At 40.3% G+C, this 144,179-nt stretch overlaps 3 protein-coding genes and 1 non-coding gene across 6 annotated transcripts in view; 1 reads left to right on the plus strand and 3 right to left on the minus strand.

Moving 5' to 3' along the window:
- The window catches only part of Smc4 (structural maintenance of chromosomes 4), a 33,238-nt gene extending 6,645 nt beyond the window's left edge, over positions 1 to 26,593 (plus strand). The window contains exons 6-24 of the mRNA XM_075950831.1: positions 4,938 to 5,102; positions 5,347 to 5,474; positions 6,732 to 6,872; positions 7,600 to 7,750; positions 9,381 to 9,545; positions 10,219 to 10,452; positions 11,844 to 12,029; positions 14,262 to 14,423; positions 15,912 to 16,137; positions 16,238 to 16,317; positions 18,257 to 18,409; positions 19,462 to 19,588; positions 20,658 to 20,847; positions 21,646 to 21,790; positions 22,473 to 22,646; positions 23,393 to 23,575; positions 23,685 to 23,917; positions 25,029 to 25,212; positions 25,402 to 26,593. Of these exons, the coding sequence (XP_075806946.1) occupies positions 4,938 to 5,102; positions 5,347 to 5,474; positions 6,732 to 6,872; positions 7,600 to 7,750; positions 9,381 to 9,545; positions 10,219 to 10,452; positions 11,844 to 12,029; positions 14,262 to 14,423; positions 15,912 to 16,137; positions 16,238 to 16,317; positions 18,257 to 18,409; positions 19,462 to 19,588; positions 20,658 to 20,847; positions 21,646 to 21,790; positions 22,473 to 22,646; positions 23,393 to 23,575; positions 23,685 to 23,917; positions 25,029 to 25,212; positions 25,402 to 25,554 (3,180 nt within the window). The 3' untranslated portion in view covers positions 25,555 to 26,593. The remainder of the gene's footprint in view (positions 1 to 4,937; positions 5,103 to 5,346; positions 5,475 to 6,731; positions 6,873 to 7,599; positions 7,751 to 9,380; positions 9,546 to 10,218; positions 10,453 to 11,843; positions 12,030 to 14,261; positions 14,424 to 15,911; positions 16,138 to 16,237; positions 16,318 to 18,256; positions 18,410 to 19,461; positions 19,589 to 20,657; positions 20,848 to 21,645; positions 21,791 to 22,472; positions 22,647 to 23,392; positions 23,576 to 23,684; positions 23,918 to 25,028; positions 25,213 to 25,401) is intronic.
- A 273-nt stretch (positions 26,594 to 26,866) lies between these two features.
- On the minus strand, positions 26,867 to 38,390 carry Trim59 (tripartite motif containing 59). The gene is made up of 3 exons (XM_075950835.1): positions 38,305 to 38,390; positions 37,296 to 37,370; positions 26,867 to 29,666 (listed from the first exon to the last, which is right to left on the minus strand). Exon 3 carries the CDS (start codon positions 29,661 to 29,663, stop codon positions 28,452 to 28,454), a length of 1,212 nt encoding a protein of 403 aa, XP_075806950.1. The 5' UTR covers positions 29,664 to 29,666; positions 37,296 to 37,370; positions 38,305 to 38,390; the 3' UTR covers positions 26,867 to 28,451.
- A 21,704-nt stretch (positions 38,391 to 60,094) lies between these two features.
- Positions 60,095 to 119,648, minus strand: Kpna4 (karyopherin subunit alpha 4). 3 transcript variants are annotated; one of them, XM_075950843.1, is made up of 18 exons: positions 118,457 to 118,753; positions 111,672 to 111,716; positions 92,476 to 92,520; positions 91,596 to 91,685; positions 91,458 to 91,487; positions 91,310 to 91,362; positions 87,147 to 87,242; positions 86,388 to 86,473; positions 85,508 to 85,594; positions 83,077 to 83,246; positions 82,946 to 82,990; positions 82,470 to 82,601; positions 79,270 to 79,398; positions 77,597 to 77,701; positions 71,685 to 71,756; positions 69,696 to 69,858; positions 68,644 to 68,738; positions 62,822 to 65,670 (listed from the first exon to the last, which is right to left on the minus strand). In XM_075950843.1, exons 1-18 carry the CDS (start codon positions 118,736 to 118,738, stop codon positions 65,572 to 65,574), a joined length of 1,824 nt encoding a protein of 607 aa, XP_075806958.1. In that variant the 5' UTR covers positions 118,739 to 118,753; the 3' UTR covers positions 62,822 to 65,571. The 3 variants fall into 3 exon arrangements, with proteins under 3 accessions (XP_075806960.1, XP_075806958.1, XP_075806959.1); XM_075950845.1 differs by lacking the exons at positions 111,672 to 111,716; positions 118,457 to 118,753 and adding an exon at positions 119,277 to 119,648 and having other exon boundaries at positions 60,095 to 65,670; XM_075950844.1 differs by lacking the exons at positions 111,672 to 111,716; positions 118,457 to 118,753 and adding an exon at positions 119,235 to 119,387.
- On the minus strand, positions 78,718 to 79,040 carry LOC142836690 (small Cajal body-specific RNA 7). The gene has a single exon (XR_012908156.1).
- Positions 119,649 to 144,179: the final 24,531 nt, after the last annotated feature.

The raw sequence follows: 144,179 nt of genomic DNA on the forward strand, positions 1-144,179 counted from the left end.
ATGATTGCATCACTTGTAATATAAATTTAGATAAAGCAAAATTTTTAATATTAAAATGCACTAAATTTTAGAAATTGTTTTTAAAAGCTTTTCTGGTGTTATGGATTTGTTTTTTTAAGTAAGCATTTCTAGTATAAAAATCCATTTAAATTTTCAGTAACCGTTCTGATGTGTTTCTAAGGAGTGTGTGAAGGTTAATGTGAAGGTGGTTAAAGCCCTTTCTTTTCCCTGGATACTGGCAGACTGCTGGGCGTGTCCACTGCAGAAGTAGTCGATTACAGTCGCCTGGCCATTGGTTTGCTTAGTTTTATATCTTACTGGAAAAGTTTGTGACATTTTAAGACTATTAGTCCAAACAGGAAAGGTTTTATTAGTCTGTATTATTTCATAGGTGACTATTACTTAATTAGATTTGATTGGTTTGCTCCATTAGTTAATGCTTTTGCTCCATTCCTGTTAGAGAAATGGTAATCCTAGACTCGTTACCTTTCAAGGTTATATTAATAAATGGGTGTGTTGGGAGTAGTTTTGTAAATTCCTTAAAAAGCAGAAATTGGAGTTTGTCAAAAATTTCTGTGTTTTATCTTCATATTACAAAATAAAGCATTTTTGTTAATGTTTTCTACTCTGGAGAATTGATTAACCTAGATCTAAGTTATTACTCATGTTTTTTAATATACTTTTACAGTTGGCATGGCATATAAACTATTTGTTGTGATCTCTTAATCTGTAGAAATAAGAAATCTAAAATGGCAAATCTATGACTTAAGTTCCAAAAATATTTTTACTAACTAGTAATAACTTCAGTTTTCCAAAGGTGCCTGGCCCAGTGTCTCAACTATGGAAAACAAGCTAGGAAGCTGCCACTAAGCACCCAGAATAGATAAGAAAACTAACCACAAAGCATTCTTTTTTTTACTTCTGTACTTTGGACAGATATTAACCTTGGGGATTTGGTTACTTGTCCTCTTGTAAAAATAAATTAGGATAAACTACTTGAGGAAGATAGAAGTTAACTTATAGTGTAGCAAATAACAGGGAAAATTAAAATGATTTAGGGGAAAAAAAAATTTAAAGAGCCCAAGGGATTAGAATATTCTTTGGTGATAGTCATTGTCTAGCACACATGAGGCTCTGGCTTGATATCTAATGTGTATGAATGTTTTGCCTATGTGTATGCATGTGTACTGTATATATAGTTGGGGCCAAGATGCTCAGGAGAGGCCATCAGAATCCCTAGAACTATAGTTATGGATGGTTGTGAGCCACAGTGTCAGGGCTGGGGATTGAGCCGGGGTCCTTTTAGAAGAGCAGTCAGTACTTAAATGCTAAGCCATCTCTCCAGCCCCCTCCCCATTGTAATGAAAGTAAAAGAACTAATTTCACTTCCAAGTCCTGGCATTTCAGGTGTGTGCTGCCATAGCCGACTTTCTCTTAGATTCTTAAGTTCTAAGTGCCTGTAAGTAAGATTTTCAAAGAATGGTTTAACTGAATCACAAGATCTTTGATACCCAGCAAAGCCTTCATTAAGTTAGGGCTTAAGCACCTTTCTAATTTATTTTTCCCCCTTCTGTTGCTGGGGATCAAATGCAAGGCCTTCTGCAAGCACTCTACCACTAAGCTGTATCCCATTCTCACTACTCTCATACAACAGTGGGGGGGGGGGTAAAATTTTGTTCAGGGGATGCTAGTGGCTGTGGCACGTGCCTTTAATTCCAGAATGCAGACGGGCAGAGGCAGACAGATCCCTGAGTTCAAGACCAGCCTTGTCTACACAGAAAAACCCTGTCTCAAAAAAGAAAACTTTGTTCAGGCACATGGGTTTATTCTCAGAAGTCAGAGGCAGAGACTGATCTCTGAGTTCTTGACCTATAGAGAGTAACCCTGTCTCCAAAAACAACAACAACAAAACCAAACTGTCCAGTATGCTTTTAAGCTATAGAAAGTAGCAATGACTAAGGGTGTGTGAAATTTTAACAACTTCAGTTATAACAATTTGAAATGTCTTTTAGATATCACTATTGCACTATTATGAGATTTGTAACCTTGGTTTGAAAGAGTGGCCCTTTTAAGTTCAAGTGCTATAAACTTTTTCTGGATAATGGGAAGAAAGATCTTAGGTGGTTATTCTTGTTGCAGAGAACCTGAGATTGATGCCCAGCATCCAGTTTACAACTGCCTGTTACTGGCTCCAGGGGATTCAGCATCCTCTTCTGAACTGTGTAGACAGACACCTGCACTAATGTGGGCACATAGGCATACATGCCCAACTTAAAACCTTTTTTAAAAAAACTATTTCAGAGTGGGGCTGTGGTGGCACATGCCTGTAATCCCAATACTAGGGAGGAAGAGGCAGGTGGATCTCTGTGAGTTCAAGTTCAGCCTGGTCTACAGAGCGTATTTCAGCACAGCCAGGACTGTTACATACTGAAAACCTGTCTTGAAAATCAAAAAACAAGAGAGAAAGAAAAGAGGCACTGGAGAGATGGCTTAACAGTCAAGACAGAGGGGGGTACTACCTATATGTGGTACATAGACATATATGCCAGCACTACAACCTACACATAAAATAATAAAATGATATTTTAAGCCACAACAGTCCTAAAAGAGATGAGTAAAAGCTTACTGGTTGTCCTTTATTCACTCAATAACTGGTCTTTAGGCTGAATGCAGTAGTAGGGTGTGGTCATGCTCTCCTTAAATCCTAAAACTCAGGAGGCAGAGGCAAGCAAATTCCTGTAAATTCAAGGCTAGCCAGTGCTGCATAGAGAGGAGAGGCTCTTTCTCAAAGAAAAACAAAAGCAGTAATACAATATAATACAATCTAAAGCATACTGTTGCTGAGACTTGACTTGGAACTGTTTGGATTCATAAATGAACTTGTCTTTAACTTTATTAGCATGAGAAGAAATCAGCTCCACATCCTTTTTATTTCAGAAGGAACAATAATAAAAATGACTACCATGCTTTCTCTGAAGCTAGGTTACTTCCTGATAACTATAGACACCTTCTAAAAGTAGTTTGGTCAGGAAACATGATACTACTTAAATGTGGGATGCTGGGAACCAATCTCAGGTTTCACTGGACCCCATGTTTTGAATTTTTGAAAAATACAGACTTAATATCTTGTCATTTGACTGAAATGTGGGTTCTTTTGGCATTTTTTTTCTTATTTTTCTTCATTTTTAAATAGACATTTAGATAATTCAACTTGAGTCAGGTACTATATTTTGTAAGTCATGGGTACTACTGAGCATTTTATAATGCGCAGCACTATAACCACAGCAAAATCATTGTGCCCAGATACCAGCAGTGCAACTGTTGATAAACTTTGCCTAAATAACTCTGAGTAAGACTGAAATTTGTACTATAATCCAAAGCTTTGGGCATACTTCAGTATGGGTCCTGTCTAAACTTATAATTTTGTAACACGAATAATAAAAATCTAGAGACAGATATTGGGGTTCAACACCGAAGACCAGAAAAGCAAAGCAGCCAACCACTGGCTCTTACCTCTACCTCAGCTCAGACCAAAAACTGGGCAATATTGTCTATTTTCAATTCTCAGATTGAGACTGGAAGTGAGACCTGTCTCCTCCCATCTTATATTCTTTTCTAGTGCTGGAATTAAAGACGTGTACCACCACTGCGCAGCCTGTACAGCTAACTAGTATAGCTGCTGGGATTAATGGTATGTGCAAACCACTGCCTGGCCTGTATGGCTGACTAGTGTGACTTCTTTGCACTGAACCTCTATTAAAACAAGTAATATACCACTATATAATTATTGATTAGGGTTAGATGGGAAAGTACTCTGCATAAGTATCTACGTAATATAATAGTAGTATAAATACAGGCATTTTGGTTTACAGTTTCACTCTCTACTTGGTGATCATGTGGTGCTGGATCACCAAAGTTCTAACATTGTGGTGATGTATAAAAAACTATGTATATAAAACTGTTAGCCTTTAATCCCATAGCTCTTGGGAGGCAGTGACAGGTGGAGCTCTTCAAGTTCAAGGCCAGCCTGCACTACCTATTAAAACCCTGTCTTAAAAATCAGCAAACTGCAGTAGTGACTAGATCGTAAAATGTTAAAGTACATTATTTTCCTTCAATACATTTTAGTCTATTTCTTAAGGTTTAGTCATACGATTATAAAAATGGGAATTACTAAAATATCTCAACATGTAATTCTTTTCTTGACCATTTAGCTAAAAATAGGATTTTTTCCCCCACTTGCCTGTTTATTTGCTATTGAGATGTTTAAAGAACAAATAGAATTTTCTACAGAATTTTCTTCACTTTCAGATTAATTGGTTACCTGGGAACCAACCTTAGGTGTTGATTATAGATTCTTCTTTTTAGGTAGTCAGAGATTTTAATTATAGTTCAAGGTTCATATATTGATTACAAACAGTTTTCCTCTGTAGCCTATAATAGTCCTGTTTGCTCTCTGTAGTAAGGGTGCTTAGAGGAAAAGATAATTTCCTTTTCCAGTTAAGACTCTCAGTTCAGAAAAACCAGAACATTAAGTTTTAGTCATCTTTTATGGAGTGGGTCACTTGTTAGACTTACTACTAGGGTTATAGAGAAGTTAGATAGTGAAACTATAAGCTCTCTGGCAGGTTTCCTTATATAGTATAACTATGAAGGGAACTTTTGAAAATTATTTTTCAATGAGCAATACTGATAATTGGTACCTTTTCAAATTTTGCTTAACAGAAAAATTTGTTTACTTAAAACTCCAGCACAGGGTGCCTTTGTGTTGGTTTGTGCTGTCAGTCATTTTATAAGCTTATATATGAAAGGGGTTTTAGACCCTTGCATAAAACATCCTTAACCTGCCTGAAGAATATCATTTTAGTTGAGATTACCCTCTTTCAGGAGAAATTTAGCTGTTGTATACAATGAGTGTGAATGTGACTCTCTTAAAGGGTGAAGTTGAACAGATTGCTATGATGAAACCAAAAGGCCAGACTGAACATGATGAGGGGATGCTTGAGTATTTGGAAGATATAATTGGCTGTGGACGGCTAAATGAACCTATTAAAGTCTTATGTCGGAGAGTTGAAATATTAAATGAAAACAGAGGAGAAAAGGTAAATGAATTTCCAGTAGACATTTATTGCCAATGAGAATGTCTTGTTTATGGATCAACTGTATTTATTGAATTGAATACATACTTTTTATAATTCATGAAGAAATGTTTGGGGTTTTTTTGTTTGTTTGTTTTACTGAACCCTCTATTTTTATACTAGCCTTTGGGTGAAATATTTTACTTGGTGTTTATGTTCCAAACTGATTTTATATATGAAATATGTTTTGACTCTTCAAATTTTGTAGTTAAACAGAGTTAAAATGGTGGAAAAGGAAAAGGATGCCCTAGAAGGAGAGAAAAACATAGCCATTGAGTTCCTTACCCTAGAAAATGAAATGTTTATAAAAAAGAATCATGTCTGTCAATATTACATGTAAGTATTCTGGTCAACTTTGTATAAATTTCTAAGCATCAAAGCCTTCTTTTCTATAATACTGTGACGATGTAAATTTTTCTGAAAGTCACTAAGTACTAACTTTTTAATGTCATCTTTTAGTTGTGCCAGTTCTGAATAGTGATTGTGTGTTTGTGTGTGCACATGTGCATTGCATACAGTAGCCCTGTCATTCAAGGATAGTATTCAGAACCTAACAGAAACCACAGGTAGTACTAAACCCTTATATATACTATTGGTGTCCTTCAGCAGTGCAACAACATCAGAGTAATCTGGGATGTGGTGCTGCTGTTTTAATTACTACTATTACTATGCAAGGGTAGGTGAGCACCAACTCCCCAGGTAGGAAGACTACTTTAGGGATCATTTTCTCCTTCTACTAGGTGGCTCCAGAGGTCGAATTCAGGTAGCAGTTATGTCCTGCAAGCATCTTTACCTTCTGAGCCATCTCCCCAATCAATTGTGGGGTTTTTTTTTTTTACAGTTTGGTGGGGGAGGAGTGCATACACGCACAAGTGTGCACATATAGAAACCATAGCAAAATATGGAGTGTCTTCCTATATCTCTCTCCACTTCATTCCCTTGCAGGCTTTTTCCCTAAAGCAGAAACTCACTGTTCCAGCTAGGCAGGCTAGCTACCATGCTCTCCACCCCTCCCACAATGGTCATGTTAAACAGCCCACTTAGTCATGGTGCTGTACAGTTTACTTGGGTGCAGGAAGTTCATACTCAGGTCTTCATTCTTAAAAATCAAATGTTCTCACTTAATTGAACCATCTCCTCAGCCCCTCCTTTCATGTTTTATGCTCTTTGCATTATTAAGAAGTATAAGGAGAGTTAGTGAACATAAGCATAATGATACCTTACAGTTGATAACCATTATGGCTACTAAGTAACTATAAGGTTGATATGCACCTGTTGGTATGCTGAATAAAACAAAGATTAATAATGATAGGCACTGTGCAATTTAATATTGTTTATTTCCGTAATTTATCATTTAATATATTCAAATGATAGTCTACCACAAGTAACTGAAGCTTTGAAAAGCAAAAACATAAAATACTACTATACACTGTTGAATGATAGATCTAATTTATTGACTGAACCAATTTTGTTCCTAAATTCTCTCTAGCCTTAACCCATTTCCATAGCCCTAGCTTGCTATAAATTGATGAATATTTTAGAAGCAGCTGATTTTACTAATGTTACTTTACATTCTCTAATTTTCCCCTTTAGTTATGATCTGCAAAAAAGAATTGCTGAAATGAAAACCCAAAAGGAAAAAATTTATGAAGATACTAAAGAAATCACTGAGAAGAGCAATATGCTTTCAAATGAAATGAAAGCTAAGAATTCAGCTGTAAAGGATATAGAAAAGTAATAATCTTTGGGAAAATACCAAAAGTATTTAAATTCATTTTTTTCACTTGTGTCTGAATGTAATTCATTTCTCAGTAAATAGCTCTTTTAGGCACCACCACCCCCTGTACCTAACTTAATGTTACAGAGTGCCCAACAGTCATACAATAAGAAATGCCTTTCCCCTTAAAAAACTAAGACATGCGCATTTTACCTGACCCATTAGCCCTAATAGTTTGCAAATTTGATTTTGAAATAGAATTTTGGTTTGTTTAGGTAGACTTTAAAAATTATCATGGCTCTATTTTGTGCCAGCTTTCAAATGACAATAGTATCCTTAAGTAAGTTTCATTTATTTATTTTTTATTTATTTATTTTCATTTATTTTTTGCTCTCAAGATAAGGTTTTTCTGTAGCTTTGGAGCCTGTCATGGAACTAACTCCTGTAGACCAGGCTGGCCTCAAACTCACAGGAGGCCTCTGCCTCCCAAGTGCTGGGATTAAAGGTATGCACCATCACCACCAGGCACTCATTTCTGAATTTTTATGAGCAAATTCTTATATAGCTGGACATAAGGAACACAAGATGGCTCTCCTGGTCTTAAAAAAAAAATGTAATGTCTTCAGCTATCAGGGAAAATCAGCTTGGAAGTTTTAAGATTTTAATAAGAGTCTTGACATGTCTATAGATGAAATATACTAGAAAGACTTATATCTATGACTAATAATTTACTTTCTTTGATAGGAAACTTCATAAAGCTACAAAATTTATTGAAGAGAATAAAGAAAAATTTACACAGCTAGATTTAGAAGATGTTCAAGTTAGGGAAAAATTAAAACATGCTACAAGTAAAGCCAAAAAGCTGGAGAAACAACTTCAAAAAGATAAAGAAAAGGTAGGTATTGGAAGAAATCAATTATTCAAGTCTAAATACCAGATTTAATTTTTTTCCCCAAGTTCACTTGACTTTGGTTCCCTAAGAAAATAAATTGGGATGTTTATATTTTGTCTGAACACAATTTTGTCCCAAGGGTTATGTTATACATTACAAGTTTTAGAGCTTACATTAATAATAGTCATCTACATAATCAACAGTTCTGTTTTGATGGTGGTAATAATTTTCGTTTCCCTTAAATAGTAGTTTAAAGGAGTTTTTAGGTGTTTTATCTTTTTTGTTTTTCTTTTTTTGGAGATAAGTTCTTGTTATTTGACACTAGTTGGCCTGGAACTCACTGTATGGACCAGGCTGACCTCAATCTAACTTGGATTCTCCTGCCTCTCTGCCTACTTAGTACTAGATGGTTAAAGAAGATACTTTTATTTAGATATTAGAGTTTTTAAAAACACCTGCCCCCCCCCAAACAATCATTTTTCTTCTGTGTCTGCACAAGTGTGCTATTGCATATATCTGAGGTCAGAGGACAACTTAAGGGAGTTGGTTCATTCATTTAACCTTGTGGGTCTCAAGAAACAAACTCAGGTCATCAGGTTTGGTGGTAAATGCCTTTACTCGTAGAACAGTTTTAGTGTCATAGAAACTTCCAGTGGAGTCAGCAAAGAGAAAAGGCTTACAAGTGACAGACTATCTATTCTGGAGTTAAAGTTTTAAAAGTGAATTTTGTGGCCTGAACAAATGGCTTAGTGAGCACTGACTACTCTTACAGATGACCTGGGTTCAATTCCCACATCCTCATGTCATCGCAAGCTGTCTATTACTCTGCTCCCAGATGCCTGTTTTGACATCTGCAGGCATTGCACACATGTGCTGGATAGACAGCTATTCAATAAATACTCTTACATCTAAAATTAAAAGAAAATCTCAACCCCCCACCAAAAAAAAAAAATGTTTAGACCAGAATGTAGAAGTGCCTATTTGGGCTAATCTAGTGTCTCTCAAGCTCTAGTCATTGCTTTATCAGAGATTAATAGACAACACCCAAGACTCAGTTTCTACTTGACCCTTAAGGATTTTCCAAATACATTTGTATTGACTATAGCTTAACAAAGGTTTTTATGTAATAGTGAAAAAAAAATAATGTGGAGTAATGCTCAAATTCTATAAAGACGTTAGCTTTTTATTTTTTTAAGATTTTTTTTTTTTTAATTTTGTGTGAGTGTGACAGTGCCAGAAAAGGATATTGAAGCCCCTAGAGCTGGAGTTAACAGGCAGTTGTGAGCAGCTGGGTAAGGCAGCTGGACTTAGATCCAGAAAAGAAGAAAGTACTCTTTCTTAACTGCCAAGCCAGCTCTCCAGCCCTGAGGCATTAGCTTTTAGGAGTAAAATGTCGATGTATGATCACTACCTGAAGGTGTTTTAGATAAAATAGTAACTCTACATAGTACCTCTGGAAAGTTAAAGTTCGTAAAAATGTCTTACTATTGGGTTAAGGGAGCAAACAGATAATTTGTTGTGTTGTCTTCAGATAACTATAATAGAGATCCTAAGAAATACTTCTTCAGGTAAATTTTCTTCAGGTACCCTCAGGAATATATTTCCATAACCTTAATTTGTTTTATAATCCCAGGTTGAAGAGCTGAAAAGTATACCTGCCAAGAGTAAGACTATCATAAATGAAACAACAACTAAAAGTAGTTCTCTTGAGAAGGAGAAAGAGAAAGAAGAGAAGAAATTAAAAGAGGTTATGGATAGCCTCAAACAGGAGACACAAGGGCTTCAGAAAGAAAAGGAAGTAAGTCTTTGTCAGTGATGGTTTTGGTGTTTTTGCAATAACATCCAAAGGTGAGCTTCTGGAAATAAGTTTAGGCCTAGTGCAGTGGTCCTTGCCTATATTATAATGTCAGCTATCTGGAGGGGAGTTAGAGGCAAAGTTATGTTAGGTAACAAGACTGTATCTCAAACTGTTGAACCTTTTAGGTTAACATTTTAAATTTCAGTCTACACTGTTTTGCCTTTTCTGTTTTCTCTTTTTGAAAGATAAATGTTAAATGAAGAATTTATGATAGAAAATATGAAGCCAATACTTTGACTTATAGCCATTCTGTGCAGCCATATTTTCTTATTTAATTTATTTTGAGTTTTTTTTCTGTGTATCTTTTACTTCATATTTTCTACATAAATTTCCTAAGTTCAAGGCTTTCCTTAGTTACTACCTTTTAATTTCTGAAATTAGCATGCTAATACCCACTTCACAAAGCTCATATGACATCAATTAGGAAAGAATTGAATAGTGTACAATGACAACTAGACATGGACTGTGTTAATCTATTCCGCCTACAAGAATTATTGATGCCTACTATATTTATGGACTTTACTTTCATAAATTGATCTCAAGAAGTATAATTTTCATTTTGGTCTAAGCTTGAAAATAAAAATTTTTGTATTTAATGAACTCATTTTTATAGGATCGAGAAAAGGAACTTATGGGTTTTAACAAATCAGTAAATGAAGCACGTTCAAAGATGGAAGTCGCTCAGTCAGAACTTGATATCTATCTCAGTCGACATAATACAGCAGTGTCTCAACTAAGTAAAGCAAAGGAAACTTTAATTACAGCTTCTGAGACTCTCAAAGAAAGGAAAGCTGCCATTGGAGAAATAAACACAAAACTCCCTCAGACTCAGCAAGAATTAAAGGAGGTAAATTTTTGCTTCTATATTTCATCTAAACATTTTCAACCCAGTTATATGTGTAATTTTTGTTTTCGTTTGTTTGTAATATTGGGGTTTAAAGTGATTGGCATATAGAAATTTTTTTCAACATAATCTCCCATGAGAAAGTATTTCAGTGTTTGAATGGACTGATAATTAACTCTGGTAGAGAGCTTCTGGAGCATGCATATGACCCCAGATTCCATCCCTAATACACCCCCCAAAAAAGGAATGCAGGGAGACAAACTATACTGTCTCCAAAAGCAAGCAATAAATAACAGCTGTCACAATCCCATGGGAAAAATTTAAACAGATTTCTCAGACTGGGTATGTAGTTTAGTTGGTAGAGTACTTGCCTTGGGAGCATGAAACCCTGGTTATGACCACCAGCACCACTTAAAACTAGAAATGTCACTACACCTGTAACCTTAAAGTTTCTTAACAAAGTTTATCCTCATACTGCCAAGATGATTATTTGAGGAACTGGATAAATGGCTTAATGGATACCAGATTTGATGCTCTTAAAAAAAGACTAGTCCCCATCACTCACATAGGGTGGTACATGACTGCCTGTGACTCTAGGTTTAGGGGTTCCAGTACTTTTCTGGACTCCAGGGGCACGTACACACACACACGCACACACAGGTATACATAATTAAAAACAAGTTGGGCTTGTTTGTTTTAAGATTTATCCATTTTATGTATATGAGTATTTCATGTGCATGTACATCTGCACATCAAAAAATCAAAAGTTTCCTGATGTGTAAATTTTAAGTGTGATTTAAATTATATCTAGTGAGTATTTTTTGGATTGTTTTATCTAAAATTTGAGCTTTTACTTTATGCCTATCTAATAAGGAATGGGGAAAATAGATAAGATGGTTTCTAAATTGGAAATTGAGATACTAAAGTATCTGAATGTGTGGCTCCTCTGTTAGTAGCTATCCCAATCATCTTTCCCACCTCTGTTTAGGAACTGTGCCTTTTTGTTTTGTTGTTTCTTAGCCAAACATCCGTAACATAACAATGGTACTGCCCAGCTACACATACCTGGATCTGGTTTTGTTTAGGGCAGAACTTGAGAACTGGTAGAAACTTCCACCTGTGGGGTGCCAGACTGGGGTTTTTATACCTGTAGCTACTTTAAGAGAAGCTGGATTCCCTCTTGCTGACCCAAATAATTTTCATTTCTTTTAAAATAGGAAAGGTTCATCTGTATTTTCAAAGCCAGGCCAAAATAGCAACATGAAAGCTGAGTGCCAGTTCTTACGCAATTTTTGGGCCTCTCTTATTGTTGAAGCATTATAAATAGTTTTCTGCTGTTATTGGGTATATCTAAGATTGAATGCTTATAGGTTTTATTTTGTTCTCACTTTTAGAAAGAAAAAGAACTTCAGAAGCTAACACAAGAAGAAATAAACTTGAAAAGTTTGGTTCATGATCTTTTCCAAAAAGTTGAAGAAGCAAAGAGTTCCTTAGCAATGAATCGAAGTCGAGGGAAAGTACTTGACGCGATAATTCAAGAAAAAAAATCTGGCAGGATCCCAGGAATATATGGAAGACTGGTAAAGTAGATTATATTTTACCCAGAAAAGACATTATAAATTATATTCTTAATTTGACTTCAGTATATATTGTTACTTTGCCTAAAATAACATTCAGTTTTTACTTGAAGGCATGACTGCACAGACAAAATATTTTGCCCTTACAGGTCTGTTGTCGTTATTTATGTAGTTTTGAGCTGTTTATATTCATGTTATACATTACTCTTCTGCCCTTCCAAAACTAATCTGAGAATATTTTTGAGTCAGGACTTCATGTAGCTTAGATGGATTTTAAAGTAACACTGTGGCTAAGGTTGACCTTGGACTTCGGATCTTCTGATATTCTTGCCTCAACTTCCTAAGAGCTGGGCATTTGCCATCATACAAGAAAAGTTTTTTTCAAAAATAATAATTTAGAAGTTGGTCTTGATGGTGGTGCATGTTTTAATATCAACACTTGAGAGGTAGAGGCAGTCAGATCTTTGAGATCAAGGCCAGCCTGATCTACATATTGAGTTCTAGACTGGCCAGAGTTGTATAGTGAGGCAGTATTGCTGAGATCTGTTGTCCCGTTCATCACCAGGGTTGGTTTGGCTGATCTTGCTGAACAGGCTTGTGCCTGTTCTCTATTTCTCCCTCAGCATGCCAAGTATGTTCTTCCTAAAGCTGCACAAAATGATCTAATAGAATGACCATCCAAATAGAAGAGGACTGGGTTTTTTGGTTGAGGATGTGCCGTGGTTGTACTTCCCTGCTAGAACCTCCAGACAAAAATAAGGATTTAATGTAAATACTAAATGTTTATTTAATATTTATTAAATACTTTATTTGATTTTAGATTTTAATATAAAACCTAAAATTATAGGTTTTATCACATTTTATTTAACAATTTGTTTATGGTTTGGAAAGGTGAGCTAGCTAATTTAGAACTCTTCAACCATAACTGAGACTTCTTTACTTAAACTTCTTGAGCTCATATACCCAGTTGTTGAGTTCCCTACTCAGCCTTCTGGAAAGGGGGACAAATGGAATTTAACCAATATGGTTACTTCTATATCTAATATTAGATGACTTCTTTCTTAAACAGATTGATCCTGTTTATTTGCTGTGAAGAACTAAAGTTATTCAGTGAAAGCTGCTAGAGATCTTTTTCCTTCTTCCTCCTCCTTCCCCTTCTTTTTTATTTTTTTGGTTTTTTTTTTTTCAAGACAAAGTTTCTCTGTGGTAGTTAGTTCTTCACAGCAAATAAAAGATAGCTAAGAGATAAATTCATAACTACATACTTAATTCTAGGTAGCTTTCAATATGAAACTTTGACTCTCCACATTATATGCTTTCATGGCATAAAACAATTCTTATATCCTGTATCTATTAAAAATTCACATCACATAACCATGAACACTCGAGGGTAGATTAGAAACTTTAGGACTTGGGATGTAGCTCGGTGGTAGAATGCTTGCTTATAAGGCACACAGTAACTTCTGTATTGGTCCTGTAGAAAGGAAGGAAAAGTTGGGGTGAGAAGGAAACTTTATGGCCCCTTTTATGCTTCTGTAAACCAAGTATACCTATTTAATCTTCCATTAAGAATAGTTTAAAAGCCAGGCAATGGCAAATGCCTTTAGTACAGCAGTCTGAGACAGGCTGACCTCTCTGTAAGTTCAAGGCCAACCTAGTTTACCCAACAAGTTCCAGGACAGCCTAGACTACCACAGAGAAACTTTGTCTTGAAGAAAAAGAAGGGGAAGGAGGAGGAGGAAGAAGAGGAGGAGGAGGAGGAGGAGGAGGAGGAGGAGGAGGAGGAGGAGGAGGAGGAGGAGGAGGAGAAGAAAGAAAAGAAAGAAAGAGAGAAAGTTTGTTTAAGAATAGCATTCAAGGGCGCTTGGGGGCTTAGCTCAGTTCAGTGGGACAAGATCCTGTGTTTAGTCTTCAGCTACAGAAACCAGAAAAGAAGAATGTTCAGGGAGCTGGAGAAATGGCTCAGTGGTTAAGAGCACTGACTGCTCTTCCAGAGAACCCCGGTTCGAGTCCCAGCACCCACATGGCAGCTCACAACTGTCTGTAACTCCAAAATCTAACACCCTCACACAGACATACATACAGGCCAAACACCAATGCACATAAGATAAAAGTAAATTCTTTAAAAAAAAAAAAAAGAATGTTCAAAATCCAAATAGTAATGAAATTATTTGTACTTTTTTGTTTTTTACCTAATTCCTTATAAATTAATTTTCTATTTTTTTTAATTATTAGGGAGACTTGGGAGCTATTGATGAAAAATATGACATTGCTATTTCATCCTGTTGCCATGCATTAGACTACATTGTTGTTGATTCTATTGATACAGCCCAAGAATGTGTAAACTTCCTTAAAAAACATAATATTGGTGTTGCAACTTTTATAGGTTTGGATAAGGTAAGCATTTATAATAAGTTTCCTATAATTTAACTTTGAAGTGCCATATTTTTCCCTTAGAATATTAGATTTTTCTTAGCCATTATTTAATTACTCCCTGATAAGTTTTGAAATTTATATTCTGTGTGTACATGATTATAGAGGTTAAAATTCCAGTGTTAAAGTGATGTCCAGTGAATGAATAAGTATGATGTTTCTTGTGGGGTGTGGAGGAGTTTGAGACAGGGTTTCTCTGCACGGCCCTGGCGATCCTGTAACTCGCTCCGTAGAACAGACTAGTCTCTAACTCACAGAGGTCAGTCTGCCTCCCAGTACAGGGATTATTGGATGCACCACCACCTGTTAGTATGTTTCTAAACTGCATCAGTGACCACTGTTTTCTTAATAGAACCTTTATTGAGGTATGTTATGTAATTCTATTGTGAAGTGTTAAGTTATTTTCACTATATCCACAACTTGCTAGACTATGGCCATTAATATAATTCCAGACTATTTTCATTGCTCCATAAGCATTAACAATCAGTTCGCCCACCCTCAACAAAACCATTGATTTGATTTTGGTTTCTATGGATGTATTCTGAGCATTGGTTGAATGGGATCATAATATGGAGCCTTTTACACATGCATGCATTTACATAATTTTTCAGACTCATCTATTTTGTAGCTTGTACCTATCTTTTTTTTTTTTTTTTGGCCTTCTGTTGCTTGTTTATACTTTTTTGGCTGACTTAACAATAATGCCGTGGTGAAGATTCGTGTACAAAATTTTGTGTGAAATGTGGGTTGGGATGCCTGAGAATAGCAGTGTTTTGCTGCTGTGCCTTGTTTATTACAGCACATCTTGATAGATGTGAAGTGGTATCTAACTGCTTTTATTTGTGTTTCCCTAATGTTGAACATATTTTGTGTGCTTATTAATCATTTGTTTATCTTTCTTGGGAAAAAAAAAGACTGTCTGAAGTCTTTGCCTGTTTTCACTGGTTTGTCTTATTGAATTGTTAAAAACTCTTAAAATAGTGTATACAAGTCTCTTGTTGGATACCTACTTTTAAATTTTTTTAAATTTAAATCTGCTATTTGGTGGATTATATTTTCACTTTCTTGAATGTGTACTTTGAAGCCAGTTAACAATATTTTTCTTAAGCTTCGTGGGTGTGTTTAGACAAGATCTTGCTTTGTATCCCAGAATGACTTTGTGTCTAGACCAGACTGACTTTGAACTTGAAGCAGTCCTCCTCTCTGCCTTCCAAGTGGTTTGATTATATGAGAGCTCTGTTTGTGAGCATTTTATAGATTTTAGCTCTTAAATTTAGGTGTCTAATTCATTTTGATGTTTTAGCTTAATGGTAAGTTTATATTATCAAGTTGCTCAGTGCTGCTGTATAGAAATAAAATTAATACTTGGGAATTTTATGTAGAAGCATGATAAAATTTTATTTAGGGTTATAATACTTAGAAGACTACATAATTTTTTTTTCCAACTTTTAGATGACAGTGTGGGCCAAAAAAATGGCCAAAATTCAAACTCCTGAAAATACTCCTCGGTTATTTGACTTAGTTAAAGTAAAAAATGAGGAAATTCGCCAGGCTTTTTACTTTGCTTTACGTGATACCTTAGTGGCTGACAATTTGGATCAAGCTACAAGAGTAGCATATCAAAAAGATAGACGATGGAGAGTTGTAACTCTGCAGGGGCAAATCATAGAACAGTCGGGTAAGTTGGAATTTTTTTTTTATTTCTACCGATCTTTTTTCTTTTTTTTTTTTTAAATCTTTGGTAAGACATTTAAAACTGAATTCTTCATGTTCCCCAGGTACAATGACTGGCGGTGGAAGCAAAGTAATGAGAGGAAGAATGGGTTCATCAGTTATCGTGGAAATCTCTGAAGAAGAGGTCAGTCAGCACAGTGTAAAACAGACAGAATTTACCTTCTGTAAACTGTACCCAGTATTGATTTAACAGGTTTTCTATTATGTAAATGTCAGCTATTTTGTTGAGTGCTTTCTGGGGTGCAAAACACATTAATTCAAAAGTATGTGCTTAAAAAAGGGTGTGTCAGAGTAGTAGAGCATTGGCTTAGCATGCCCAAGGCCCTAGGTTTGATCCCTAGCATCCCATTAGAAATAAAAATAAGTGCATATCTTTTTAGTTAATCTTTTAATATCATAGAGATTTTTCATAACTTAGTCAATTACTTAATATCACTTACTTTGCAGAATTACTGATTTTTTGTTTTTCAATTTCAAAATGCTTCAAGTATTTCAAAGACTTCTTATCCATGTTTCTAAATTTTGTTTTAAACACTTTGGGGATGTGGAGGTACAGATTAGTGGTAAGGTAATTTGTGTTGTGTAGCCTTTGTGAGGTATGAACTCAGCCACCAAAATGTGCTCTTAGCCTGGATTTCTTTTTCCAAAATGTGCATTAATTTCTCCCCATATTTTGAAATCGTTTGAATGCTATGTTTTCATTAAAATATAGGTGACTATATCTCAAGCTTTTGTATTGGGAGTTGTTTGGTTACATGTCTCATTTTGTTAGGCTAGGCTGGCCTCAAGCTCATAATCTTCTCAACCTTCTGAGTATTTGGGAATCCAGTTTTGTACCACTACTTCTGACTTTTATTCTAGTCTTTAAGATTAGAAGTTTGGGGGAGGTAGACAAATGACACAGCAGTTAAGAGCACTGCCTGCTGTTCTAAAGGTCCTGAGTTTAATTCCCAGCAATCACATGGTGGCTCACAATCATCTGTAATGAGATCTGGTGCCTTCTGGCCATAAAATATAAATATATTTGTTTATATATTATGTATACAATATTCTGAACATGTATACTGTGGGGGGCCAGCCATGATAATCTAAGTTTGGGCAGGTCACCCAAAGGAAGTTCTTTACTTCGAACCATTATCACCTGGGACTCTGGCCATGAATTTGAATAAGAGGTCTGAGTCTCAGTAGTTTACCCTGAAGCAATACCTGGTATCAGGAAAACACCACAAACTGAGATTACCCAACCCCCACCCAAGAGCAGACCATTCAAAGGAAATGCCTGACATTCCAACTACTGTAGATAGGATCACCTGCCAGCACACCTCACCAATGACACCCCTAGATAAATGTCAGCCAATCAGGGATCCTGAGCATCAGAGACCCCTCACCCCCACCTTTACTACTATAAAAACCCAATTCTAATTGAGCTCAGGGCTCTCCGGGTATTCCAATATGTTGGGCATGCAGAGAGACCGAGTTTGCAAACTTGATTAAAATAAAGGCTCTTTGTTTTTACATATGGGAATATGTCCCTTTATTGGCTTTTGTGGGGACCCCACGAATTTGGGCATAACATATACAAAATAATTTTTTATAAAAAAGATTGGAATTTTGGGTATTTTCCTGTTGTTTGTTTGTTTGTTTGTGAATATGGTTGTTGCTGTCTGTTTACCATGTTTGTGCCTGGTGTCCCAGGAGGCCACAAGAGGGTATAGGGTCCTCTGGAACTGGAGTTAAAGAAGATTGTGAGCCATTATATAGTGACTGAGAATTAAACTCTAGCTCACAGGAAGTGCTCTTAACTGCTGTGCCATCTCTCTCCAGCCCTGTGTTTTGTTTGTTTCATTTTGTGAGTAAACTAACTTTAAACTGCCTCTTAAGAGGGCAGGCAAAACGGTTGAGAGGGTAAATTCTCTTTCTGCAGAGCCTGACTTCATGAATTCAAGCCCTAGAAGAACCAACTCCCACAGGTTGACTTCTGATATTAGATATGCATGCCAATGCATACATATGTCTGTATAAATATCACTCTATTAAAAATGACCCTTGAATTTTTTTTGAAGGTAAAAAAGATGGAATCTCAGTTGGAAAGGCATTCTAAACAAGCAAAGCAAATTCAAGAACAGAAAGTACAACATGAAGAAGCAGTAGTTACGTTAAGGCATAGTGAACGAGAAATGAGAAATACACTAGAAAAGTTTGCTGCAAGCATCCAGGTACTGTGTTTATGTTCATGTTCAAGTATTAGCTGAGACTGTTAGAATTTATCAGCAAGTGGGAAGATGCATTTTGGGTTTGCTTCCAATTTTGAAATATAAAGGATGATTATTATTTTCCACTCTAGAATTACAGTGTAATTTTAGCAACTTCATTACCAGTTATAGCTTCACTCCTTGAAAAGTGGCTTGTTTTCTTAATTATAAAAAGTAGTATATACCAGTTGTTTTTTTTCTCTTTGGTTTTTATCAAGATAGAGTCTCTCACTATGTATTTGTGGCTGTCCCGCAACTCACTATGCAGTCCAGGCTGACCTTGAACCCACAGAGATCCATCTGCCTCTGCTGCCCAAGTGCTAGTATTGAAGGTGTGCACCCTCATGTCCAAGAGCCAGTTGTTTCTATTTTTAAAGCAGCATTCAGAAAATACCTAAATTACAGCTTTTAACGACGATGCATAACCTTCAATTTTTATAATTTAATTGCATGCAATGCATTTATATATTTGTATAAAGAGTAATATACATCTTTTTGGTGCCAAAAAGAAAGCTTTTCTTTGCTTAATATCTAAATTTACTTGATTTCTCTGCCATGATTCATGTTTTTACTTTTGTCTTTTTTGAGAGGTGGATGGAGGGGAGCTCAAGACAGGGTTTCTTTGTGTAGCCCTAGCTGTTCTAGAACTAGCTCTGTAGACCAGGCTGGCCTCACTCACAGAGCTCTCTCTCTCTCTCTCTCTAGTGCTGGGATTATAGTTAGGTCTTTACACACACATTTGATTATTTCCTTAAAGTGGCTCCTGAAATTGTCATTAGCTGTGTTTCATTGTTTTGAAGCACTTCTTGCCTCATACCAAATTGTCTAAATATTAATTCTAACTCATTATTTTTGTGATGAGTTTGTAGACATTTTATTTACTGATCATTTTAGGTTTTTTATTGTTTTCTATCATTTTCTTGATAGCTTAAATGTCTTTTTAAAAATTAGTGTTCAAAGAAATATTTACTCTTACAAATTTAAAATAGCATATAAATGCTAAATTATTTTTATAGGGTTTATCAGAGCAAGAAGAGTATTTGACTGTACAAATTAAAGAACTGGAAGCTAATGTGCTTACTACAGCCCCTGATAAAAAGAAACAGAAACTGCTAGAAGAAAATGTTAGTGCTTTCAAAAAAGGTATGTTTTAAAATATTTTTTTTTAATTTGCGGTAATCAAACAATTTGTAGAATAATAAATTATAGTTAAATCTCTTGCATGGCAGTATGCTGGCTTAAGTTAGCTTTTGGTATTGTTTAATTCATTCAAGTCTAAATTCATGTGACAAATAAGGAAACTAATGTATTAAGTGGTTTGTGTAATTTGCCTATGGTCAGCTACATGACATGTGGCGATAAGGGAGTAGGTAGCAAGCTCTGGAGCCAGTCATGTCCTTATGTTTCTGCTCAGTTTCTTCAGGATCGACACGATTAGATTAATAGGTGTGGGTTAGAGAGGTGGTCTAGTGATTCGAGCACTGATTGTTCTTCCAGGGGACCTGCGCTCAATTCTCGTAACTCTAGTTTCAGAGGGCCTAGTATCCTCTTCTGACCTCTGAAGGCATACACGGTACATTTAGGTACATGCAGGGAAAAGACGCATCCACAAAATAAAGGAAAAAATACATTTAGAAATCTGAGAATTTGAAGAAAATAAATTACTCAAGAAGAACACACAGCAAGTAAACAGTAAAGCTACTTGAAGACTTAGCTAATACTTTCCTCGACTTTTTCTTAGAACTCGTAGCTGTCAGAATAGAAGCTGAAGAAAGCAACGTGCAGTTGTCTATGTACCTCACTTAGAGTCCTTTGAGCATGTATTTCAGTGTATTCTATGTTACTGCTCTTACTACACTTGAAATTCCATCTGTCGAATTGAGAAAGTGTCACTGCAATTGTCAACAGCATGTATTCCACCTAATAGAGTCCACACCGTCAGGCTCAGTCACTGCCAGCAAAAGCCAATCAGTTCATCATTTATGCCTTCTACATTGCACAGCTAACTAGCTTATTTGACCTAAATAAACCTGGGCTGTGTTCACCAATTCATCTTGTTTCTTAACTTTGTAATAATGTGGAGGACTATTTATTTAACCCAAAGAAAATACCCAGTTTCTCCAAACCTGAGAAAGATCTTAGGGCAAATATACATCCAACAAGTGATAATTACTAACAAAATGAATTCAGCTGTGTCATTTTTTAATTTTAGAATATGATGCTGTGGCTGAGAAAGCTGGTAAAGTAGAAGCCGAGGTTAAACGACTACATGATACCATCATAGAAATCAACAACCGAAAACTCAAGGCCCAACAAAACAAACTTGATATGATAAATAAACAGCTGGATGAATGTGCTTCTGCTATTACTAAAGCCCAAGTAGCAATCAAGACTGCTGACAGGTAGAATGTGTACCTCCCCAGCCTGCCCCCACCCCTGTCTGGACACTTTGAGAAAGGGAAAAAACTGAAAATGAAGATTTATTGTTTGTCTAATTCAAAAAGAACAAGTTGGTTAACAGTTGTATTGCCTTAGAAAAGTTGGAGTTATGATTCATGATCCAGTTGTTCAAGGATAGACATTAAGTAACTCTGGCATAGAGAAGTAGAGCTAGGTCTTAATAAACAAGAAGTGATGAGGAAAAGCTCTAAAGAAAATCTTTTTTTTTTTTTTATTTCTATATTGATCTATTTGACTAAAAGTAAGAAGCTAGAAAAAATGATTTGTTAGGAGCAGAAAGTCTGTTTAAAAGATATATCTTTTGGTTTAGTTTTTGTTTGTTTGTTTTGGCTTTTTGTTGCTGTTGTTTCCTTTTAAACCAACTAAACATGGTGACATACCTTGTAATCCCAGAGAAGACAGGGTCAGGCAAATTGCTGTATTTCTGTGTGTTCATAGACACTTTTACATGAAGCCAGGTAGTGGTGGCACACGCCTTTAATCCAGCACTCAGGAGGCAGAGGCAGGTGCAGACAGACCTCTGTGAGTTTGAGGCCAGCCTGGTCTACAGAGCAAGTTCCAGGACAGCCAAGCTACACAGAGAAACCCTGTCTCAAAACAAAACAAAAACGCAGCTTACATGAACAGACCTTATGGAAATATTTAATAAAACATACAACACCGTCTGTAAGTAGTTATATAAACAGAGAAACCTCACATGGTTCAGTAATTGTCATAAATTGTGTTGTTTGCTTTTTTAGAAATCTTATAAAGGTGCAAGATTCTGTCGTCCGCACAGAGAAAGAAATAAAAGACACCGAGAAAGAAACAAATGACTTAAAAGCAGAACTAAAAGCTATTGAAGACAAAGCAGAAGAAGTCATAAAAAAAACAAATGCTGCCGAGGTAAGATCTATTTCTGCCTTACAGGATAGTGTTGTAATAGGAGCGGCGGGGCTGCGTCCCCAGCACCCCGGCTGTCTGGCTAGCTTATGCCCCGAAATAACAACACACAAATTGTTTCATTTAAACACTGCTTGGCCCTTTAGCTCTAGCCCTTACTGGCTAATTCTGATATCCCGATCAACCCATCTCTAATAATCTGTGAGCACCAGTCTTACCGGGAAGATTCTAGCCTACGTCCATCCTGGGTCGGAGCTTCATCGCGTGTATCTTCCCGGAGCGGGGAGCATGGTGTCTCTCTGAGGCATCTGCCCTTGAGAGGAGAGCTGTCGAGTCTGAGCTCACTTCCTCTTCCTCCCAGCATTCTGTTCTGTTTACTCCACCCACCTATGTTCTGAGCTATGAGCCCAAGCAGTTTATTACTTAGCCAATGAAATCAACAGATTGATATATGACACTCCCACATCAGGATAGAAGTCATTTGAAGCAATTAAAGTGTCGTGTATGTTAAATTTTTTTGTGACTATTAAAAGTGTATAACAAAATATGAGAACTTTCTGTGAATCAAATTTTATTAAAGTGAGACATGAAGAAAAATTGCTAACAATGTCTATGTAATGTAAAAAAAACAAAACCTATTTCACTTGTAAAGATGGTATTTGTCACAGTTGTTCTTGGTTTTTAGGAGTCATTGCCAGAAATCCAGAAAGAGCATCGTAATCTACTTCAGGAACTTAAAGTTATTCAAGAAAATGAACATGCTCTTCAGAAAGATGCTCTTAGTATTAAGTTGAAACTTGAGCAGATAGATGGCCACATTGCTGAACATAATTCTAAAATAAAATACTGGCAAAAAGAGGTGAGATTATTCCCATTTAATTGATTTTAAACCTTTTCTGTTGGCTCGAAAGATAGCTTAGTGATTAAGAGCACTCGCTCTTGTAGAAGACCCCGGTTCAATTCCTAGCACTACATGGCAGATCACAACCATATAATTCTAGTTCCTGGGAATCTAACATCCTTTCCTGTCCTCCAGGGACACCAGGCACATAAGTGGTCTGTATATAAATACACACGCGTGTGCACCTGCAGATGAAACACTGGTACCATTTTTTCTTTAATTGCTTTTTGTTTTGTGGGGGCAGGTGTTTCTCTGGTTTTAAGTGTATGCTGTGATTCTTAATTCTATAATCACTTTTTTATAAGGTATCTAATAGACAATTTAGAATTATTTAATACATAGAAATTAGTAATCATTAGAAGAGAGCAAGTACCTTATCAGCCCAGAGCTTATGTGCAAAGTAGTCATGGTTCATTCCGATATTGTTTTTATAGCTGTCATTGTTCATGTTTTGACTTAATAAACTTGTAGCTGGAGAGAGCCCACTGGTTACTAGTCCTTGCAGCTTTTGCAGAGGACTCACAGCTTGCTTCCTCAAACCAATATCAAATGGCTTACAACCAACTCCACAGGATCTGATACCCTCTTCTGGGATCTATGGCATCTACAAACGTGGCATACACACATCCATACACACGCGCACACACCCATACACAAGTAAAAGTAAATTCATCCTGTTTTTATGTCTTCTTAATTCTCTTTAGATTTCAAAAATAAAATTGCATCCTATAGAAGATAATCCTGTTGAAACAGTATCAGTTCTAAGCCCAGAAGATCTTGAAGCAATCAAGAATCCAGATTCTATAACAAATCAAATTGCAATTTTAGAAGCTCAGTGTCATGAAATGAAGCCAAATCTTGGTGCCATAGCAGAATATAAAAAAAAGGTATGAGTGAATTGAATTTTGCTTAGTTTAAATTTAGACCTTTGGTTTTTGCATAATGAGCAATGCTAATTCTCAGATTTGTGTAAACTTTTTTTTATAATCTTCACAGGAAGAATTATATTTGCAAAGAGTAGCAGAATTGGACAAAATTACTTCTGAAAGAGATAATTTTAGGCAGGCATATGAAGATCTTCGGAAACAAAGACTCAATGAATTTATGGCAGGATTCTATGTAATAACAAATAAGTTAAAGGAAAACTACCAGATGCTTACTTTGGGAGGGGACGCTGAACTCGAGCTTGTGGATAGTTTGGATCCTTTTTCTGAAGGCATCATGTTCAGGTTTGTAAGATTTGAATCCTCCATGTTTCCTGAATTAGTATTTCTTGTGAGGGAAGTGTGAAGGTTGAAACTATAACTTCTTTTATTTGGTGATAAATACTACCTTGTTTATGTACCTTACGAGTTTACATCATAAAATATGTACAAATTATGTTATACAATGTCTAGTTCATTAATTCATCTTTTAAAAATATTTTCTTCAATGCTAGATTCAATAATGCCAACATTTATAATCCTGGCTTATCACTACAGGGAGATGGGAGCAAAACAGAAACTCACAGGCCAGGTAGCCAGGTTTATACAGCAGCGAAATGACAAAGTAGAAAGGCTTTCTTTACCCCCCCCCCCCCATAGTTTTATTACGAAATTGGTTAAGAGAAAATAACAAATAGTAGCTAGTTTACTGTTTTAATCTTAAAATTCTGGTAGATAAGTGATGGCACAGGGCTTTAAAACTAGGCAGAGGCAGGCAGATCTTTGTGAGTTTAGGACCAATGTGATCTACAGACTGAGTTCCAGGACAGCAAGGGTTATATAGAGAAACCCTGTGTCCAAAAACTTTAAAAATTCTGGTAGGTGTCGCCAAAAAAAAAAAAAAAAAAAAAAATTCTGGTAGGTGTTTCTAACATGTTTGTCTTCCAATAACATTTCTGTAAACTAGGAATTAAAGACCAGCAGCCAGGCCATGGGGTGGGTGTATACATGTAATCCCAGCACTCATTTGGTTTAGGCAGGAGGATCAGAAGTTTTAAGAAAAATAAAAGGCCATTACATACTGAGGTCACCCTGTTCAAAAAGCCGAAATCTAGCCGGGCGGTGGTGGCGCACGCCTTTAATCCCAGCACTCGGAGGCAGAGGCAGGCGGATCTCTGTGAGTTCGAGACCAGCCTGGTCTACAGAGCTAGTTCCAGGACAGGCTCCAAAACCACAGAGAAACCCTGTCTCGAAAAACCAAAAAAAAAAAAAAAAAGCCGAAATCTAGATAATAGTATTTGTGAAATGCAGCATACAGATTTAGCAAGGAAAAGTAATTGTTAGTTATAGGAAACACTTCAGGAGTTTTAGCCTGAGTTTTACAAGGCAGTTCAGTAACATTTCTTCATTATTTTAGTGTTCGACCACCTAAGAAAAGTTGGAAGAAGATCTTTAACCTTTCAGGAGGAGAGAAAACCCTTAGTTCATTGGCCTTAGTGTTTGCTCTTCACCACTACAAACCCACTCCCCTCTACTTCATGGATGAGATTGATGCAGCCCTGGATTTTAAAAATGTGTCAATTGTTGCATTTTACATATATGTGAGTAAATCTCTGGAAATTCTGTTTTATTTCTTGCTATCAGGATTTTCATTTTACCCAAATTATTAAAATCAGCTTTAATGAATTAGCCATTTTCCCATGTTAATCATATCATAATTACTGCCCACAAACTTTATGGAATAATATTTGCCTATTTATTATATAATTTGTCTTTCTTTTTCTTTTTAGGAGCAAACCAAAAATGCCCAGTTCATAATAATTTCTCTCCGGAATAATATGTTTGAGATTTCAGATAGACTTATTGGAATTTACAAAACATACAATATTACAAAAAGTGTTGCTGTGAACCCAAAAGAAATTGCATCTAAAGGACTTTGTTGAACTTGTTTATATTGAAGATTGTTCAGTTAGATTGCCTAGATTATTATTTCTAGGTTTTTGTCTGTAACTAATTTTAAGTTGTGCATTTTTCTACATTGTGTGACAATTGGTTTCTGTTTTACTACTGATAATGTCTAAAACAAATTGTATCCATTTCTATATTATAAAAGTGAGTCTGGCTGGGTTTTGTTTTAACAATTCTTTGATTCCTTGGCAAATTGACAGCATGCCCCCAAAAATTAAAACAAAAGTAACCATCTTGCCTCTCCATCTTTCCAACACTTATTCAAAATTCATTTTTGTAGCATCAGGAAGGTGTGTCAGGAATCGGCTCCACCCACAAAACGTTGATTGCTAGGAGTCACTAGCTCAAGGTCTCTGGCACACCATCATCACTAGACCCTGGCTGGGATGCCTTTTAGACATCCTGCTATAGTCAGGGAAGGGGGGCCGATCCTGTGGTTCTTCTGCCATACCAGTCCCTTCTAGCACTCCAGAAGGTCACAGAAGTAGTTAGGATGTGTCAACCCAAGGCCTGGGATGTGAGTCTGGGCAGTAACTGGGACTACCTCCTCAGGCTAGAAGCAGAGCAAGCTCTGGTAGGCACAAGATATCAAGGCCAAGTACCATGCCTTTGGCGAGGGGTGGGGTCATTCTGGGGGGGGGGGATCAACTCTCCTGCTGCAGGTTCTTTTTGTTTTGATTGGTAAGAGTTCCACGGTGGTGGCACTTGCCTTTAATCCCAGCACGGGCAGGCGAATTTCTGAGTTCAAGGCTAGGCTGTCTAAAAGAGGTAGTTCCAGGACAGGCTCCAAAGATACAGAGAAACCCTGTCTTGAAAACACAAAAGTATATTACCCTGTAATCCCAGGGTAATGGTGGCAGGCCAGATTATGACTGAGGGTTGTGGGCTGCCTACATAGGCTAACCCAAACATAAAAGCAAATGTTTCCGTGTCTAACGCTCATAAAACCACCATGTACTCACTGTATTGCCTAAAGAATGTTATGCTACTAGAAATAAATTGGAATTTAAAGTCAGCTATTATCAGGTGTGGTGGTATGCTATACAACACCTTTAATCCCAGCAGTCAAAAGCCTGGTCTACTTAGTGAGTTCTTGTCTCCAGGTATTTGCCTTATTAAGTTTTTAAGGAATTAGTCAAATGCTTCCTATCATGATTCATAATAAAGCACTACAAATCAGTAGCATGCTACAAATATAAAAGTGAATGAAATTACATTTTAATAACTAGGTGGAGTTGAGAGCTAACTAACTTCTGTATAAAAATTCCAAAGCCAATTCCTAAGCCATTCAATAAAATATCAAGTTTATTCAAATATATTGTTGCACATAAAACCCAGAATTTCCAAATGTGGTTTTTGTACAATCTCAGCCTAATAGTAAAGATATAAAACAGTATATAATAACTTACCAGAAAACACTAAAAATTGTCAAGCCTTTAAGGTAATACTCGGCATATGCTTGTTTAGTTTAGAATGTACGTAAGTTTCGGTTAACACTAGTCTTGGCCTGCTCCAGTTTTTAAAGCATGATAAACACTGATGAGAACATTCTCCCACCTAATATCGCACTGCATTACTTTGGTTTGTTGATCATCTGTACAAAGAAGTTAGTAGCCCCTTGAAAAACATCTTTGCTAACATTCTTTGCTAATATTTACATTTAAAAATAGCACTCAGTGTGACCTATGTGTCTGTTAAAAACTGAACATTGTACCCCCTCACCTCCACTCCATCTTCCAAATGGCCTCTATATATAATAATGCTGGATAAAATCTGATCTGTTAAGTGGACCTAATGATTAAACTTTTTTGCACACAGCATCCTGCTGGCATATATGCCTACATGCCAGAAGAGAGCACAGATCTCATACATGGTCATGGAATCACCATATGGTTGCTGGGAACTAAACACAGAACCTCTGGGAGAGCCATCTCTCCAGGCCCTAATGATCCCCAGAGCTAGGGATTCAAGAATAGCCCATTTGGGTATTTTAGTGACAGTGATCCAAAGTTACACTGCAAACATCATGCTAGTCCTTGTTAAGGGAATTAAAGGTTGCCTAACTGAGATCTTTTAAGATCATCTAATTTATGGCAACTCATAATTCCCAGTACTTGGGCTATAGAGACCATTTTAAGATATAGTTTACATGATTGTCATACATGTTTAATATACTTTTTATGTAAGAACAAGATTAAAACACTACAAAAGCAAAATAATTGTTTTGCTTTTTGGTGCTGGAGACAAGGCAAGGGCTCCGCCTCGTTTTTAACCTGTTTGGTTTTTAGAGATGTCAATACAATACCCAGACTGACCCTGACTTAAGAGATTCTCTAGCCATTAAACTCAAATTCTAAACACAATCGAAGTTTCTATAAAATAAGTACTAGACACTTGGCATTATCCAAAAGCTCTATTTGGAATGAATGTTTTTGATTTATGTTTGACCAGAAAAGATGTTTAAGCAATCCTAGCCTGAATCTTAAAACTTTTCCCACCTACATCTATACACTGAAAAGCTTCAAATAACATCAAGATATGTGGATCAAGGATCTTGTCAATTTTTTCTAATATCTACATATACAAAGAACTGCAAAGCTACTGTAGCATGTTATAGTAAAAAAAAGATATGCTTGTTAGATTTAAAACTTTGACTATCAAGCCAAAAAATATTCAAATCAAAAATAATTTTCTAATTTGATTTGAATAATCTTTCAGATAATATATCATTTCTGGCACCATTTCTATCCAACCATAGAAGGTTTACCATATTTCTATGTAAGTTTGCTACTTATACTACCCAACTTCCATCTAGCAATGCTTAGCCTCTGCTAAACAGGAGAAGCCCACTTAAAACTGTTCATTTGGGTTTTCAACGAGAAACTATTTTCAACATGATTTCCTTTAACAAATATAAAGTGTAGTATATCATATTTTTTAAGTCATTTAAGTTATTAGATAAACTTTGGTAAACAGACAAAGAGACCTCAGAGAAACATATTGAAGTGATTTCATTTAGCAAGGTGATTATGTGTTGGTTGAAAAAGAGTATCAACATTAATATCACTGAAATCAGTGAAACTACAGCAATATTTAAAATTTTAAAGAATTCGAGTTCTTTTTCATCCTTGTCAGGCCAGGAACATGGCACCCTTTTTGAAGAAATTCTCATTTCAGGAATGACAGCTTTCTTGATATGTCCAATTTCTGTTCTGCTCCACTCTTCCTTTAATACTTTGCTTACTCGAGGATAAATCTCAACAGGCTGGACCTCGGGGAGTGGTCTCCGTTTCAACATCTGCACACGCTGGCGGACATCATCAATTTTTTCTAGGAATTTGAGTGGAGCCTCATCTTGTAAAGATGTAGTCACTGTCATTAACTCCAGCTGCTCTTCTCTGATCTCCTTCACCCTTTCAATCTGCGGAGTGTATTCTTGATTGATCAGCTTGCCAACGTCACAAAGAGCTGCCAAAAAAAATTTCTTTTTCTGTTCTAATGTATCACTAAGCTCCTTAAAATACTGAAGAACAAATTCCTTATCACCTTGAACCATTTTTTCAGAATGACACTTCTGTTCTTCAAGCTTTTCAATAAGACGGGTGATGTCTGTCCAGTGTGTGTCGGTTAACTGTTTAAACAGCTTCTGAGGTGTATCTTTCTCTTTCAGATAGGCACTTTGAAGGTCATCTATAGGATGACCATGATGTTGGCCTATAGTAAGACAATGGCCACAAACTAATTTTTTATCTAGTAGGCAATAAACATTTAATGGCTGCCTGTAGTGTTCAGGGCAGGTGACAACATCTGGGTGGTCTTCTTGCTGGTACTTTTCAATAATTGCTCTCAATGCAAAATTTACAGGTAAGGATTCTATACCAGTTGAAGAAATTTCAATAATACTTCTGCAGTTAGGACACTTGAGTGGAATTCGCAAAGGCCTCCATATATAAAAGTTTCCAGTTGCCTGAAGAACATTTTCCAAACAATTTCTACAAAACGTATGAGAGCATGGCAGGACTCGAGGGTCTTCGAAAATACTGTAACAGATGGGACATGTTAACTCGTCCTCAAAATTGTGCATTTCCTGTCGAGACAAAAAAAAGTATATGGAGCATACATGTGGCATTCTGTGTAAGGTTTTAGGCATGACCTTCAAATTAAATGCAGTATTTGCCATTTAAAAGAAAAGCATTTTTAGATGACTCTTTGCAGTTCAACTCCTAATACATACTGAATAAGAGGACCATCTTAAAAGTATTCCACTGCTGGGCAGAGGTGGTGGACACCTTTAGTCCCAGCAATTGAGAGGCAGAGGCAGCAAATCTCTGAGTTCTAGGCTAGCCTGGTTTACAGAGCTAGTTTCAGGAGAGCCAAAGCTGTTACACAGAGAAACCCTGCCCCCAAAAAAAAGAAAAAAGGAAGAAGAAATTGAAATTAGTGAAACTGACTTTATGTACCAAAGACTAATATTCAGTTGAAGTCAACTTAATAATTACAACTACTATATGCAAGTCTTTATAAGATACTAAAGTAAAACGGCACTCTGTAATATATAAAAAACTAATGACTAAGCAAGACTAAATAGATATTATATAGCATTAGGCTTAGCAAAATTATTCAATTTAAAGGGGGAAAAGTGTGGTTTTTTTTGTCTGAGATAAATGCTAGGACTGCAGGCACAGGCATCACAACTGGTTCAATAGTTCTTACAAACTCTTAACTTTTCTAGAAATTACTATTAAGATCAGCATACGGCAATTCCTATTTTTCTCTCTCTTTTCCTTTTGTCCTTTTGTGGTGCTAATAATCAAACTCAAGGCCTTGTACATGCTAGGCAGAGACTCAACCATGAGTTAACACAGCCCCAGATCCAAACATTTACTGCAGTTTTCTAAAGCAGTAATTTTTAACTTAAAAATTTTAAAGGGAAAAGTTCATTGACAATAAAAATAGATCTGAGCTGGGCGGTGGTGGCGCACGCCTTTAATCCCAGCACTCGGGAGGCAGAGGCAGGCGGATCTCTGTGAGTTCGAGACCAGCCTGGTCTACAAGAGCTAGTTCCGGGACAGGCTCCAGAACCACAGAGAAACCCTGTCTAGAAAAAAAAAAATAGATCTTAAAGATGAGAGTTGATAATGGTGACAAGTACTGACTGAAAAATGAGAATCTAAAATAAATGAGAAAAGAAAATAAAGGATACCATTCATCTCTTTCCTCATTTAAAATGTCTGAGAGGCTGAGGAGATGGCTTGGTGGTTATGACAGCAAACTTGTTCTTCCAGAGGATCAGAACTCAGCTTCCAGCACATAAAGAAGCTCACAACCACATACAAAACCAGTTCCAGAGTATCCACTTTCCTAGTACCTCTATATGCCTGCCCCACAACATACACACACACATAACTAAAAATAACTTTTAAAAAATGTATTTCAAGAATATCCATGAAACAGAAAAAGGAATCCAGCAATAGTTCAGAAACTCATTTGATAAGAGGGTGGACATCCATAAGCTGTTAATATTTCCAACAGAAGCTGGAAGATCTGCAGCCTGCTTTTATAGTTTTACTTTTTATTGTTCTCAGCAGCAATAAACCTTAAAACTGCCTAGCCTCTGAAAGGGAAAAATCAAGTACATTGCTGTTTAAAGAACCTTAAACAAATCCTAGATGTTCTTTGTTGTTTTGAGATGGAGTTTCTCTAGGTAGGCTTGGCTGTCCTGGAACTCACTATGTAGACCAGGTTGGACCAGGCTGGCCTCGAACTCACAGAGATCCACGTGCCTCTGCCTCCTGAGTCCTAGGTGTTCTTTACAAAGACTATAAAAGCTGACAAAACCTATATAAAACTAGTTCCAGATCAGAAGTTTTTAAGAACAGGGCTAGCATGCATTGAGGTCTGGCATTCTGTCATCACCAAGGAAAGTTTGTAGCCATAGCATTTGAAAGTACCTTTCATCTGTTTTAGCCTTAGCTCTAACATAGTGAGACTGCAGAGACGGCTAAGACCCTAGAGTAAGTGTCTTTTTAATTTAACTACGGAGGCATTTTTACCTCGAGCACTTTACGAGATTTTAGAAGAATTTCTGTAACATATTATATATTAGAATGTAAGCCTCCCATTAGGTCAGAAATAGTACCTAAACAGCAGTCTTAAAAGCAATCTGGGCTTTTTAATAATAAACTCTGTTAGAGTTTATGAAGAGCCCATCAGGAAATATATCCTGTATTGTCTGACTGACAATATTCAGGATCCATAATTACCAAGTTGTGGCATGTAGAGACTAAGTCTTGACCTGCACAGGATTCCAGGAAACTAATGATTGGGCAACAGTACAGAGATGACAGCCACTGAAGAGAAATTCAAGTAAATGCATGCCTAGAAGCTTTACAACTTTACCCCACACCCACAGAGAGCGCTTAAGTCATACAAAAATTACCAAGAATAACAAACTTGTTTCTCAGAGTACCAGTGATATCAAAATACACAATGAAGGAATACAGAATAGTTCTTTGAAAGGAATAAAATTTAAGCAATGGACATACATTTGATCCAGATTTAGTATCATTGGCTATTTGGTGTGTAGGTAGCAAAACTGGAAGACATTAGATTTTAGGACTAGTTTGCTTACACATTAGATAGCCTCCAGTATTATTAAATCTTCAAAGTTCTATTTTATATCTCTCACAGAAATTTACGGAGGGGCTGGAACATGATTCAGTGGGTAAACCATTTACCAATGTAAGCTCGAGGACCTGAGTTTGGATCCCCAGAAGCCATGCAAAGCTGAACACAGTACTTATCAATAAACCAAGCAAGCACCAGACACCAAGATGGAGGTAGAAGTGAAAAAAAGACCAGCTCTACAAGAATTAGAAGGAGGGTGGCGTACATAGTTGTACAAACATAAAACACTCAAAGATCTCTGAGAATCCATTTGATGACCCAATAGCTCAACCTTTAAATTGTTAAGAAGTTTCCAAGCAAAGTATCAATGGTTTAATACTGGACTCTACAAGAAAATGAAGCAATACCAAATATTGATTTACAAACTGACATTACACTGGGTGACCGGGGGTTGGGGGAGACACTAAAATTTCCCTTAGTAAAGTCAAAGCTGGGTGTAGTGGTGCCCACCTATAATCCTAGCACCCAGGAGGCAGGGGCAGGGGATCTCTGAGTTCAAGGCCAGCCTGGTTGTCAGAGTGAATTCCAGGGCAGCCAGGGCTACAGAAAAACCTTGCCTCAAAAAAAAAGAAAAGAAAAGAAAAAGAAAAAAAGAAAGAAAAGAAAAAGAATCCAATACTCAATAAAAATGTCAACTGTTGATTATCTTGAATGTGAGTCAGATGCGAGGATGCGCATATATATGTGCATCTCAGTAAGCATGGGATCAGAGGACAGCTTTCGGAAATGAGCTGTCGACTTCTTCCATGGGTTCCAATAATTAAATTCTGGTAATTAGGTTTATGTGACAAGTACTCAGTCACTGAGCCATCTTGACAGCCCAAAAATATGGGGGAAAAAACTTACATATATTATTTAGAAATTCAGAAATAAACATATTATTTAGAAATTCAGACGTGAAGGTGGGCAGAGTCAGCTGCATGCCTTTCATCCCAAGCGCTTGGGGAACAGAAGCAGCTGGACTCTGTGAGTTCAAGGCAAGCCTGGACGCACAGTGAGTTCCAGAACAGGCAGAGACACACAGTAAGAACCTATCTCAAAAAAAAGTGAAAACTAAAAAACAATGTTAGGAGATGAATATGATAGGTTTTAAAGAACAAGAACAGGGAGTAGAAAAAAGTATCCACCAACTTTTAATGCTAAGTTATTTTATTTAATCAGCATACAGCTAAAATGTAACAAACGATTAAAAGAAGAGAGACAATCCTACAAGTGGCCAGGCAGAAATGTACCATGCAAACCAAGAAAACATCAACAATGTGATATAGCAGAAGGATTAAAAGTTTGAGGCCAGCCTGAGTTATATAAATGGGACCCTGAAGAACACAATAATTTCTGAAAAATAAATTAAAAACCCTGTAAGACCATAGTTACCCTTTATACATGCTGTTCTGTATATAACCTAGCTGCTACTCCTTTTATCAAGAGTGAAATCTGTGTACCACTACCACCACCCCCAGGAAATTTGTATAGGTCAAACGACTGCTTTGAGCACCGCTCTGACTTCTGGATATACGCCTCAAGAAGTCTATCAGTTCCTTTCCTGTTGTTATAAAACACTATGACCAAGGCAACTTTAGAGAAGGCAGTTTACCATGGCTTACAGTTCCAGAGGGTTAGAGTCCACGCCAATGGGACAGTACAGCAGCGGGCGGCTGGAGTAGAAAACCAAGGGATCTTTAACAGCAGCAGGCATGGGATAGAGCGAACTGAAAAGTGAGGCAAGGCAAAGCTTTCAACTCTCAAAGCCAGCTCCACTAACACGGTCTCCAGCAAGGCTGTATAATCTCTACAACAGCGCCACCAACTGGGGACCAAGTGTCATGTCAAATGCCTAATCCCACTCAAACCACACTTACCAACTAGCAGCTATGCAACAAGTCTAGGCTACCTGGACTTTCAAAAACAACACTAAGATGCCAGACATATTAGTACAAAGGCCGTCTTGGAAATAGCTAGCCAAGCTTTCAAGTGTTATACAAAAACAGATAGCCGGCATACACACAGAGCAACAAGGAATGCTACTGTTAAAACATTACAAAGCATCCATAAATTCAAGAAAGAAAAAGTTTTTACCCCAGAATCTGGTACCTGTGTGACTTATTCACATCTAACTATAAAAACATTAGCAAAGGGGGCTGGAGAGATGGCTCAGAGGTTAAGAGCATTGCCTGCTCTTCCAAAGGTCCTGAGTTCAATTCCCAGCAACCACATGGTGGCTCACAACCATTTGTAATGAGGTCTGGTGCCCTCTTCTGGCCTGCAGGCATACACACAGACAGAATGTTGTATACATAATAAATAAATAAATAAATATTTTAAAAAAAAAACATTAGCAAAATCTCTAGTTAAAAAACAAAGCAGGGGCCGGGCGATGGTGGTGCACACCTTTAATCCCAGCACTCGGGAGGCAGAGGCAGGCGGATCTCTGTGAGTTCGAGGCCAGCCTGGTCTACAGGAGCTAGTTCCAGGACAGGCTCCAAAGCCACAGAGAAACCCTGTCTCGAAACAAACAAACAAACAAAACAAACAAACAAACAAAAAACAAAAGTAATTTGCCAAGTAAAAAGAAGAATAACAGACCCATTAAAAAGAATCTATAGCTAAGCACAGTAGACCACCCCAGCTGCCCCAGAGGCCAAGATAGGAACAACATTTCCTAGGCCAGCCTAGGGTAATCGAGCCAGAACTCATTCAAAAGAAAATCAGGAAAAGCAGAATAAAATAAGTGGAGAAAATTTTAAGAAAAACTTACTAAAGTTAAAAAAAAAAAAGTTACAGGTCGGGTGGCGGTGGCGCAGTGGTGCACACCTTTAATCCCAGCACTTGGGAGGCAGAGGCAGGCGGACCTGTGTGAGTTGTAGGCTTGTAGGCCAGCCTGGTCTACAAGAGCTAGTTCCAGGACAGGCTCCAAAAACTACAGAGAAACTCTGTCTTGGAAAAAAAAAAAGTTACTGTGTTGGTAATCTCTTTAGGATGACCAACAATCTCTAGCCCCTTGGGTACCCCAATTCCCCTCCTCTTGAATGTGAATTAGACACAGTGACTCCTGCCATATAAAATGCAGAAAGGATTCTTCTCTGCCCTCAGAGTTCCCACTACCTAAACATTCCAAGCTCATCTGGTGCTGTCAGGAGCCAGCACATTTAAACCTAATGCTTAACAAGGAATAGAAACCAGTAAACAAATATGTGAAGACGCTTCAGACCCCGAAATCCACAAATGCAGCGGGAGCAACTTCACAGCAAGCACGACCCTCAGACACCTAACAGCCACTCTGCATTCCTGAATTGGGGGTAAGTCGTGATGAAGCAATACTTTAACACAGGATCCTAACCAAGAGAGAAAGAACACTGCATGCACTGAGAAGAGGAAAAATACATAGGAAAAGAGCTAAAGCAGGAAGAGCCCAGACTAGAGTGCATCTTGCATCGCTCTGCACGAATCTATCTCACAATCTACGCAAATTCAGTGTTCAAACCCTGAACAAACCCATTCAAATGACTGAAACTGACCCCGGACAATAAAGCAAACCATGTGGAGAATTTTACAGGTTAGAATGGGAAGGGAGGGGCAAGGCAAGCTCGGTAAGTTCTTCAAGTCATGAAACAATTTCTCGTTCATCTGTACCAGAATACAAATAAGTATGCAAATTTCAAGACAATGTAGTACGATCCCAAAAACCTGCAAAGATAATACAAACTAAAAAGAAACTAATTTCCAAAAATGAAGACTTTATAAACTCCTGAGAGCTGGGCCGTACTCCAACACAGCCCCACATTATACTTCACAATCTCTGAAGAAATACAGTTAGCACTCCAGAGCTCAGTGACTTACTTGCCACAGGCCTTCTGGTGAGTCAGCCAGAAGTCTGGGAAAAAGTCCGGTGGTGCCATCACCCTGCCAGGGCCTCACAGCACTGTGGCCCTAACTGATAAAATCTCTTCGTGAAACCACAGACTTAATTCAGAGCTGCTTCGATTAACCAGTACACACCTTTAACCCTAACACCTGGGGTGCCGAAGTGGGCAGGCCTCTGCGAGTTTGGGGTCAGCCTGGTCTACAGAGCTAATTCTAGGACAACCAAGGCTACACAAAGAACCCTGTCCTGAAAACCAAAAAAAAAACACTTAAAAGTGAAAATATATTTGATGGAAAACACACTTGCTGAAAGACAATGTCCATATATACATTACCTAAAGTCAAACTTTTACTTTACCAAGCTAAATTCAGTACCTTGGGTCACAAGAAATGGATGTAGACAGATGTTAATGCTGGCAGGAAGGAACTGGAATAATAAATCCAGTCTGCAAATGTATAAATGATAAAGTGCACACACCATTTGTGTGCATGCCTTCAGATGTACAGGCAGTCTTGGAAAACTTTGCAGGGCAGTGGTGACGGCACATGCCTTCTATCCCAGCAGAGGCGGGAGAATTTCTATGAGTTCAAAGACACCCTGAACTACAAAGCAAGTTCCAGGACCCTGTCTCAAATCCACCCTGCCCACACATACACGAAAGAAGAAAATCTTTTAGGAAGAGGAACTGGTGTCACCTTTAATCCCAGCACCCCAGAAGGCAGAAGCAGGTGGAGCTCTAAATTTGAGGCTAAAAGTTCTGGGACAGCCAGGGCTACACAAGAAACTCTGCCTTGAAAAAAAAAAAAAAAGCCCAAGGAGTTGGAGCAATGGCTCAGAGGTTAAGAGCACTGACTGTTCTCCCAGAGGTCCTGAATTCAATTTCCAGCAACCAAATGGTGGCTCAAAAACCATTTGTAATGAGATCTGGTGCCCCCTTCTGACCTGCAGGGAGACATGCAGGTAGAACATTGTATATATAATAAGGGGGAAAAAAGGTGAAAGTCTTTGAAGTCAAATGACAGTTGTTTCTCGCATTACACCTCCTCCATACGATGGTTAGAATTTTATACACCACCAATATACATCTTTTTTTAGGATATTTTAAATTTTACATCATAGCCCAGACCACACACTGTAAAAATGTACACCTAACTTATCGGAGCTTACCTGGCTTGTTGATCTCCTGATCTGGATACTGAATATACTTTATCTTCTCCAACTTTTCCAGGTTCTTTTGTTATTCTAAAATCAAAACAATTAATGTTTCAGATTTTGTAAGAAAAAAAAAGGAGAGGAAAATTGCATCGGGAAGGTTGTTCACGAACTCTGCGGCTTATCTACACTAGAGCCCGATGGTTGGTTGACTATTTCTTGTTTAGTAGAAAAGTAGTGTCGCCAACAGCCACAACAGCCTGCAGGGAACACAACTTTCATCTGGAAAACGCCAACAATTTTGCCACACAAAAGGACTTTTTTCAACGTAAGGCATCTGTGAGTCTGGACCGTTTTAACCAATGGAATGACGGGAACTAAACACTCAAAGTTCGGCTTGGTGGCTTGGCTGAGACCAGGTTGGCCCTCGCCGAGGACCTGGACTCGCTAGTTTACCAGGATGAACTCACAAGGACCCTGGCTCTGCCTCCCGCGCTGGGACTACCGGCGTCCACTACCACGCGCAGCTAGCTACAAAGTCTGGGCTGTTGAAACGCAGCAAAACCACGAAAAACACCCGCGCGCACCGACTTCCCCAGTTCGCAACTAAGAACCTAGGTTACCCGCATCAACGCGCCTCCCCCGCCTGTCTCTGCGAGGCCGTGGGACTCCGTTTCACCTGCGCAGGTGCCCATCTGTAAAATGGGCAGCAGCTCTACGCGAACCCCAAACAAAGAAGCAGCTCAAGATGGCAGTCGTCCCCGCCCCTCCTCCGGGGTGTCCCGGCTTCAACCGTCCCGCCTGGTCCTGCGGGGTCCTCTCGGCTCACCCACCGGCCGCTACCGGCCGCCAAGAGTCCGCCGGCAGCTCCGCGCCGCCGCTCCCCACGGCGCGCGTGGGACGAGAGCAACGGCCGCGGCGTCCAGCCCCGCCTCCCTCTCCTCCGGTCCCGGGCGGACGCAGCGGGGCAGCCGGGCTCGCAGCCGCCCCGCCGAGGCCCGACGGCAGCCGACGCGTTACTCACCGCAAGGCTGGCGACGGCGCGCGCGGCGGAGGCTCCGGGGCAGCCTGGAGCGACGGTGCGAGCCGCTCGCCCGAGTCTTCAGCGGCCCGGGAGGGGCGGAGCCTGCGGGCGCCACCGCCGCCTCCGAGCGGCTTTCGCCCGCGCCGGCTCGGCCAATGAGAGGGCGCGGGCGGCCTTTGAAAGTCAACGGCCGCGGGCCGGGCGCCTGCGCGCTGGGCGCCGCGGAGGAGCTCGGCTGGGTCGGGCGAGCCTCGGGGGGCCCGGGTCGCGGCTCGGAGCGGGAGGGCCGGGGGCTGGGATGGCGCCGGGGCCGGGGGGTGGGGCGAGCGGCCCGGGACGCCCGCGGCTTCTGGAGGCGGCTCGGCCCGACTGCTTATTACTGGCGACCACGCCCGCGCGCGCTGGCCCGGGCCACGCGGAGCCTTCCATTGTTACCTCACAGGTCCCTGGCTCCCGCCGGCCGCTGAAGTCACCGCCTGGAGGGCACGGCCTCCACCCGCCCCGCCGAGGCCTCGGGCCTCCCTTCCCCGGTGTCCCCTCCCGCCGCCACCACCCCCAACCTCGGGCGCGCTCGGCGGGACTGGCGCCTGCTCCCCGCCCTGTCCCCCGCCGCCCACCCTCGCCTCTCCAGCACGAGGGACCAGGGAGCGCAGCCGTCGTCTTCCCGCTCGCTCCCGGCCCGGGCTTCTCTCCCGAGTGCACTTGGAAGTCGCACTCACTCCCGAGTTAGGTGCACGGGGCTCCGCTCCGTGCATCGCTGGACACCCAAGTCTTAGGCTTCTATTCGGGAGACCTCAGAAATCAGTAAGAACAGAAACCAAGATAATATTAGCGGAGGCCTGAGGCGCTCTCAGCCGTCCTCACCTATTCAGTTACCTAAGAAGGTGGAAGTTGTGGGTCCCGGGGACACCCACAGATAGCTCCGCGGTTCCGCTTTACAGATCTGTTCCAAACTTTGAAGTCAGCCTGATGGCTTTTTAACTTCGCCATCATTCTAGGCTGCGGCTGTCTTTCCAGAGCGATACATGCACTGCACGTACATGTTTGTTTCCCTTAAGAAATTGTGGCTTGGAGAGGTGGCCCAGCAATGAGCCGCTCTTCCTTCTCTTGATGAGGACCGGGGTTAGGGTCCCCGTACCCACGCGGCAGCTCAAACGTCAGCAACCCCAGTTACAGGGTATCCCGTGCAGTCTTTTGCCCACCCACTCTGCTGCCAACAGGCGTGCATTTGGAGCATCCACACATGCAGGTCAACACGCGCGCAGATTTTTAAGATTTTAAAATCTTTTTAACGTGTAATCGCCTCTAGGATTAATATGGCGAGTATTGATGAGTAGTGGTGTTTTGAGTTATTTACGCCACCGGATTTCACCTCCGTGCTTCCTTACTGCAAGAAGACAGAAGCTGCACTCATGGGCTGTTGTTTTCCCAAAAGCTCTAACACATGAAGGAGTAAGAAAAAAAGTGCTTGAGAGAAGCAGAAGGGGAAAAGTATATTAGTCCCCAAAACTGAGGCGCACAGACATAGGATAGATGCCCGATGGAAGAAGGTCACGTTATCAAAGAAAAGCAGGGTCCTTAGTGGCGGTGTTAGCCTGAGGTCCCAACTCCTGGAAGACGGAGGAGGAAGAGCCCTAGTTACCCGCGCGTGTGGGCTGCGTAGCTTATTCCAAGCCAACCTAAAATACACAGGAAGACAGACTTAATCTCGGAGACAGGATGGAAGACTGGGTGGAGAGGGAAGGCAGAGAAAGGAAGGAAACGCTACAGTTGCGCCTTCAAGGAACATGCCTTAGAGGTTCATAAAGTTCTCCACGCAGCCAAAGATTTCTGCAACCAAACGGGGGTGGGGGGGGGCAGAGAAGTCGGGGAGAGCAGAGAGGTCGGGGAGAGCAGAGAGGTCGGGGAGAGCAGAGGGGTCGGGGAGAGGAGCCTTAGAAACAATGCGGCTCCACAATGGCCAGCGTGACGTACTGACATATATGTGAATCATGACATGCTCTCCATAGAGGGTAGTGCTGGCCTGGGAAAGAGAGAGCAGAGAATTAAACTAATTAAGAAATTCAAACAAATTAAGATCAAGGCTTAAAAGCAATAAACCAAAAGATCCCATGTAGAGGTGCTTGGTCCTCCCAAAACTTAGTCTGCAAAAAATGGTCAGCTGCTTTGGGTCTCTTTCTAGAAAATATTTCCATTATGATATATGCACTCCCAACCATCCCTTTGTGATAGAATATTTAAAAAAATAAAGGTAGTAAATATTTACATTTGTTACAGGTATAGCATGGGAGAGATGATGAAATAAAGCATGTGGCTCACACATCCATGCCTGTTACAAAGCACACCCGGTCACATTAAATAACAGGTAGGCTTGGGTTTTTTGTTTCGTTTGTTTCGTTGCTGCTGTTTTGCCTGACCCTAAGCAACTCAGCAGTTCGAGCACTTTACTCTTCTTCCATCACAAGTGCCTGAGTTCAGTTCCCAGGATGAAAGTGGACCCTACACAATGCCCTGTGACTCCAGCCTGGCTCTGTGGACACCCCCACATGTCTGACAATCACTCATACACACAAAGAAAGAATATAAATGGGAGGAAGCTTGCATCCTTTCTTAGAAGAACAGTACATTTCTGAAGGAATGACAATGAATATAGATTTGTATTAGGCGCAAATTCTAGGGCAGTTACTAAAAGATAACGGAGAAGCCAGTAGAAGCTAAGGCTTCCCTCAAAGAGCTTGTTGGTCTGAATTCATTGTAGCCCCAACTAGTCTCAGGCTAGCAAGGTCGCTTTCCAGTCTTCATACCTGAAGGAGGTCCTTCCCACAAGAATCTCTCCTTTTGTTTCACACAGGAAAATACAGGCCCACTGGCCCCGTTTAAGTCAGAGTTCCTCAAGAGATTTCATCTTGTGGTCATCAACACACCAACCCAGCCTAACTGGAGAAGGCACTTAACACCGTGGGAGTCGGTTAGGAGTGGACTCCGGGTCAAATGTGGTGGTTCACATCTGTAATCAGAGTATTTGGGAAGCTAGGCAGGAGGATTGCTGCAAGTTAGAGGCCAGCGTGAACTATAGGGTGAGTTTGAGAACAACCTGGACTACAAGGTTGGGACCTTATCTCAAAACAACACAAGTAAAAAGAACATTCTCTGTCTGTAATGCTTTTCATCATGGTGGGAAGACAGATTTAATAGTATATGCCTGTAATGTCAGCACCGGGGAAACTTAGGCAAGAGGACAGCCATTAATTAAAGAACAGCCTGGATGCTGATGAGACCCAGACTCTAAATTGATAAATAAATAACCTTGGTTAATCAAAATTGTCGTTGTGTCTTTGTGACCAATTTACGATTTCAGGCCCAAGGAAAATGTTTCTTTTGCCTGTTCTGTTCTCTAAGAAGCCATGAACTGCACACGATGATAACTTTGTTACCAACAGCTAAGGGATTGGGTAGGAATCTTACAAGTTCTTCCTTTCCAGCATGCATTGCTTTAAACAATGTTAGCCACAGCTTCAAGATAGAAGATTTCCAACATCAGGTGCATTGTGAGGCCGATCATGGTTTACAAGTAGAACCCAGGCACTCAAGTGGTGAGGGGAGGCCCTAGACTCTCATCAAAGAGTGGGGGGGGGGTGTTAGACTCTCATCCTCAGGTATTCAGGGTTGACAGAGGACTACAGCAAACTCTCTAGGAAAGGGCTGAGGGGCTGCCTTCAGTACTCCCCTTTTCCCTAGTATCTGCCCTTCACCTCAAACCTAGTAAAAGGTCAACCTAAGTCTGTGGCATTCACTAGATCCTTGGTTAATCCAAGAGGAAAATTGTCATTGCACTGGTGGGTGCTAAGGTGGAATTGCCAAAGGTCCTACCCAGTTGTGCCAACTAGAGGGCCAAATAAGCCTCTGCAGAGACATAAAAGTCAATGTCAGCTGGGCAGTGATGGCATATGCCTTTAATCCCAGTACTCAAGAGGCAGAGGCAGGCAGGTCTCTGAGTTGGAGGCCTACAGAGCGAGTTCCAGGACGTAATGAGCCTACAGCACTGCTCAGCCACTGGATTGGGTAATGTTCAGGTGCGATGCCCCCAGTGGTACACTACCTGCAAAGTAATAGGTTTTCTATAGCCAAAATAATAGGCCTCTCTGCCCACGCAGTAAGCCAGATCAAGCCGAATTGAAAAAGTAGAATAGGTTTATTTGAGCAAATCAACTCCCAGGTGGGTTCTCTAGTTCCAGAGATAGAGGCCGAAGTCACACACCCAAATTAAACAGGGAGATTATATAGCTTGTAGGCAGGGGATGATGACTTGTCTACCACAAGCTGGGTTTGTGCCCAAGTATGATATAAAAAATCGAATGCTTTAGGTGGACTTTTAGGGGACTTGGGCTGCTGGTAACTTAGGAGAGGAGCTGCCATAGCCACCAAGAATGCAGAAAGGCAGGAATGGGGCTTCTCAGACCATGCAGGAGCTGCAGGAGAGCTGGAGGTTCCAACAGAACAGGAAGAAGCAATGACTCCAAAAGTCATGAACCTGACTTCATCTCCTCCTGGGAAAATCTTTCTCTACTAAGTAGGTTTTTCTTAGCAGTTGTTTCCCCTAGAACTTCATAGATGAGCACCGAAGCTACCCATCCCATTTCCTTCTCCAGCCCCTCCCTTGCCCCTCCCAAATTAATGCCTCTTCTTTAAATATATGTAAATATAGATAATGTGCAGAATCTCTTTACCTCGGCCCACGCGCACACGAGTCCTGGGCTGACCACGTGGAATTATGGGTAGGTGTGTGGGAACTCTTCCCTGGAGAAAACTGACTCTTCCTCTCTCAGCAGTCATGGCCCTCCTGTAGCTCGTTATGTTGGAGTGGAACCACGTGGAATTTCCCTGTCTGCATTGGCATTTCAATCCGTGTCGTTATTTGCCATTGTTGTTCAGGCAGCTACTTTGCCGCTACTTTGCTGCAAGTTCGTGGGTGTTCAGTCCCTGCCATGTCTAGGGGACAGGATCTCACAGCTGACTTCCAGGACCTCTGGCTCCTAGAATCTTTCTGCCCCTGAGCCTTAAGTGTAGGTGCTACATTGCAGATGTATCAGGTGGGATGAGGGACCCCACAGTTCTTACTCTCTGCATTTTGAACTTGTGGATCTCCACTGTGGTCTCCATCCACTGCAAAAAGCAGCTTCTTTGAGGGTTGAGAGCAACACTTATGTGTGGGTATGAGGATAAATATTTAGAAAACAGTTGGAAATCATATTGGCTTAGGAAAATGGTAGAAGGTTCTCCTCTGGGGTCTATGGCCTCCCCAGTCATGAGTAGTTTGATCGATTTCCGGTACCAGGCATGCAATCCTCCCCCGTTAAGTGGGACTTAAATCCGGGTAGAACTACCAATTGCTCCTCTTCCTTGGTAGCTGACGTAGCTTCTTCTGAAACCGGAAGAACCAGGCCTCGGGAAGGCAGCTTCCAGGGTGGTGTCAGTTCGGTTCCTCTAAGGCCTGTATCTGGTGTCTTCAGCAAGAGGCCCCTACCTTAAAATTCTGGGAGGCAACCACATTAGCTTATATTGTTTTGTGGGTCTCTTAGACACCCTTGTCGCCCTTGTCCGGGAGCTCAAGAGCAGGATTCTCATGCTTGGCACTTGGGATTTTGTTGATAGTCTATGGTTCCTGGCATAAAGTAATTTAAGCTATATAACTAGGTATACACACACACACATACATACATACATACATACATACATATATATATTATATGTATTGTGGATAAATATAAATTATATTCCTTATGTCCTTTTCAAATATCAATGTCTTAAAGCCTTCCTCTCTCCTCTTCCCTCTCTTACCTATACAGGCTTTAAGGGGACAGCGGAAGGACAAAATCAGCTTGCTATGTAATTGGTATGTTCTTCTTCAAATGACCAGTTACTGTGTTGAAAACAAGTCATGATTTCAGCCACCTGCCAACGAACAATCGGAGGTCTATTACCCTTAAACAAAAAGATGTTTGTTACAGCCAGACAATGCTGGCAGAGATGAGTCCGCCTTGTGACGGCTTCATCACCACACACGGCCATTCCTTCCTCCTCCCCCACATCTCCAGAGTAAAGCGAGGTCTATTTGCTTTTCCATATAGAGCAGCTCAGCATTTCTTGAACCAGCTCCTGACTTCCTTATTCATAGACTCAAGCTGTTCTCACTAAAACAAACGCAGTTCCTTCTCTAGTAACTCCAGTGTGGGAGAGACACTGTGTTTGCTTAATCGTAACAAAAAGATGGCCTTGGCAGTTTGTGTGTTTACAACTCTCCTTTGCAGTAAAAACTGATAACTGTCAGAACATTGAAACCCCCATGACCCCTACAACGGCTCCACCGCAGCTTAGCTCTGGATCCCGGAGCTTCCAGTTCACTAGCGCTTAGGAATTCTCATGCATAAAGTCCTCTCGATCCAACTCAAAACTGGAGAAACAAACAATGCCAGGTTCAAAACAAGACTGTTGGCGATGGTGCGGGAACACTTCTGCAGGGCAGCAGTCTGGGTGCCAGGAACGAGGAAGCTGCCCACTGTTTAAAGCTCTGCAGAGAACGGATGTTCTGCCTGTTGAGAAACAAGTGACAGGGTTTCTCTAACTCGTGATCGTAGACTCTGAGGAACGACACCATTTTCCAATAGCAAGGTATTTGCCACGGGTTTGGAAGGGATCACGTGCCAAAACCATTTCTAAGTCTCATTCAAAGATCCGAGAGTAGGTTAGTGGCAAGTGTGGCTGCTATCAAGTCTGATGGCCAGAGTCTGATCCCGGGAATCCCCTGGTAGAGAAGAGAACCAGCTCCCAAAAGTGGTGCTTTCACCTCCCGTGCTTCCCAACATGCCATACCCAGTAAACTTTAAAAAATACACCCCAGAATTACTTTTAAGGTTCCCAAAGTTACTGTAAAATTTCAAAATATTTCTCGGCATATTTTAATAATTTCGGTTTCTAAAATATACATGAGCAACTTGTAATTACAAGGTAAGCAAGATTTAGCTTTGTGTCACCATTCCAAATCGTAATTCATCTGAAAATTCAGCAATCAATACTGTTTAAACCATGTTGGACTCTTCCTCGGAAATTATGTTTAGAGTTAGTCCATGAACCAAACCTCTAAATAAAAATAAGAAGTCACTAATTTCATGGGCCTATTTATAATTATAAAACAAAAAGCAAATCCTGGGGCTAGAGAGATGGCCCAGAGGTCCTGGGTTCAATTCCCAGCAACCGCATAGTGGTTCATAACTATCTGTAATGAGATTTGGTGCCCTACATGGCAGAACACTGTATATATAATGAAGAAAGAAATCTTTTATAAAAAATGGCCAATTTATAGGAGTGATCTATAAATAAAGAGAAAGAAGAGGTTTTAGTAGGAAACTTTCTAAAGAATTACTTGTTTATTTCCTGGGCATTGGTGTTTTGCCTGCATATATATGAATACATTGTATATAATGCATATATATATATATATACATATAATGTGTGTGAGACAGTGACAGGTCCTCTGTGAACTGGAGTTACAGACAGTTGTAAGCCATCACGTGGGTGCTGGGAATTGAACCAGCGTCCTCTGGAAGAATAGCCAGTGTTCTTAACTGCTGAGCCATCTCTCCAGCCCCTAGTATAAAACTTTTCATTTGTACAAAAAGAAACAGGAAATGGATGCCAAACCTAGAAGGTGACTGCTCATCAGAGGACGGCTGAGACCCGGATGAAGGAGACATTTGTATAGCTTAGTGATAAGGAAGCAAAAGAACAGAACGAGTGTGGATACAAGATAATTCTGAAAAGTTGTATTTGAAAGAGCTGGAACTCTACACACCAGTTTTAGCTTTAGTCCCTTGTTGAGCTGGATTTGTATATGTTAACTGACCCTGGGGCCCTACGTCGTGAACAGCTTGGAATGACACTCAGTGTCCTACCGTTTGTTAGCCGTCAGTCCACGGTGCCATTGAAATCCACACAAGCGCTGTAGAGGGGAACCATCACGTGATGGGTAATTTTGGATGTCAGCTTGGCAGGGCCTGGAATCACCTGGGTAGAGTTTCAGTGAGGGATTGTCTGGATCAGGTTGGAGTGCAGGCGTGCCTGTGAAGGATTGCCTTAATGAGGGTAATTGGAGTGGAAAGACCAACCCCAAACGTGGATGACGGCATTCCCCGGGCTGCGCCCTGCCTGGATGAAAAGAAGCCTGTGGTGTCACGCTTTGCTTTTGACTAGGATGCAGTGTGCCCAGACGCCTCCTAAGGTCCGGGTGCCCTTGACTTCCCCGCCGGGATGAGCTACACGCTTGAACTGTGAGCTGGAAGAAGGCCTTTCTCCCCCTATGTTGCTTCTCGTTGGAATATTTTATCGTAACAGCTGGGGGGGAAACGTAAGACACATCACCAAGTGAAGTCTGTCCACCCACACAGTGGAATCCATCACAAACTTGCGCTGGAAGCTTGTTAAAATGAACTTGTTACAAGACAGGTTAGTTCAGTTCAGTTTCAAGTAACACACTAGCAAGGTTATGGTCTCTGTTCCCTGCCAGCGCAGTAAAGTTAAACTTCATCTCTATTTTCATCTGTAAACATTCTATTTAATTTTTATTTATTGGGCGGGGGGTAACATGGGCCACAGCACCCTTGTGGAGGTCAGAGGAAAATACACAGGAGTTGGTTCTCTTCTTCTGCCTTGTGCTACTTGGATTAAACTCAGTCCTTAGGCCTGACAACGTGAACCTTTACCTGCTGGGCCGGCTCGTCGGCACTGTGTTTTCATCTTTACTACACAGCCCTGATAACCTTGTCCCCTTTTCACACACACACACACACACACACACACTATAAATTCATGAAGCTAAAGTATAAAATAAAATCTGTCCTTGAAAAGTGTTTTTTTATTTAAGAAGTAATGAGTATAGTGGCCCTGGCATCTGCACCTGAGAAGCAGAGGCAGGCCAATCTCTGAGTTCAAGGACGGCCTGATCCACAAACTGAATTCTAGAGCAGCCAGGTCTTATGTAGAGAGAGCCTGTCTCAAAAAGGGAGGCGGGGGGGGGGGGGGGGAGGAAGGAAGGAAGGAAGGAAGGAAGGAAGGAAGGAAGGAAGGAAGGAAGGAAGGAAGTAAGTAAGTCACAATGGAACTTAAAAAAAGCCATCTGTTTAGATGGAGATTTCAATAGTCCTCCTTCATAGAGACAACCACTGCTCCTGGTGAGATGTGCCCTCGGGTAAGATGGGAGAAGCTGGACCAAAGAGCTAGGGGCTAGCCTGGAAAACAAGGAGTGGGCACAGTAAGAGGACGTGGTGGGTAAGACACCTGCTGCCAAGCCTGATGCTCTGAGTTTGAGTCTTGAAATCCACATGGTAGAGGAGAACTAACTCCTGCGAGTTGTTCTCGGATCTCCACACGTGCCGCGCACGCAAGCATCCATCCACATGCGCAGACATGAAACAAATAACTACCTTCAAAAAAACCGTTTAAGCTGGGCGGTGGTGGCGCAAGCCTTTAACCCCAGCACTCAGGAGGCAGAGGCAGGTGGACCTTTGTGAGTTCAAGCCCAGCCTGGTCTACAGAGGGAGTTCCAGGACAGCCAGGACTACACTGAGAAACCCTGCTCTCTCACACACACCCTCAAAAAAGTTTTTTTTTTTAAAAAGTGTTTTGGGGGAAAATAAAACCATGATGCACACAGAAACAACCTTTGGAAAACACAGGCAGAGGAACAGGACAGTGAGCTGTATTTCTGGTCTCCCAGCCACAGAGGTGAGCGCACACTGGCAGGCTTGTCCCCCTAGACTTAGGAACACATGCACCACACACATGTACTTCAAGCCCCTGTAATGTCTTCCCAGCGTTCCCGTGGATTGCTGATGTCTGCGAGATGTAGAGCTGCTCGGCTGTATCTCATCTCACTCAAGAGCGATGGGAACATTTGTCTTCACCAGCTCCTGGGGACAGTGACATGGGCACACAAATCCCACTTAGTCCATCTATCCATCCATGTATCCATCTGTCTATCTATCGTCTATCCATCCATCTGTTCATCTATCCATCCATGTATCCATCTGTCTATTTATCATCTATCCATCCATGTATCTATCTATCTATCGTCTATCCATCCATCTGTCCATCTATCCATCCATGTATCCATCTGTCTATCTATCGTCTATCCATCCATCTGTTCATCTATCCATCCATGTATCCATCTGTCTATCTATCGTCTATCCATCCATCTGTTCATCTATCCATCCATGTATCCATCTGTCTATCTATTTATCATCTATCCATCCATGTATCCATCTGTCTATCTATCATCTATCCATCTATCTGTTCATCTATCCATCCATGTATCCATCTGTCTATCTATTGTCTATCCATCCATCTGTCCATCTATCTATCCATTTATCTATCTATCTATCTATCATTTATATACTATTCCTTGACTTTTATTCATTTTGGTTTTGTTGTTGTTTTGAGACAGAGTCTCTTTACATATCCTTGGCTGTCCTGGAACTAGCTCCTGTAGATTAGGCTGGCCTCGAACTCACAGAGATCCACCCACCTGCCTCTGCCTCCTGACTGCTGGGATTAAAGGTGTGCGCCACTGCTGCCTGGTTTATCCCTTGATTTTTAAATTGCAACTCTTCTGTCTTGATGCTTTTGGAATAGAGTCTCACTGTGTAACCCAGTGGGGCCTCACACTTAGAATCCTTCTGCCTTCTTTTCCTTGCTGTTGGAATTGTAGGCACATTCCACCAACTGGCTGAAATTCTTGTAACACAACCTCCATCCAAATTGGTGAACGTTCACTCCCCGAAGAGTTCTGAAAATTCCCGTGAGTCTCAGTTTCATTTGTGGCATACCTATTTCACCCTTGTGTCATCCCAGAAGGCAGAGTTCAAGCCCATGTCTAGACTCCGTGAACAATCCCTTAATCCCAAGTGTCAACTATTTCAAACCACAGCCAAAGCCAGGCCATCATATTACTGGCATCTAGCATTCCCGTTGCTTTCGGCTTTGCCTCCAGGACACCCTTTCTGGAATACCAAAGTCTTCCCATCGTTTGCTCAGGCAGTACCCTCCTTTATGTAAGCAGAGAGTTCTCAAAATGCAATCTCGAAACCTGCAGCATCTGCTCCAACCAGAAGTGGGTGCAGACTCTTGGGTTGTACCCAAACCCAGTGAGTCAGGAATTCTGAGGGATGGTGGGCAGTGATATGTCTTCATGGGTTAGCCAGAGCGGTTCTGATGTGTACTAAGGTTCAAAATCTTCGGCACTAACACCCAGACTTAATCTCTACCCCACGGCTGTCAAGATGGCTCAGCAGGCAAAGGTGATGATTGCCTTCAAGCGTCATGTCCTGAGTTTGAGGGACAGGCTCCACATGGTAGAAAGCAAGAACCGACCCCCAGAGTGATATGTGGGGCCCAGCCATCTGAGTTCTGACCCAGATGCATGCAGCTCCTCACACTCACACCACACACATACAAAGTTAGATAGATAAATAAATGAATACATGCAATGAAAATTTTTACTCCATATCTGCCAAAGAAACCTTCCCAAAAAGGAATGTTAGCAACACCTACAAAGAGAATATACCTCTAGCTTGCTTTGCTTCCTTTGTCCATTTGTTTCTTGCTTTTCTTGTTCCTTTTCTCTGACCAAACACTTTCCCTTCCTTGCTATGGAATGCAGAAGAGGAGCCAGCACCTAACCATCCCCTTAGCCACACCCTGATCGACAGGGTTGCCAAGCCACTCTCGGTAACCTGGGTGGACCCAGCCTGTGGGTACCTGATAGGCAGGGAAGTCATGATAGCACAGCTAGGTCTGCACGGGGAACAGCATGGGAGGAGAGCGAGTGTGCTATGAACTAGCAAACACTGGAAGCTAAGAAGACAAGACGAATAAAGATGGTTGCTCTGCACCCAGAGATTTTTGACTTACCTTAGAGAAGAAGGGAAGAACCAGGAAAGGCAGTGCTGGCAACAGGGCAGCCACACTGGATGCTAGCAGACTCGGGTCATGGATACATTCTCCATTCCACAGAAGATACTCTACCCCGTGGAACCTTCTGCTCTCCCAAGATTGGAGCAAGGTCTGGGACTTCTTGAGACTAAGGTTCCCTTAAAGTACAGCAGGTTCTGCTTAGTTCTTCTGCCGCCACCTAATCCCTCTCTTCCTCCAAGTCCCTATGCCCCTTGGTGACTGCAGAGACAGGCTCAGCTTCTAATTCCCCTGGCTTTCTTTCTCTGACAATATTCTAACAATTCCGACTTCCTCTCAAACTTCCTTTCCAGCCGAGACCTTGGACTTCTATTTCCAAGAAAGCAAAACCATCTCTTCTTGAAGCTTTCCTCTACTTCCCAGAAGTGGGCTTTACCCCGTGAGGAGCCCAGTCTCCTCCAAAATACACACTACTCTTCCTCCCACACCCAAGTGGCCCAGTCCCACCAGCTGTGGCCACAGGTGCTGCCCAGCAATTTGACTGTGTTCCTTAGTTCCTATCACCAGCAACACCTTAGCCCTAACCTTACTCCATGATGACTGCAGCCACAGAGTGTGACCACATATGCCCTTGGTCCCCTGTAGAAATTCTAAAGAGAACATCACTTCTGTAAGCCAAGGGAGGCTGGTCCTGATGCTGATTGATTGCCCAGGGGTCCTAGGTGTTGCTTGAAATGAGACCTAGCTTGTGCCTATTTGTGGTGCAAGACTAATTTCAGCACTCAGAAGGCAGAGGGGGGCAGACCTCTGTGAGTTCAAGGCCAGTCTGGTCTGCAGAGCTAGTTTCAAGACAGTCAAGGCTGTTACACAGTAAAACCCTGTCTCCAAAAGCCAAAAGAGAAAAGAGAGAGAGAAAGAGAGGAAGGAGGAGGAGGAGGAGGGAGGGAGGGAGGGAGGGAAAGAAGGAAGGAAAGATGTAAGGAAGGAAAAAAGGAAGGAAAGATGGAAAGAAGGAAGGAAGGAGGAAGGAAGGAAGGAAGGAAGGAAGGAAGGAAGGAAGGAAGGAAGGAAGGAAGGAAGGAAGGAAGGAAGGAAGAAAACCTCAAGAAGCCATGGGTTCATGCCCCAGGACACACGTCTGTCCTTCTGTCCTTCAGACCTCCAAGTCTCAAGTCCATCCTTAGCCAGGCTCTATGGCTTCTATCTAAATCTGTTTCCTTTCCTTTATCTTCGTCTGTTTCGTACACCCACGCGGCAAGGCCTGCTTTCTTGTTCAGACCCAGACAGCTGGCACCGTGTGTGCCCATCAGCAATGTGAATGGGTTCCAGAGGCTGGGGCTACTGAGCCCCACTAACTGTCCATCTCTAACCATCTTGGGCCTTACAAAGGTTTTAGCCAGCTCAGTTAGACACTCAGCATTTGGGAGATCTCCAGGATCTTCCTCTTTCCTCTCTGGGACCTAAAGGGAGGCTTGGCTTGCTCAGTGGTGGAGTTATCAGCTTAGCGTGTGCAAGCCTCACACTGGTTTAAATGCACTGTGAGAGAGGGCGTGTGAGGTAATGCAATGTTGCCTAGGCTCAAGTCATCCTCCTGCCTCAGCCCCCAAGCAGCTGCTTCACGACGTGCACACACCACCATTCTGTGTGTGAGTCCCCATAGTGATGATCCTCTCCGTGGCCCTGTCTTCCTTTTACCCTGTGCATTCCTCTTGGCCAATTACTTGGGAGCCCTGGAGTTTCAGCTACTGGATATGTGGAAGTCTCAATTCGTAGCTGTAGTTCACACCTCTCTCTTTTCCTTCAGAGCCGTGTAGGAACCCACTCTCTAGACATCACATTCGTTATGAGTGTCTCCAGGTACCTGCTTAAGTGTGTCCTAACTCCTCCCACCAACTCGCTCTTCACCTACGGCCTCCATTCATAGTGACATCATCACCCTTCATCATTTTTACCCAAGAATTGAGAGCGCTCTCTCTCCCTCCCTCCCTCCCTCCCTCCCTCCCTCCTTCCTTCCCTCCCTCCCTCCCTGTTTCCCTCCCTCCCTGTCTCTCTCCCAGCACCAGTAAACTAACAAGATCCAGAATCAGGTCCTGGTCTCACGGTTTGTGCGAAGGACTGGCCTGGAGTTCCTGTGTAGCCAGTTTCTCACCTGCTGTTTCGCTTCCCCTAGAGACTGTTCCACTCTGTTTCTCATTACAGCAATCCAGAAGGTGACAGCTTCACCCCTCAAATGGACAGCCACTTGAAGCTCCTGAGGAGGCCATTAAGTTTAGCCAGTGACCCTAGAGGCTAGCTTGGCTTGAAGTCACACTAGTGACATTTTTCACCTCTCTGTAGCCAGGGTGGTCTGCTCCCCTTTCTTTCTTCCAGCCTCCAGTGCTGGGGATCACACTCAAGGCGTTGTCCAAGTTAGGCAAGTGTTCAAGCACCACATCCACCCAACCCCAAGAGCAGCCTTCCTAAAGCACAGAATTTGCCAGGTCTGTCTTGCTCTGAATCTTTTTCCGGCTCCCAATCAGCTAAAACATCTCTTCAAGTCCTAACTCCACATCCCTCTCTAGCCTCCATACTCTATCTTGCCTTCACGTCCCATCTTCTCTCCATGTTCTAACTACACCACAGAGACATTCCTCTGTGGCTGCCTGGAGGTCGACCAGATGTCCTTGCCCTTCTGCTAGCACCCTGCACCTTTTCTGCACTGTACCAACCATTGTCTCGCCAGAAGTCCACTGAGAACAGAACTGGGCCTGAACTGTGTGTGCACAGAGTGACACCCTAAATGGTTTATTAAGAATGGCCAAGAGAATTCATCAGCATTCTGGTCCTCTGTGCTGCACTAACCTGATCTGTTCATCCGACAAATGGGAGCACCCATCCCTGAATCCTTTCCAGTCCGAGGGACCCGCTCTGCCAGCCTCTGGGGACCCTGGAAGTTCTCTCGGAATCAGTGGGGTTGACATGTGTGAGGACTGCTGCACATATTCATCCGCACACAGAGACAGCTATCTTTTGGTTACTTTAAAAACCTCTTCATTTAGAGACTGAAGAGCTCCTCCTCTCCTGCCATGAAAGGTCAGGGACATCACTCTGGAGGACGGAGGGTGTGTGAAACCCTCTGCCCCCTTCTCCCTGTCTTCCTTCTGTGTTCTCCCTCCTCTGTCCCCACTCATTAGCCTCCAGAACAGAACAGATACAGTGTTTATTTCAAGGCTGGGAAAGAAGGCCGGAAGGTGCTGGAGAAGTCGGTACATGAGGCCTGACAGGCCAGCTCTTTAATCCGTCCTTTCAAGATTGTACTGATCTTCCCAGACCACAGTCACCAAGCAAAAATTGGTTTAGTCATCGTGAGGAAAATGGGTTATGTGACTGCTGTACTTTATACTGCATAGTGACTCCAAATGGAAGCGATGCTAATAAATGACCCGATCCAAGAAGAAAGAGGAGAACAATTTTCCCACTGAAAAGAGCGTAAGGAAACTTAGTCAGTGTTACACACTTTTCATCCTGAAATTCTGCTGCTGTGTTCACGTTTTTAAAGGAAGCCTCAAACCAAAGTGATTGCTCCAATTAAGGTTCTTGTGAGGAAGATGGTTTTGCAGTTCAAAGTCCTGCTAATAACTGGTGGTCATATTAAAGTGAGCCATCAGTTGCTGACCTATTAAGGTGTTGTATACTTTGTGGGCAGAGGAAAGCCTATGATACTGTAACCTTTTCTATGCATCTGCTTGTTCTTCAGTTTGAGGGAAGCTATCATGAAAGTAAGCACACACACATACACACCCCTTCCCTGTATATGATCTAAATAACACAACCATTCCTGTTTTTGTTTCTGTGGTTCTTTCCCTTCTGTAAAAATCTATTTTTTTCTTAAAAAGGAAATATTTAAAGAATCTGTTATTATTTTAATTTAACCTATTTAACTTCTTTTCCATGCACTGACTTTTTAAGAATACCTCAGTAAACATTCTAAGCAAGGGAGTGGAGAGAACTATTAATGAGCTCAATCTTTATGCCTTTTGTTGTTCATGCTACAGTTAAAGCATAATATCCAACGTTGGTAAAAAAAAAAATCAGAAGCATAAAAAGTAAAAAAAAAAAAGCCAGGTGTGGTGACATGTCTTCAATCCCAGCACTTGGGAGGGAGGGGCAGTCTGATCTACAGAGTGAGTTTCAAGACAGCTGGAACTACACAGAGAAACCCTATCTCAAAAAAAACCAACCAACCAAACAAACAAAAAACCAAACCAAACAACAACAACAAAAAAACCCCAAAACAACAAACTAAGAAAAGTAAAGCTACCAGGTATGGTGGTACATACCTTTAACCCCAGCATAGGAGGCAGGGGCAGAGGCAGGTGGATCTCTTGTGTTCTCTTGTGTTTGAGGTCAGCCTGGGCTACAGAGTGAGTTTCAGACCAGCCAGGGATACACAATGAGACTCAGACCAAAAACAAAAAGCAAGCAAGCAAGCAAACAACTATAGAGAGTGGTGGTAAATCATTTAAAGTTTTGGATGTAGCCTTGTAGGCAATGAGAGTGGGAGTAGAGGAAGGAAGGTGGAGACATTTCATGACTCACCTTTCAAACTATTTCTCTTTCCTCACATGGGTCTGGAGTTCTTTAGTGAAAGAAAACAAAGGCAACAACACAGAGAGCAAAGATACAAAGAAATAAAAAGAAAATATTTATGTGGCTCCCCCAAGATGCTATCATGTATGAAAATATATTTCACACTTTCAATCCTCAGTTGAGTTCTTAGAAAATACAAACAACACTGAATGGTGGTGGCGATTGCCTTTAATCCTAGAGACAGAGCAGGAGGATCTTTGTGAGTTAGAGGCCAGCTTGGTCTACAAGAGCTAGTTCCAGGACAGCTAGGTCTGTGACACAGAGAAACCCTGTCTCAAAAAACAAAAACAAAACAAAATACAAGCACGGGACATTATAAATTTGCAAAGTAGGTTTCTATATAAAGCCTTTAATACTGCCACCTTGTGGTGGCAAAATAACTATGGAGGGAAACACTGGCATGATCCAAAATTTAAAAACTTTATGCTGTGTAGTAATGCATGCCTATTATCACAGCAGTAGGGAGGCAGGAGGAGGCAGATGGTTTCAGGTTAGAGGCCAGCGTGGTGTACATAATGCATTTCAGGCCAATGTAGAGACTCTGTCTCAAAAAATCAAAACCCAGTAAAAGATTTAATAGTCCCTATCTTCACAATTCCTGTTTCTTCTTAAACATCTATGTAAAACTGGCCTATTTATTACATTTCTCTAAAAAGCTGTTTAACTTTCAATTTAAACCCCGTTTCTGTTCACCCTCCCCCCCAATATCCATCCGAGGGCAAGTGATCTACCATCGAGTTACCCTTCAGTTCCCAGCAGCTGCATTTTAATAAGAAAAGTATAAAATCATGCTGGCATTGCTGCACATGATGGGGCAGGTCTGAAGCCAGCTTGGGATATCAGGTGAAGCCTTGTCTCAAAAAACAACAAAAAAAAAAGTAACAGTACAATTAGTTTCTCACTCCAGATGTAGTTCTGTGAATTTTACAATAAAATATATTAAAATTTACTTATCCATTCTCCCTGGAGGTCCTATAGGCCCCCTACAGTCATCTGCTTCTGCCTTTGTGCTGCATGGAAAGAAACACTGCTCAGTGGCTTTCCAGATCACCCTATTAGTGTGGCATGCAAGCAGCACAGTGTGATGCCTTTGGACCCGCTGCCTCCACTGCATACCCTTTCTTGAGATGTACTCACGTGTATCCCTTTCTTCTTACAGGAGTGTGCTAGTCGCTAGTCCATCATGTCGATGTGCCAACTGAATGAACTGCCTCCAGTTAGACCAACTGACGTAACAGAACTGCAAGTATTCAAGCACTGTTTTATTTTTTGGCTAAAGATTTATTATAAATCTTTAAATATGTATTTATTTACTCTGTATACAGCATTCTGCCTGCATGTAAGCCTGCGTGCCAGAAGAGGGTGTCAAAGGTTGGGCACAAAGTATTTTATGTGGAATGTTTTCAATACTCTTGAGCATATTGTCTAGGAGTGGGGTTGCTTGATTGCAAGGTGAAGTGCACATATAATTTCCTAAGAAACTGCAATACTACTTTCAAAACAAGTGGTATGTAGTATTCCTTCAGGCATCTTTAGCAGCAGCAAGCCGATTTAATGGCAGGAGTGTCTAAACATTTTTTTACACATTTCTTGTGTTGGACATCGCTGGGAGGTGGTGGCGGTGCACGCCTCTAATCCCAGCACTCATGAGGCAGAGGCAGGCAGATCTCAGTGAGTTTGAGGTCAGCCTGGTCTACAAAGCAAGTTCCAGGACAGCCAGGGCTGCTACACAGAGACCCTCTCTTGAAAAACAAAACAAAACAAAAACCAACCAACCAAAACAAAACAAAAAAGAGAAACATCAGCTACATGAAATCTGTATTTTCTGCTCACATCTTTTATGAGGAGTCTATGTGGTGTTGGTCATTTTAAATTGGTTTTCTAGTTGAGTGTATATATTGCCATTTCACTGATTTCCTGCTTCATTTAAAATTTTCTCTGCCTTAACTTGGAAAATGAAGTTAGTTAGTCCTTGGACAAAGTCTGTAAATATCTTCATTACTTCTCTGTGACATCCACAAGAATTTTTTTTTTTTTTTGCAACTGCTCTGTACAAGGAAGCATGTCCTGAAAGCACAGACAATTCCCCAGGGCTACTTGGTTCTGCGACCAAACGGTCCTGTACATGTTACTTTAAAGCGAGGATAAAGCTTAACACTGAGCCAGCTTATGAAGGACCAAGTGTTGATACAGTGTCAAAGCAGGACAAACTGGATTTGGAGCTTTGAGACAAAACTTGCTGACCCTCCCTGGCCCCCGTGTTGTAGGTCGTCCCACTTCGCCTCTCAACTTCATACTGCCATACTTGGGAGCACCTCACGACCAACTGCTCTCAAAGTTTCCTCTCTAGTGTTCTTGTCTCAATAGTGCCCTCAACCAAGATGACAGGTTTATTTAAAGGACCAAATCGACATCCCTTCACTTAAAACTCCCAAAGGACCACGTATTCCTCAGCCTAGGTCCGTCCCACTGCTCCTGCTGCCGGCTTTTAGGCTCACTCCTGAGTCCTCCGCTTCCTCCTAACTCTTCTACTTCGTGTCTGGGCTAACTATCCAACCTCTCCTCTCTATACATTAGTTCATTAGAGTATGTGTAGGGATGGAGGTTTGGCTAAGTGGTAGAGCACTTGTTAGCAGGTAGAAGGCCCTGGCTTGTTTTTGCAACCCTAATGAAGACCGCAAAAAAAAAAAAATCAAAGAATGTTTTACGTTCCTGGCAATAGCCTACACTCTATTATCAGCAATATCAACACCACCCCGAGCCGAGACAGAGTGTCATGTAGCCTTGTCTGTCCTGGAACTCACCATGTAGACCAGATTGGTCTGGAACTCAAGAGATCTGTTTGCCTCTGCCTCTAAAGTGCTGGATTAAAGGCGTGTATACTCAAATAGAAGAAATTCTGCATGACTCCATTCCTATTTTTGGTAGAGGGTCCTGAATCCAGGGCCTTGTGCATACTAAGCAGTGCTCTATCATTGAAGTACAACTATATCATGTATTTCTTTTTGTTTTACAGAAAGCGGAGGGCAGAGGCTGGTTATGATAGAGCACACCTGTAATCCTAGCGCTTGGGAGGTGGAGGAAGGTTCTCAATTTGGGATCATTCTTAGTCACAAAGCAAATCCTCATCTAAGAAAAGAGAGGAAAGCCACAGACCTGAAGCAGCAGCAGTGCATTTAAGTGGCTAGAGGAATAGGCAGAGGCAGAGTCTTTTTGATTACTGTGCACTGCCATCCAGGCAGACTTGTAACTGTGTAGTGATGTGGTCAATCAGCATTCCACCATCAATCAGTTTCATACTATACCAACTACTCTCCTTTATGATTTGGATTCTTTGTGCCAAATGTATTATAACGGAAAATTAAAAGGACACTTTAAAAAACTGAACTGTGCCATTAGTCTTAGAACACACAAAGTTGCCTGTTTCATAGCATAGAACCTGGTACTTGTAAAACACACAAGGATCCATTTCCATATCCTGTGAACACCAGACATCCAGTCTGGACAGGAAGAAAAGCGAACAAGCAGTCACCTACTAAGGGATAATGTCTTTTTCCTTCTTAGACTGCAGACGTAGTGAGGCAAAGTTTAAAAACTCCAAGTTGAAAAGACTTTTAGGTAGTCATGTGAGAAGTTGCATCATTATCACACACTTTTATTGAGTGCCCATAGAATTCCCGGCACGGCACGTTCATGGTGTTTACATAGCTTTGCTGATATGCTGACCTTGCCCTTAAGGAGCTTACAATCTAGCAGGAAAGACGAGAAACGCAGGTGTGAAAGCAATGGGTGAACAGACACTACAGACTGAAAATTCACCATCAACATAAAACACATACTGCAAAATGAGTTAATGCGGGATGGCAAGGATGGTAGATAGCCTTGGCTATATTCCTGACTTCCTCAAGGACAGATTTAAAATAGGCAAGGGTCGAGAGTGAAGTTAAAAAGCCCAGGATACAAATGAGGTAAGTTCTCCCTTCCTGTACCTGGGGCACAAGGACTGCAGGGGTAGTGGTAATGGGGAGACAGTTTGCAGGACTCTTAGCACCTCTAACCACAGTGGAGCTGGATGACAACAGAGCTACCATGTAGATGACAATCCTAAACTGGTTCAAAGGAGAATACAAAAGCTTTTCTGCATCAGCTCTATTACATATATAATGCTTCAGGTTAAATGTTTAAGATGGCTAGAGATGCCACCATGTCAAAGACCAGTAGGCCAGTTATGAAAACACAGATGTGGCAGTTACATGGGTGGCGTGGCCCCAATACTGGAAGTTACTGGATTTGTTGAAGACTTCATCCGTTTATGAAGGAAGTACATTGGCAAATCAAAAGGGAAACAGCTAGAGGTAGAAGCTATTCAGAATAACCTGATGGCTATGTTTCATGTAGAACTGAACAGAGGCAAAACCCTTAACACTGTAAGAGATGTTATCTAGTACATCCAGTACATCCCCATTGACTGTGAGTTAAATTATGGAAACTTTCCATTATTCTTTGGAAAAAGACTCTTTGTAGTCAAGTTGGAGAGTTAAATAGTATTACTCTATCCCCAAACAGTAAAAAGGCAGGCTTGGGATGTAGCTCGGCATGCTCAACACACATACACCCAAGCAAACACACAATAAAATGGCAGCTGTATACTAATGAGAAAGGGCTCGGCAGGATGGAGAGGCACTGAGGAAACTATCTGGAAGGCAAATCACTACAGGCTGATTCCACAATAAAATCATAGAGATTGTTAGATATTCTTAACAGCTTTTTCAAATTAGGAGTAAAAGCAGATTGGAGGAATCTTTGGGTAAAATTAGCAACTATAGTCAAAGAGTTCATTAGTTACAGATAATGTTTGTGTCCTAAGTCTTTTTCCCATTCAGAGGTGACAACTTAATCCAGTGGTATTTATCTGTGGGGCATTTGTTATGTGGTAAGATTAGACAAGGTCATTAGAGCCTCCAAGATGACATATTTGTGGGCCAAGAAGATAACCAGCAAAAGGACATATATATTCATATAAGCACCCTACTTCTTGTCATGTGATTGCCAGAGGACAGCAAACACTAGATGTAGCCCCTTGGACCCAAGGTGAAGTGAATGTCTTTAAAACTTACCCAGCCCGACGTATTCAATTATTAAGAGAAAATAAAAACCAGACTAACACAGCTATCCAGATCAGAAGTCAAACACAGTTAGGGAAAATAAAGACACAGGCTTTAAGGTTTTTTTTTTTTTTTTTTTGAGTGTGTGTGGGTACATACATGGAGGTCAGAGGCCAACTTTTGAGTCAGTTTTCTCCTTCCAAGTGAGTTTCAGAGATCAAATTCAGGTCATCAGGCTTGGAGTTAAGTACCTTTACCCTGTGAGCCATATTACCAGGCCCAAAACTGCTTCACAAAAATTACAAGCAGAAGAACCAAGAGTTTGAAAAAGCTAAGTAACTTGGGGAGGGCAGCATACTTTCAGATATAAGGGAGATGAAAGCTGTGGAGAAAAGGCAAGAAACAGCAGAGAGAATCAGCAACAAGGGACTGCTGCAGCCCATGGTGGGAGGCACTTTCCTGTATACTTAGCTGGTCTCGCAAAGCAGAAGCTATTATGCCAGGAAAAAAAAAGGCAACTTGATACAGACATCGAGAGCAAAATTTCTGTTATTTCAAAGGCCCTGTTTTTTTTATAACTATTCAAATTTAATGAAATTTCTAGGTTAAGTCTCCAGGGGAAAACCTGTTAATTCTATTTTTTCCATGACTAATGCAATATTTAATAATAATAAAAAAAAGTTCAGTAGACAACTACTTCTGATCACAGTGCTCGGCTTTACAGCATTCTTCCCCCCACCCCCCTTTTTTTGGTTTTTTGAGACAGGGTTTCTCTGTAGCTTTGGAACCTATCCTGGAACTCCCTCTGTAGACCAGGCTGGCCTCGAACTCTTCCCCTGCCTCTAGAGTGCTGGAATTAAAGGGGTGCGCCATCACGGCACAGCTACAGCATTCTTTACTAATGAGTTAATGTGCACTACACAGGAAAACGCAGTGGCATGTGCCTGTAAGCTCATCTTCCATGAAGGCTGAGGCATGAAGATGGTTATGAGCAGAGAAAGGAGACAGAGACTTGTCTCAGCAACATAGTAAGAACTCGTTTTTAAAAAAGGTTGCATTATTGCCTCCAATGTGCACTGTGATTTAGACACCTGTGCAACATTTACCTATGTATTTTAAATAAAGCACACATGACTACTCGTGTAAACACACACCCACCCACACACACAGTCTTTCTCTCGTACATGTATTTGCAGTGTTAGGATAATATCCAAGGCTCCTCACATTCCGCAAGTGTCATAAAACTGAACTGTATCCTCAGCCCTAAAAAGAACATGTTTTAGTAATGGGTCATTTAAGAAGCTTAACATTAAAGTGTTCAAATTTTTAGGCATGGATTTGCTAGCAAAGTATTTGGATAATACTGAATAGCTACCTGGATTTTCTAATACTAAATTATTGGGTGACATTTAATAAATCTTGCCAATAAGAAACCAAGTAAAAAAAGGTATAAGAGCATGCAGATATTTAGGATTCTAATATAGAAATAATTTAAAAATAAATTTTACACATTAAAAAGGTTTGATTAAAGATGAGTGCTTATTTGCATACTTTTTTTCTTGCAATGGTTTACAAATTTAAATAATAACTGAAAACATTACATGACAGTGGAAGTAAAAGTCTAGGCCTTAACTCAGTCCTTATCATGTAACTTTGGACTAATCCTCTTTTCATAACTCTAAGTCTAAGAGGGTTAGGACAGATCAATTTATTCTGTAATTTAGGAACTCCTAATTCCAACACCACTACATGTAAACTGTATGTATATGTACTTTGAGGGTAAACTAAACTAGAAGTTTTGATGGGTTCTTACAGGTAATCTTAATGAGAATCTTAGCTTATACTGTGTGGGAGTAATCATTTTTAAATTATCCCAATTCTGCTATTTGGTAGTTTCGTGACGTGTAGAAAGTACAACGGCCCCCAACACTATCTGGCATACGTACACACAGAGGACAGGACCTGCCAATCTAACAGACGACTCCTTCTGGAATGGACCAGAGTGCACCAAATGGAAAAGGATTTTGCAACTGTAATAAGTGTACCTATTTAGCTTGAAGTTCAATCAAAGGGAACTTACCCTGGGGTATGAGGGACCTAACCTCACCAAGCCTGCCCTTTAAAAGAGGGCACCGGCCTCCCCTGAGATTCCAATGTTTCCTGGTAGTCTTGAAGAAACAAGTGGCCAGGAAAGGATTGTGTTGCACAAGCGCAGAGAGCAAGAGCCCCCACTTCAGATAAAACGGTAGCCTTGTAAGGCCCTGAGTAGAGGATCTAGTCAAACTTTAGATTCCTGACTCACAGAAACTGTGAAACAACAAACACATGTCATGTTCTAGGGCAACAAACGTGAGGTAATTAGTTATTAGTCTTAAAAGACAAAACTTCATTTATTTCTAACTTTTTGTTGAAGCTGAACAACAGAATTGGAAAAGTGTTCTGTAAGTTATACTGATGTTACAACAAACACACCTTCATCCTATGAAGTATAGTCAAGGTAAACCTAACTAGACCCTCCCAGGTACATTTTAATGATGTGTAGATAGTTCCACATATAGAAATGCTTTAGATTTGGCCTAGCACAATGTGGAAAATACCAGTTCCACCATACCACATGGCTACTGATGCCTTTCAAAATTACAAAATGAAACATAAATGAAATTGAGGCAGGATTTCTCTGTGTAGTCCTGACTATCTTGAACTCATTCTTTACACCAGGCTGGCCTCTAGAGATCCTCCACCTGCCTCTGCTGGATTAGCGGCATGCACCACCATGGTCCACTATGATGAACAGTATATTCTAGACAAGGTCTACTCACACATCTTAACACAGTATTTTTATTTTTGTAGCACTTGAGAAGGGCTTGGTGTTAAACATGGCAGTTTAAGAACATGAAATATAATAACAGTTAGCTTATTAGACTTATTACCCTATTTCCCCCTTATCAGACATAATGGTTTTTGTTAAAATTCAGTTTCCTAGGTCACTGAAGAATTTAAAAAAAGTTGTGTTATTTGGGACACATTTTAGATATAGAAAAGCACACCTTAGAATTATAGAAAAAAAATCAATGTCCCATAGTGATCATAGTTAGAAACAAGTATTTAGACATTCAGGTAGCCCTTAGAGATGTGAATATTGTTCCCACACATTTTGTTTTAATTCCTGAAGCAGGGTCTCATGACAATATAACCAAGGCTGTATTTGAACGAGGTGACTCTCCTGCCTCAGCTTTCTGAGAGCTAGGATCACAGGCATATGACACCATGCTAAGCTACCTGCCAGAATTCTTTATATAGAGGTACCTATTACAAGCTCACTGATTACTGTTTAATTAAAAAATAGTAATCATATAAGGGAGTATATGCTCACCTTCCCAGAATCCACACTTTCTGCAATAAATAGGCCTTGTATGCAATCTATCATTTGGAGCTACATGTTGGCTACGACAGTATTTAAAATATAGCTCAAGCTGTTTCTTAATCCTACTGACTTGGGAAAGTGAAGAAACGTCAAAACCTTGGTGTCAACTGGGAGAAGGTGCAAGTGTAGATGGTGTCAGCTGCACAAATGCAATACTAACATGCCCAGAACCAAGTTACAGCTTTTATGATGTCTTATGCTGGTTCTAGAAAAAGGCTTAAGACAGACAAGAAGCTAACAGAAGCCACTGAGGTATGCTCTAACTTAATATTAGATAGAAAAAGAAATCCACACATCACACACACACCCCATGTAAAACATTGCTTTTAAGTTTTAATGTTTATTTCCCCAAGACAGCCTAGCCTGTATTCTACTTGGATAAATTTTACAAGCTAGTTTTTTGCTGCTTCTAGTTTTAAACTTTAACCATGTTTTTGATGACAAGGAATGCTGCAAAAATACTCTAGTTCAACAAAGAGTTATGATCACAAAATAATTTTTATCCATTCTACAGTGTTTCAGAATTAGCAGTTGATTTTTAAACACAAAGTAGATAGAGATGCTAATGGTGGCTAACCTGGTGTGTTTCCTATAGCAAACTGTTGTTCATGCAACACTTGTGCTCAAGGGGAAGGCACAGGAGTTCCTACAATGAGCCACCTTATAAAGAGTTCCTTTTGTACAAATTAATTTATGACATATTTAATTTAGTGTGCGTAACCTCACAACTGAGGTATTATTCCAATTTATAAAAACCACTTGCATAACTTTTATGCAAGTTTTAAAAATACAAAGTTTTCTCCCTAAAGTGGCTCAAAATAGATTGTTCATGGCTGCCTACATCTAAGATAAAAAGATTCTAAAACAATTCAACAGATTAGGCATATTATTGAAGGTGTTCAAACCATTACTTGATTTGTACATCTACTCAAACCCCTTCATCGGTCTTTATTCAGCAGTACATATGCACCAAATTCCATTTCAGAAGCTTCCATATCATTTTCATAGAAAACAAAGTCTGAAAACAAGTTAACATTTCAACACAGCACGGTAGTCTATCACAACTGAAACTTCTCTTCTTTACAGGACTCAACAAAATCTAAAAATGAACTATGCTGTAGATTTACCTCATGCAAAGATCTTTATGTTATCTCTGAAAATGAAAAGAATGGCTTTTAAAGCACATTTTATACTATTATGGCAACTTGTGTACTGCAACACAGTCTACTGTGAGGGAAATTTATGATTTTTTTTCATGCAAAAATCTACACAAATTAGCTTTGATGATATGGAAAGCTTTTCATAGCATCAAACACTCATCTGGTGCAAATGCACAGGGAAACCTTCCTGAAGTTTTCTGACTTGAGAAGCAACTAAAAAAGCCATACTAGGTAAATAAAAACTAAATTAAAAAAAGGGGGGGAGGGGGGAAGGTAGAGGGAGAATAGAAAACACAGGCTGCAGAGTAAACCAATGTCTGCTGCTAAACCGGTCTTTGTTTTCATGTCCAGTGTACATTAACACTTGTGATCTCACTTTGATGATCTACTAGGTTTGTTATCAGCCCCCTGAAGGCGAATCAAGCTTGCATGCGTCCACATACAGCACCACAACCACACTCTCTACACAGTCACTCCAGGACTAGGAGTCCACGGCATGCGTGAAGAGCCCTAGATTGGAAAGATGAACCTGGCTCTCTACCACGGAGCCAGACACTCACTCACCACTGTCCACTCACACTGCTTCTCAGCAAGCCTGGGCTCATTTCCCTTGACTTCCATGGGCATCGCTTTCATGCTTACAAGGCTTGATGACGACAGCACTTCACTTCCCTCCATTGACAGAGGGAGTCAATGCTCCTTCTCAGGCACCAATACCTGTGACCTGCAGCCCCTTCACTTTCAACCTAAATAAGCATTCACGTCAACTTTTCCTTACATTGCCACTCATTCTCACTCGCACCCACTCGCCACCTTGACCTCATTTGGGCATATTCTGCGATTCCAAATGAAATCTTCACATTTTCTCTCCCGATTTAATGCAGCAGCAGATCCCATGAGCCAAGCTTGATGGATCAAACCTTTTTATATATATGTGTATATATATATGTCTCAGTGCTGCATTGTACCTAGCTTCCACAATATCTTTCTAAAACTGGAACCCCTCAGTTGGTACATTGGCAGATGAATTGAAACCAAATGTTCCACCTTGAACTGCCTCTGGAACAAGGCTAGGATCTTCATCAATCTGAAGGAAAAGACAAAAAAAAAATTAATGTGATGATTAGCTTTAAGGTATATAAAAACTGAAGAAAATAAGAATATACACGATAGAAACCTTACAGAATAGTAAACTGGAAATGACCTCAGATTCCAAACTAAAAGGGTAAATGGTGGTACTTAATGTAATTTCTCTCGTACTTAGGAAAGCAAAGGTACTGGCATTAAATTAAAAAAATGAAAAGTTTCAGGCATGGTGGCACAGTCTGTGACCTTAGCACTTGGAAGGGAAGGCAGAAGGATTACTGTACACTTTCTGCTTCATCTACAGAGTGAGTTCTAGGACAACCAGTGCCACAAAGTAAGAAAGACTCATGGCTCAAAAACCAGAACCAAAAACCTCAAACAAACAAACCTACATTAGCAGAAAGTAAATGTTCTAATTATAGTTTTGGAATGTACAAGCGATGGCTATGTTATTCCTAATTACAAATTGAGACTTCCAAACTTTCAATTTTAAGACACAATTAACTGGGTGGCAGTGCACGCCTTTAATCCCAGCACTTGGAAGGCAGAGGTAGGTGGATCTCTGAGAGTCTGAGGCCAGCCTGGTCTACCAAAAAGAGAATCTGCCTACAAAAAAAACAACCCAAAAACATGATTACAGCTATTTATCCTTAAGGAATATGCTTTGTCTGGATTTTTTTTTCTGATGTATTTAACTTCATATTTAAATAGGATTTAGTGTGGGCATTTCTCTTTCTATTTCTCTATTTGTTTAGATTATCATGTGGGTGCTGGGTCCGCTCTAAGAGTAAGTGTTCTTAACTGCTGAGTGAACTCTCCAGCCTGTCTTCCTATACTTGTGTATTTATTTATTCACTTGTTCATTGTGTGTATGTGTATGCGTGTGGGGTTATTTGCCAAATGGTACACACGTGGAGGTCAGAGTACAACTGGGAGTTAGTGCTTTCTTTCTGTCATGTAGGCTGATTCAGGGACTGAATTCAGACTGTCAGTCTTTCCCCTATGAGCCAACTTGCTCGTCCTAGTGAGGACATTTCTAGTGGCTTATGGTTTTCTTTTTCTTCAACATTTATTTATTTACTTATTTACTTACTTATTTATTTATTATGTATACAATGTTCTGTCTGTGTGTATGTCTGAAGGCCAGAAGAGGGCACCAGACCCAACTACAGATGGTTGTGAGCCACCATGTGGTTGCTGGGAATTGAACTCAGGACCTTTGGAAGAGCAGGCAATGCTCTTAACCTCTGAGCCATCTCTCTAGCCCCTGACTTATGGTTTTCTTTCTCTAATACGTTACTCTTTTTGGTAATGTGAAATGTGGTATGAAACTTAGTTCTTGTTTTAAAAAAAAAAAACTAAACTAAACTAAAACACCCCACCTTATGTTGTATGCATGGGTATTTAGCCTGAATGTATGTTTGTGAACCACATGTGTGCTTAGCATGGAGTCCAGAACTAGGTGCCAGTGCTCTGGAACTGGAGTTACAGATGGTTGAGTCACTAAGTGGGAGCTGGGAGTTGAACCTGGGTCCTCTGCACAAGGAGCTACTGCTCTTAACCCCCCGAGCCATCTCTCCAGCCCCAAAATTTATTTCTTGAAAAGTTGGGGAAAAAATTCACATACAGTGTAGTGGTAACATGTCTCATAGCCTGAGCACTTGGAAGGCTAAGTAGGGAGACTGCATATAGTTCAAGGACAGCCAGGCACATATAGTAAAACATTTTCTAACAAAACCCAAACAAATAAACAACTCTTTAATTTTAACTACTATTTAGTGAAACTCTAAATATATTTTTGTGTACTGTTCCATATATTGCATAATACCTTATATTTTGAGGATTTATTATGCTCATCTTGTCTCTACCTGATTTATCAGCTTTTAACCAGCAATAAAAAAATAACATTTGAAAATACGGACTAATTAAGTCACAAAGGGTTTATTGCAGGTTATACCACTATTAGTAGTTTTGCTTGCTTGTTTTTTTGTTTTTTAAATTTCTTACTTTTCCCCCAAAACAAGGTTTCTCTATAGCTTTAGGGTCTGTCCTGGAACTAGCTCTTGTAGACCAGACAGGCATCACACTCAGAGATCCGCCTGCATCTGCCTCTTGAGTGCTGGGACTAAAGGCATGCACCACCACCGCCCGGCTGCTTGCTTATTTTTTGACTTTCCTTCCTTCCTTCCTTCCTTCCTTCCTTCCTTCCTTCCTTCCTTCCTTCCTTCCTTCCTTCCTTCTTTCCTTCCTTTCTTTCTTTCTTTCGAGACCGTCTCACGTAGCCCTGGAAGACCTTGAATTCACTAGGAAGGCAAAGACAGTCTCCAACTCCTGGTCCTTCTCCTGCATTAGCTTTGTAAACAGCGGGTTATAGTTGAGCACCATCACACTTTGTAAACAGCGGGTTATAGTTGAGCACCATCACACTTTGTAAACAGCGGGTTATAGTTGAGCACCATCACACTTTGTAAACAGCGGGTTATAGTTGAGCACCATCACACTTAGTGCCACTGGTTTTTGTTTTGTTTACAGACATGTTATTATTGCCAATTTAAAAGTATGAGAACTTAGCTGGGCAGTAGTAGCACGTGCACTTAATCCCAGACCACGGGAGGCAGAGGTGTGCTGATCTTTGTAAGTTCAAGGCCAGTCTAGTCTAGACTACAGAGCAAGTCCTAGGACAACCAGAGCTACAGAGAAACCAAAAAGAAAAACAACAACAAAACAGCAACAATAATATGAACACTAGAAATGAGCTTATCTAGTATAACAAAATTTCTTATCTTTTTGTTATTAATATCTTAAAAGAATTTAAAAAAATACCAAAATTTGTTTTCAAAAAAGTGCCATTACTATCACATCTATGTTAGCTGTATTGCATAAAATTATACACATGTATACATCCTAGTTTTCTGTACTCTGTAATCCACACTTGCTTAGCACAGGAAACTATAAACATATTATGTATAAGTACATCGTCTGAAGAGAAGAACTGGTCAATGATCTCATAGGCCAATTTGTAGATGTCTTCATTTTCATGATTCTGAAGTTGTTCAATTTTCTCCAGTCCTGCAAGAAATTTATGAAATGAACAATGGTAATTAATGTGTAGAAGTTACAATAACTTTGAAACACATAATACAATCTTCATACTCTAAAATTGCTGGGTTATGTCTTTGGCACCTACTGCACTGATGAATCCTAACTAAGATTTCATAAAGAATACATTTACTTTAAAAAGACTAACAATCTGAGCAACAGCATGCAAATGTGTAAATTAATAATGTAGCAAATAAGTAAATTATAGCCCCAGTGTTCACAAAAATAATGCAAAATTATTTTTGATTATTAAACATAGATAAGCACATTCTCCCCTTTCTGGCATCTGCCCAGCCTTTTCTGAGTTAATACGTATGAAAAAAACCTGAAGATCCTGGCAATAAATACAATTATTCTATGACACTCACTGAAAACAATCTGGTCAAGCAGAGTATCTCAGGGGAAGGAAAACTGACCCTTAGAATGCTCATTAGATCTTAGGCAGGACTTACTCATCTGCTTTACAGAAGTCATTCTAGGACTGCTGCAACGAAGGGCAGTTACTCGTCCATTTTGTTGGACATTTCTATTAGGGTAATTAGCACATTAAATCAGTTCATATTTCTATTTAAGTCTAAACTACATGCCTTGAGGGGCTGTTTTGTTTACCACTGTCTTCCTACTAACTTAGCAGGGTGCCTTCACTACATGGCAACAATTCAGTTACCTAAGAATATACAGAGGGTTAAACAGGGCCTGAATGTATGTATGGAGTATGGTATACTTTATTGTCACTCCATTATCTATGACAGAAAAATAGAGAAGGGCTATATTACTGAATGTATGTTTGGAGTATGGTATACTTTATTGTTACTCCATTATCTATGACAGAAAAATACAGAAGGGCTATATTACTCAGAAAATAAACATAGTTACAAAAACAACCAAACCACTAACGTGTATATTAACACCTCATAATAAACGTACCACCACACTCCTCTATGAGATTGGCTATGGTTTCCGCCTCATCTTCAGCCATTTTTAATATATTACTTAGTCCATCAAGCACTACTTGCACAACTTGTGCATCTTTTACAGTCAGCAAATTGCAGAAAGGTGGAATAACATTTTGTTGGATAAGGTAGGCCACCTGAAAAATAAGGATACCATGAAATGATAAAATAAAAGTCAGCTGGTTTTTTTTAAGGTCAGCTGGTTTTTTTTAAACTAAAATAAGGTTGACTCCAAACTCTGAGTATGAAAACATGAACACATCTCTCCCATGTGACATTATTAATCAACTAACTTCTTTTTAATGCGGCAAGTTTATTTTCCTGAAAATCTGTGTGTGCACACACGCAGGGGATGACTAGAGTGAAACAGGAAAAACTCAACTCCATATTATACAATATTCTTTACTATAAAGCCACTTTTACCCAAGATCCTTTGCCTCTTAAAACATTACTGAACCAGCCAAGAGGATGACTGATATTTTTTTAAATACTACGATTACTCTAGTAACAGTATCTACTGGTCCCACGCTGTGCTGTTTTAGCATTCTGAAGCCAGATTAAGAGGCCATTTTTCAAGGCAGTAGAGGAAAACACCAGGTGTACTAACTTCGCCCTACTCTTCAATCCCTTGGGACAGGGTCCTCAGTAAACTTGGAGCTCAACATTTCTCACCAAAGCTGGAAGATCCTCCTGCCTCCCCTGTCCACAGTGCTGGAATAACGGTGAAAGCAGCAATACCTGGCTTTTTACATGGGTACTGGGGGACTGAAATCAGGTCCTCATGCTGTGTAGCAAGTGTTCTTACCCACAAAGCTATCTCCGCAGTCCCATGTTTGCATTTAAATTGAGTTTTTTAAAAAATGCATTATCAGGGGGCTGGAGAGATGGGCTTAGCGGTTAAGAGCACTGGCTGTTCCTCAAGAGGACCCAGGTTCAATTCTCAGCACCCACACGGCAGCTAACAACTATCTGACACCAATCCACATAAACTAAAGTTAAATAAATTATATGTAAAAAAGTTATCAGCTGCCACTTGGCTCTTTATCTTTATTATTATTATTTTCTGGATGAGCAGAGATCGTCAGTGCCAGTGTTGTTCCGCATATGCGCACACTGCTAAGCTCCGCCACTTACTCTACTACCTCTGCCCTACTATTCCTCACCCTGCTTCCCAGTCCACTTACTCTACTACCTCTGCCCTACTATTCCTCACCCTGCTTCCCAGTCCACTTACTCTACTACCTCTGCCCTACTATTCTTCACCCTGCTTCCCAGTCCACTTACTCTACTACCTCTGCCCTACTATTCTTCACCCTGCTTCCCAGTCCACTTACTCTACTACCTCTGCCCTACTATTCTTCACCCTGCTTCCCAGTCCCAATTACGTGACTGAGTTTAATTTCTCCTTTGTTTTTTTGTTAGTGAATTTGTTTGCAGTTATTCATTTTTAAGGAGAATCTCTAAATGTGATTTCTTTCTGTCATATTAATTTTAAAAGCCTGTTATCTCTCAATACTGTTTTTAAAAAAGTTCCCTCATTGTAGGAGTCTTGATCTTATTCCAGATTAGAAAATTCTTGCATGGAGTCTAGAAATTTGATTTAGTGGGTAACACTTTGCCTGGTATTCAGAAAGGTCTAGGCTCAATGCCTAGCACTGTAACCACTAAAAAACCACGTCTTTCCTAAGAAAAATGAGTAAAGGAAGTTAAGAAGATACTTTTATGTATATATTAAGAAACAAAATCGCAGAGCTGTATCCATCTCAGTGGCAGAACACAGGCTGAGCACATGGGCTCAATCTCTGGCATGTGTGATGTGCATGAACACATGCACACATAGCTCACACACAGCCTAAAACCAAATCCAATCTACAAAATACGGTATTCTACTCACTTAAATCTAAAGATATAATTACCCATACTGTTATTTTTACTGGTTTTGAGAAATAGAAGTTCAACTTACTTGGTCCTTCCTCCCACTAATTGTTAAGTTACTTATGGCCCAAGCAGCTTCTTTCTGGGTGCCAAAATCTCCCTTAAAAAAAAAAAAAAAAGAATACATGGTAAATTTGAAAAGACATTTTCTAAAATGATTTTCAGTTGTTTATTTCCAAGTTTCTCTGGTATGTTTATATATGTATAATTTTTATTTACTGGTAAGTCTTAAACCACAATCTATTCTGAAGAAATAAAAATTTTCTATGAATTCTCTAGGTTGGGAGATATGGCAATATCACTATTCAAAATCAGAGTAAATGAAAGTCTAATGCAATTTCATTAAACAAATACAAACTGAAAACATTTAAAAGGGCACATGTAGAATTCAATAATCTCATCTTGGAGATTTTACCAGAAAAATAATTTAATAATGTACATTTCCCTACAAATGGCTATAGCACAGTAATAGACAAAAAGCAGACTCAGTTAACACACTCAGCAGGTACACAATACAGTAAATTTTCATAATCAAATAATAACCCAAGCCATTAAAAATCAAGACTACATGCCTGGAAACAATGTTATATTAAGAAAAATATTCATTGGGCTGGAGAGATGGCTCAGAGGTTAAGAGCATTGCCTGCTCTTCCAAAGGTCCTGAGTTCAATTCCCAGCAGCCACATGGTGGCTCACAACCATCTGTAATGAGGTCTGGTGCCCTCTTCTGGCCTTCAGACATATACACAGACAGAATATTGTATATATAATAAATATTAAAAGAAAAATATTCATAAACAAGAGCAACCTAAATTAGAATGGAAACGAGACACAAGGAAATGTAACTATCTACGATGCAGGTAAGGGTACAATCTTGCAAAGGCAAAAGGGAATTATGCAGAAACATTTCCTTATTTATCCAGTTATGCTAAATATAACCTGGGAAAAACCAGGGTCTCCATAGCTAGCACAGGCTAGCCTCAAACTCCATACTGGACTGTGTCTGCCTTTAGAGTATCACGGTGACGCTACCACGACTCACAAGCTATTCTTTAAAATGCCACTAATTTTAACAGTGAAATTCAGAAACAACTTAAATGTCATCAATAATAGGTTGATTAACTATCAATCAATAGGCTAGGTGAATAGAATAAAAAACTAAATCTCTCATTCTGTTGTCTACAAAAAACTTAGCTCTAAAGATAGGTACTACCCTAAAAACAAAGGATGTAAAAGGTATCCCAAACAAAGGGCATTAGGAAGCAAATAGGTGCTGCCATTCTATTATCTCAGACTGAAACTAATCAGAAGAGACAAAGAGGGCACTTTCACTGAATCAAGGGAACAACTAACCAACATGACATTACTTTCCAAAACATACATGTACCACAGAAAGCATACTACCAGAATTAAAGAGACAGATTAACATCAACCGAATAATACTACTAAGTATTTTCTAGTACTATAGATTTCTCCTACTTTCTCCAATAGATATGACATCTGGATAAAAAAAGAGGAACTTCAGAGTGAAGTTTCTCGATACATTATCTATCTACAGACTATCCACTCAAACACCTTGGGACACACACATTTTACTCAACAGCCCACAGAAGCTCCCCTAAAATAGACTGTACCCACAGACACAAAGCAAGTCTGAGCATTATGAAATAAAACAGAATCTAAAGCAAATAAATCTCTATTAAGTGCATAAATGCATGGGGATTAAACAACTCATCACTGAATGACTGAAGAAGTTCAATTCCCAGCAACCACATGGTGGCTCACAACCATCTGTAATGAGATCTAGTGCTCTCTTCCGGCCTGCAGGCATATATGTGGGCAGAATACTGTATACATAATAAATAATAAATCTTAAAAACAAAATCAAATAAATCCAGAACGAGCCAGAAATATAGTGGTATATGTCTTTAGTTCCAGCACTCAGGAGGCAGAGGCAGGCAGATCTCAGTGAGTTTGAGGCCAGCCTGATCTACAACAGTGAGTTCCAGGACAGCTAGAGCTACAAAGTGAGCCCCTGTCTCAAAAAGACCAAAACAAACAAACAAAAATATTCAGAACATTCTTCACACAAATAGGAAAGAAAATCCTAAAATTCATATGGATCCATAATAAATCCCAGACAGCCAAAGCAAACTAGAGCAAAAAGAACAATATTTGATAGATTGCTATTCCAGACTTCAAGATACATTACAGAGATATAGGAAGAAAAATAATATGGTGCCAGCACAAAAACAGACACGTAAATCAATGGAATCAAAGAGAAGACCCACATAAGAGCACATATAGTTAAAGGCATCTGACACTGACAAAGATGCTAAAAACACTGGAGAAAAGATAGCATCTTCAACAGTGGTGCTAGAAAACCAGGTGTCTGCATGCAGCAGAATGTAATAGACCCATTATCTATCACCCTGCACAAAAACTAACTCCAAGTGGATCAAAGACTTCAATTTGCAACCTGAAATGCTAAAACTGCTACAAGAAAATATAGACAGCATCCTACAACATTTAGGTGTAGAAAAGGAATTTCTAAATAGGATTCCATTTGCTCAGGAATTCAAGCCAACAACTGACAAATGGGACCTAACAAAATTAAAAAGCTTCTATATAGCAGAGGAAACAAGAAACCCACTTTTGCCAGCAATATATCTGACAGAGGATTAATATCCAGAATGAGCAAAGAACTAAAACAAAAACTTCAAATAAACAAAAAACTAGCAACCAAAAAAAACCATAACTAAGTCTAGAAAAAAAAATGTCCCAATTAAGAACAGGTAGGGGTCTGAACAGAGTTCACAATAGAAGAAATGAAGATGGCTAAGAAATACCTCAAAATATATTCACTATCTTTACCGATTATGGAAACGTAAGTTAAAGTAACTTTGAGATTTCATTTCAGGCCAGGAGGTGGTGGCACAGGCCTTTAATCTCAGCACTTGGGAGGCAGAGGTAGGTGGATCTCAATGAATTCAAGGCCAGCCTGGTCTACAAAGTGAGTTCCAAGACAGCCAGGACTGTTACACAGAGAAACTGTCTCGAAAAACCAAAAAAAGATTTCATCTCATCCCAGTCAGAGTGGTTAAAAACAACAAAACAACTGGGGAGGACTAGGGAAGAAGGAGCCCTCATTCACTGACAGAAATGCAAACCGGGGCAGTCACTGTGGAAACACTACAGACAACCCTCAAAAAGCTAAAGATAAATCTAGCATAATTCTCAGCTATAACACTAGTCATAAGCCCAAAAAACCTGACATCCTCCTCCACAGATACTTGCTCACCTGTTCACTGATGCTCTATTCACAATAAATGGAAACAACCTAAATGTACTTCAACAGACGAATGGATAATGAAATGTGGTATACATATACTATGGAATTCTATGCAGCTGTAAAGAAAAATGAAATCATAAACTTTGCAGATAAGTGGATAAAACTAGAAAATATGTTAAATTAGAGGTAACCCAGACCCAGAAAGACAAAAGCCATATGTTCTCTCTCATCTGTAGTTCCTATTCCAAATCTTCAGATGTGAGTATACAACATGGAGTAACCAGGAAATTATAAAGGCGCTGGGACAGGGGATGAGAGGAGAGTAACAGGGGAAATGGGAAAACTGGGGAGTAAGGACTTCATTACAGAAGGAGAAGCAATTAGGGAACAAGAACAAATAGCACTAAGGTAGTTTAATAAAGCCTCAAGAAAATCATATTATTTTAGATTTATTTAAAATTACATAATACATATATACAGCTATGTATTTAGACTTATATAAATATACACATACATATAGAGCTTAATTACAGTTATAGCACGTGGGCCAGCAATGCTCACAGAAAGAGCCATAAACTATTTAGCAAAACCCCCAGTACCTGGCATGAGAAACCTCTGTCTGAGTTGTAGGTCAGAGGGGTTCAAGAGATTCCTAAACAATAGAGGCTATTGCTGTTACCTTTAGTTGCCTCTCAATGGCTGAAGTTAAGTCACTATTTCTGATTACACCTTACATTTAGGATACAAGACTAGGAAGTTTTAAGCTGGATCTAACCTGAATGCTTCCTTTCCTGTGCTTTAGCTTCCATAGTACTAGAGAGTATAAAGGCTTCCAAGAGAAGGAAGCAATCAACAGTCCTAACCAGCCATGTGATGCCTATGAACCATAACTAGCCTGGTAAGAGCTCCCTAAATGTGCAATAATGGTACTTATATGTTGGCAGTAACCAGCAGCTATCTAATTATACTTAGGGCTGCTAACAGGAGGAAATCATCCTTGAAACTAGAAACCTAGCCTGGTGGTGCACGCCTTTACTCCCAGCACTCAGGAGGCAGAGGCAGAGGCAGGTGGATCTCTGTGAGTTCAAGGCCAGCCTGGTCTACAGAGAGAGTTCCAGGACAGGTAAGGCTGTTACACAGAGAAACCCTGTCTCAAGAAGAAGAAAAGAGAAGAGAGGAGAATAAAGGGGGGGGGGGGAGGAGAGGAGAGGAGAGAAGAAAAAAGGGAACCTAGCCCACTACCCAGGACCAGTGAGGTCATGAATCTTAGCAGAGAACTTACTACTGCCACTTTACTAAACCAACACAATTCTAATTATATTCTGAATCCTGTTTTTACACCCACAGGTGTAGAAATCCCTAATCAATGAAGCCTCTCTTCACAGCAAACGGAGAGCATCACAGAAAACCACAACTGGTCATAACGCAGAGATCAATAATAGATCATGGGTGTTTAGCTTCAACAGATACATCTACAACACAACCCCTGCACTTAAGGTTCAAGGAACATCATGGAAGTTAGGGTTAGAAAGACTATAAAAGCCAGAGAACCAGAAAGACGGCTGTGAAATTATGTCTCCTAGAGATGACAGGAAAGCTGTGCCCATGAAACCTCAACACTATGGCAGCCTGAATACACCCTAAATAATACCTCTATCAAGTTATATTAATGTCAAAGGTAGACAGCTCACGGGGTCTCACCCCTAGACAAAGAGCTGCAGGTCATTAAGACTGCTAGAGACAGAAAATTAGCCTATCGCAGAAATGACCCTCCTAATTAGCTTTCAAATATAAAATGGTCAGCTCTTAAATGTATATATACAAACAACAAAAATGGATTCCACATTCTGAATTTATATATTTAGCATCTATATATGTAACAATAATAAAGAGGTCATCAATTTGTGATAGTGGTCAAGAGGCACAGGAGGAATTGGAGAGGACATGGAAAGTTGGAAGGGAGGAAAGATGATGTAATTATATTTTAATTAAAAAAAAAGAGAAAAGCTGAAAAAAAAGGGTGATAATACACGCAGAATGGGAGAATTGGAAAGTCACCATTTTGTCACTCTTTAAATAAGGAATTGAAACAGTAATCAATAACTATCTGAAAGCAAAATAGTGTTTTCTCCAAATCTCAGTGAGTGTAAGGAATGATATGCTACACAATAGCACACTCACTGGCCCCTGTATTTTGGGCAAGTGATTTGCTCATGCAATCATATCACCTGCCAAGTGGATAACCCTTGTGCTGGACAATCTGTGGGGAGGAGGTTCTTCCTTTTCTTTCTCTACCTGGGTCCCAGGAATAAACCTCAGGACACCCGGTTCACTGGCAGTTACCTTTACCTATTGAGCAATCTTGCTGGTTCAGCTTGTCATATTAAAAGAGGTAATATTCACAAAATGCTTAGAACAATAATGACTGCACTGATTACTGGTAATGATACCATTTGTTTTAAGTTAATTCCAAAGCAATGGCTATCCTGGGCAAGAAATGACAAGAAACATTTGTTCTACACAATATTATTCAAAAGTTTTAGAATCAGTCGTATTTTATAGTAGTATTACACAATGTGTAGTGTCCTGTTAAATGGGGAAGTATTTATTATGATACCGCCTTGCTCAGGTACACACGATTTTCTTACCTTATCCAAAAGGTGTATTATCATTGGTACAAGATTGGCATCAATTACTGCCTGAACCTGCTGCTGATTTCCTGCAGTGATGTTAGACAGGAACCACACTGCTTCCTGTGGAACAAGATGCTTTTAATATTTCTCACTAAAAGAATAAAACCTATGTCTAAACTATGAAAAAGTATTCACTGGCTAGTGTCTTTATTTTATTACTGAATGAGTTCTACAATGAAAATCTTATAATTTCAATTTTACTACTCCCTTTCTGTATTAAAAAAGAATCTTTAGTTGATTAAAAGCTGCTCTCTCTATGTCTGTCCCAGTCTCTGTCTCTGTCTCTCTAAGAAAAGGTCTCATTGTGTAGCCCTGGCTGACCTGGAACTCTAGAGATCCACCTGCCTCTCCTCAAGCGCTGAAATGAAAGGTGTGTGCTACAATGCCTAGTCCTCCACACTTAATTTTCTGGATAACAATACAGTTTATACATTAAATAATTCTTTCTACATTTCTTTGGATAAATCACTACTGGCTTCAAATCAAGCCACAATGAGCTAACTCTTCTAAAGAATCTTAACAGGCAATGCTGTTTGGGAACAGTATGATGGAAAAGAAGCTTGGCTGAATACATACCAAGGAGGATGTCATAAACTATAAATCCTAAAACTACTGCAAATGAGATTCAACACACTTCTCAAATAATGTGCTTTATTCTACTCTCTCTAGTCTGCCTTAACAGTCCTATCCCAGTAAAAAAATCTCAATTAGTCATGACAATGAAGACCATCAAAAATACAAGTTAGATTTTAGTGTCCTCATTTATAATCATCATTCATTGTACCAGCTCTCTCAAGAGCTAAATGTGGAACCAGTTGTTGGTTGGCTTGATTGGTCTATTTTAATGACCTCTGAATGCTGCCCTCAAAACCACAAAAATGCTAGGCTACTGCTAGGATGATACTGATCACAAGTGTTTCACTTTCAAAGATAATAGATGCATTGCTAAAATCCAAGTTAGCAATAAACAACAACAAAATATTTGACAGTCTACGGAGGATATTATTAGAATTTACGAAACTTAAATTCACCAATTTATTAATTAGTATTGTAAACACTAGCATAATCAGACTCTTTCGGATCAGATCACAGGACATTTAATGATCCTGTTAGAGATTTTAGGGTGCTGGGCTACTTAGGTGAGCTGTTTTTGGGTTATAATCATCGGCAGTATTGTAATCAACAACCCACGTTATTCTACAACAGCCTCAGATGCACTCCAATATCAGCATCACCGTTCAGTGCCCCCTTTCATAGCCACCACACACACACACACACGCATGCACACATTCACACTATTAAGTATAAATGAAACATTAAACTAGAACTACTATATGTATTAATAATTTCCATTCATGGCAACATTCAACACCCAAGTATCTCTATTTCATCATTTCCAAGAGAGCCAAAAATGTATAAATCAGTGGTAGATAGAGCATGTACTTAGCATGTCAAAGGCTCTGGGTTTGAATCCAGAACCCCTGAGTATCCTATAAAGGGTGAAATAAATATTTTCTCTTGCAACTTTTAACAGTAAATAATGAAAGTCAACTCTATACAGACATTTCTTGGAACCTTATTCCACAAACAAAAACTACAGTTTTATTCAAACTTTTTCAAAGACTTACTTTATTAATTTTCTCTTTGGGATGAGTGAGAAGTGCTGGGAAGTGTGAAAGAGCATCACAGTTTAAAACTACTTGTGTTTGCTCATCAGTCCCAGTGACAATGTTGCCCACAGCTCGAAGTGCAGCAGTCTGAAACGAAATGTCAATGCTAAGTACTCTGTTCAACCAGGATCAGACAACCTGAGACAGGTTCATGCCCTCACACAGATCTTACAGCGCCACTAACCTATCCCCTCTGAGCACCTACTCTATGTCAGGCACTGATGTAAGAAAATTCTAGGCCTTATGTAGCTTAAGTTATTTCAAGAGAACTGACAACACTAAAAGGGCAATTTTAGATAGTAATTACTACCATTAAAAAATTAGTAATTTTCATTTTCTCTTAATTTTTCTCCCTATAAGATAAATGATTCAGCTGCTTAAACACACAAACTTATTCTTTCAAGAACAGGCAATTTAGTACTTATTAGAGTATTCCATGCTGCACAATCAATCTCAACCTCAAATCAACAACATTTTTATTATCTCACAAAGAACATGTACATCCATTAACTGTCATCAACACTGCTTTCAATCCCAGGGCCCTGGCAACCACCAAACCCCTGTGTCTGTAAATTTGTGTATTCTGCACACTTCATATAAGCAGGAACAAGTTCATGTCAATCGGCTATGTGGTTAGTAACAGTTTACTTCCGTTTGGGGGTTATTATGAAATAATACCATAAGACATTACATTTAAGTTTCTGTGCGGGAAATGCATATCCATAATCTTCGATATGCAGAACAGTAGAACTATTAGGTCACAATGTACTCCACATTTCACTTCTAAAGAAACCATACTCTAGTTTCCATAAGCAGTATAATCTCCCCTTTTCTCCATTGTTACCATTTTAACTGTAGTCATTCTGAATATGAATGATTTTCCAATTCAAATAATATTTCTTTAATGATTAATGTTTTTGAACTTTTTTTTTCCTTCAGGTGCTCAATGACCATTTTGTATGTCTTCCTTGGAAAACTACAAGTCTTTTGCCACCCTCTCCCTTTAAAACGTGTGTGAATGTTTTGCTTGCATGTAGGTATGTGTACCACATGTACGCCTGGTATCTGAGGAGGCCAGTTTCCTCTGGAACTAGAGCTACAAATGATTATAAGCTGTCACATGGTGCTCAGAATCAAACCTGGGTCCTCTGGAAGAACAATTAGTGCTCTTAGCTGCTGAGCAATCTCCCAGTCCTGTTCTTATAGAAAGTCTTAATTTCTGAAGATGTAAGATAGATGAAACAATATGCTACATGAGATTATAATTATGTATACATTTTAGGTGGAGAAGGGATGTAGATGAAATCTACATGGGGACTGGTCACACTATCTTATTTTCAAGAATTATGATATGAAAGGAGAAAAGCTTAAGAAAATCTCTGTTAGTTGTCTGATAAAGTACAAAACATTAACTTTCTCTAAGAACTGGCTAAAAGGAAAACCCAAGCCACAATTCTAAGGTCAATATTAAAACTAGGTAAGTCCTCTGCTTGAATTTTTGGGGTGTATGTGAGTACAGGTCTTGTGCAGCTAAGGGCAGTTGTGTGCTCTTCCTACCTCCACCTGCAAAGTGTGCCCAACATCAAGTAAAAATAAAATAAAAGCAACAAACCTATCTAATGTAACTTTGAGGTTGGGGTGATGGCTCAGTAGGTGACAGCTCTTGCTAAATCAAACCCCCAGTTGATTTAAAGAGCCACTTGAGTTCATGTGTCCATCTGTAACCCTAGTATAGTGGGTTCCTCTGGCCTTTGGGTGTATATCTGCTGCATATACATGTGTGTACACCCTCCCACAGATGCAAATTTAATAAAGACATGTAACAAAGATATTTACAACAAACGCATATTTAAAAAAATTACTGTTGGTCAAATCTTGCTGAATTAGCTATTTCCCTTTTTTTAAAAGAAAGCATTTTAATTTTAAAAAGAAACCCTTCTTATTTTATTTAGTTTGTGCATGCATGTACACAAGCTTGAAAGATCAATATTAGTGCTTTCTTTTGTTGCTTGCCGAAGTCTCTCACTGAACCTGGAGCACGCGGCTACAGGGATCTTCCCCCCCTTGGTGCTGGGATTAGAGGCACCAAGTACCACATCAGCATTTACGTGGGTGGTGAGAATCTGAACTCGGGACTCAAGCCTGCCTGCTACCCATCTTTCAAGCACGTTTGAAATCTGAAATCAATGTAGTCAATACAGACTTAACATCTCCACTGTTGACTACACACTAATATCACTTGAAGAGCTAGCTTAAGTTTGTAGGAAATATAATGGTTTTAATCTCCAGGGGCTAAGGAAATTTTTTTTTAAGCTTCATGGTTGATTCCAATGTCCAGCTAAGGGCAAGATAAAGTAACTTAGGCTAACAGCTTTCTTTATGTAATTGTGCTGTAGACTCTAGGCCATTATAGGAATAAAACTCATTATTTACCTTAGAAAGGTTGGGGGGCTTAGTTTATCTCCTTTACTGCAGTTTGACTATGTTTGTGTGTATGTGAGGTACTAGAAGCTGAACTTTGCACAAGTTAGGCAAGCACTACACATCTGAGCTATATTCTCAGTTCCAGTTGTGTGTGTGTATGTGTGTGTGTGTGTGTATGTATGCTCACTCTGTAGATCAGGCTGGCTTGGAACTCACAGAGATTTGCCTGCCTCTGCCTCCCAAGTGCATCACCATAGCCTTTTCCAGCTTGTTATAGATGGAGGGTCACTGCGATAGAGAGTATGTGAAAGGATTTAAAAATAAAAAAAAACTAAAATAGAGAAACAATTATGAAGTCCTTAACCCACACATTTCAGTTCAAATCTTTTATCTCAGAATCAGTAAATCAATGTTAAACAAACTCATTAATGAGTAAAAATGGATGCTTTCAGGAGGAAAATAGAGCGGAAAAAGCAAACAAGATGGTTTCAGTGCCACCTGAGGTGCTATAGTAAAACCTGCTTCTCCATATTAGAAATTAGTTCATAGTGGAGCCTCCCTGTCTGGCAGGGTAAGGAAGGTTCTAAATAAACTCTTGTTTCATTTCCTTCACTTTAAAGTTAGGATAAAATAACTCACCTTTCCCCATTGAAGAGACATTACAGTGCTAGATGAATAACATGCTTAAATCACTTAGTGGTGAGAAAAATCCATCTTAACCAAAACAAACTTACTTGAACTTTAACTTCCTGGTGGCTGAGTAGAGGAACCAAATGAGGAACTATTCCGGAGTCTATTACCATCTGTATCTGTTCATTGCCAGCATCCGTAAGGTAGGAGAGGGCCCAGACAGTATCTACCAATATCTAAAATAAAAGTTCAAATCTTCAAATATTTTCTCATTTTACTATTTTTTCTTTTTTGGGGGGAGGGGGTTTCTCTATATAGTTCTAGCTGTCCTGGAACTTACTATGAAGACCAGGCTGGCCTCAAACTTAAAGGTCGACCTGCCCCTGTCTCACTAGTGCTGGAATTAAAGGTATGTGCCAACATTTGGCCATTTTAATAATTTTTAACCTCACAACCAATTTGGGATCGTTGAGCGAATACAAGTACACACTGTTTTCATTTCTCTCCATTATCATAGGGGGAGTCCAGTACATGCATACATACACATAGATATATAATTATACAAAGAGAATTTACTCACATTTACATCTGTGTGATGAATTAATACACAAAGAGCTGGAAGAATCTGAGGAGAGAAATATGTACAATTCAAAACATACATAGATGTAAAAAATACATATAATGGTATCTAAGTATTTTTCTTTTGTTTACCTCCTGAATTGTTTCCATTGGTGGCGGTGGGTCTTTGTGGCGACATAAATTGACCATAACCCAGGTAACATTTCTTAAGAATGTTATAGGAATAGACGGACTTATGAATGAAAGCAGAGGTTTTACAACTCCAAGGCTTATCACATAATCTCTACACTGAGGTCCATCACCTGTAGAAGAATTAATTTAATAAGATAAATCAACAGTAAGCCTTTTCAGAAAACATAAAGCACTGGGTACAATTTGTGGCTTCTAGTATTTTAATAAGCTCTCTTTAGTGTTATATAAAGTAGGTACTCTCGGTCTTTGAGCTCAGAGACACAATGTTCCACCACTGGCTGTCTTCAAGAATTCTATATACCTCAAACAAACACCTGCCACTGTTACCTCAATGACTCTTTCAGTTTAACAAGCTTTCAAATTAATACAAGAGATGCCAAAGTAACTATTGAGAAAATATTTGCAGAATTCATAGTCATGATCCAATATTAAAGTCTAGTGTGGTGGCACAAGTTTGTAATTCCAGCATGTTGGAGGTGGAGTCAGAAGAATGAGTCAAGGCTAGTTTTAGCTATATAATGAATTCAAATTCAGCCTAGGCTACATTAGATCTACTATTAAAGCAAAACTAACTAATCCACAAGAAAAAAATCTTTCTTGTACTATAATATCTGGTGATGTATTTGAATTAATTCCAAAATATAACTGGAATTAAAAATAAATTCCAAATAATATGATGCTCCTTTAACAGGGCAGTTCTCAACCTGTAGGTCTTAACCCTTGGGGGAGGGTGTCACATATTAGATATCTTGCATATCAGATATTTACATTACCATTCATAATAGTAGCAAAATCACAGTTATGAAGTAGCAATAAAATAGTTTTATGGTTGGGGTCACCACAACACAAAGAACTGTAATAAAGGGTTACAGTATCAGGAAGGTTAGGAAGTACTTTAACAGCTTTATACCTAAAACTTGGTGTAAGAGCAAAGGAGGGAGGCAACATCATTTTTAAAGGTAGTATACTCTATACTAGTAAGTTCACAGAACAAGCTGCCCACAAAAACTCTCAATCATAACATTTTCATGTTAGACCTAGAAGAGGACAATAAAGAGATATAAGAACAATACTAAATACTTACATGTAAACAACTGTGGTGACACATACCTATAACCTCAGAATTAAAGAGGTTAAGGCAGGAAAATTGCTCTGAATTCAAAGCAACCTGGGCTACACACTGAGTTCAAGGTAAGCCTGGGAAATATATGCTGCAATACATATGCAAACACGCAAACACACATGCAAACACACACATACACACACACAGTGAAACGTCATCATCTAAAAACAATCTTCAGCATCCCCCCTTATCAAAGTAGTGAGACCTCTAAAAAGGGATTTTCAAGCCCCATCCTCCATGTCGGAGGGCTCTGAGCTATAGAAGGAATAGACTAGAACTAAGATCCCAGAACTTTTCCATTATTGGTTCTCTGATTCATTTTCAAACAGGGTCTTGCTATGTAGTATAGGCTAGCCTTGAACTCGGGAGAAAAGTGCTGGAATTAGTTGTTTGAATTTAAAAGTTTGGGTTACTATACCCTTCAGTAAACAGATGAGGTGTAGTGCTGCAATCCCAGCATGTGGGGAAGGGGTGTGTGTGCTCCAGCTGAGGTAGGAGGGTTGTGAGTACCAGGTCAGCCAGATTACCATAAACAAACAAACAAACAAAACGCCTCTACTGCTGGCCTTTAATCCCAGCATTTAGGATGCAGAGGCAGGTGGATCTAGGTGAGTTCAAGACCAGCCTGGTCAACAGAGTGAGTTCCAGGACATCCAGGGCTACAAAAAGAAACCCTGTCTTAACCACCCCCACCAAACCCTTTAATTAAAAATGAACACTTGAAATATTGAGATTGTGTTAATTATTCTCCCTACAATTATTAATAAGTGCAAGGGTAGTGCTTATAATGTTCAACAATTAATTAGGTTATTAGATACTTCCTGTTAATTCACAGTAAGTTATATTTTATATATTACTAAATTTTAATGTCTTATGTAAAGTTTTATTTTAGACTTCTCAAGTGTACTATAAAGAGAAAAATTATTGGTTTAAATTTTTGCCTATTGTTATTCTTAAATGGAGAAAGTTAATAAAGTGGGCACTAATATAAAACTAAATTTAAGTAATTTATATATCTTACAATCCTATCAATAAGAGAGACTACCAACAAAAAGATATAACAGTAACTTAAGCAACAAACACATTCCTTTTATTGTTTTACACATATAGTTACATAATTAAAATTTCTTTGCTTATTTCACAAAAATTAATGACAAGAAATTACTTTTCAACTATTAGCAGTCATTTTTATTGGCTAGTATACGATTTTCTAACTTACTGGATTAGCATTCTAAGTTTTATACAAACCTATAATATTTCCCAATGCCCACACTGCCTGCTCACAGACATTCTGATGTGGTGAATGCAGCAGCCTTAGGAAAAGTGGCACAGCATCTGAAAGGGGAAATTACATAACAAAGATGAGATCCCAACAAAACATAATACAAACTACCAAAATTATTTTAAAACATCTCTTTGCAAAATTATTTCTGTGAAAAAGTAACATCAAAATTTTAACATATAAACAATTCCAAATTAAAATTCCGCATTTCATTTACAATTAAACCTGGGCTTAATTACGATTGTTTATCTGGCTTCAGAGACTGAACCTAGGGCAGTCTACATACACATTGTCCTCATGTCCTGTCACTGCACTATGGCCCCAGCAAAACACCAATGTACATAAAATAAAAATAATAAGTTAAAAAACTTAAAACATAGCAAAAAATAAATAGTTAAAAAATTGTGAAGAATATGACATAGATAGAACCATAAAACCTACTCAACCTGTTAACTCCACACAAAACAAAACCAGTTTTAGTAGGATTTAAGGTAATTTCTACTATCATACATATCAAGATGTAAAATGCTTATTAGTTGGATAATATAAATCATACAGAAAGGAATCCAAAAAAAATCAAAAGGACTTTGGCAAATGGGTTTACCAGACCATAGAACAAGACAAGTAAAGGAACATACTCAGGAGAGCTGTTTCAACAACCCTAGGTCTTAGGGGTAGATACTATTCTGTAACATAGCTTTTAGGAGGATCTATGAATTTATTTATTTTTAAAGATGAGGCCTCAAATTCATGATCCTTCTATGTCAGCCTCTCAAGGGTTGGGATTGAAAGCATGTGCCACTATGCCTGGCCAGCACAGGATAACAATTTTGTTAACTAACTCACTGGATTGAACCACAGCTTGTGTCTGTTCAGATGTTCCAGATGCAATGTTTGTCAAAGCCCATGCAGCTTCAAACTGTAAAGAAGGACTAAGAACAAAGAGCAAGAGATTTTAAACCACACATTTCACTTCGCTTACATGTCTAGTAACCTTTTTCTCCCTCTTTAATGTGTTGTTCCAAAGTTTACTTATCCATCTATCCTTCAAAATATAACCCAGTCATTTCATGATGAAATTCAGACATGTGCCCCAAATGCCCTTCTTAGTAGTTTTAGCTCTGTCTTTACTAAAATAGATTCTTACTGTCATTCCTCAGTTTTGAAGCACTTATCTTGCCAGGTTCCCAAGTTCAAGTCATTCTCAAATTTGTTTTTGGTGCTTATCATGGTTTTAACTTCCAATTCTATCCCATAACCTCTCTTTCCTTCCCTCCCTCCCTCCCTCCCTCCCTCCCTCCCTCCCTCCCTCCCTCTCTCTCTTTCTTAGAAAACCTCTCTCTAAAAAGCCCAGGCTGGTCCTGAACTGAAACTTCAAGGTCTCAGATTATAAGCAAATATCATGTCTGGTTTTTGTTTCTGATTCAGGGTCTCTAGTCCAGATTGTCCCTAAACTCATTATGTATATATATAGCCAAGGATCACTTTGAACTTCTGATCCTCCTGCCTCTACCTTAAAAGAATCTTTTTCTTTTAAGATTAAGCTAGAAAACCTACCATTTCCAAAGAACATGGTCTAATTTAAAATAATAATTATATACTTACTTGTCATCTCTTTCAAGACAATGAACTAAAATAGGCAATATTCCAGATTTTATTAAGTCATCAATTGGTGGATTTCGATCACTGGACAAAAGTTTCCTGTAAGATAGATACCTCTTGTAAAACTTGATGTCATATATTATTACAATTAAGTTCACATTCACATAGAATATAGGCACTGTTGTAAATCTGAAGAGATGTGTAAGTATATACTTTGAAAGTTACTTCTTATACTTCATATAATGTAATATTTTCACTACTCATGAAAAGATTGTTAAATTAAATCTACAAATAGGACCATTAATTGGAAAACTATGGTAGACATTTTGGTACTTTTATTAATACAACACTATTCCCTCACCAGTTAGGAATATGGCAACTAAAAAGGCAACCAAGTTTTTTTTTTCCTAAAAAGACAGGTTCTTACTATGTAGTCCTGGCTTATGCCTCCTTAATGCTGGCATTTAAGGTGTGGTATAACTAAATATTTTTACATGTGTTATGTTCGGAGTTAATTTTACACTTAGAGAAAAGGAATTAATAGGTTTTCAAAATACCTAAAAATTAGGCATACCAGAAGTGATCAGAATGTATATCCCATTCTATATATTATTAAATATCATGAAAGCCCAACAACATTAACATAAATCTTCTCCTTATTGGAATTTGCTGTACAACTACATAAAGTAAGGTTTAAGAAAGTCTAGTCAGAGCCAGGTGGTGTCCGCCCAGGCCTTTAATTCCAGCACTCAGGAACCAGAGGCAGGCGGATCCCTGTGAATTCAAGGTTAGCTTAGTCTACAAAGCAAGTTCCAGGACAAGCAGGGTAGTTACACAGAAAAAACCCTGTCTCGAAAAACCAAAACCAAAAGAAAAAAATGCTAGTCAGAGCATCAACCTATATAAACTGTCCCCATCTAAGGCACACTTATTTATTCACTATCTTATGAATATAAAACTCCTTCTCTTACCTTTCACCTGCTCCTAACTGGAGCCTGGTACCACCGTGATCTCATCTCTGAACACTCTGTACCCTACTCTCCTTGCTCAGAATGGCTGGCCATCTATTTATTTCAGGTTCCGTAACACCTCTCAATTCTAAGGTTATGTCTACAGCATAGTCCCACATTTGCTACTGGGTGCCTATTCCCTATTAAATTTTAAACAATTACTACTACTACTACTGTTTTTTCTTTTTCTTTTTTTAAAAGACAGTTGTCATATATCCAAGGCTAGTTTCAAACTTTCTATATATTTCTGATCCTCCTGCTTCTACCTCCCAAAAACTGTGATTACAGGTGTGTGAAAATATATCACCTTTATGCAGAGCTAGGTATACAGACTTGATAGTCTGTACAAACTAGGCAAGCAAAAACAATAAATAAATAAAAAAAATAAAAAACAAAACAAAAAAAACTAGGCAAGCATTCTACCAACTGAGCTATACAGCTTCAGACCAGAATCTAAACTTCTTAAAGAGAAATTTACATACTAGCAGGACATAAAGAAATCAATCTGAAACTGACCCAGAAGCTACCTCTGTATTAGCTAGTTTTCATAGCGTGGGAAGGGCAATGTAGGCCTCTGGGGAGAGAGGTGAGCGGGGTGGGGTGGAGGAGAACAGACACCAAACGTTGTAATCAGTGTTGGATCAGCAGGGGACAATACTGACATGCCAGGAAAGAAGAACCCACTGATGCAAAGGTGGCCTGACTGTTAACAAGAACAACCTAAAGGGCTTTCCTGTGTCTGTTCCACAGAAGGGAATTCATACAGGAAATGTAGACCTGGTCAAAAGTTAGGGAGGTGATAGTCCTTAGGGGTAAATATACAATTGTAGTTTAGCTAAATCATCATGTAGCCAAACTGCCTTCTAAATATTAATGTTTATAGTTATCGATTTGTGCTTGGTCAGAAATATTTTTGTAATGATTAATACAGAGACCTATAACTGGTCAAAGTACTAAGAATAAACAACTGTTGAGTATTCAGCGCAAAATGGGATATTTCTATTAACATGCTCTCCCTTCAAGGAGCAGTACACATCACAGAAGCAGGCAAAGGATGTAAGAGCTGGAAGACCAAGTCTTCAGGACCTAGCATGGCCATGGCACTCATGAACTCACAAACAGGCATGGTTACCTTCACAAGACCAAGCTTTTGCAGCATTGGATGAGGGAGGGGTTCACAAGACCTCACTCCTAGTGGCAGTTGACGGTTTTTGAGAGTCATTTCTCTTTGGAGGTGTGGCCACTGGTAGGTTGCCCAAGCCCCAGTGGATGGGAAGCACTAATTAGTCTCAGTAGGTTGGTTAAAGGAACTTTTTTAAAGGGGAGGACATGAAGTTAGAAAGGGGAATCTGTTGAGGGAGTCAGGGAAGTGAGAGAAAGGAGGTAGATATGGTCAAAATACATTGTAGGCAGGGGGCTGGAGAGATGGCTCAGTGGTTAAGAGAATTGCCTGCTCTTCCAAAGGTCCTGAGTTCAATTCCCAGCAACCACATGGTGGCTCACAACCATCTGTAATGAGGTCTGGTGCCCTCTTCTGGCCTGCAGACATACACACAGACAGAATATTGTATATGTAATAAATAAATAAATAAATATTAAAAAATACATTGTAGGCATGTAAGAAATTTTCCTATAAAGGATAAAAATATTCTATTAAAATCAAGAATATTGCATAGTATTTTCACAGTATTGTCCATAATTCGTAGCACAGTACTTAGCAAAACTGTAAATAAAAATCAGGGGCTTTTATTTTATTTAAAAAAAATTATTTTATTTTATGTATATGAATGTTTTGCTTGCATGTGTGTCTTGTACCCAAGGGGGTCATCTACAATTGGAGTTATAAACAGTTGTGAGCTACCATGTGAGCTGTGGGCGCTGGGAACTGAACCCAGGTCTTCTGCAACAGCAGCAAATGCTCTTAACCACTGAGCCATCTCTCCACACCCTCCTTTTCTCATTTCATAATAAAGAGTACAATACCGACAAAAAAGCACTTTGGTGCCAGGGTCTTGATTTGTGTTAGGCTCAATAGTTTTATCTGCAGTTCCTTTTGCAAAAACATTGCTAACATAGTGAAGAAAAAAAAAAAGGTAAATAATAAGTACTAAAATTATCTTGAAACCAGTTTGCTCTTATATATCCCTGAAATTGTCTCAGGATTTCTCTGGAACCCAGTTCAAAGTCGTACCTTAATCACCTTTCCTACAAACATGAACTTACTGTTTCAGAACGTAATCTAACTTGTACCAAACTGTAAGCAGTTTTTTAGCCTATGGGATACAATAATGTAGCGGTGGTACATTTTTCCCATTTGTCTTAGTTAAGGTAAATACACATAAGCAGGACATGTAATAAAATATAAAAGATTCACACACTTGATAAGATATTGCACAAAGCTGTGAAAATTCTCTGCACTTTAAAATCTTATCAACTACAACCAGTATCTTGTTTAAATATTTTTTGTTTGACCAATCCTTCTATATCTGTAAATAAGCAAAGCAACCATCATGTTATATTATAACACAACCATGTCTTCCTCAACATACTAGTTAATTCAAATATCTTTCTCAATAATAAATTGGGTATATATATGTGTGTGTGTGTGTGTGCTCATGTATGTGTACATGCACAAAAAAGTGAAAACCAGAAGTGCAACCTCAGAATCCATTCCTCAGGAGCTACCCACCTTGTTTTTTGAGACAGGGTTTCTCACTGTCCCAGGGCTCACCAAGTCAGCTATGCTGCCTGGCCAGGGGAGCCCCAAGGATAGTTCTATTCTCCACTTCCAGCGCTAGCATTACAGGCCAGCTACATGTTCAGCCTTTTACATGGGATCTGGGGACTTAACATGGGTCCTTGAGCTTGCACAGCAAGCACTTTCCGGGTTGAGCTATCTCCTCAGTTCCTCACTAAGTTTTTCTGGCTTTTTCCTAAAAATATGACAACACAAGTTTCACAACTGAAATGTACAAAATAACTTGGTATTTCTGGCTTAGAAAAACACTAGTGTATATGCAGCAATATATATTTAATGTATACTTGTTATACACGGTACATTATGCTTAAAACTCAATTTACTGTTTTGACTAATATAAGCACTTTGGTCACCTAAAGGAGGGGTCTGAAGAACTTGCATTTGAGCATTTAACTCACCTAGCAGCTTGTACTGCACTTAATTGAATTCCTTGGTTATCACTTGAAGCATTCTATAAAAAAAGTAAAACAATTTATCACATGAATACACAGTAATTAGTTGTTTAGTCCAGAAAGTACAAAGAGAGGTGAATAAAACCCAACTTACTTGAACAATAGCTTCTAGAGAGGTATTTTGCTGGCAAGAAATTAAAGAGAAAACAAAGTTAAAAGGTCATCTTTAAATGTTCTCTTTATAAAAACTCTTCCGTTGGAAGTTTTAGATTACCAAAATAACATAACTTACTACTCTAAAATCACCATCTATATCAGAGTCTTCACAGATATCTTCATGCGGCACATTTCTTCTCTTTAAGAGATGTTCATCTCTTTTATTCTTTAAAGAAGAATTTCACATAAGAAAAACAGTTAATTTTCATATAAAAGGTAAGCAATCCTGTGCCTACAAATTAAAATAATGAAGCGCCTTTTAAATGTGAAAACAAATTCAAAAAACTTAAAGCAAGTTGTGAAATAAGCACTGACCTAATCACGGACACTATTAACTTCTAGTGAGCTGTGACCCTGATCACGAACACTATTAACTTCTAGTGAGCTGTGACCCTGATCACGGACACTATTAACTTCTAGTGAGCTGTGAACTGTTGTCAGAACAAAATGGTTTTACTAAAATGGCTAGTGTACACCTTAAGCCAGAATGAAACACACACAACACACTCAAAAGTAACAAACCATTTATACATCATCTGGAAGTGACTCTTTATTACCTAAAAGCAGAGTCAAAGCAGAAGCTGGGTGATTCACTATGGCTTATACTTTACATAAATCATTAAAAGTTAAAAAAATAAACTTGTTCATATCCATTAACGGAAAGTGGGCAAGGTATAACTCGCCCACTTTTCAACAGCTCTCTAGGCTTAGTTAAAAAATTTGTTGGGAATGGGAGGCGGTGGCGGGGAGGAGGCAGAAATCTTTAATAAATAAATAAAAAAAAATTTGTTGGGGGGGAAGAAATCTGAGCACTTGAGACTGAAAAAACTTAACTATATTCAATAAATAAAATTTCATTATAGAACAGACTGTATATTTTACAAAAGATATAATGGAATATTTTCTATATGTTATCAGAACTATTTCTCAAAATACCAATAGTAAACCATACTTACCTTCCTTAATTCAACTACAACTTCATTTCGTTGTCTTCTCATAGTCTACAAAAAAAAAAAAAAACAAAAAACAACAACACTTTTTCTTGTTTCCAACTGCCTGTATATTAAACTCTCTCACACTTTCACCCAAAACTGCATTTTCTGATCTTCAACAAACATACTCCAACTCCATCTTATAAATGGTCGATCCATCCTTCCATTTACACAGATATAAAACCTGGGGCCATGTTTTCATGTAGTATACATTCACTCATCCAACATCTTACTACCTTTTATTATCACCTCTGTAATTCTTCTGTCCAATTTGTCATTCTCTCTCTGAGACCACTGCAAATGCCTCCTAATACGTTATCTCTCTTGCTCTTCTTTTTTTAAAGTATTTTATGTGTATGTGTGTGCATGCACACCTGAGTGCCTATGTACATGACATGTGTGTAGGAGCCCAGGAGGTAGGAGAATGGCATCAGATCGCGTTAATGACAGTTGTAAGCTGCCAAGCAGGTACTAGGAATAGAACCTAAGTTCTTTTTAAGAGTAAGCAAGTGCTCTTAACCACTGGGCCATCTTCTGGCCCTCTCTCTTCCTTTCTTGCATCTTTCTCTCTAGTCTACTTTTATCAGAGCAACCCCAATAATCTTCATTGCTTTAAGTTTTGTATACTATGTATGAACGCCTTTGGCAAGTTGGTAAAAATCAAATTGTTATCTTCTAATATAGAATTTTTAAACACACACACACACAGCAATATTGGTTTATATAGTATTTCCCAAGAAGATGGATCAGGGTTCAGTTTTTAGACTTAGTACCTCTCTATACTTCAACTTCCTCATCTACAAAAATGGTAGAATAGGTTTCCTGTCCCTGCCCTATTTTTTGTGTGTGTGTGTGTGTGTGTGTGTGTGTGTGTGTGTGTGTATTTTTTCAGCAGGATCTCATTATATAGTCTTGGCTAGTCTAGAACTTGTGATGTTGACAAGGCTGGCCTAGAACTCACAAAGACTTGCCTGCCACTGCTTGAAGGTTAGTATTACAGGCGTGTGACACCACATTCAAACATTACTCTATCACTGGGTTATATCTTCAGCCCTCTTTTTGCTTTTTAAGACAGGGTCTTACTATGTTTATATTGCTCAGGCTGACCCTGAACTCAGGCAGCTTTGAAACTTTTATCCTCTAGCCTTAGTCTTAGTAGTTGGGTTTTATAGGGCTGTGCCACCAGGCCTCACTCAGCCTACTTCTAACACTTACAGTAAGGCTTACGTAGGTAAATACATCAGAGTACTCAGACACTTTCTGTGTGTTAGTCTTATCGTTACTGCTATGTCCTCAGGGTGGAATGTTCTTCCCCCACCATTTCTGTGTTCAGTCTTCCTTCTCCAAGTCATCCACCAACTTTCCATCTATATACTACCCTTTATCATGCCTAATTTTTCCTCCTTATCATGACATGTATCATATCCTAATTTACTATATGAGGTAATAAGAATAAGCATTATTTCTTCTCAACTGTCTTAATTTAAATGTGTAGAAAACTTTGCTGCAATTTTTGGTCACATTACTTTATTCTGTGGTCTTCTGATTTTTGGTACAGATAAATATTGACAAAATTAAAAAATACTATCAAAATAAATATTGCAAAATGAATAATCAGTTATGAACTTAAGTTTTAAGATCTAGTACCTCATTTAAACATTACAACCTACAGAATTTTTATTCTTACATAGTCACGCAAATATAAAAACTGCAGACTATATTAAATTAGCCCTAGAGGACTCCAGTATTATACAAAGTCCCTTAGCAGTAAACCACATCATTTCCCAAACATCTAGAAGTAGAATTCAAGCCAATTTGAGTCTAAGGCTCCTATTAAAGTACAAGCACTATAGGCTGAGATTCGGTAATATGAAAATCTAAAATCCAAAATTCTCTAAAACTCCAAATTTTGAATGTTGACATGTCAAGTGATAAACTATATACAATTGTTCCATGCTCAAAATTATTTGACATATATAACTATCATTTAGCGCGTGCACACACACACACACACACACACACGTGCATGTATTTAAAAGAAGACTAAATCCCAAACATGAAATACAATGTTTGGGATTTAGTCTTCTTTTAAATATATGCAAAATTTTGAAAATGTAAAGATATTCTGGCCTAAGCATTCTGGGTGAGAGATACTCAACTTGAGCAATGAACTTAGCTTATTGTAACACAAAACATCTATATTCTATTCCTCATGAAGACTGCTGTGTCTCTAAGATGTATTAGCTAAAAGAGGGTTCAAAAAATGTTATAATAAGAAAGACTTCTGAGGGACAGAGGTATTAAATACCTGAGAAGGTTGCATTAGTAAGCATTGCACCACAAAGGCGACAGGAGTAGAATGATCTTTACTTTCTTCACATTGGTGCAAACTATTATATAAGTCCCTCTCCACCGTAATATAGCCTATTTATTAAAGTTAGAGGTTTCAATAATTTAGAATTTTAAAAAAAGCAAGCCAGGAAGATCTCAAACTCAAGGCTGGCCTGAGCTATTTAATGAACCCTGTTTCAAAAACCAACTGACCTATTTGCCCTCTGGGGCCAAAATACACAGACACAAATAAAGCATTTATTGACCCAATTTAACAACGTAATAACAATATATGACTAGAGCTACTGTTTTATTTTATTTTTGCAAAATAAGAGACTGGACAATGTCTTTACTATAGGATAAGAGTTTAACTTCTCTTTCCAAAGTAAACCCATTTCAAATCAAGGACTTTTACTTCTGAAGTCCTATGAAAAGAGCATAAGGCTTCTTAGAGCTCTAAGTCTCCCCTCAGTTTAAGCATCAGGCTTTGCATATGACATGTAGATACAATGTTTGTGAATTCACAAAATTCACATTGCACTAAAACAATTAGGAAGTTTTCAAGCAACTGGTTCTTAAAGAATCCAGAATGCCATTTCTTTCTCAAAAGTATGCATGCTTTTCTTTGAATTTTAAAAATATTTACCACATTTCTATAACTATATTAGAGTTTAAACATGACCCCTGCTCTTAATGGAATAAAGGTATACCTTCCCATTAACAGCTACTTAATTTCCAGTGAGTGGCTACCTAACTCTTGCTAAAAGTCACTTTTTAACTAATACGCAGTTCTTTGAAACTCTAAAATTAATTCATGGTTTAACATATTGTAAGAATTTTTGTATTTAAAATTTTCTTAACAAAACCAAGACTTAGATTAATTAGAAATTATTCTCATTAGAGAAAAAGCTTTAAAAAATATAAAGTATGAAGGTACACACCTATAACACCAATAATGTAGAATCAAGGCAGAAGACCTATAAATTGAAGACCAGAGAGGCTAGAAAATGAGACTCTAATCTTAAACACAATGCCCAGTCCACAATCTATGAAAGATTTATTCATCACTTATTTGCTGAGCACTACAAATACAAAGATGGACCAGAGACACAGTATATCCACACCCTCAAGAAGAGAGAGACACTTCAGGCGACAAAATCATTTGCCACCAAGCTTAAAGACTTGAGTTTGATTCTCGGGACCCACATAATGGAACAGAAAGATCAACTCCTACAAGGTGTCCCCTGCCTGACATTAGTAGTATGGGGTGAATGGGTGCATAAGCACACACAATGTAATAAAAAAGGTTTTAAAAAAGAAGGTTGTACTCTTATGACAGAAACAGTGTTAAGACAGCCTCTTACTATGCAATCTTGGCTGACTTGGGGCTTACTATGTGGAACCAGGCTGATCTTGAACTCATAAGAAATTGACCTGTCTCTTCTTCTCACGTGCTGTCATTAAAGGTATGTTACCATGACTGGCCTAAAAGGTATGAGAGCTAAATCTTGACAGAATGATTTAGATGAAGATATTCCAGACAGACAATATAGTACATACAAGAAAACACAAGATAAAAGAAGGCATTTGCAGCCAAGAGTGGTGGTACACACTTGTAATCCCAGCACTGAGAAGGCTGAGGAAGCAAAAAGATCAGCTGATCTCAGTTCAAGAATAAGTGAGCAACACAGAGAGAAACTGTCTCAAATGAAGAACTACACAGATTATAAATAATGTTCAACATTCTTAACTACCAAGGAAATGCAAAGTTACATAAATTATAGTTACAGTGGGATTCCATCTCATTCCAGGCAGAATGGCTATTCACAAAAAAATTAAAATAGCAAATGTTGATTAGGATGTATGGCAAATGTAACAATGCATTGCTGGTAAGAATGTTAATTAACTGTCACTATGGAGGAGACTGGAGATATGGTTGATGTAGGAAGTCCTTCTGTGTATGTGTTGCTTTTATTGGCTAATAAATAAAGCTGTTTCAGCCAGTGGCTTAGCAGAGTAAAGCCAGACAGGAAATCCAAACAGAGATATATAGAGAGAAAGTAGGTGGAATCAGAGAGACACCATGTAGCTGCCAAAGGAGACAGAATCTGGATCCTTACCAGTACACCACAAGCTTGTGTTAACACACAGATTAATAGAAATGGGTTAATTAAGATCTAAGAATTAGCCAGAAATATGCCTAAGCTATTGGCTGAACAGTATTGTAATTAATAGTTTCTGTGTGATTTTTAGGTCTAGGTGGCCAGGAAATGAATGAGTAGTTTCCACCTACAGATGGTTCAGCAGTTATGAGTACTGACTGCTCCTTCAGAGGACCCAGGTTCAATTCCCAGCACCCATATGGCAGTTTACAACTGTCTGTGACTCCAGTAACAAGATATCTGGCACCTTTACACAGACATACACACAGGCAAAATGCTAATGCATAAAAATAACTTTTTAAAAAGAAAAAACAAATAAAACTCACTATGGAAATTAGTATGGAGGTTCTACAAAAAAAATTAGCAGCACACATCTGTTATATAACCTAGCTATACTATTTGTGGGTATATGTCCACACGAATTGAAGTAAGTTTACTATAAATACATGGATACCTATGTTTTCTGCTGCACTTTTATCAAATGCCAAGTCACAGAATTAGCTTCTTGACATACACAGGAATGTATAAAGCCAATATGGTATACATAGTCAATAGAGTTTGACTCAGCCAAAGAAGAATGAAATCACAGTGTCTGAAGGAAAATGGGTAGAACTAGAGATTATATTACATGAAATAAGCCAGTCCCACAATGACAAATATTATGTTTGTTTTCTTCCCATCTGTGGAATTTAGGACAGAGGGAAAAGGACATGAAATTCAAAGAGAACAACATTAGAGGCTGTGGATGAGCAAAGGGAGGGGAAAGAATTTTAAGAACGGATAATAGCAAATCCAAAATATGTGTATACATTATGGAAATGAATGAAGTCTATTGCTTTTACAATTAATATACACTAGTTTAAAAAAGGTATCATGTTTAAAATCTGTGGAAAAATCAGAAATGAAGAATGAAAGGGTAAGCCAAGAGTTCCATCACTTTCATAAAAAGTTAAGTATACTTTTTTTATCTGCAGATTTTAGCCCAAGTAGGCACCACAACCTTAAGAATATTTGGTAGGTGCAAGTTCTTTAGCCGAATTAATATGGTAAATCAAGAGCTGAGCACGTGGCAGTAGCAGATTAAATTTTCAATGCCTGTAATTTATATATGGGTCATTTCAAAGCATGGCACGTAGAACTAGTTCCTATAGTAATATTTTATTTATGTTTTAATAAATAAAGTTTGCCTAAAGATCAGGTGGGAGACAGAGGCAGATGGACCTCTATGAGTTCAAGGCCACCCTGGGGTACACAAAATCAATGCTGAAACAAATTCAAGGGGTGGTGGCTCACACCTTTAATCCCAGTAGTAAGGATTCACATGTCTTTAATTCTAGCTCTAGAGGGAATATAAAATGGGAGGAGAGAGAGGCTTATTCTGCTTAGTCTGTGGTCGCCAGCCTTGGTAGTGCAGTAAGACTTCTCTAGTGGCTTGGCTGCTTTGCTTTTCTGGCTTTCGGGTTGAACCCGAATATCTGCTACAATTTCCCATACTAATTTAATAACTTGCCCATGCTAAATGGCTTCCTGCACTGAGTAAGTCCGTTACTGACTCAAGCTCCGTATCACTCCATTCACATTGGGAGGAAACTTGGATCTGATGCTCATCACTAGTAGTGTGTAAAATTAGAACCTTACTACTGCTGTCAATAAACACTATATCTGAGAAATTAAACTATGGTTTGAAAATAAGAACCAAACCTTTTCCTCAATGAATTTTCTAGTAAAGGATCCCACAGTAGGCACCAAACACTGATGGGAACTGTAAATACTACGCTGGTCGCTATTGGGGAAACTGGGAAGTGGACAGTGACTGACAACAACTAAGAAATGGACTATGCTAAACAAAGTAGGGTAAATAGATTAAAGTCAGAAATCACAGCTTCCAAGAATGCTCATTTTTCCTCAAACTTTTCATGTTTGCAACAAGAGAAACAAAGGTTTAAGTGTTATGAAGAAAACAACACATGAAAGTGACACTGGGAAAAATTAGGAAATAAAATCAGACTTAATCAGATTAAGGAAGTCAGCAGAACCCAGTTTTTACAAGACTGTGGAAGAATCCAATTTCTCTGCTGATCTGGTGCATTCTGAGAAGAGGAAAAAGAAACAATGTTAAACTGGGCATAGCAGCTCATGTTGATACTCTCAGTACTAGGAACTATGGGACAGAAAGATTAGCCTCGAGTTTAAGGCTAGCCTGGTCAACATATGGAGACTGCCTCAAAACCAAACAAACCAAAAACCAAAAACCCTGGGAATGTAGATTTGACTCATTCGTTTAGAGCACTTGGTTCCCAGCATCCACGCTACCTCACAATAATCCCAAATTGCAGTTTTGAGAGATACAAGGTACTAGGCGCTTAAATGGTGCACATACATATACAATATACAAATATAAAAAGAAGAAACAAATAAAAATAACCACACACTTAAACACAAAATGTTAAAAAGTCAAGATGATGGCATCATGCCAGTGCAGAGGATCACTGCACTGGCAATGCCAGTCTGTTCTCTACAGAGCTCCAGGGTAAAAGGGCTACATATAACCCATCACAAAATCCCTCACCAAGAAAAAATTAAACAAAGGTAAAATATGAAAATCAAGACATTAGGAATGCATAATTTATTGTCTATTGCTTCTTAACATACTCAGAGCTGGGAAACAGCAAAGTATCCTCTCTAGGTCCTGCCTTTATTTTAAGTGAATCAATACATATAATAAAAATCAATAAAGGCACGTAAAAGGAAAGAGAATAAAGCAAACACCAAAAAACATGCCATTAGCAACTTGCAAGCCAGAGGCTGAGGAGACTGTTTATGTGGCTATTAGAAGTCACACTGATTAAGGGAGTGGTTTTATAAGGTGTCCCTTTCATCTCTATGGACCATTTCAACTTTAAATTCTCTAGATGGAAGAAACTGACAAACTGCCAACTACATTAACAGAACATTTCATGGGTTCCTCTACTGACTCTCCATGGACTTCTGGCCTTTGCACTCAGTCCCTCAAACCTGCATTCCTATCCCTGCAAAAATGGTTTATTGGAGTTCTTCGACAAAGTTCATTGTCTGCTTGAATAGCCTTTGAAGTTGCTCAGAACGGGCTGTCACATGTCCTAGGAGGATACGGAACTCATGCTTTTCCTAATTGCTTCTATTTATTTCATTCATGAAGAATATGTCTAATTTAAAAAAATTATTATTCTCTGCGCATGGGTATTTTGCCTGTATGTTTGTCTGCACATCACTTTCACGTCCGGTGCCCACGGAGGTGAGAAGGGGATGTCCGACCCCTTGGAACTGAGGTTACAGACAATTGTGGGCCACCATGTGGATGCTAAAAATTGAACCTGGGTCCTCGGAAAGAGCAGTCAGTGCTCTTAACCACCAAGACATCTCTTCAGCTCCTCTTATTGAAAATTTTAAGCAAATCACATTATAGTATTTTGTAACTGAAAAGAATAAAAATCATTTACTTTAAATTACTTCATTTTAGAGACAGGAACTGAGACTAAGTGACTTTCTTAAGAATATCAAGTCTCTCCAGGGCATAAGGGCACATAATCCCAGCACTCGGGAGGCAAAGGCAGGTGGATCTCTGTGAGTATGAGGCCAGCCTGGACTACAGAGTGAGTTCCAGGACAGCCAGGGCTACAGAGAGAAACTCTGTCTTGAAAAACCCAAAACTGCCGGGCGGTGGTGGCGCACGCCTTTAATCCCAGCACTCAGGAGGCAGAGGCAGGCTGATCTCTGTGAGTTTGAGGTCAGCCTAGCCTACAAGAGCTAGCTCCAGGACAGGCTCCAAAGCTACAGAGAAACCCTGTCTCGGGAAAACAAAACAAAACAAACCCCAAATCTCCCCAGCTTCTCTGCTGACAATATACCATAGCTGCAATATTTCAGGGAAGAGACCTGAATGGGGTCAAAGAGCTCAAGGTGTGTGTTTGTGGTGTGTAACCCTACAAAATTTACTATACTGAACAGGACACGAATGCAACAAGATGATGACACTGAGGTTCTGGCTCAGGCAACTGAAGGGCAGAAATGTCATTTACTGAGATAGGGCAGACTGAATGATTACCAGGCAGGTTCAGGGAGCTGGATGGGTTATACCACTCACTTTTGAACTTACTAAGTTTACAATGCTTGTAAAAACAACTTGTCAAAATAGTCAAAGGAATCTGGACTTCAATCAGGTTGGGACTAGCTAGGCATAAACAGTGCCTGCTTATATTCCCAGGACTCAGAAAGCTGAGGCAGGAGAACTGCAAATTCTAAGCCAACCCAGGCCATTATAGTGAGACCATGTCTCAACACTTGAAAGTTAAAAAAACAAAGGAAGAAGGGGAAGACATCAATTTAGAAAGTTGCCAGTATAAAAATGCAAGACCAGATGACCTGATGAAATCCCCTATGGTACAAATACAGTGCTAGGGACCTCTAAGAGGTAGAAGACTAAAGAAGGAAAAGTCAGTGAGACAGAACACAGGAATCCGGAGCCACTTGGGGAAGGGAGACTTTTCAAGGGACCATAATTATACCAAGGATACACTGATGAAGACTGGGGTGGCTCAGTAGGCAAAGGCACTTAACATAAAAGCCTGACAACCTCAGGTAGATCCCTGGAGCCCACGTAAAAGTGGGAGGAAAGAACAAACTCCTTAACACTGCCCTCTAACTTCCATATACATACACATATTCAAAATGCTTTAAAAATAAAAAAGATGAAGACCAAAAACTACCTATTACTAAATATACATTAAAAGTAACAAAATAGATAATAATCACCATAAGAAGATTCCAAACCCTGCATCTACTATGAGACATGGCCCATTTCTGTTATCATTTATTACCACCACCAGACTGACACTCAATTTGCTTAAAATACTGTTCAGTACTTTGGAGTTTTTAACTCACATCTCATTTATTACGTTATGGTATTGTAACTGAGTAAACTAGAGAACAGAGTTTAGATATCTAAAATTTCTCAATGAAAACATCCCTTTAACTTTTCAGTCCCTCCTTTTCTTTCTTGAGTCAGACTGAAAGCAGAGTTTCATTTTTGACAAAAAAAAAAAGTCAGTATTTTATTTTATGGGTTCCTCTCTACAAATGTAGCCAATGGGGTAGCTACCATACTTAGTCTAATTTTTAATTAGCCGTTTATCCATCAAAGGGCATTTTCACCCTTTAGATATTCACTGCTGTGGATAAGATATACAAAATTTTTGCTCTCAGTTTATGTCAGTGTATATACCTGAAGCAGGATTGATAACATATAATTCTATTTTAATGTGAGGGACACCACTTTTAAAAAGCACCTGCACCGTTTTTCATTCTTGTCAATAGTTCACAAGGAGTCCAAATTCTCCATAACCTTACCAAACAATTTTCTTTCTTGTTGTTGTTCCTTTTTAAAAGGTATCCAGGTTTATCTTTTATTTACTTGTTCTTATTGCTTTACATTACACCATAATAATACCATGCGGGTATTGGTTGTCTCTCTCCCCTACCGCACAGGAACTCAGGTCATTAGGCTGGCTGCTGAGCAACAGGACCCCAAGTTTGCTTTATTTTTATTTATTTATTTGGTATTTTTGAGACAGGGTTTCTCTGTGTAACAGTCCTATCTGTCCTGGAACTAGCTTTTATAGATCAGGCTGGCCTTGAACTCAGAGATCCTCCTGCCTCTGCCTCCAGAGTGCTGGGATTATTAAAGGCGTGTGCCACCACTGCCTTTTTATAGCAGCAATCCCAGCTTGTCCCAAGTTCTCCCTGCTGAGGTTCATCTGTAAATCCTGTACCTCATTATTGTTCTAAATAATCAAGATTCCTTCCAGCTTTGGTAGAGAGACGTGCTGTGACAGATTTCAGGTAATCAGGTTCTTTAATCACACTGCTTACTTGCAGCAGGGGAAAATGAATTAGGAGATCTAACAGCAACCCAGTTGCTCCTTAAATAATGGTCACTGCTGTGGGTGGGTGTTGTAGTGATATTTCATTTGTTTTCAATAAATAAAGCTTGCCTAAAGCTCAGAGAGTAAAACAACCCCACTGGTCAGTCTTACAGACTAGGCAGTGGTAACACACACATCTTTAATCCCAGTAGCCACATTAGTTGCCATAGAAACGGGTGGTGCACGCCTTTAATCCCAGCCCTAGAGAGGATTATAAAATGGGAGGAGACAGCTCTGAATCTCTTTCTGAGATTCCTGGAGGCAGGATCACCATTTCAGACTGAGGTAGAGGTAAGAGTCTGGCTGCTTTTGCTTTTCTGACCCTCAGGTTAAACCCTAATTTCTGTCTCTGAGTTTTTATTAATTGTGCTTTAGGGTATGGTATCTAATGGTTTTTATCTGTCTAATGATTACTAGAATACTTGAAGAACTTGTCTCTCATTTTTGTTTTTGAGAAATGCCTAATCAAGTCTTTTGTCTATTTAAAAAAAATGGCTTTTGTTGTTGAGATCATCCACACTAAGACAGCCTCTTCCAACAAAATATGTGGCCTCAAATGTCAGTATCACCAAAGTTGAAAACACTGCTATATTCTACTAAGTTATAGCCATGAGATGACAAATTAAGTTCAAGTACAAGGAAGAAGGGAGGGAGGGAGGGAGGGAGTCAGATATAATGGCACATAGCTAAATCCAAGTTCTTGGGATGTTGAAGCAGGAAGATGGCTGCTCAAGGCCAGCCCAGGCTATGTAGTGAAATACTATTTTACAAAAAAATAAAATAAAATAGCTATGTACTACCTACTCACAAAGAGGAAAATGTGAACTAAAAAAAAAAATCTTAGAACACACACTCATATTTTCTTTTTCTCTCTTATTATTTTTGTTATTGTTGTTGTTTGTTGTTCAGGCATGCAACTATAATCCAGGTATTTAGGAGGCTAAGGCAAGATGATTTCAGAGTCAAGACTACCCTGGGGGGGGGGGCTGGAGAGATGGCTCAGTGGTTAAGAGCATTGCCTGCTCTTTCAAAGGTCTTTAGTTCAATTCCCGACAACCACATGGTGGCTCATAACCATCTGTAATGAGGTCTGGTGCCCTCTTCTGGCCTGCAGACATACACACAGACAGAATATTGTATGCATAATAAATAAATAAATATATTAAAAAAAAAGACTACCCTGAGCAACTTAGTAAAATCCTACCTCAAAAATGAATACATTCTCTAAAATATTTCCTTTGGTGTCAATTATATAGCAGGTTCAGTAATACGTACATAAAGTCTTGGCTACTCAAGAGGCTGAGGGAGAAGGATTAAAAGTCAAGGATGGTATGGCACACACCTCAGGCGGATCTCTGTGAGTTCAAGGCTAGCCTGGTCTACAAGAGCTAGTTCCAGGACAGGAACCAAGCTACAGAGAAACCCTGTCTCAAAAAACCAAAATAGTCAAGGATGGTATGGGCAAAACAGTTAACCCCACAATATTTAGAAGTTTCATAGCATTCTGGGAGAAGCTAACACTGACTAAGTATACAAATTTCTGTAACTTCAAGCACAGGAGTTTTGGGAGGTGGGAAAGGCATTCTGACAGCCAGAATGTGTGAAGGGCCTAAAGAAGAGGGCTTAAGATGGCTAAGAGCTGGAAGGAAATAGGAGATCTGGTAGGGAAAGTATATAAGGACCGTAACTGGGCATTCAGAGGCTAAACGCAGCACACAGGAAGCTATTAAAGCAGGGAGCATGGTTGATTTGTTTGTACAGCAGGGTGTGAAACCCAGGATATTTGCTACAACATACTATATATGTGATTCAACTCTGGTTTAGAATAAACTGTGTAATATGATAAACTTTTAAGGCTATAAGGTCTATTCAGATGAACAAAAGCTGATATACGATGTATATCTAACTACTTACGTCTCTGCTGAATGTTTAACATCAAGCCGCTAGCAAATTTAGATAGGTTAGCTTACCACTACCTATTTTCTGTACTGAAATCCACATTGTAGAAAAGGGAGTAGACTCATACCTCTGTCGTAATAAAAGCTGGGGAAATGATTTTGGGTTAAAAGCATGAATACTCTTCAAGGTGAGCTCAGAGAAAACAAACCTTCTGTGGAGCAGAAAGGCAAAAGCTCATTTGATCTTGTGGCAGAAGGGCTTCTTCCCTCTATCCAGAAGGCTGGATACACATAGATTAGACAGACTTTTTTTTTCTTTTTGGCACAATGAGAAGCACTTTTAAGTTTATACTTAGGAGACAACCAAAGGAAATTTAAAACCTTGAACTTCTTTCTGACTATGATAAACTAAGCCATACAAAAAACTCTGCAATATTCTATAATGCTGTACCTGGTCCTCCAAGAAAGTACTTTTCCCAAGGTCAGGCATTTAGACAAAAGCTCCCATTCCCACAGGGACTTGAAGAAAGTTCCTGCTTGCTAAATAAAAAGGGAGTCATTTTTATCTTTGGCAAGAGGAACTTGTGGCCCTTCCACTAACGTGACTGTGGTGCTTATTAACTTGTCAAGGTCAATGCTAGCTAGTCTCTAAGCTACTTCAGTGCCTACTCACAAAGCCCCACTCCAGCTCACCAGTCCTTTCTCCAGTTCCCATTTATCCCTGAAAATCTTTGTCCTGTCACTTCTTGCTTCCCCAGGTTTCCGTGACAGATGAATGGGGGAGAAAGTAAAAAGGAAAGGAAAAAACATGACTGCTCCTGGGTGTGGTGAGGAGAGATTATTATAGATGGGAGGGCATCTGGGAGAGTCCAGAGTGGACCAGACCAGACTGCGTTGGGCCAAGGGGGAAGGGAGGAGGATAGATACAGCAGCCAGGAGGCCAAAGGTCCAAACAGGGGCAGGGAACTAAAATGTCTGCGCTGTATAGGGAGGAGCCCCTGGGGGGGAGAGTTCAGAGTGGAGGGCAGGGTATGCCAGTCATGTCCTGTAACAGGTAGGGACCCAGGGATGCTGGGAGACCTGGCAGCCAACACCTAAACATGCTAGGCAAGCACTCACCACTGAGTACTCCTCAGCCTGGATATGCTTTTTTTCTTTTTAATGTTTTTTTGTGCATTGGTCTTTTGCCTACATGTCTGTTTATATGAGGGTGTTGGATCCACTGGAACTTGAGTTGTGAACAATTGTGAGCTGCCATGTGGGTGCTGGGAATTGAACCCTAGTCCTCTGGAAGACCAAGAAGCCAGTGCTCTTAACCACTAAGCCATCTCTCCAGCAGGATTTACTTACCCTGGCTGTTTTCTTAATTGGAGAGTGGCAATCTCAAAACAAACAACCCCTTTGAAAAGAGCTAACAATGATCTGCAACATGGTAACAGAAAACACACAGAAAAGAATGAAATACCTCCACAGTAGCAGCTTTTTCTGAAAGAAACTGCTTTCTATTGATGCTTCCTGAAAGTTCCTTATGTGAGTGAGATGTTCCCTGTAGAACTGACAGGCAGGGAATTAGGAGAAAGGCACCTGATGACCTAAAAAAGCCAATCTAGGTTGGTTGATTTGCTTTGCCTTGGGTTGTTTATGAGCTTAGTTAAATTATCTTCAGAAACTTAACATAAATTAACTTAATACTAAGACTTAGTATCTAGGGAAAAAAATTAAGTAGCTCACTTGGAGCTGGCAAGCAGTATGGTGAAAATCTATGAATTCTCACAAAAACATTTAGTATCAGATAAGGTAGGAACTAATCTGGTAACTTCCCTATAGCCTACCCTACCTGACCCTAATCTAAAGAAAAGTGGGCTCCCTGTTATTACTGAAAGTTTAATTCAAAACAAGTACTTACAAAGGTGGGATTTTATTTTTTTAGATGCAGAAGTTAAGGCTGAAGATATTAAACTATGCTAATGGTGTGTGGCTAATGAGATGTAATCGTAAATCTTTTCACTCTAGAGATCAAGTTTTTCTACCCAAGGGAAGTGTTAACAAATAGAAAACACTTGGGACTGCCTTCCCTTCAAACTGAAGGTCTGTTAAGAAAATAAAGTAGTTTACTTCAATTCTCACAACAGTTACATCCTTCCACATGGTCAGCCTAAGGCCAGGGCTCTGAGATCCTGACTTGGTAGACTAGGAATTCATTCTCTGTTCAGTGCTCTGACCTCACACTTATAACAGGATCTTAGACACAGATTCTTAATAAGGATCTGCAGAACAAATGCACAAAATAAAGAGAAGGGCAGAAGAAAAAGTTGGTAACAGAGCTGCTTGCACAAGTTCAACTGACTATTGGTTAATGGAACTTGGTCATGGCCCCAAAGAATTCTTTCAATTAACCTTCCTTTGTTGCCTCCACAATACCATCACTGAAATGTAATTCACATACTGTTGACAGAAGTCTGTCTTGCAGGATCCCACAGCCATTCAGTCCCAAAGAAACACACAAAGGCTTAACATTAATTATAAACTGTTTGGCCTATTAACTCAGGCTTATTATTAACTAGCCCTTACAACTTAAATTAACCCATAATTCTTATCTATGTTTACCCACATGGCTTGGTAACTTTTCCCAGTAAGGCATTCTCATCTTGCTTTCTATGCATCTGATGGTGACTGCGTCACTCTGCCTTTCCTCTTCCCAGAATTCTCTTAGTCTGGGTCTGGTCACCTAGCCTATACTTCCTGCCTGGCTACTGGCCAATCAGCATTTTATTAAATGAATGACAAATCATTACAGTGTACAAAAGCATTATCCCACAGCATTTCCTCACTTTTTTTCAAAACAAGAACTCTGAATCTATAAACAGCATATGAAAAGTGGTAAGCAAACTTCCGGGACTAAATCCTAGATAGCTTCTGAAACTGATTTAGAGAACATCTAGCTGATGGTTTCTAAAAAATTGCTTAACACTAAAGATTCCCCCTCCAAATTAGGGGAAATCCTCCAAATCTGGTGTCAGAAATATTGAATGTAGAGCAGTTTTGCCATATCTTTCTATTTGTAAATGGGACCTTACTTTTTATTTAGACAGAAAAGGGGAAATGATGCGGCATGTTCTTCTGTATATGTGTTGCTTTTATTGGTTAATGAATAAAGCTGCTTTGGCCTATGGCAGGGCAGATGGAAGATATATGAAGATAGAATAGGTGGAGTCAGGAAGACGCCATGTAGCTGCCAAAGGAGGAAGATGCCCTGAACCTTTCTGGTAAGCCACAGTCTTGTGGCAATACATAGGTCGACAGGAATGGATTAATTTAAGATTAAAGAGCTAGCTAGAAATATACCTGAGTCATCACCCAACTCATCAGTGTTGTAACTAATATAGTTTCTGTGCGATTATTTGGGTCTGGGTGGCCAGGTAATGAAGGTGCAGTCTCCGTTTACGTTATGGCACCAATGTGGGTCAACTATATCCACATAAAACCCGACGGAGCTTAGAAAGGAATTCTAGACATAAAAGAACAGAAATGCTTCTTGTAGCAGCATTTCTTTTTCAGACTGGCTCTGTTGACTGGCGGTAAGTAGAGGCAGCTCCTTTAAGAGTAGGCTTCCTGAATCAGCATTAGCAACAAAAAAACTTGAGAGACAGCTTCCTGGTTTGTGCCCAGTGTTGTAACTAATATAGTTTCTGTATGATTATTCAGGTCTGGGGGGGGGGCAGACAACAAAGGTGGAGCCTCCATCTACATAGGATTGTGTGATTTTTTTTCCAACTGACTTCTTACAGGAAGCATAATGTTTTCAAGGTTATATATCCATACTGTTATTTTACCAGCAGTCATCCCTAGAACATGACTCTAACCAAAATGCCAGATGTTACTTCAGATTTATCTGATTATAAGAACAAGATTTCCCATTATGCTCAAGCTATTTAGAGCTGGGTCAGTTCAATAAAACAACTATATAATCTAAAATCAGTTTCTTCTGTTTGAAGTTATCAGGTAACTTTAAATTTTAACATCACCAAAAGACCCCAGTAGTCTTCTAACCAGTAGAGAGCCAAAAAAAAAACAAAAAAAAAAAAACAAAAAAATAAACAAACAAAAAACCCCTTGGGTTTTCACAATATGGTATGACTGTAACTACATAAAAGTACTAGATTAACATTTTGCTTCTTTTTCTACACTACCAAAAGTTAAAAGCAGCTAGAGGCAGGATAGATAGTAATAAGATAGGATCACCTACAATGACCATGCAGCTCTGAAAGTAAGTAAATTTACAGAACTACTCCTTGGAGGAACCACAAACATACCATTTAACCAAACCAGGCACTAGGAGCACCAGTAACAATGTTAGCTGACACAGCACAGCTGGGAAAGCAATAATGGAAGGACACAAGACAGTATACAATGTCTTCCATTTGTTTTGAGTCAAGGTTCAAGGGATACAGTCCCCATAACAGAGAGCATGACGGCTAGAATAGCTCAGCAGGCAGCAACCAGAAAATTTACTTTTCAGTATTAGAAAGTAAGTCCATAATCAAATTAGTAAACTTTTGATCATCAAAGGATGCTGGTGATTGTTAATAAAAATTCAATGAAGTTCCAATAAAATGTAATTTAAATTAATCTTACAATTTAAAAACAAAATACAACAACAACAAAAAAAACAACCAGGGTCTTCTTATGTATTCAACATTGGTTTCAATATGTTCCTGTCTCTGGGATCCTGAGTGCTGAGATTACAGGTGTGCATATCATACAGAGTTTACATTAAGTTTAAAGTAAAATTAATTGTACAGTAAAAGCAGTAAGCAAGCAAATCTTGTTTTGGTACTAATTAATACAAAAAATTTAACATTTTCAATAGTCAAACTACTTATATTACCAACAAATGTCTACGACCTGAAAATCAGTATGGATACTAAACAGTATTATAAATGTTAAACAGTAAACAGTACTATAAATGAATTATAAATGTTTTCTGAGTCTGGAGAGATGGTTCAGTGGTTAAGAGCACAGGCTGATTTCTACCCAGTTCAATTCCCATCACCCACATGGCTGCTCACAGCCACCTGTAACTCCAGTACAAGGCAATCTGATGACCTTTTCTGGCCTCTGTAGACATTGCACACATGTGGTAGACAGCCTATGTTCAGGCAAAACACCCATACACATAAAATAAAATTTAAAAAAAAGGAAACTGTTTTCTGGTTAAACTTACAATCTTGTGGGAAAGCAGCAACAAAAAATCTACATAAAAGCATTAAGCCTAGCAGTGGTGGCACAGGCCTTTAATCCCAGCAGTCAGGAGACAGAGGCAGGTGGATCTCTGAGTTCGAGGCCAGCCTAGTCTATAGAGTTCCAGGACAGTCAGGGCTACACAGAGAAACTCTATTTAGAAAAAATAAAAACAGACTGATGACCCAAGTCTGATTCCTCAAACCCACATGATGGTAGAAAGATACAATCAGCTCTTTCTGACTCTATCTCACAAGCCTGCTGTGGCGAATAAGCACCATGTATACATGTACTCACACACACAAGATAAAGGTAGACTGTTCTTCTAAAGAGTCGGTAGTAATTATAAGTGATAGTTATCTGTAACAAAGCAATGCTAATAAACATGATTATAAGAGTGCGGTTCACTGGGCCGGGGGTCCTCAGACTTTGAACTCAGAGATCTGCCTGCCTCTGCCTCCCAAGTGCTGAGATAAAGGGCTTGCCCCAGCACGCTTGATGGGACATTTTAAAAGAATTTTCAAGGTCAAAACTATCTTCCTGAAAAAAAAATTAATAATGTGTATGTTGATGTTATGGGTATACATATGTATGTTAACACTGCACTGAGTCAAAGGATTAAAACTGCTACTGCTCTAGCATGAATTAAGATAAACCAACATTATGCTGTTTATATATAGTGCATTATATTTCAGTGAGGCCAGTTTACTGAAGAATGTCCTTGGGGCTCGAGAGATGACTCAGCAGTTAAGAACTCTGGCTGCATTTCCAGGACTTAGGTTCAATTCTCAGCACCCACACAGCTGCTTAGAACCATGTGCCATTTGTCTTAGAGGATCCAATACCCTCTTCTGGACTTCAGCAGCACCAGGCATGCACAGTGCAGACTACATGCAGACCAAACACCCATACTCCTTATTGCCAGGCACAGCAGCAAGCTCTGCACTTGGATTGTGAGGCCAGCCTGGTCTACAGAGTGAGTTCCAGGCCATTGAGGGTTACAGTATAGCAAGTTACTAGCCAGTCAAGACTACAAAAGTGAGAGCCTGCCTCAATAAATAAACACACACAAACACACACAGAGAGAACATTTATCAATTAAATACTGACCTTTCCTTTCAACTACATGACAAAACAGGAGTATACTTAAATGACTCCTGCAGCAGAATCAGCTTCTACAGTCAAATGTAGAAAAAGGACTTAGGCAATTAAGTTGTGAATTGAATTAACCATTTTTTCAAGAAATACCATTTTAACTTGAAAAAAATGACAGAGGAATTATAGTTATTTTGATTCAGTGTCTAGCAGATGTTTTAAAAAATGAGCAAAGTAAGCCTATGGCTTAAAGGAAAACAATTTACAGTATTTGCTGCTAATGGTTAAGATTGGGCATTTGGAAGATCTGAACAACTTCATTTGGTTTTGTCAGTGGAATGTTTTCCAGGGGCTGTATTATATATATATATATAAATATAGAATGTTTTCCGGGGACTGTATTGTATATATATAAATATAGTATCTATAATTAAGTATCCTGAAAAGGTAAATGCTTTTTTTCAAACACTTACCTGTATGCTAAATTCAGAAACTGATGTGGAAATCCACTGTCTTCTCTTAAACCAGATATCAAAGAGATATGAAAAAGATGTTAAATATGGACATTCTTCTCATTAAATAATTTTGGTTTGGGAAAGTAAGTTATTTTCCACTAAAATTTTTATATTCATACAAAATAACTTTGAGGAGTTGGTTCTCTCTTTTCCAGCACATGTGTTTCAGGGATTGAACCTAGATCACCAGGCTTGGTAGCTAAAATCTGCCCACCCAGTTACCTTGCTAGTTCACTTAGGTAGGTGGGTCTACGAGTTCAAGGTCAGCCTGGACAACCGAGTTCCAGGAATGTCAGGGCTACACAAAGAAACCCTGTCTCAAAAAAACCAAACAGCAACACACACACACACACACACACACATACACACACACACACAAAATATTTAATTTCTAAAAATGGAAAATAGTGAAAGAGATAGACAAATAAAAACTAAGACTCCTTAATGAGTCTCAAACCTCAAACATCTACAGACTTTTAAAGTAAAACACAAATTGTTGGGGTTGGAGAGATAGCTCTGTGGTTAAGAGCACTGGCTGCTCTTCTAGAAGAGCACACCCACATAGCAGCACACATCTGTCTGTAACTCCAATTCTAGGGAATCTGACACCCTCACACAGACATACATGCAGGCAAAACACCAATGCACTTAAAATAAGCCTTGTCTTTTTTTTTGTTTTTGTTTTTGTTTTTTTTTTAAAGCAAACCTTAAAACAAACCCACATATAGTCCTTATCTTTAGCTCTCTCTCTTCCTCCTCCCTGGTCTCATTGTAGCCTAGGCTGACTCATGGTAATTCTCCTGCCTCAGCCAAGCCTGGTGAGAAAAGCGAGTCAGATTGCCTGGACTGGAGTTACAGATGGCTGTGAGGAATCATGTGGGTGACAGGAACTGTACCAGGTTGAAGATCAGCCAGTGCTCTTAACCACTGAGTCATCACTCCAGTCTCAGAAAATACTTCAAATTCATACTGGTTAGCACCCATCAGGATTTTCAGGTCATAAACATTTGCTGGTAAGATGAGCAGCCTGACTACTGAAAATGCTAAACGTTTATATGGGATTCTAAGCACGTGCCACCACACCCGGCTCTGTTGTGTTTTGTAGGTGCCACTCAAAAACTATTCTCACAGTAGTGTCTAACAGATGAAAGGACTCTCACTGAACACTGACTTTACCAAATCTAAATGGAAACAGGGTGTGCTTTTTAGTGTTCAAAGTTTCAAGTGATACAAAATTCCAAACTCTGTGCAGAAAGAAACAGTAATGACTAACCTACAAAAATGTTAGCAATGCTTTCAAACAAAACCTTTTGACCAAAATTGAAATTTGTATAAGGCTAAGAAGAATTAAGATAGTGGAGTATAAAAATTACAGAACGCTTTGATACACCTGAGTTAAAACCACTCCCTTGACTGTTAAGGCATAAGCACAGCTTCTTTTTAATTTCTAAGATTGAGGTAAATGAAGAGTTTTAAACATACCTGTAATATTAGTGCTCAAAAAGCTCCTTCAAATAAGCTCCTGCCTCTGGGACAAACTAAACCAGAAGGCCCCAAACAGCAATGCAAGTCAAAACTGATCATACACTCTCCTTCAGTACAGGCCTCCAGTAAATGACCACTCCCCAGAAAACAATGAAAATATTTTAATTAATTACATCCACTGTCAGGGATCAATATTTTACAACTATCTATGGAGCTGGAGAGATGGCTTAGCAACTAAGAGTTAAGGTCTTCCAGAGGACCCAGGTTTGATCCCTATCCCCTACAAGATGGCTTACAACCATCTCTAACTCCAGGGCATCTGACACCCTCTTGTGGTCTCTGCAAACAACAGGCATGCACACAGCATACATAAATGCAGACAAAACATCCACACACATAAAATAAAAATACTAAACAAAAACAAAAAAACCCCAAATATCATTTAAGCAGGGTGTAATGGTTTACGTCCTTAATCCCAGCACTTCAGAGATAGAGGCAGGCAGATCCCTGTGCATTCAAGGCTGGTCTGGTCTACATAGCAAATTCCAGGTCAGCTAGGGGCTATACAGTGAGATCCTGTCTCAAAAACAAAAACACCCTCCAAGCGAACGATTACATCAGAAAGCACAAAAGTTTGGGCTCAACTGTCTACAAAAACTAAATCAAAACAAACAACTACCTATGTATTTTTCCTAAAGCTGTTTCAGTCCTTCAAAATCATATTCACATTCTTCCCAATAGTGGATATTCATCTGATCATGAAACAAACACTTAACCAATAAACCATAAAAAACAAGGCCATCTTGACATATATAATATATATTTAATTTATCTTTATGTGCACTGGTGTTTTGCCATGGGTGTCGGATCCCCTGGAACTGCAGTTACACAGACAGTTGTGAGCTGCCATGTGGGTGCTGGGAACAGAACCAGGTCCTCTGAAGAGCAGTTAGTGCTCTTAACCACTGAGCCATCTTTCCAGCCCCTTGATATTTTAAGAAAATTATCAATGAAGCAATTCTGAAGTCAGTTGCCTTATAGACCAGAAAAACTGATAGGAGGCTAAATCAATAATTTAAATCCTAGATACAGTTCTATCAGATAGCTCATATTGTTTCATGCTTGGACTATTATTTGAAGAATTAGACAGTAGTTATTTTAAGCACAGTAAATATGTTCCAAGATTTGTGATGAGAGAGGTCAGTCTCTAAAGTTACTAAGACTTAATAGCTTAGCAATGTTTTTCACTCTGTATACTTTGAGTCAACAAGGCTATTTCCCAAAAACGAAACAGCCCATCACTGTTACTTCTTCATATTTTATACTCAAAATTGTGTTGTATATTAATACTCATAATTAGTAAAAGTTGTTTTCCAAGATCTAATTACTTTTCTAACATAGTTATACTCTATTTGAACCTGCAAACTTTTAGAATTTTTATAAAAACTTTGAAAGTTTATTAGAAATGTTACAAAACAACCCCTCTCTGAGTAGAAGAGCTTAACTTGTTTGTGCCTGGCAAACCTCACTGACAGTGTGGTCACTACCCATTTCCTACATTGTGCTGTATATGGGCAGCCTTCTCTGTTCTACTCTCAAACTGGTACTAGACGATCCTCCAGCACACTACAGGAAGAGGTCGAGTTTTGTGGACATCATCTGATAACTCCTTTAACATTATTTCAAATAGATACAGAGACTTCCTTTGACTTCTGTACTTTCAAGAAAGCATGGCTGTATTTTTGGAGGAGTCAGAATGATATACCAAAAGGTACTAGTGAATATTAGATAGAAATTTATGAATCATAAAATTATGACTTCAGAAGTCACATCATTGTGCCCAAATTGTCCTCCAACAAGCAATTCCCCATTGACTCTTTAATGTGACACAAAGTGCAGAGTAACATGTGATATAGACACACAGAAAAAAAAATAAAAACCACACACAGCAAATAAGGGAGCAAGAGATCCAACCACACTGGATCTACACATAGTAGACTCCCCTCTTCCTTCAACAAAAAAGATAAATTGTTCAGCGAGTTGTCAGCATCTCACTAACACTAATGTACCAATGTCCACAACATTCATGAAGCAAATGTCTAGTACTGCTAGTTTTGTAGATGAAAAGAATCCTAAGACTTGAATGATTCTTCCAAGGTCACACACAGTTAGAGACCAGGTAATATTAAATTGTCAGATTTTATACTCATTATTTCTAATCAACCTCTTCCTCAAATGTAACAACTATCTCACTGTATATGCTGTTGTATATTTACACACACTGTCTAATAAGGTAGCTACCAGCTGTCTGAGACTATTGAACACTTAAGATACAGCTGATGTAAACAGAGAAAGACTGTGATGGTAAAATGCAATTTGAAAATGTAGGAAAGAAATCATGTGAACTATTTCATTTTTTAGGCACAGACTAATGTTAAGATGACATTTAGGATATCCTGGGCTAATAATCGTTGTACGGCAATAGCTTTGCCTCCCTCAAAACATAAATATTAAGATCAAACCAAAAAAGCAGTAATTTCTTAATATTTGTTACATTCTACATACAGTACATATTTAACACAATGCAGTAACTATATCTGGAGGAGGAGAAAGTGCACATACATGTTTTGGAGAAATAAAAGCATATAAGTGGCAAATACAAGTAATAGACTTGTGTTCTAAAAGTAATAAATGATGTCTTTGTGTCATTATAAGTGCACATGATTTTAGAAGCTTTTTGCTTTCTTTTGCGTACTGGGCAGCCTCATAATGCCATAATTCACCACTGAACGACATCCACTTAGGTGATTTTGAGCAAGTCATAAAAGTAAAATTTTTACTTAACCATATTTGTAGATGGAAAAATGAAAATATTCTAATTTCTAATACATATACATGGATTCAGTCATCAAAGAGTAGATACAGATATTATGATCCCCAAATATGCTTATATGCTTTTTAAAAAAATTTCCACTCTTTTTTTATTTTTTATATTTTTTTATTTTATTTTATTTTTCGAGACAGGGTTTCTCTGTGGCTTTGGAGCCTGTCCTGGAACTAGCTCTGTAGACCAGGCTGGTCTCGAACTCACAGAGATCCGCCTGCCTCTGTCTCCCGAGTGCTGGGATTAAAGGCATGCACCACCATCGCCAGGCTTCCACTCTTTTTTTAAAAAAATATTTATTTATTATGCATACAATATTCTGTGTGTATGTCTGAAGAGGGCACCAGACCTCATTACAGATGGTTGTGAGCCACCATGTGGTTGCCGGGAATTGAACTCAGGACCTTTGGAAGAGCAGGCAATGCTCTTAACCACTGAGCCATCTCTCCAGCCCCCCTAATATGCTTTTATATTTAGTTTTAAACTTCCTATTATAGTAGCCAAGTAGATTCATTATTTAATCTTTTAGAGACTACAGTGGCAGGAAAAACATAGTAAGGCTACATTTTTTTTAAAAGAATAGTTTTAAAGCAGGGCAAGGTGGCATATGCCTGCATCCCAGCTGGGAGGGCAGCAGGGATGACCAAGCACAAAATAAAAAAATACAACATTGTGGCAGGTTGGACATGGTGGCACATACCTGTAATTTTATCATTCAGGAGGATGAGGGAGAAGAATTGAGAGTGTAAGGCTTTCCTGGGCTATAGCTACATAGTGAGACCCTGTCCAAACTAAAAGAACAAGAGGGAGGAGTGAAAGGGGTAGAAGGGGAGAAGGTAAGTCTGGCAACCCTACAAAAAAATCTAACATTTCATATCACCTAGCATCTCTTTCTTGATTTGTAACCAAAAGAAATAAAACTGTCACATAAAAATGTGTACATAAATGCTCATATCAGTATGTAACTAACAAGGTTAATGATGTGTCCATGAAGATGAACGCATACACACAAGCTGATCTAACTATATACAGAAATATTATTCAACCCTATGAAATATTCTTGATATAATATGGATGAACCTTCAAGGTAGGTAGCCACAAAGTATCATAAAATGTACATTCTGTTTACATGAGTCATTCAGAATGGGCAAATGAAACACTGCTTTTTGGCCTGGAGTAGTTGAGAAAGAGGATCACTACTAACGACTGTCAGGGGTTCTTTAAAGAGTAGCAAAAATCCTAAGTAACTTTGGTGCTGACTGCACAACTATGTGAGCATATTAAAAACCACTTTATATTGGTGAACTGAGTGTTATGTGAATCACATTTCAATGAACCTGTTAAAAATACATAGCAAAAGAAAGGAATTAGAAGTCAGGCCTGGAGGCAGAGGGCAGGTGGATCTCTGAGTTCGAGGCCAGCCTGGGCTACAGAGCAAGTTCCAGGACAACCAGGGCTGTTACACAGAGAAACCCTGTCTCGAAAGAAAAAAAGAAGAAGAAGAAAAAAAAAAAGGAATTAAGAGATTGGTTGGTTACATGATACTTTTTCTGAATTTCTAAACTTTGTGGTATTTATCAGTTTTATAGTTTCCTAATTTGTGCTTTTTACCTATTCTAAATATTCATATTAGTACAAAAAAAACCCCGTAGTTCCATGTGTAAATTTAATGACAACTATGAATCGTACATTTAAAAAGTTGACTTTTATGACATGTAAAATTACTCCAATAAAGATGCTAAATTTGAAAACTGAGGAGATGGGTCAGTGGTTTGGCTTCAAGCACCCACAGGGCAGCTCACAACTGTCTATAACTCCAGGTTCAGGGGATCCGACACCCTCCTCTGGCCTCCCTGAACACCAGGCACATACATGGTGCACATACATACAAGGAAGACAAAATACCCCTACGAATGAAATCAATTTACAAAAAAAAGATTTCAAATTTCTACTATAAGAATTAAGAAAAATAAGCTGTATTGACCTTCAAACACGCTCTAAACAGTCATAGACACCCTGGGGCACGCAGTCCTAACTAGTACAACCAGCTAAAACAGCACAAAGTACGATAAAAGACTGAATGGCACTTTAAGAAGTGCACAAAAGTTGCTATCTCAATCAGGCAAATGCTCACATTCAGAAACAGACCACAGCAACATGAAGATCAGTCACAAAAATATAGGGGGATAAGACATTTTACCACTTTCTCTTCAAAGCTAAACTCTTGACTCAGAATGGTTTGTGTGAAAGAAAATATAAACAGGCTCCTAAAAAAACTCCCAAAGCTGAAGAAAAGGGTTCATAGAAGCGCGTACGCGCGCTCACACGCACATACACACAGTGGGGAGAATCTCTTGTGTTTAATACATCGAACCTTGGAAGCAGCTGTGTCTAAGACAATGAAGCCTTCTTTCCCCCCTTTTAAACTACGCGATGGTGTCAATCCGAAGACCACCCGATTCCACCACTGCCACCACCACCAAGAGGTGGAGGGAAAGGATCCCGTAGACCAGAGGGTGACAGCTCTGGATAACCCTTTGGACTTTCTATGTAAGAATGCAGCTGCTAGTTTCTTCTCAAGAGAGGGGTAGAGATTTGTAGAGCAGCTCAAATAAGGGGAATCCTTTTCCTGGAAAAGGGTACACCGTGGGGCCATATCTTGAATCAGCTAGGACCAGAGTGAAAGCCAGGCCGCTGGAAGGCACTGTTAGCATCACCAGGACCGCCTCTTGTGGCGCGGGTGTCTTTTTCAACGCAGAAGTTGACTCCTGTAGTTTGGACGTTGGGGTTAAAAGAGAAGTCGGGGAGATCAGGAACAAACGCCTGCATGTAGAGGCGCCGCAGGCCCGGGGAAGTTACGGAGGTCGCCGCTCGCTCCCACGCTGCCCTCTGCCCGCAACGCCCGGCGTCGGGGCCCGAGCAGAGCCGGAGCCTCCACCACGGTCGATCCCCCGGCCGCCCGTGCCCGCGTCTAGCCGGCTCGACAGGGCAGGCCTAGGCCGCGCCCGGCGGGCCCGGGCGCTGTCGCCGGCAGAGGCGGAGCAGGCCAGGCACAAACTTCCCGGCGCGGCACCCGCGTCACGGCCGCCAGTCCGCCCGCCCGCCCGCCCAGCGCCATGCCGGCCGCCGCGCCCGCCCGACTCCGCACGCACCCCGTGTTCCGCCGGGGCCGGAGGCCGCGGACCTCACTGTACCTCTAAGTCGCGGCCTTTGTTCTTGAAATTCTTGAGCCGTTGGTTGTCCAATTTCTCGTTGTCCGCCATGGCCGGGTCGGCGACTCTCCCCCCCCTCCCCGCCCGGGCCCCGCGGGATCCGCCCCAACCACCGCGCCGCACCGACGCTCCCAGGAAGCCGGCCGCCGCTTGCGCCGCCCGCTCCCTTCCTCTCGCCCGGCCTCCGCGGCCTCCACTCCCCGGCCGGCCGCCCCCTCCTGTCCCGAGCCCCGGCACCACAGCAGCTCCGGCGAAGACGACCGCGGGGCCGGTGGCGACGGCAACGGCGGCGGAATGTGCTGCCGGCTGAGAGGGGGAGGCTGCCTCGATCTGAGGGCCCGGCTCTGCGGCCACGCCCACCGCCGCCAGCCCGCCTCGCCGATTGGCCGGCCGGGCTCCGGCGCGCTTGGCCAATCAAAAGGGGCGATGGAGAAGCGGGGGCGGAAGCGCAAAAGGAAAGGGGAAGGGAGAGTCTGGGACAGGAAAGGCTCGGGGCGGAGGGGCCGGGAGCGGGGAGGAGCCTCGCGCGGAGGGAGAAACCCCGAGGAAGCCGGGGAGAGGCGGGGCCGGCAGGGGGCGGGGTCGCCAGGGTCGAGCCGCCCCTTTTGTGCGGTTCGTGGTCGGGGTGGCCTTCGATGTTGGGATTCTGGACTCCGTTCTTTTCTTGTCCGGTGTTACTTGAGCGCTTCATTCACTCTGGAAAGCAAAGAGGTGTGTCCAAGCTCCACGCGGGCGCCCAAACAAACCCTTAGCCCTGTTCTGGGGCGTCCCAGAGCCGGGGTGTCGGGACTAGGACTGACTGGGGTGACGTGCATTCTGAAAGCTGGAGGGACAGAGGAAGGAAAGGGGCCTCTGACCATGTGCCCGCAACAGGTAGAAACTTGGAAAGACTTGATACTTCTGTGATACCTCTTTTTGGGTGTTTAGTCTTGGAAAGTTAAACTGCTTGGTCACGAAATATTAAATTATAGAGAATTAGGACTATTGTCCTTGACATAGCAAATGCAATGTTGTGATTCTCGATTAAGAAAGTCAATCCCAAAGATACCATCTTAACCAGGAATATTGTAACCAAAGGCAGACGTAAAACAAGATATAAAAGGAGCCTCTCAAATTTTTCAGAAGAGGTCCGGCTGGGGACACAATTTGTAATCTCGGCTATTGCAGCGGAAGTAGGAGGATTCCTAGTGCAAGGCCTGCCTGAACTAGAGAATTCAAAGCCACTCCGAGGAGTTTAGTGATGCGGCTCGCCGATATATCTCAAGATAAAAAGTACAGAGATAACTCATTGGCAGAGGCTAAGCATGCTGGAGGCTCTAGGTTCAGAAAAGAGAGTGAGGAAATGTTTTCGAGTTTATATTTAAGCCCACTGTGGTGGTCAGTGCCTTAAACCCAGCACTTGGGAGGCAGAGGCAGGTGAATCTCTGAGTTTGAGATCAGCCTGAGTTACATCGTGATACCCTGCCTAAAACAAACAAATGTGTGTGTGTGTGTGTGTGTGTGTGTGTGTGTGTGTGTGTGTGTGTGTGAGTGTGTGATTATCAGTTTATAGTTCCTCAAATGTGTGCGGTTTTGTGAGGCAGTAGCAATTCAGAGTTAGAAGTAAAGAATGGGGAAGCTGGATGTGTTTGAGCTTGGCAGGAGACCCTATTACAAAACCCTTTGGGAACTTTCAGCTTCTGATTCTTTCTGGTATAGTTTGTTTGGGCAGAACCACAAGCAGAAATGAATATTTAACATGCAAATATTTCATCAACACTTTTTAACTCAAAGGTAGGTGTTTTTAAAAGTATAATATAATGGCAATGGGTTTACACAGGACGAAGGACTGAGTTCTCTCAGGAATGGGGGGCCATAGGAGTCACTTGAAGATTGTAATGGGAGGAGTAATGGTTGAAACAAAACCCGTCAGACAGAGTAATGCCTTCCAAGTAAGTTTTTGGTATTTTGTCTTCTTTCTTCTGGGCTTGGCAAAGTAGCTCTTTGGAAGTAATTCACACTGAAGGCTACCTTGAAATGTAAATTGAATTCATATCTTAAAAATCAGATTAAGTTCATCATGTGTGTGTTGGAGTGTTGGAGTGTGTGTGGTACACGAATGTATTCAGGTATGCACATCCTTGTGCAGATGAGGCCAAAGAAGGCTGTCCTACATTGTTATTTCTCTACCTCTCGGCCCTGAGACAGGGTTTCTTACTGAACCAGAAGCTCACCGTCTGGGATACACTGGCTTGTCACCTCAGAATCCTCCTGCCTCTACCTCCTAACGCTGGGATTCTAGGCATGCACGCCTGACTGGCTTTGCTTGGGATCACCCCAAGTCCTCATACTTGAAGATCCTCTCCCTCGTATATTTTTATTCTCTGAAGATCCATTTAGTTGAAGTGGCATTGTATTTTGCATGCTGGGACACTAGTATATTTTAAAATATGAGTAAGTCAGGTATGGTGGCGAATGCTGAGAATCCAGCCCTGAGGTTGCATGACTCACTGTCACCTGTAACTCCAGCTCCAGGAGATCTAACACTCTCTGACCTCCAAGAGCATTGCCTACATCTAGTGCACATACATGCATACACACAGGCAAACAATCATACACATTCAATAATAATAAATCTCTTTTTCAAGGGTAGTTAACTTTGGTAAAATTCATGAGGCTACTTAGAATATAGAAAGACAGTAGATTGTAAACAATTTAAGGTTTCTATAATCACGATAATAATGTTACCAGATATTGAGCTGCTATAATCTAGATATGGGTATTTTATTTATGTGAGGTATTTTATTATTGTTATTTGTATGTTTACTCTTATAGCACTTATCCAGCACGATGTGACATGCTTTTTTGAGACAAGGTATTTCTGTGTAGCTAAGGTTTGCCTGTATTCGTAATCCTTCTCTTTGAGCCTCCTGGGTGCTAAGATTACAGCCATACCACCATGCCTGGCCAAGGCAGCCTTCTAAACGTCAGTTGTTACAGAGTCTCTCAGGTTAGATTTAAGCTGGCCTCTGACTTTCTGTATAGACAAGAATAATCTTAAATTCCTAATCCTCTTGCCTCCTCCTCTCTGATGCTTAGATTGTGGGAGTGAGTCACCATATCTAGCTGTATAAATGCATTGAGTTCCTACAATGATCCTATGAAGTAATCGTATTCACTTTACCAATTAGAAAATTGGACCATAGAGAAGTATTGTAATCGATTTAAGTCACACAGTGAACGTTAGAGCAGGCATTTGAACTGCTCCTGACACCAGAGCCCCCTGGGAAGGACTCCAAGGTGAGTATTCATAGTGCATTTTCAAGGGAGATATTATTTCCATTTCCTGTATGGGAAGCCTAAGGTTTGGTGTGATTAAGTAACCTGCTGTGGGCCTCCCACAACTAAGCGGCAGCTGGAGCACTGGTTTGATTCTGTGCCTGCCTAGCTCTGAGCACCACACTCTTGGTAGGGAGCTCTTTGTCTCCCTAGCATCGCACACAGAGCTCAGCTGGACCTCTCTAGTCTAGCTCTGAAGTGTATGAGGCAAAGCTGCTCAACCCTCAGTGACATCAAGATCACCTGGGACACATAAAAGCCACGTTGGTGGCCCCTTCCTCAGGCTGTCTGCTTTAGAAAGTCTGAGCTCCTGAATCAAAGCAGGTGTTCTGCTCCACGGGATGACGCTGAGGTCTCCTGGATCTGCCAAGCTTGGCATGGCAAGCAATTTTGAGATTGTGTCAACCTTAAGGAAAGGAAAAAATTAAAATAAAGGCAACACATCACGGTGATGGGTCATGTGTCCTGCAAAATAATGTACAGCATGGTTCTAACCGTAGCTCTAACTAAAAAAATGTAGACAAATAATTAGTGTTTCAAGAACTAAAAGTCTCCAAGTTAGTAAAAAACCAGTTTGGTATTGCTGAATAGATTTATGTTGCATTTTTCTGGGTCTAGTTTTTCTCTTGCGTTTCCGCCAACGGCATTCTTTGGATCTTCGTCACGAGGATTGGCTCCACAGACATAGTTAAGTGCAGTTTGCTCTTCTTGGTGTTTAGTTCATGTCGTATGCGCTGTGGCACCAACTTCTAGTCTACCTCTTTGAAGGCTCAGGCCTGCTCAGCTCTCAAGTCAGTTCCCAAAGAGTCAGGCGGTTGTGTCTTCATGACTTGTTCCTCTGCTCCTGAATCCCAACCCATTTGCCAACCGATGTGTTTTCCTCCTTCAAGTCTGGTTCTCAGGGCCTGGATCTCCTGCTCTGGACTTAGCGTTCTAACCTCTGTCCCACCAATAAACCAGACAGAAATGCACCTCTCTGTTAGTTGCCCTGCTCAGGGAAATCCCAAAGTGCTGTTGACTCATAATCCTTCATCGGTTCTACTAAATGTGACACTCCGCTTCTTCAACTGAAGACATTAGATGCCTGTGGTTCTTTATCCCATTCTCCCCCCTCCTACACTTAATTTATAGCAATGTCTAAAGAGATGTCTTGCACTTGTATTATACATTCTATTTTGAAACAGAAGAGTAGAAAAACAGCCAGTTGCCTAGTAAAGGTTTTCACGAGAATGGGTGACTTCCATAGCATCAGGGAAGACAGACTGGTGTCCTGAAGCGGGTTGCTGCCTTGGATAATCCCACGTAAGTATGACGTTAGCTTAAGGCGTTTGCTAGTTTTATGCCTATGAACATAGACTACATGTGCATATGGCACTCTGTATACATGTATAATTGTCAAATAAAAATTAAAAACAACACAAGACTGAACACTTTCAAGGCACATAAATTATTCTTGAAATACACACCTCATAGGATTTACCGGCACTCTATTTTTAGTATGTTACACAAAACCCTCAAGTCCCTTGGAGACCTTCTCCAGTGGAGTTTCCATGGATTCTCCAGATGCTTTCAGAGTCAAAGGGCTCCTGATGTTCCGGATAAGCTTGGTCCCTGCAGATCACCTGTGACAGACTTCAGAAGAATTTTTGTTCAATCGTTTGATTTTTTTTTCTCACTCCATCACACTATTAAGTGCTGGAAAACTCCCTCCTTTCACCCACACACTTATTCTAACACTCATTAGGACCTGCCAAAGGTTGCTCACCATGCAACTGGAAATACAAAGCTGGGAAATGTTAGACCATCTTTTGTAGAACCAATAAATATGAGAATGTCTTGTTCTTCTGTCTTCTGACTACAGTCTCAAGATCTGTCTGTTCAAACTTGGTGTTCTCTGTGGCAGAACATAAGCCTACTATACTGATCCCAAATTAGACTTCCCAGTTCTACCTAGAAAGAGAGTATCAGAGGAAATATTTACTTTCAATCGAAGTCCTTGGAAGGCAGATAGATACAGGCAGGTCTTTGTGAGTTCAAGACCAGCCATTTCTATATAGTGAATCCCAGGTCAACCAAGACTATATTGTGAGACCCATGTGGGGGCGTGGTATTTAAATTTGCCATTTTTACACTTTTGAGTGTGAAAATTCCCTGTGGGTTATCAGAACGTGCTTTCGGTGGTGTTGGAGATTGACCCTAGGGCTTTCTCCATGCTAGATAAGCACTGTCAACTGGCCTATATACCCAGACCTCTTTTCATTGTTTGTTTCATATGGTTTTGTTTTTGAGACAGCCTCGCACTGTAGCCCAGGCTGTCCTGGAACTCACTACAGCCCAGATTCATGATCCTCCTGTCTCGGCATCTGAAATGCTGGGATTACCAAACCCAACTCTTTGAAGAGCCACCCATCTCAGACTCCTTCATTCCTGGCCGTTCTCTCGCAGGCACTCCTATGAAGTGATCAGAGGGCAAACTGGCAGATGACTAATTTCACCACCACCCCCATTTGCTACATTTTTGTAGGAACAATTTAAATAGACTGTGTATTTCCCATATTACAAAATATATAGCCTTAAAAAATAAACAAAAAAAATAAAGAAAAGAAAAAAAAATATAGCCTTTGTCACAGTCCCTAAAATAAGACAGCAGAAGGGGATGGAAAGAGATCACATATAGATTCTGCATATGCAACCACTTAGTTTAATGTACTATAATGTCTATGCACTATAATGTATTGGGTGCTGTGTAGTGTGATATGGAATAATATGGAATATAGCATAGCATGAATCTGTGTGTATGCTCTGGGTTGGCTTTATGCACATGTGGCCGATACACTTATGTAAAGCCCACGCTTAGTTTAATGTTTACTGTCACCATCTTGACATTCGTAGTTTTTGAGCAAGGGCTCCACGTCTTCATTTCATACTGGTTCTTGCGAATTGCCTTGTCTGCCTGGTCTGGTGTAGTGTATAATCTTTTAAAATTATCACAACTTTTTTCCATGCACTGCTCCAATCTTTAAAGGAAACGCCTATATAGTGTCTCTATTTTAAACGTAAATAAGCACTATAAATGCAAATAGGATCAGCTTGGGTAGCATTTTGCAATCTGCGTTTTCATTTTGTGACATTTCTTCCCATCAGTGTATTTCATAGTTTGCGGCGGTGAAAGAATGCCCTGTTATGTGGGTAAGCCATAATTTGTCTAATCAACCTAGCAGTCTCCTACTGACACTCCTGTGGTAATTTGTTATGACATAGGGCAAGCACACTTTAGTGTGTGTTGAGTACTTACCTCACTAACTCCCTAGGGTAAATGTCTAGGACTTTCTGAGTCAAAGGATGTGGCTGTTTTAGGGTGTGAAACACACAACCTGATCGTCCTTCAGAAAGATTACACAAGGTCAGACCACTCCAGTTCCACCAGCTCTGCACAGTTATGATTGTTGCCCTGCACGCTAACGGGCCACAGTAACTCAGTTTCGACCCTGTGCCTCTTTTACTGCCTCCTCTTGTTGGGGAATATTGTTTTCGGGTGTGTGACTTTTGTTTACGCTGCATTTGTCTAACTCTGTGAAGCTGTGTTACTGTGCCTGTGTAAAACACCTGATTGGTCTAATAAAGAACTGAATAGCCAATAGTGAGGCGGGAGCCAGGACAGGCAGGGCCAGCGGGCAGAAAGGATAAATCGAAGGCCTTCGGAGAGAAGAACAAGGAGAGGAGGACGTCAGGGGCCAGCCACCTCGCTACACCATGGAGAAAGAAGTAAAGAAAAGTATACAGAAATAAAGAAAGATAAAAGCCCAGAGGCAAAAGGTAGTCAGGATAATTTAAGACAAGCTGGCCAGAAACAGGGCAAACTGAGGCCAGGCGTTCATGAGTAATAATAAGCCTCCATTTGCCTGCAAATTTCAAGCTGCCATTGTTTTTTTTTCCCGCAGGAGTAGTACTCCATTGTGTAACTGTACCACATTTTCTTCATCCAGTCTTTGGTTGAGGGGCATCTAGGTTGTTTCCAGGTTCTGGCTATGACAAATGATGCTGCTATGAACATAGTTGTTCAAATGTCCTTATGGTATGAGTGAGCATCCTTTGGGTATGTGCCCAAGAGAGGTATTGCTGGGTCTTGAGGTAGATTGATTCCCAATTTTCTGAGAAACTGCTATACTGATTTCCAAAGTGACTGTACACTATGAGCTCACTCATAAGTGGATATTAGACATAAAGCAAAGGATAACCAGCCTACAGGCCACAATCCCAGAGAAGCTAAGAAACGAGGAGGACCCCAAGACAGACATGTAGATAATCCTGGGAAGGGGAAATAGACAAGATCTCCCAAGTAAATTGGGAGGGTGGGGGCAGGAGGGAGGAGAACATAAGGGAGTGGGATGACTGAGTTGGGGGAAGGACAGACAGGGAGAGCAAGGAAAGAGATTTCTTGATAGAGGGAAACATTTTGGGGTTAGCAATAAACCTGGTACTAAGGAAATTCCCAGGACTCCACAAGAATGACCCCAGCTAAGAATCTAAGCAGTAGTGGAGAGGGTGGCTGAACTGTCCTTCCCCTGCAATCAGATTGATGACTACCTTTATTGTCATCATAGAGCCTTCATCCGTAAGTGATGGAAGCAGATGCACAGCTAAGCCCTGGGCCAAGCTCCCGGAGTCCAATCAAAGACAGAGAAGAGATACTGTGAATTAAAGGGACAAGACCATCATGGGTAAACCTGCAGAAATAGCTGACCCGAGCTAGTGGGAGCTTGCTGACTCTGGACTGACAGCTGGGGAACCTGCATGGAACTGAACTAGGCCCTCTGAATGTGGGTGACAGTGTGTGGCTTGGACGGTTGGTGAGGCCACTGGTAGTGGGACCAGTATTATCCCTAGTGCACGAACTTGCTTTCTGGAGCCCATTTCCTATGGAGGGATACCTTGCTCAGCCTAGATATAGGGGGGAGGGCCTTGACCCTGCCTCAATGTGATGTAACAGACTTTGTTGACTCCCCATGGGAGATGTCACCCTTTATGAGGAGTGGATAGGGAGTGGGGGTGAGGGAGGAAGAGAAAACTGGGATTGGAATGTAAAAAAAAGATTGTTTTGTAAAAAAAAAAAAACAAAAAAAACCATAGTGTTAAGCAGTGATTTCAACCCTTCCCATGAAAATCCCTTGTCCCAATCTAGTTTCTTCCCCCTTTTCCTATTTTACAATGAATCAAAGGAATCCTGGAATCTGTCCAAGGTCCCAGCAGCTAACCGACAGCACAGATTGGACATAGAGAAGCTCTCCAAGGAGGCGCCTGACACCTGACTGCTGTAGTCCCAAGGCATTTTCCAAGTGACCCACGGTTTTATTTCCTCCAGGTTGGGATCTTATACCAAGAAGAAGTGACTGGAAACACAGTCAAAATTCAGTAGGACAGGGCATTGGGAAAGGAATCAGACTAAGGTGGGAAGGGGAACAAGGCCAGGAACTAAAGCTGTCATTGTTTAAAATTATAGTGTGTGTGCATGTGCACGCATGCAGAGATCAGAGGACAGTTTGCACAATCCATTCTCTCCTTCCACTGTGTGGGTCCTGGAGACTGAACTTGGGTCATCAGGCTGAGCAGCAAGGCACTTTTACTCCTCAGCCATCCTGCCAGGCCTTAGGCTGTAATGAAAAATAGGTTTATCGTATGAGTGTGTACTGGGCCCTTTGAGTGAGAAGAGGATTTCAGGTCTCTCGGGGCTGGAGTTACAGGGGGTTGTGAGCCCCCACGTGGGTTCTGGGAAAGAACTTGGTACAGAGCATCAGGTGCTCTTAACAGGTGAGCCAAGTCTCTAGACCCAGCTGCAAAGGTCTCCCTAAAGTCCAGGAAAAAATAAATTTACATAAAAATCTAACTTAAACTATTATAAGGAAAAAGAATAAATCGTGGAACAACATCCATACAGACAACAGAGCTACGCCAGAAAACAACCAAGGAGCAGTCCTAGCTTGTTCACTTTATTTCAAAAATGATATGAAAAACATTAAGAAAGTTATACAAGAATTGTGAGAACTAAGAATTCCCAAGTGAGGTAACAGACATCAAGAAACGTACACAGCTGATCTTGACGTTGACTTTTGTGGCAGCTGTGGGCATGGTGAGGGAAGCTAGGTTCTCTACATGTTCAGCCCCCATCTCTCTTTTGCTTAAAAACTTGTTACTAGTCGTGGTGTGTTTATGTGTGTACATGTGCCACACATGCATGTGGATGTCAGAGAACAACTTTGTAAGGTGGTCTTCCCATCGTCACGTAATGTATGTCAGCATTCTAGAGGACCAGAGCCAGTGGGATGAATACATACCCGGACACATACATGGACAGATGCACATACAAGGACACATACATATACATGGATACATGCACATACAAGGACACATACATATATTCACGGCAGCAGAATCCTACCTGGGAGCTGAGAACTCAGTATTCACTTGGTCCTAGAGGCTGGGTGCCTCAGCAGTTTGAGCAGTCCCACCATGCCTGTCTCACTGAGGCATGGCCCAACACCCAAAGGTATTCAGTCCATAGAATTGGGCGCCTCACCAGTCCCAGTCTGGCACAGAAGCCCCCAGACCCTAGTTCACCATGAAAGCTTGAAACGCTGGTTCTGATACCAGCGAAGGAATTGGCAGCAGCAAGTCACAGGGCAGGTTGACTGAGCAGCAAGACAGAAAGCTAAGCGAGCAAGAGTTGAATAACCCACAGTCTGCCACGCCCTTTTTATCTGAACTGCCAGGAGATGCTGCACACAGGGCGGACTTCACAAACCACTCAGGCAATCAGAACAGTTCTTCAGGTAAGGCCCCTTACTCAGGTGATGCTAATCTGTGGCAAATTGACATTAAAATCAATCATAACACCTCCCCCATTCCCGCAGGGAACAAGCTCAGGTCAACAGGCTTGCAAGGTACACACGGAACCATGTCACAGCCCACTCTTTATAGTTTTCGTAACAAAACAAAACCTAAATAAACAAACCAGTTTAAGTTTATCCCCAAGCTGGCCTGAAATTCACACCACCCCTTCGGTATGAAGGTGTCCATCACTGTGGCGGATTTTGAATCTCTTGACTTTTAAAAGTGAATTTAACAGGGTGGGAGAAAGTGGACTTAAACTAATAACTTTCAAGTGATTTTATATGTGAAACTTAAGTACGAAGCATCCATTTTAGCAGTGCGACTGCTTCAGTAGAACGTTAAGCCAAAATCTCAAGTCCTGAGTTTTCAATCCAGACGGCAATGTCTTACTACTTTAACTACAGTTTTGTAAAAGAGGGCTAATTATTTTTTTAGAAACCAAAACTATAAAAGTGAATTTCACAAGTGGCAGCAAGTGTCACGATATACTATGAAGGCTTTATGCCCATAAGGAAACTCACCCACACTCTACTGGAACAGTCTTTTGTAATGGCATGTATGCGTTGCTGCAAATCAGAATTTCACCCTTATGAGAGTATACGAAATATGTCTAAGAAGTGGATACTGAGGGATAGAGGGATGGCTCAGTGATTAAGCGCACTTACTGACCTTCCAGAGGACCCAGCTTTCATATGTGTCCATATGGTGGCTCACAACCACCTGTCACTCTGGTTCCAGGGGAAGCAATGCCCTCCTCTGGCCTCTCTGCTTACCAGGCAAGCAGGTGGTGCACATATACACATGTAGGCAGATCATTCATACACATAAAATAAACCCCAAAGGATTTTTTTTTCAAAAAAGAAAAGAATACTGCAGCAGGAGAATTGGATGTAAAATTAAAACAGTCTTCTAGAAGGTGTGTAATTTTTTTTTGTTTTTGTTTTTCAAGACAGGGTTTCTCTGTGGTTTTGGAGCCTGTCCTGGAACTAGCTCTTGTAGACCAGGCTGGTCTCGAACTCACAGAGATCCGCCTGCCTCTGCCTCCCGAGTGCTAAGGTGTGTAATTTTTAAAAGCTTGTCCAGTAGGACTATTGTTTTCTGAATACAAAATGAGAAAATCAGGCTTGGCAAACTACCCAGTTGGTTCCTGTGTTCTATTGTGTATCCATTAGTGAGGATACGGTTGACCCTGCCTGGCCCTTAGAGCTCTTACTGCTGTCCCCGTGCACCTGCTTGCTCTCTAACCAAGCTTCACTCTCAGAACACTTCACCGTGGTTAAGCATAATTTGGGGTTTGCTTAAAAATTCCTTAAAGTTTTCAGCTTGGCCTAAATGTTTATCAAGATGTGGCCCTTTCAGAAACCTGAAAAAAAATTAATTCTTTACTCTGTTAAAAGCAACTGAAGGACGTTGGTTAGAGTGATTTTAATGTCTGCTTGCTTTTATGCAAGCAAGAGCTGATGTTCACTGTCCCATCTAGTCTCTTTAACCTCTCTAATACCTCTTAATAGTAATTTGTGAAAAATCTGAAAAGGAGATTAAACAGAGACATATCTGCTGAAACTGCAGCTCTGCTGCGGGCCTCACCAGGACTCCATGCAGCTCAATCCTACAGCCTTGGTTTTCTCATAGATAAGGTGGTTTATACTAATGACAGGGTGTATTTTTCTTTTACTCTTTACTCTTATGGGGGGGGGCACCATCCAGCTCCAAAATAAAAACATGGAGGAGGCTTATGCTTACTTACCAATACCCAGCCTTAGCTTGACTTGTTGCTAGTCAGCTTTTCTTAAATTATCCCATCTACCTTTTGCCTCTGGGTTTTTATCTTTCTCTATTTATGTATACCTTTTCTTTCCTTCCTATTCCGTGTCTGGCTGGGTGGCTCACCCTTAGCATCCTCCTCTCCTCCTTTTCTCACTCCTCTTTCTTCTCTCTCTCTCTCTCTCTCTCTCTCTCTCTATCTATATCTATATATATATACATATATATACAAATATATATATATATTTCTGTCTGCCTGGCAGCCCTGCCTATCTCTCTCATGCCTAAGTATTGGCCGTTCAGAGCTTTATTAGACCAATCAGATGTTTTAGGTAGGCAAAGTAACACAGCTTCACAGAGTTAAACAAATGCAACATAAAAGAATGCAACACATCCTTGCATCACCAAACAAATGTTCCACAGCATAAAAGAATGTCACACATGTTTAACAAGTATTCCACAGCAACAAGGTATTCACCAAATCCTTTTACAATGTTGACCACAGCAGTAACTCTGGTGGTGGGAGGGAAGTGTTTTGTCCTTTTTGGGACAGGATAAAATCTAAAATAGTTCCCTAGGTGTTGCGTTTGTTCTTGAGTATGAGTGTACACACTAGAGTTGGACAGGTACACGTAAAGTGTATTCATAGCCCTGTCATAGACTTCCCAAACTGTTGTACACAAGCCAGTGTTGTAGGGAGGCTGCTTGTTTGTTTCCTGGCTGCCCAGACTCCCAAAATAACCACACAGAAACTGTATTAATTGGGGCTGGAGAGATGGCTCAGAGGTTAAGAGCATTGCCTGCTCTTCCAAAGGTCCTGAGTTCAATTCCCAGCAACCACATGGTGGCTCACAACCATCTGTAATGGGGTCTGGTGCCCTCTTCTGGCCTGCAGGCATACACACAGACAGAATATTGTATACATAATTAATAAATAAATATTTTTTAAAAAAGAAAGAAACTGTATTAATTAAATCACTGTTTGGCCCATTAGCCCTAGCTCCTTATTGGCTAACTCTTACATATTAATTTAACCCATTTCTATTAATCTGTGTATTGTCATGTGGCAGTGGCTTACCAGCAAAGTTTCGGCATGTCTGTCTCTGGGCAGCTCCATGACTTCTCCCTGACTCTGCCTCCTTCCAGCATTTAGTTTTGTTTTCCCTGCTTATCTCTATTCTGCCCTACATAGGCCCAAGACAGTTTCTTTATTAACCAATGGTATCCACAGCATATAGAGGGGAATCCCACATCAGGTCAGGCCCATTCATTTTTGTGAAAACACATGGCCACAACTCTTCAGGGTAAACCACACTGATAGTTAAACTGTATACAGAGGTTGAATGTTCTGTTGTAGGTTACCCCAGATAACATTGCTAGCCCTACTTTTTATTCATTGTTTAGAAACAAAAAAAAAGTTAAAGTTAGCAGATTTTTAATTTTTAATTCCTTTTTATGTTTTTTTTCCAGCATGTATGTCTGTGTGAGAGTGTCGGATCCTTTGGAACTGGGGTTGTAGACAGTTTGTGCTGCCATGTGGGTGCTGGGAATTGAATCCAGGTCCTCTGGAAGAACAGTCAGTGCTCTTAACTGCTGAGCCATCTCCCCAGCCCCAAAGTTAACAGACATTAAAGTCTTGAAAAATGGCTTTGCCAAAAAGTCACTTTAATTTTATTTTTAAATGACATTCATTTACATGTGTGGGTGTGGATATGCACATGCTATGGCATGTGTGTGTGTGTGGGTGGGCGTGTCAGAGGACAGCTTGCTGGAGTCAATTATCTCCTCCTTCCACTATGCTAGCACCAGGATCAGACTCTGGTTGTCAGGCTTGACAGTGAGAGCCTTTAACCAGTGAGTCATCTATCTCATCAGCTCATCTTCATTTTCTTCCTTTTTCCCCCCCTCTGAGTGTGTGCGCTTAGTGTATGTTCGTGTGTGTGCAAGTGTGTTTGTCTGTGCAGGTACACACATATATGGTGAGTGTGTTACACGTATATATGTCTATGTGTATGTGTAGGTACAAACACCTCAGTCTTTGAGACAGTGTCTCTCCTTTGCCGAAGGCTCATATTTAATAGACTCTGGCTAGCACGTCCTCTCCCCCAGGTCTCCCGCCTTCGCTTTTTGGTGCTGGGATTGTAGGCATATCCCTGCATGCCAGACTTTGTACACAGGCACCGGCCATCCAAACTCAGGCTCTCAAGTTGGTACAGCAAAGCACTGTACCCACCGAGCCATTTCTCCAGTCCCAGTAAACTCTTTAAGATTCTGCATCACTTATTCCTTTTCTTTGAACCAACATGGAGCTGAAGGAGAGAAAACAGACATAAGTCACATTTTTATTACTGTGTAGGTCTCAGGTTCTGATCTGAACTTCCAGCCAACTTCTGGTGTAGAGTTTGAAGGCCTATTTTGACATCCTTCATGAAGAAAGAAAATGACCTTCAGTTCTTTGCCCACTACTCTTTAATAGGTGGAGTTACTAGTGCAGCCGAGCCATAGGGGGACTCAGGTAGCATTGCTGGTTTACCTAATTCTCATTTCCAGGTGACTCGAGTTCTGGATCTAAGGGGAATGAGTGCATGTCCCTCGCTTCCTACCTTTTTTCTACTATTATGACTTAATTCCTTCCTAACTTAAATAGGTTTTTTGTTGTTTTATTTCAGTACATTCGCATTGCTCACAATATTAATTAGAGCTTAAAAGTTAGGAAAAAAGAAAGTTTCACCAAATTCAGTTTTGCCCTCACTTTCTCTTGTTATATTTCTTGCTTTTTGTGATCTAACAAAAAGTCATCTGGGTGAGAACAAGATTTTGATGAAAGAGAGACAGGAATTCTGAGGAGCTTGGTTTATTTTTGGTGTCATGATGCTGGGAACACACAGAATTAACTTGTTCCTGTTGAACAGATAGAGGTTGAGCTCTGTTTTTACATAACAGAATTTTGAAGTGGGACTGTGAGCATGCTCTATGGAACAGTGGGGACGGGCCCAAGGGAAGAACAGCTTAGGAGGTTTGATTTTGTGTCTTCGTGTAGATGTCTTGGTGTCACTGTCGTGGTTTGTGGTGATTGTAAGGTCATACACATGTATGATAGGAACAAAGACATAAGAAAAGAAGACAGATTACCCAGTGCAAATGAACCCTCCTCCCAGTCCTACATTCCAGACATGCTGGCTCTGTTCTGAGGAGAACCACGGCTCAGGCGCTATGAGTGATGAACAAGTGATGAATTGTGCCCATCACATCGGCCTTCCTTCCCTTCCCTTCCCTTCCCTTCCCTTCCCTTCCCTTCCCTTCCCTTCCCTTCCCTTCCCTTCCCTTCCCTTCCCTTCCCTTCCCTTCCCCTTTTCCTTCCCTTCCCTTCCCTTCCCTTCCCTTCCTTTCTCCCTTCCCTTCCTTTCCCTTCTCCCTTCCTTTCTCCCTTCCCCTTCCCTTCTCCCTTCCCTTCTCCCTTCCCCCTTCCCTTCCTTTTCCTTCTCCTTCCCTCCCTTCTCCTTCCATTTCCTTCTCCTCCCCCGCTCCCCTCCACTACCTTTCCCTTCCCTTCCCCTTGTTATTTTGTTTATCTGTAGCCTGACTGGCCCAGAATTCTCTCTAGAGACCAGGCTGACCTCGGCATCACAGAGCTCTGCCTGCTTCTGCCTCCTAAGTGCTAGGATTAAAGGTGTGCATGACTCATCAAACTCAGTTTTCGTCTTCTAAATTTGATGTGTTTGCATATATGTCTGTGTATCACATGTGTGGCTGGTGCTGAGGAAGCCAAAAGAGGGCAGAGGATCTCCTGGAGATGGAGTGATAGACAGTTGTGAGCTACCATGTGGGTTCTGGGAATCGAATGTTGGTCCTTTAGAACAGCAAGTAGGCCGGGCGGTGGTGGCGCACGCCTTTAATCCCAGCACTCGGGAGGCAGAGGCAGGCGGATCTCCGTGTTTGAGACCAGCCTGGTCTACAAGAGGTAGTTCCAGGACAGGCTCCAAAACCACAGAGAAACCCTGTCTCGAAAAAAAAAAAAAACCAAAAAAAAAATAGAACAGCAAGTAGTCTTAATAACTGAGCCATATTCCAGCCTCTTAAGGGAAATATAAATGAATAGCCAAACAAACCTCTGCATGGTGAACCATGTTTATAGCCCAGTGCTTGGGAAGCTAAGGCAGAAGGGTTGCTCTGAGTTCAAGATCAGCTTGAGCAACAGTTTGACTCTGTCTCAAACTCTCCCCTCCCCCAAGGCAAGAGAAACTTCTGGAAGAAGGGTATATTAAGAAACAGAACAAAACAAAAGCCGTAAGAGCTGGAGAGGAGCGTTGTGAAACGGCATCTTCAGGACACGGCACAGCCTTGCACGCCTGACCTCCCTGCGGCTGTGCTCACGTCCACATGCTCCAGCCAACAGGATTTCCCAACGTTCTAGCGGGCAATTGGACTGGGTAGGAAGAAGAGAGGCATAAACCAAAGAAGTCAGGCTATCTTCGTTAGTGTGGTCTGAACATTTCTTTCCTATTCACTCACCTCAACACTTACCTGTACTGAATTTACTTACCATATTTTTGCATATTTTTAGAACCACTATGATCCAACTGCTCTTTTTTCCACTTTTTAAAATTTTAGAATTTTCCCCTTTTATTGAAAATAAATAATAATAACTAATGTTGGTTATAATTGCCTCTCCCTCCACTTCCCCCAGTTCCTCCCTACTTCCCCTTTGCCTAGCATCTACTACTTTTCTGTCTCTCATTAGAAAAGAACAGGCTTCCAAGAGTTAACAACCAAACATGGCAAAATAAAATGCAGTAAGATGAAGCAAAAGCTTTCATTACAGAAGTTGGACACTGTGACCCAACGAGAGAAAAAGAGTCCCAAGAGCAGGCACGAGAGTCATAGGCCCATTCTTTCTCATGGTCAAGAGGCTTATACTAGGCTAAAAGTTGTAATATACACAGAGACCTGGTTGAACCCATGTAGGCCTTGTGCTCGCTCTTTCAGTCTCTGTGAGTTCACGTGCACCCTGCTTAGTGATTCAGAGGGCCTGGGCTCCTCATGTCCTCCACCCACTCTGGCTCTAATGCTCTTCCTTCCTCCTCTTCCCACAGGACTCCCTGAACTCTGAGGGGAGGGATTTGATAAAGACCTCCTACTTAGACTCTCTCTCTCTGGGTAAAGTCTGGCTGTGGGTCTCTGTGTCTGTTCCCATCTGCTGCCAGGGGACGCTTCTCTGCCAATGACTGCCTAAGGCACTGATCTGTGAGTATAGCTGAATATCATAGGAATCATTTTACGGATACTTTATTTTTTTTAAGATGGTAGTTGTTTGGTTGTAGATAACCTAGGTCTCTGGGTTATTCAGTCTCTTGGTCTTGGTCACCCATCAGGGTCAGGCGTGAGTTCCATCATGTGGAGTAGGCCTCAAGTCAACTCAGACATTGATTGGCTTCTGCCACCAGTTCTGTTCCACCATTGCCTGGGCATATTTTGTTGTAGACAGGACAGATTGTAGGTCAAAGGTTTTGTGGCTGGGTTGGTGTCCATTTTTCTCTTTTGGTAGCCTTCACATTAACTTCCCTCACCAAAGAGACTAGGACTTAGGGGTGAAGGCTCCATATAGGCACGAGATTGACTTCTCCATGTTCAACGAGCTGTGTGGGTGCTGTCTTCAGCTATGGGCCACCCACTGGCAGCTATTGGAGAGAAACCCTTTGTCTTAGCAACAGCCTGGGTTGCTTGGGGATTTCCATAGGACCCCCTCAGTCAACAGCTCAGTGGAATACAACCTGATCCTGCTCCTGGAAGCCTGAGAACAAGAGATGGCCTATTGAGGGGCATCTAGGTTATTTCCAGTTTCTGGCTATTATGAATAAAGCCAAAATGAATATGGTTGAGCAAGCGCCCTTGTGGTAGAATGGAATATATATATACATATACATGTATATGCCCAAATATATTCATATATATTCATATATATGCCCAAAATATTTTTCATTTCCCTGATGGCTAAGGATGTTGAATATTTAAGTGTTTCTCAGCCATTTGAGTTTCTTCTGCTGAGAATTCTGTTTATATCTATACCCTGTTTTTTTTTAATTGGGTTATTTGTTCTTTTGATATCTACTCTCTTGAGTTCTGTGTATTTAGGATATTAGGCCTCTATTAGATGGTTGGTAAAAAATCTTTTCCCATTCTGTAGGATGCTGCTTTGTCCAATTAACAGTGTCCTTTGCCTTCCAGAAGCTTGTCAGTCTCATGAGGTCCCACTGATTGTCGATCTCAGTGCCTGTGCTGTCAGAGTCCTAGTCAGAAAGTCTTCTCCTGTGCTAATGCGTTCAAGGCCACTTTCTCTTCTATCAGGTAAAACCAGTGTATCCTGTTTTAGGTTGAGGCCTTTGGTCCATTTCTAGTTGAATTTTGTGCAGGGTGATAAGTATGGATCTCTTTGAATTCTTCTGCATGCAGCCAGCCAGATTGACCAGCACCATTTGTTGAAGATGCTGTCTTTTTTTTTCTTTTGGTGTCTATTTCTGGCTTCTGTATCAAAAATCAGGTATCTATGTGTGTGTTAGATTTCATTAATCAGTGTGTCTGCTTTTATGCCAGTGCCATTTGGTTTTTATTACTATAGCTCTGCAGTACAGTTTGAAATCAGAAAGCAGTTTTATTGTTCAGAATTATTTTAGCTATCCTGTTGGGGAGTATTATTTTAAGATGTGTTACTTTTGTTTATGCTGTATTGTTTAACTCGGTAAAACTGTGATTCTTTGCCTGTCCTAATAAGAGCTGACTGGCCAGTAGTGAGGCAGGAGCAAGGATAGGCGGGGCTGGGAGGCAAAGAGGATAAATAGAAGGAGAAAGGAGGACAAGGAGGAGCAGGAGAACAAGGGGAGGAGGACATTGGGATCCAGCCACCCAGCCAGTCACAGAGTAAGAAGGAGAGGAAGATATACAGATGTAAGAAAGATAAAATCCCAGAGGAAAAACGTAGATGGGATAATTCAAGTTTAAAAAAGTTGGCAAGAAATGAACCAAGCTAAGGCTGGGCATTCGTAACTCAGAATAAGTCTCCATGTCCATTTATTTGGGAGCTGGGTGGTAGCCTCCCTGCCCCCCCTAGAAAAGCCAAAGAGTGAAACTTCACACAACACTCTCTGGGTTTTTTGTTTTTCCATATGAAGCTACGACTTGTCCTTTCTGTGTCTGTCAACAGTCATGTTGGAGTTTTGAGGGGATTCCATTCAATCTGTAGATTACTTTCGGTAGGATGGCCACTTTCACTATGTTAATTCTACCGATTCATAAGCATGGAGGACCTTTCTATCTTCTGCTATTTTCAATTTCTTTCTTCAAACACTTGAAGTCTTAGTAAATATTATAACTACATAATTTGCTGAAAGTGTTTACCAACTTTAGGAGTTCCCTGGTGAAATTTTTAGGATCATTTATGTATACAATCATATCATCTTCAAATACCAATACTTTGATTTCTTCATTTCCAGTTTGTATCCCTTTGATCTCTTTCAGTGGTCTTATTGTTCTAGATAAAACTTCATGTACTATACTGAATAGATATGGAGAGAGTGGACAACCTTGTGTTGTCCCTGGTTTTAGTGGCATTGCCTTGAGTTTCTCTCCATTTAATTTGATGTTGGCTATAGGCTTCTTGTAAATTGACTTTATTATCTTGAGGAATGTCCCTTCTATTCCCAATTTCTTAAGAACTTTTATCATGAAGGAATGATGGACCTTGTCAAGGCCTTTTTCTGCATCAATGAGGTTATTGCGTATTTTTTCTTTCAGTTTGTTTATATGTTATATTACGTTACTGATGTTCATATATTGAACCATCCCTGCATCTCTGGGATGAAGTCTGGTTGTACTGGATGATCTTTTTAATCTTCTTGAACTCAGTTTGCAAGTATTTTTGCATCTATGTTCATGGGGGAAATTGGTCTGTAATTCTCTTTTTTTGTTAAGTCTTTATGTGGTTTGGGTGTCCTATTTTTAAAAAGATTTATTTTATTTTAGTGTGTGTGTGTGTGTATGTGTGTGTGTGGATGTGTGTGGATGTGTGTGTATGTGTGTGTGTGTGGATGTGGATGTGTGTGTGTGTGTGTGTGTGTGTGTGTGGATGTGGATGTGTGTGTGGATGTGTGTGTGTGTGTGTGTATGTGTGTATGTGTGTGTGTGTATGTGTGTATGTGTGTGTGTGTGTGTGTGTGGATGTGTGCACCTGTATGGGTGCTCAAGCTTGCATGCACACATTCATCGGAAGAGGCCATGGGTTGCATGCCATAGAGGTGGTTTTACAAGTGGTTGTAAGCCCGACATGGGTGCTGGGAACTGAACTCTGGGACTCTAAGAAAGCAGCCAGGGCTCTTAAATGCTGAGTCATCACTCCATTCTCTAGCTCAGGTTTTCTAGGCTGAAAATGGAGACCAGGAGCTGGAGAGCTGGCTCAGTGGTTGGGAGGAGCACTTGATGTGTTTCTTCCCCCCCCCCCCAGGACCGGAGTGGGAGTGGTTCCCAGCATCCACACAGCCATCCTCTCTACCATCTGTAACTGTAGCTTCAGGAGGTCCCAAGCCTCTGGCCTCCAAGGGCTGCTGCACTCCTGTGCCCATGCCCATGTGAAAACACACACCTACACATAATTTTTTTTAAATGCCTGATTATTATCATTATTTTTTGTGACAGTATCCCTCTATATGGTCCTGGCTGTCCTGGAACTCACTATGTAGACCTGGCTGACTTTGAACTCACAGAGATCCTCCTATCTCCGTCTCTAAGTGCTAGGACTAAAGGTGTATACCACCATATATCGTTTTTAAAAAATGCAAGGCCAGGCATGAAGGTGTATGTCTCACTTAGGAGGCAGAGTCAGGAGGATCACTGTAAATTTGAGGCCAGACTGTACTGCATAATAAGGTCAGTGGACAATGCCCCCCTAGCCAAATTGGTGAGTTTTTATTTCAATGAGAAACTTTATATCAGAGAGAGAGAGAGAGAGAGAGAGAGAGAGAGAGAGAGAGAGATCACATCTAATGAGCACACAGGTCATGTTCTTATGGATACGAACTCCTCAGCCAGTATCCCGTTGCATGGAATTTGTGAGAGCTTGCTTAGGCTAGACTGGCTCCTCCTACCTGGTTCTGGTGAGCCCGGAATCACCATGTTATGTCCTGTTCACTGATAGCTCTCTTCACAGTGCCCTGCAATTTCTCTTGTTCTGGATATGTCCTCTTCACAGTGCTCATTAATATTGTTTCATTCTTACCCTCATTCAATAAATTACTCCTTTCAGAAAACCCCGTTTTAAAGTTCTCTAAAAGAGAAACGAAAAGCCTCCACTCGGGGATGTTGAAGCCACTTCCTCAGATAGAAACTGTAGTCACCAGGGCGTTAGTGGTCCCCAGGGCTTGTGCAAACTCACAGCTTCACTTCCTCCTGATGTAGAAGACCCACGTCACCGCTGACATTCTCATTTTGGCAGCAAGCATGTGCGTGTCCATTTTTTAAGTATGTTTTCAATATGCGTGATTTAAAAACTAATTCTAAGGGGAAATATATCATATAAATTGTTCTCTGAGCTTTATCTCACAAATAAGGTTCCCCCTCCTTGACCTTAGCATTATTTATCTAGTTTCTTTGTTTGTTTTGTTTTGGGTTTTTGAGACAGAACCTTGTGTTGCTGAGGAAAACCACGAAGTCCTGAGCCTCCCGTCTCTACTGATAAAGGCTGGGCTTACAGCTGAATGCCACCAAGCATGGTTTAAGCTTTGTTATTGTGGTTTTTATGCATTTGTTTATGTTTAGAAACAGTCTCTCTATGCAGCCGCGACTAGCTTAGAATCACCATGTAGACCAAGCTGGCCTATGAGCAGTGCAAGGATGGTACATATATACCCCAATTCCGGCTGGCACCGCGGACCATTCTGAGTGCCGCCATACACACACACACACACACACACACACACACATTAGCACATCTGGCCTCTGTTCACTGGACGACACAATCTAATGTTTGTCCATTCGTTTCTGTTCTCACAGTCATTGCTTATTTGGGGCCCTTGTACCTCTGATTTCAACTTTGCATCTGGCTCAGTTAGGTTTCTATTGCTCTAATAAAACATGATAGCCTACAGCAACTTGGTGAGCACAGGGTTTATTTAAGCTTACAGTTCCATGTTACAACGAAGGAAGTCAGGGCCCCTCAACCTGTTTTCTTATTTCAGGGCCCCTAGTCCAGGGGTAGCCCTGCCTACACCAATCAAGAAAATGTACCACAGGCTTGCCCACCAGCCAGTCTTGGCGGGGAGGATTTTCTCAATGGATGTTTCTTTTCCCCAGAAGACTCTAGCTTGAGTCAAGTTGACATAAAACTAGCCAGTACAGCCTCCACACTTGCCCATGTCTTCCATTCCTTCTCTTGACAATATGCCCGTCCCTGGCTATAAGACTGACACCTGTGTTCTAGCTAACAGTACCTCGTGAGTGTGAGCGCTTTCATTGCTCACGTCTAGTCTGAACTGGTGAACCTGAATAGAACAAAAGCTGAGCCACACGCCCAAAGTGATTCTGCTAGTGGGTGCAAGAAAAGACTCCACTTTAGATCTGCCTAATCTCAAAGTCTGTGATCTTTACACTGTCACAGCGTGTAAAACATGACGTGTCCCCCAACCATGAAGAGTTTTTACCTCCTTTTCACAGACATCCAGTGGCTCCTCAGTGCATGCCCGAGGCTGATCTTTAAGGTAGTATGACTACCCAGTCCTTTTGCCATGCTCCCGCTAAGCATTTTTATGCAAATGTATTATTATTATTTATTTTGGAGCTAGGGTCTCACTATGAACCCCGACTGGCCTGGAATTCACTCTGTAGACCAGGCTGACTTCAAACTCACAGAGATCTACCTGCTTCTGTCTCCTGAGTACTGGGGTTAAAGGTGCACAACACTGTTGCGTGTTTTACTCTTTTAATTTTCAGGGGTCCCACCACCCAGCTCCCAAATAAATCACACATGGATAGAAGCTTATTCTTTGTTATGAATGCCTGGCCTTAACTTGGTTTGTTTCTTGCCAGCTTTTCATAAAATATCCCGACTATCTTTTGCCTCTGGACTTTAGTCTTTCTCTATTTCTATATACCTTTCTTTATTTCCTTCTCTGTGGCTTGCTCTGTAGCTGGGTGGCGGGCCCCTAGTGTCCTCCTCTCCTTGTTCTCTTGCTCCTCCTCTTCCTTGCTTCTCCTAGTTATCCTCCCTCCCTGGCATTGCTATTGACTTTTCAGCGCCTTATTACACCATCAGGTGTTTTAGACAGGCGAAGAATCACAGCTTCACAGAGTTAAACAAATGCAGCATAAACAAAAGCCACACACCTTAAGATAATATTTCCCAACACAGCACGCTGTATTGTTACCTCGCCTCTGCACTCTCCGTGGCGGAACTCTTAGTCCACCAACAGATTCACATGTTGAAAGCTTAACCGTCCAGGTGAGAGTGTTAAGAAATGGAACATTGAAGAGTGATTTGGTCATGAGAACAGAGCTCTCATCATTGGTGTTAGTGTTCCTGCCAAAGAGCCTTCACTACACTGAAAGATGCCATCTATAAACCAGAATACAGGCCCTTACCACAACCTGAATTTGCTGCAGCCTTAAACTTGTGCTTGCCAGAGTCCAGAACATATTCTCTCCCTATCTCTCTCTCTCTCTCTCTCTCTCTCTCTCTCTCTCTCTCTCTCTCTCTCTCTCATCTTTCTGATCTTTCTGTTTTTGAACAAGGTCTGTCTATGTAGCCCTGGCTGTCCTGAAACTCACAGAGATCCACCTGCCTCTGCCTCCTGAGTGCTTAAAGATCTTAATCCCTCCTGAGGGATTAAAGATGTGCACCACCCTGCCTGGCTCCCAGCTTCTGCTTCTTACAACCACCCCGTTTAAGAATATCTTCTCCTTGTGCAGGGACCTTGCTAATCTTCTCTGTCGTTCCAATAAAAATAAAACAAAAACTTTCTCTCGGCACTCTGAAGGGCTAAGATGCTTCCATGCCCGTTCGCGTCCTCACACCTTTGCCCGGCTTGAATGCACCTTCCACCTTGTTTCTTCCTCGACATGCTCATTTCACGTCAGAACTCACCTGAGACGTCTTCTTCTTACTCCTACCTGTTTCCCCAGTGAACTTTTCCTGCTATGACCATAGCTGTTTCTCTGTTTACTCCCACAATGCACTGCTGGTTGCATATAGTTAGTTTTTTTCTCTGTGTTATTGAGTGCTGCTCTGCTGTCTATAAATGCCATAAGGCAGGGATCACTTGCTGCTTTATTTAAAGGAGGCTCACTGGGGCTTGCCATTCACTGAACCTGAAAGTAGACTGGCCTATGGCGAACCGCAGCGTCTCATCTCTGCATCCCGCCCTCTCACACAGCTGTGTTTGCAGCTGTGCGTTTGACCAGGCCTGGGCATTCCCCGCCCCCCTGATGTTTTGCCCTCAGGTCCTGAGGTATGGGTCTGCATAGACTCACAGGCTGGCTTCAGTCAGGACCTGGAAAGAACAAGATTGAAAGACTGTGTGGAGGACAGAAGATGTCGAAAGATGACCATCTTCAGATTGTGCCCAGAGTAGCTGAATAGTCGTATACTGCCTGGCTGCCTGTCAAACCACGTTTGCAGAGGAGTTTCTTGGCAACCAGTCGGACAACACAGACATCCTTAGACATCGAAGAGTTTTGATCATTAGGCTTACTTAAAAAGTCTCTCTGATAAAATCACCAGGAAGCTTGTGGGCCAACTACCCCAGAGTGTTTCCTGTAGATAGAAATTGATTTTTTTTCCAAATTCTCGCTTCCGTCAGTATAGACCTACTAAATGCCTACGTCTCTGTCATCCTTTTAACCATGCTTCCGACTTCAGACTTTATTCCTGAATGA

Source organism: Microtus pennsylvanicus, chromosome 16, assembly GCF_037038515.1.
Source record: "Microtus pennsylvanicus isolate mMicPen1 chromosome 16, mMicPen1.hap1, whole genome shotgun sequence".
NCBI classification, from domain to species: Eukaryota; Metazoa; Chordata; class Mammalia; order Rodentia; family Cricetidae; genus Microtus; species Microtus pennsylvanicus.

Bases quoted from the DNA above. Each gene is read 5' to 3' on its own strand.
- Kpna4 (XM_075950843.1), bottom strand. From the start codon at position 118,738: ATGGCCCCACGGTGTACCCTTTTCCAGGAAAAGGATTCCCCTTATTTG. The intron at 92,521-111,671 runs GTAAGTGTTTGA...TTTTTTTTGTAG, and splicing joins TTTCTGAATTTAGCATACAG to ACTATGAGAAGACAACGAAA. The intron at 91,363-91,457 runs GTAAGTTGGGTT...CTTTTTTTATAG, and splicing joins CTCTAGAAGCTATTGTTCAA to AATGCTTCAAGTGATAACCA.
- Trim59 (XM_075950835.1), bottom strand. From the start codon at position 29,663: ATGCACAATTTTGAGGACGAGTTAACATGTCCCATCTGTTACAGTATT.